The sequence below is a fragment of the Populus alba genome, chromosome 3 (genome assembly GCF_005239225.2).
Source record: "Populus alba chromosome 3, ASM523922v2, whole genome shotgun sequence".
NCBI lineage: Eukaryota > Viridiplantae > Streptophyta > Magnoliopsida > Malpighiales > Salicaceae > Populus > Populus alba.
Genome location: NC_133286.1, coordinates 10462176 through 10581934, shown reverse-complemented (window position 1 = coordinate 10581934; position 119759 = coordinate 10462176). Strand labels below are relative to the sequence as shown.

The window sequence follows — 119759 nt, the reverse complement described above, 5'->3', positions numbered from 1 at the left end:
TATTAAGGTATGTATATTTCGTTCCTTTTTTTTTTGAATTTTTTGAATATTTTTTGAATTTGTTGAATATTTATGAATTTAATTGTTGAATAATTGAATTTAATTGTTGAATTTTATTGAATATTTTTTGTTGTTGTGTTGTTAGAATTGTTTATTAGTTAATTTAACTTAGAATTACTTAAAGTTGAATATTTGAATATTTTTTTAATATTTTTGAATTTGTTGAATATTTGTGAATTTAATTGTTGAATAATTGAATTTAATTGTTGAATTTATTGAAAAATTTTTGTTGTTGTGTTGTTAGAATTGTTATTAGTTAATTTAACTTAGAATTAGTTAAAGTTGAATATTTGAATATTTTTTGAATAATTTTTGAATTTGTTGAATATTTGTGAATTTAATTGTTGAATTTATTGAATATTTTTTGTTGTTGTGTTGTTAGAATTGTTATTAGTTAATTTAACTTAGAATTAGTTAAAGTTGAATATTTGAATATTTTTTGAATTTTTTGAATTATAATTGTTAATGTTGAATTGTAATGATTAATTTGTTGAATTATAATTTGTTGAATTTATTGAATATATTTTTTGTCATATTTTTATTGTTTTGAATTTATTGAATTGTAAGGATTAATAGTTCAATATGTTGGAATAATTAGTATAGATTGGTTCGATTGGTTGTGGCTATTGTTAATATTTGCAGGTTTGTGAATTTGGGTAGTATCCAGTATAGGGGAGGTGCTGCCGATTTTTTTTTAACTTTTGAATTTTATTATACAATTATTAATATAAAATTGTTTAGATGCGCAAAATGAAAACCAAAGCTAGTCGTCTAGTCGAATCAAGTTCGTCTAGCAGCAATGATGATGTTTCCTTAGGTGCCTCTCAAGAAGAGGCACCTACACCACCTGCGCCGTCAACCGATGCTGCCTCTTCCAGCGATGTTTCACATCACAGACGCGGCATGCCTTCGAAGCGGAACCAATTTACCCGCCAGTTCGAGGCACAGTGGAAGGACGATCTTTCAATGTAAGTTTGTTAATGTTTTAGTTTTTTATATATATAAAAAAACAAATTTAAAACATAATTTATGAAGTAATCACAAATTAATTTCATTTCTTTTCAGGTTCACAAACATTGAGGCCGCCCGATTAATATCATCGGCGTTTAAAGCGTCGATGGAGATTCCATTGTTTCAATGGAGTCAGATATCCAGACATCCTAAATGGATGCCTCAAATCAATGCATGGTTTCGTAGATTTGAGGTTCGTGTTAATATATAATTTTCAGCTTATTTCTAATAAATTCAAGTTATAATTGTAAATAATTTATTAACATTTTAAAAGATTATTTTTTTATATACAGCATCGATTCTGCTGGGACGATGAACATGACAGTGTTGTGAGGAGGGTGTGGGAAAATCACGCGGCAATTAGGTAACATCGAAAACAATACGACTTTTTTTTACATAATTATTTATGTTTTGAAATGTAATTTTTTTCGTGCGTGAATTAGGTTGCGTGATTTTTGGTATGACGCCCAGAAAAAAGCAAAAAAAACAGCGAGGGATAAGGGGTTACAAGGCTGGAACGATATTGCGGTTTGGAGGGATTTCAAACCAATATACATCCCGGAAGATATATGGCCGCACTATCTTCAGCACGTGACGTCTGAGCGGTTCACTCGACGCTCACAGTCCGGTACCGGCAACCGGAATCGGCAAATTCATGGCTCGGTTACAACGCACACCGGTGGCTCCGTTCCGTTTGCTGCACATGCGAAACGGATGGTAAGATTAATTTAAATGAAATATATCGTTCAATTAATTTGTTGTTAATACATTTGTTTCATTATATATAGGCTACGTCTCTTGGACGTGAGCCGAGCCCTATGGAGCTGTTGTGGAGACGCACGTGCGGAGTCATGACCGCCAAAAGGGGACGCAACAGTTCGTTGACAACCGTGCTCAACAGTTTGTGGTGTGTTTGTTCAACCATTTTATTTTATAAGTTATTATCATGTTTATTGAATTGAATATGATTATTTTTTTTTCAGGAGACCTATAATAATCGGTTGAGAGAGAGATACGGGGATGATCCTTCGACCCATCCGGAATTCGATCCGGATTTGTGGATGGAGGTTGGATCGTCAGGTGGACCCGATAAAAATCGGGTTTACGGGCTCTCCAACACTACCGCTGCCAAGTTGCGGTCGACCGGTACTGCTTCAACCGGTGGGAGCTCCCAATCTGTATTGAGCTCCCAATCTAAGGAGTTTGTGGCCTTGCAGCAAAGGTGCGACCACCTATCAGAGGCGTACACACAACTCAAAGAAGAGCAAAGATTGGCGAACGAACAACACAGATTGACGGACGAACAACGCAGAGCAGAGTCTGAACAACAAAGAGCGGCCTATGAAGAGCTTCGTCAAATGTTCATGAACATGACACAAGGTGGAACATGTGCGCCTAATCCTTTTTGGCCGCCTAACCCCCACCCTCCTCCTCCTCCTCCACCTTTATATTAATTGTTTTTTTTTAAACACATTCATTTTGTAATGAATATTATTTAACTTTGAGTTTTTGTTGCTTAATATAAATTTTATTTGCATAATTGGTTTGTATTACTATTAATTTATATTATTTTTTCTAAATAATTAAAAAAAAATTACACAGGGATTTACCGACGGAAAAAATCCGTCGGCATTGGACACCCATCACCGACATATTCACCGACGGAAATAATCTGTCGGCATTGGACAGTGTCTGCGGTATTCCATCCCATCACCGACGGAAATAATCCGTCGGTATAAAAATACCGACGAATTTACAGACGGATTTATTCGGTCGGTATGAAATATCACCAACACTTTTGCCGACGGATGTAGTCCATCGGTATTTACATAACACCGACGGAACATATTCCGTCGGTATATTCCAAGCGGGAAACTTTTTTTTTTTTGGCGCGCACGGTTCGTCGGTAAATGTTTTTTTGTATTACCGACCGATATAGCGACGGAATGTGGAATCACTGACAAAAGGTATTCCGACGGGAGTATTCCGTCGGTAATATAGTCGGTAAATACTTTACCGACGAACGTTCTATCACACACCGACGGAATATTTCCGTCGGTAAAACTGTGAAATCTTGTAGTGAGGTAATTGACATATTTGACCTTCAGTCGATGTTTTATGCAGAACGTGAGCTCTAAAGGTCAAAATTAAGTGATTCTAGTGGCATTAAAAAGCTAACATCCATACCTTTCTTGACATCTAAGGCAAGACAATAAAATAAGGAAGAGCATGAAAATCGCAGCTTTCAAAGTCAAATCTCGCAATCTGCCAATGTTGACCTTCAGTCATTCCAACTTGAATATCTAGAGCTACAGAAGTCCAATTGATGCAAACTAAAAGTTTTTGGATTCCTGACTAAAATACCTATAAACTCTCCAAATTTCAGCCAAAAAATATGTCATATGAGGGAGATATGAGTTTTCAAAGATGACAACTTAATTATGCCAGCAAACAAGTTTCGTGAAGAAACGAGTTCAAATTACGTTTCGAAGCATATAAACCAACATCCAAGTTTTTATTTCAGCAATTTAGCTCCTCTAAGTCAAAGCTTGAAGATTTCATGCAAAGCTATTTCTCCTTTTTTAGGAAAATAGTTATTGAACTACTTAAATGTAAATTGTCTACTTAAGGGAGGACTATTTTGTAAAATAGAGATTAGGGTTTCCTAGCATATAAAAAGAATAAGAGAAGAGAAGGGGGGTAGCCAGCCAACAAGAGAAAAACGCCCCCCTCCTCTAAGAAACCAAAAATCATCCATTCTTCCATCTTTTTGATTAGTTATTCAACAAACATGCAAGGCTAAACTCGTTTTCTTGGTTGCAAGGACACGAAAACCTTCGGATTTTAAGAACCGTGAGATTTATTTTACCTTTTCTTTTCAGTTTATATGATGAATATGTTTGTTCTCCTATGCTTATTTTTCCTATGATTGTTTATTTTAATTGCTAGAGTGGACTCTAAGTTTTTATTGTGGACAATATATTGCTAAGTTTGATATCAAAACCAAAGTTGTGGTATATGAACTTGTGAAGCAACTGAGTTTAATAATTGTGGCGGATTTATGTTATTAATCTTAGGGAGAACATTCAATCAAATCAAACATAGATTGTGGACAGTTATTGTTTATTGATTAATAAACTTATCTAGTTTTTAAGGCTATCATTGAATTAAATTACTAGTGCGGACATTGTGGTTGTTTGATGGTTAGGGTTAGTTATACGGTGGATCCGTTAACTAACCAATGTTAAGAAGAGATAAATATTCAGAATATAAATTGATGTTTCGTTTCCATGATCAGTTCTGATTTCTATAGGTGGATGTGTGCTTGCGACCAAGGTTTGTTCTCTTGATAATTTTCTGATTTTATTAAATTTCATTTGATAGTTTTCTATTTTCTTTTGCTTTAGCCTAGATAACGTCCAACCCCCCCCTCAAATTGCATATCATCTAGCATAAAAATCTGACTTGAACCTTCCTCGTGGGATCGACCCCTTGCTTGCTCTATACTATCTTGTGTGTTGTGTTTGAAGCTAGAGTAATTAATTTGTGCGACAGCGACATTGCAACAAATTTTGGTTGCCGGGGAAGTAATTTTAGTTGATTCTTGTGCTATTATTTTTATTTGTTGTGATTTTTATTTAATTTTCTAAAAAAAAAAACATAATTTTTACTTGTTGCAGTACTATTCATTATGTCAACGGTACCGTTCAAAACATATTTTTTGGTGGAATTAGGTATCAGCCTTTTGTTTCTTGAAAGGAAACAATGTTTTAAACACCATGGCTAGTAACCCGTTCTACTAATCAAAGTCAAGTGCAATTAGATCTCGAAATAGAAAAAAACTTTACGCAGGTTACGAAAGGAAGCTCGCCTCAACACCATGACTGTTGCACGATAACAAACACTCAAGGAGCTTGCTGCTCCTAACGTGGAAAATCAGCCATTGTGCATAAACATTGACAATAATGTAAACTTTGAGCTCAAATTTGGTTTTATACATTTGCTACCAACATTTAATGGTCTTGCAAGAGAAGATCCTCATACTCATCTCAAGGAGTTCCATATGGTTTGTGTTGGCATGAAACCGAATGGAGTTGACGAAGAACATGTTAAGTTGAAAACTTTCGCTCTCTCTTTAAAAGGGGCAGCAAAGGCATGGTTTTTCTCCATTCTCCCAGGTTCAATTGGAACTTGGAATGGCATGAAGAAGATCTCCATTGAAAAGTATTTCCTAGCATCTCGAGTTGCCAACATAACGAAAGAAATATGTGGGATTCTTTTTTTCTCTTTTACAAGTTGATCATTATCATATCTCAATAACTTATTTTCAACTCTCTGAAGTGTATTCTATATTGGATGGAGAATGAATTAATATAAACTGTGGATATTTTGACACATTACAACACTTGATTGCATCCACAATATTATTTAATCTTAGCCCTATTTACATTGTCAACTAAGTAAATCATTTTATAACCTTAGTTTTGTTACACAACAACTAAGTAGTCAATTTCCATAATCTTTTACACAAAGAACATATATTCCTCTTTCAATAGTTAAAATATTTATTGTCATTTCAACCATAATATGTATCTTTCCGTTTCAATTACATAATTCAATTCTTTTTATAATGAGCACATCTGACAACTAAAATAACAAATATAGGAATATTGACTAGAATTTAATAAATTTAAAAGGTTAAGCTGTCAAACACCTACCTGCTTTTCCCATTGACTTAGCTCTTCCAATTGAAGGTCCAACTCCTGATGTCTCTTCTAATTTAAAATGATGGACCACAATTAGTATGTCAAAAATTTCATCACATCAATCAATATCCATGTTAATATAATTTTGACTACACTTTACTTTGTATCATTATAATTATTATCTTTAACTTGAACATGTAAAAATTTCCATGATTGTCCTTTATTATTTGGCCCCTACTTTTTCATTTTATATTTTGTAACCATAACAATTTCAAAGTTTTTCATATTAACAAAGCATCACCAAATTTCTAATTAATTCATTCCTTGTTAATTCAAGTATTTTATATAATCTCACTTAAACCTTTGTTACTTATAATTCGCTCATATCAACTAATTCAACCATTTAAGTCAATGTCTTTTCAATTCATATATACAATTTCCTATTATTTTAAACTATCTTTCATTTAAAAAAAAAAAATTACTTTCATATAAGATATTAAAACTATTTAAGTCATTTAGCATTTTGACCCCTTTCTAAATTTTACCAACTTAAATACTAACTATTTGATTAATATGAAAAAACACTAACAAATTTCAAGCTTTCTTAATACATATTCCAACATAATATCATAACAAAATAACAATATATACCCACACATAATTCTCTAAATTTAACACATATCCCTTTCATTATATTCTATATCATACTAACATGAATTCAACAATAAGATTTCTTAATCTATAAATTTTAAAACTTTTCCATTTACTTAGCTACATATAACATCATAAAAGTATTCAACTTAAAATCCATATCCTTGCCAAACCCGCATTCATACATACAACACATGTATATTAACAAAAAACTCTTTTCTTAAAACATAAGTATTCAAGACAATATATTAATAAATATATGATCTCGTATAATTCAATCAATTTTCAAAATCAAGCCTATAGTCAACTTAACATCTTTTGATTTTAGTAAAACCTTTATAAACTTGATTATACTTTCTTTCTTTACCATCTTACATACCATAACCACCCAAATTTACAATTATTTATACAATCTCAACACTTTTACCTCACTTCAATATTATAAAAGTCATGTTCCAAACAAATTTAAAGATACGTACACATATACTTAACAAACCATTTTCCCCATAACCTATTTATCATACAATATACATCTAATTAACACATAAATACACAATTCCATTCAATTCTTTCATTTCCCCCTTTCTTTTTATTTACACATAAATATATTGAAATAATTCAAGTTTTTTTTTATTTACAATAGAGACGTTGTGATCAGTTGCATCTTTGATTAATTAATATTATTATTTTTAATTCATAAAGGTCAAATTAAAATTGTTTTTAAAGTTTTTTTTTCTAAAGTTTTTTACTTAACAAAAAAAGAATGAAATCACGACGACATTAGGTTTTGGAGAGTACCCATGTTTTCCTTAATTACAGAAAGAGAAATTTTTATTTAAAAAAAAAAAGAAATTTGGTTCTAATCCAATCTATTTTATACTTTTATTTACAATATAGACGTGGTGATCAGTTGCATCTTTGATTAACTAATACTTTTTTTTTTTTAATACATAGAAGGTCAAATTAAAAATTTTGTTAAACTTTTTTTCTAAATTTTTTGACTTAACAAAACAAGAATGAAATCACGACGACATTAAGTTTTGGAGAGTACCCAAGTTCTCCTTAATTACACAAAGAGAGCTTTTTGTTTAAAAAAAAAACAAAGAAATTTGGCTCTAATCCAATTATTTTATACTTTTATTTACAATATAAACGTGCTGATCAGTTGCTCTTTGATTAACTAATACTTTTTTTTTAATACATAGGAGGTCAAATTAAAAATTTTGTTAAAGTTTTTTTCTAAATTTTTTGACTTAACAAAACAAGAATGAAATCACGACGACATTAGGTTTTGGAGAGTACCCATGTTCTCCTTAATTACACAAAGAGAGCTTTTTATTTTTTTAAAAAAAAAATTGGCTCTAATCCAATTATTTTATACTTTTATTTACAATATAGAAGTGGTGATCAGTTGCATATTTGATTAACTAATACTTTTTTTAATACATAAAAGGTCAAATTAAAAATTTTGTTAAAGTTTTTTTCTAAATTTTTTGACTTAACAAAATAAGAATGAAATCACGACAACATTAGGTTTTGGAGAGTACCCATATTCTCCTTAATTACACAAAGAGAGCTTTTTTATTTAATAAAAAAGAAGAAGAAATTTGGCTCTAATCCAATCTATTTTCTACTTTTATTTACAATATAGACGTGGTGATCAATTGCATCTTCGATTAACAAATACTTTTTTTTTTTTAATTCTTAGAAGATCAAATTAAAATTGTTGTTAAAGTTTTTTTCTAAATTTTTTGACTTAACAAAACAAGAATGAAATCACAACTACATTAGGTTTTGAAGAGTACCCATGTTCTCATGAATTACACCAAGAGAGCTTTTTTATTTAAAAAAAAAAAAGAAATTTGGCTATAATCCAATCTATTTTCTACTTTTATTTACAATACAGACATGGTGATCAGTTGCATTGCATCTTTAATTAACTATTTTTTTTTTAAATTCATACAAGGTCAAATTAAAATTGTTGTTAAAGTTTTTTTCTAAATTTTTTGACTTGACAAAACTAGAATGAAATCAATATGACATTAGATTTTTTAGAGTACCTATGTTCTTCTGAATTACACCAACAAAGCATTTTTATTAAAAAAAAAAAGAAATTTGGCTCTAATCCAGTCTATTTTCTCTGAGTGTGGCCTATAAGTTTTGAATGAAAAATACATTTTTATCACATATAAAATAAAAAAAAAAACCTAAAATCAAATTACAAGAGATAAAAACAAGGAAATAAAATGATTAAAGAAACAAATTATACTAATGTAACCTCATCTCTAGTAAACCATTTGCTCCGACTAATGGGTAGACCACAAACTAAGATAAGAGATAAATTGTACCACAAATTGTACCCTTTTTGGTTGTTCTCTAGTACAAAATAATTGTTCTTAAGCCATTTATGGAGAGTGCCTAGCCCACGCATGCCGTCATGGAAACCCACACATGACCTGTAAAATAATGAATTATAGATTGAAATGGATAACGAAAATAGAAGGATCAAAATGTAAAAATAAAAAATCAGGAACCAAATGAGTGAATGTATAAAACATGGTAACATAAGGATCGAATTGGAATTAACAAAAGAAAAAAGATTACGTGAGACGATGCGTATAAATGTCCCTCAAGCTTCAGTAACCTACAGGATACAAGGCATCAGGGAACTAACCTTCAATAACCTCCAAAGAAAAAGATTGATCACACAGACCCACCAACAGAACCAAATTTTCTTCCCCGCCACAGTAACCAGCCTATAACTTTAAAAAAGAAAAGAAAAAAAGTAAGTTGAATTTAGCTCACGGGTGAATGAGAGCAAGAGAGACAATTGACTGTTAGTTGTGTTAACATTTGTATTTCTTACCAATAATTCAAATCATTAATTCCCCAGCGCGCATATGCCAATAATACAGAAGGGGCGTGTCCACAAAAACAAATAGAAAACACGAAGGTTGGATTCAGAGGGCAGCGATTGAGAGCAAGAGAGATAGTTGACTGTTAGTTGGGTTAACATTTGTATTTCTTACCAATAATTCAAATCATTAATTCCCCAGCGCGCATATGCCAACAATAAAGAAGACATGTCCTATAAAAAGACTCATCACCTCTTCTGCTTGGATCACAGCCTCCACACAAATCACCCTTACCACTCTCAAAATGGAGCTCTCTACTTTTGCTGCCCTTTTGCTTGCTACCGTAGCCGTGATAACCCTCTTCCGCCACCTTACCCGTCCCAAACTCAACCTGCCACCAGGCCCCAAACCGTGGCCTATAATTGGAAACTTGAACCTCCTTGCAGGGCCACTCCCGCACAGAAACATGCACGCCCTTGTCCAGAAGTACGGGCCAATTATGCAGCTCAAGTTCGGTTCATATCCAGTTGTCGTGGGATCTTCTGTGGAAATGGCCGAAGCAGTTCTCAAGACCAATGATGTCAAACTGGCTGATCGTCCCAAAATTGCTGCAGGAAAATACACCACGTATAACTACTCGAACATTACGTGGTCACAATACGGACCGTATTGGCGACAAGCACGTAAGATCTGCCTCATGGAAATTTTTAGTCCCAAACGTCTAGACCAATTTGAGACTGTCCGCGTACAGGAGTTGCATGCTCTCCTAAGAAAGCTATTCGTGTCTGCTGGCAAGCCCATCAATGCAAGAGATAATTTTTCAGATCTGAGTCTTAGTGTGATCAGTCGCCTGGTGCTGGGAAAGAACTACACAGTTAAAGACGGGAACCAGAAGGAGTACATGTCGCCAAAGGAGTTCAAGGAGATGATTGATGAGCTTTTCTTGCTTAATGGGGTGTTAGATATCGGAGACTCAATTCCGTGGCTCGCCTTCTTGGATTTGCAAGGCTATATTAAGAGAATGAAGGCCGTTGGCCAGTTGTTTGATGGGTTTCTTGAGCATACATTGAATGAGCACCAGCAGAGGAGAAAAGGAGTCAAGAACTATGTGCCTCAGGACATGATGGATATCCTGTTGCAGCTCTCTGATGATCCTAATCTTGAAGTCCAGCTCGACAGGACTGCAGTCAAGGCATTTACAATGGTATGCTCTATTCATTTCAATCAACATGCGAACAGTTCCGAACTAGTTTAAATGCTATGAATTCGTGAATATTTTTTCCACTTCCTTTTCCGCAGGATTTGATCGCAGGTGGGACTGAGAGTTCTGCGGTGACAACAGAATGGGCCATGGCGGAGCTCTTGAAAAAGCCAGAGTATTTCAAGAGGGCAAACGAGGAGCTAGATCGAGTGATTGGAAGAGATAGGTGGGTTGAAGAGAAAGACATTGTTAACCTGCCATTTATCAACGCAATTTGCAAGGAGACGATGCGTTTGCATCCCGTGTCACCCTTCCTAGTGCCTAGACTAGCTCGGGAAGACATCCAACTTGGTGGCTATGACATTCCCAAAGGCACCCGAGTCATGGTAAATGTATGGACCATTGGAAGGGATGCAAGCATATGGGAGAAGCCACACGAATTTTGCCCGGAGAGGTTCATTGGAAAGTCCATTGATGTCAAGGGTCACAATTTCGAGCTGTTGCCCTTCGGAGCTGGGAGGAGGATGTGTGTTGGGTACAGTCTAGGGCTCAAGGTGATTCAAGCAAGTGTGGCAAATCTTCTGCACGGGTTTAAATGGAAGTTGCCTGGTGATATGACAACGGAGGAGTTGAACATGCAGGAGATTTTTGGCCTTTCCACTCCTAAGCAAATCCCTCTTGTTGCAGAGCTTGAACCCCGACTTCCAGCTCACATGTACTCCATGTGATGATGATATCCTGCGGACCCGCGGACCGCATTTGGAGGAAGTATGTTTTTGATTTTGTGTTTGTTGGGTGTTCTGTTAATTAGTGGTTTTCTATTAAAAAAAAAAAAAATGTCTTTTTTTATATATCTTTCAATGCCTTTGGCATTGAAAATAAAAAATATATAAAAAAGGACATTTATCTTAAAAACATTTCGAAAAAAGCACCCACAAATGCATTGTTAAAACCACACTAAAGCAGTATCTTTGGAGCTATGTGATGCTTGTATTATGACGAAGTCATTGTGTCCACAACTTCGTTGGAAATTTACTCTTAAGGTGTTGTTTTTGTAATTCAAATAAAAGTATGTTACTTATTATCGACTTTTTGGTATTAGTTAAAATTCTTCTGACTCGGATTCTTTTCTAGTTTGAAATTTAAATTAAATTATTTTAATATAATTCAATTAATTAGATAGGATCAAAAACAATTTAAATAAAATATGGTTTGATTTTAATAATAATATCTAAATAATATATTTTTTTAATATTGGTATGACGAAATATTGAATCGACCCGAACTTTACTGCTTAATGTATCAAACACATAACTCAGCTCATGGACTCTATCGAGTTTAATAACTATTTTTAAAAATTATTTTGTATTTAATTATAAAATTGAGCAATAACCAAATATCATGATATTTGTTTGCGAGCATGATAATCTCATGAAAAGTAAATAAATTATGAAACTCAATTTAAAATTAAGTAAATGTTGAAAGCTGAAATTAAAAAAAAAAAAAAACCAATATAAAAAGCTAATATAAAGATCAAAGGAAAGGGAAACTAATTAAACCATCACTTAAATTAAATATCTTTTTAAGAAAAAAAACTAAATGAATTTATTAGGAAATAAATTATTTTTTCAACACACAAATAACACAAAAAGATATAAGTAAAAAAGAAACAATAATAAAAACATTACATAGGTTTTTAGTATATAGAACTACTAAATAATTTAATTAATATCTATATAAGCTCAAATCTAATATATTTAAAATAAAATAATTAAATTTATTAAATTTTAAAATAATTAAGGTTATTAACTATATAGTTAAATATTAGCTAAGTATTATGTATAAGATAAAAATGATTGAAGTTCGATAACTTTCATGAATTTAAGGTCATTTTTTTCCTTTAAAATAAAATAAATAGTCTTTCATCTAAAAAAAATAATTACTTCTCATGTAAAATCTAATATACCTTTAAAGTTTTTATAAAAATCACTTCTCAGTTTTAAAAGTTGAAGTTAAGTAGTTGGTCTTTAAAATTGAAGGCCAAACATGTTATAAAAGCTAGAAAAATAAATTTTTTATCTGCTTTTATAAAAATTAGTTTTTCCTAGTATACATTTTTTATATATTTTCCTTTAAAGCAAAATAATAAAAACTAGAAAGTGGACATAAAGGTTTTTATGACATAATCAATAATTCATTTCATTTTTAATTGAGTATTCTCTAACTTTTTAAGATATTCTTACTTTTTAAGTAGCCTAACACATGTACTAGTTACTTGCTTATGCATTTATAAAACTAGACTACTCAAGTTGCATTATATATATCATCAATACTTCACAAAATTCATTATAATAAGAGTTTTTGCTTATAGAACTAAATTTCTTATTAAATAGAACATAATAAGGATAATATATTAGCAAGAATGATGTACCATAAAGAAACAATCATATTCTATTTAAGTTGGCCTAGCCTCTTTTTTTTTTTTTATAAGATTCCATATTTTGGGATGTTATGTTTGTTATAATGTCATACTTGTTTTTTATACTTCAGAGAAACAAATCTTGATTGAACTCATTTACCATACAATCAGCTTACTTCATATGAGTTCGATGTACTTTTATCTTCAAGGAATAGTCCAACCTTTCTGTCCTACTAGTTAAATGCTATTAATGAAAATAGTAATTCATTATTCTTAATAATAGGGTCTAAAGACTTCTTGGTTCACCATTTTATTTTTACATACAACTACATTAACTTTAGTAAAAGATGTTTTAGATGTGTGTGGTTCTAATTTAATGCTAGATAAAAAGGATTTTGGTTATAGTTTTCTTTGTCATGGTTTAAGACAAGGCAATACTTATGATATTTCAACTTGAGACACATTTTATTTAGTGGTTTTCTAAATGTTAAATACCATTGGATGAATTACTTTTTATTGTCATCGGAAGCACATAATACTATGATAAGGTAACGTTTCACAATTTAATGAATCTTCTACTTATTTAATGGGATAGTTAAGAGATTATTTATGGTTAAACTCTTTACAACTTATCAATGAGTTTAACCACTTTAGGATGAATAGTTATTGGTTCATATTTAGACATCTTTGGAAAACTAGATTTATGTTTTAATTTCTTAGCACATATATTGGCAGGAATTTATGGAAATTTTAGCATGGGCATATGAACACATATTTTTGGCTAATTTGATTTGATGGAGAGATAAACCAGTAGCTCTTTTCATTATGCAATCAAGATTGGTTTGATTAGCCCATATTTTTATAAGCTATATCTCCAATTATACGACTTTCTTGATTGTCTTTACATCAAACAGATTTAGTTAATTCTTTTAAGTATTTTATTTGTGAGAATATCATTTCTTTCAATGAAAAATGATATCTTATATATTTCCACATCTAGGGTTTGACTTGTATCAATGATATTAATATGAAAAGTTTGATTCAATACAAGAAAAAAAGGTCAAAATTGGAATAAAAATATCATTTGATTCATCAATCTTGAATTAAAAAAAAAAAAAAGGCAAAGTTCTGTCATGGGTGATAAATGGAAAATACATTGGAAGTAACAATCCTCATCATGAAATAGTGTACCAATATGTCCTCACTGGCATTGTTTTTTATTTGAAAGATTAAGAGCGCTTTGGGCTATCCGGATACATGCATCATGCAAATGTTAATGCATGTTTGTTTCTAAAGGAAACAAGATCAAGTTGGTAAAGATTCCAAATTTTCATTCATTTTCCTAGTCATTTCTATGATCATTGATCACAAAGAAGCCTCGTTAACATTCTATATAAATATGTTATTCTATTTGTACAATTTAGGTATCAACTTCAAAAGAAACTTGTCTAAAACTACCAAGATATGCTTTATTTGCAAGATGAAGAATCTATTGATAAGGTCTTCAACCTATTAGGACTTCGTCCATAAATGAATGTAGAAAGAATATTTCAATACTTACTTGGATTAGTGGAAAGTCTGCTATATAAACATTATTGTGTAAGACTTTTTGATGAGAGATATGAATAATAGACTTCAAAAAAACTAGTACTTTCTGAATTGTATGAAGCAGGTAAGTAAACAACAAATCAGTAGGTATTTGAACTTGAATGCTTGGACAAAGTAGAATATTTGATGGAAAAATGGGAAATCCTTTTAAACAACCTATTATAATAGGAAAGCCTAATATCTTAAAATTAATCCATCAAGTTACTAATAAAATACATGGATGTTGTATTGGGTATTTTGCTCATGTTACATAACTTCTTAGAGGAAAGGACAAACAAGGGGGACAACACATAAGAGAAATAGAGATTTGGGATATAGAAGGATTTGACATTTCTCATATTTATAATACATGCTTGCTTATAAATCTAATCATATTAGATCTCAATAAGAAGTGCTTGATACTAAAATTAGTGGACGAACAATACCTAAACTTGAGGATACTCTATAATCTTTTCAATTGCTCGTTCAAAAATTATAATATTTGGTTTTGGAATTGAAACATTTCTATATATTCAAGAAAAACATATAGATTAATAAGAAAAACATATAAATAAATAAATAAAAGTAAAGTTCATTAATTTATATTGCAATGTGTGTTAACCAAAATTTCTACGGATAATCTGTATCATCTCAAAAAAGTAATCTGATTGAATCTCCTAAATAGTTTTGTTTAAGCTATGTTTTGGTATTTTTTTATCCACATTATAAAATAATATCCTACTAATCTCTATCAGATTGTTACTTCACTCTTTATAATATAAGCTCAAGTGATGCCAATTAATAATGGAGAGAGATATTTAACAAAATTGCAAGCAATTAATGCTTTTTTCAATTACATCCTCCCTTTGGTTGATATTTTATGAATTGAGTCCCTCCATCTAAAAATCATCACCAATTTCAAATGTTTTTAGCAGTCGAGTCATGTTAGAAGAATATCCCATGTTTGCGGGACCAAGGAGAGTTATGGAACTTAATGACATTATTGCTAACTTGAATTTTCAACAACCCAAATAATGGCCTCATGAAGATTATCTATCTATCTATCTATCTAGAGAGAGAGAGAGAGAGAGTTGACTATTATTATTTTAAAATTAATTTTTTTATTTATTGTTTTTAATTTTTTTATGAACTTTATCAAAAATAAAACTTTAAAAATAAAAAATATATATTATTTTTATAAAAACAAACTTTAAAACACAATTTCAACTCCAATCGAAACAGTAACATGGTAGGCAGAGCAATGCTCCAAGTGTTTTACCCTGTAAGACTCAAATTTTAGTTGCTAGTTGACTAATTAATTGACAAGTGGTTTGGATCATTATTCATATGTTAGGCTACGGAATTACAAACTTTTCAGTGTAAAAAAAATGATCCGAAAATAAATTAATAAAAAATATTGTAAGCTCAAGTAAATTGTTTTTTTTTTTTTTTTGATGATGATCCTGCACAATATTCTCTAGATCTTATCTAGTAAAATCTTATACTAATTCAACTATTAAATAAATAGTTATATATGTTAAAGTACAATTATACACAAATAAACATCTAATTACTGATATTAATTAGCACATAGATTAGATGAACCAAATCTTTCTTATGCGTGGATTAAATTGACTAAAATCTAATTTTTTTTTGTTAATGTTGCTTTTTTAAAATCTACTTTGGTTAAAATATTATAAATAACTCCATTAAATATATTTTTGAGTTTCTTTACCTTTTATCTTGTAATTAATCTAAAATGAACATACAATGGATATTTTGATATAGTATTTATGGCATAAAGTTGCATGTATATGTTTATATTTTCAAAAAAGAAGCCCATCCTTTATAAAAAAGACAAAAAAAAATAGCCCATGGGCCTCTCTTAGGTCCACTTTTCTGGGCTTTGTTATGAGAGGTCCTTCGGGTTTTTTTATTAATAAAAGAAAATAGTAATGCTATAAAATGATGTGATGGGTTCTTCCGTTAAACCTCGGGGCCTGGTTAATTTCAAATCATCATGACGTTGTAGCAGAAGAAATTTAAGGGTTTTAAGAGAATGAAGGCTGTGGCCAAGAAGATTGGTAGGTTTACAGAGCATGTGGCTAAGGTCCTATGAACTGGAGTCAAGAAGCTCAAACTGGTGTGTTCCATGGGCCACTTTCCTCTTAACAACCACATACTTGTTTTTTTTTGTGGATATATAAATGGACTTTCGGTTCCCAGCTAGTAGGTTCAAAATGTTTGAATTATACAAAATAAAAATATGAGCATCAAGTTGAAAATTAAAAAAAAAAACTACTTTTAAAACCCACAATAATGAGAAGATTAACAGTAATGAACTATGAAAACATTATATTAAAACCTCATTCTCTTTTATTTTTATACTATAATATAATATAAACAGCTTGGGGTAGTAATTAAAAATTATTACATTGTTCGGCAAGAAAATTTAAAAATAAAAATGACTTAAAATTGCTCCAACAACCATGTATTATTAAAATACTCGCTGTCATGGATCACATTGGCATCCTCACTTTCTTCATAGAAGCTCTCCACTAGTGATTATTCAACCATTGACTGGTGATTATTCAACCATTGACTAGGGTGACCTGAAACTTAAATGGTGAGTATAACTTGAGTGATATTTGATTTTATTTTTTTAATTAATTTAAAAAATATAAAATTAATTTATGAATATTTGATCTTGAATATTATTTTATAGCTTATATTCTCATAAAATGTTTTTAAATTTTTCTACGTGGGATAGCTATATATATATATATATATATATATATATAAACTATGTTTATATGGAATATTTCTTAATTTTTCTATGTAAAATAATTATCTATATATATATAAATATTAAAATTTTAAATATTTTTGTTTTAATTTTTAATGAATTAATCTTGATCAACAACCAGATGGAGTTTAATAATTATACTTTTTATTATTCAAACGTGAAACAGTCAATGGTGAGGTCTGCTGACCTCTTTCCTTGAACGAACCGAGAAAATCATATGCAAAATTCTCAAAATAAAATACATCAAAAACCCCATGTCGTTTTCTTTTGTTTAATCATTAAAACGCCTCGTGCTTGGCTCGCTTCTCGGAAAACATCTCCTGTACTTAAGTGCTTGGTTTTCTTTGATATTCTCACGAGCTATCATTGACTAAAGGCCTCACTATTCAGATGCCCAGAAAATACGACGAAGATGCAATCCCTCAATGACTTCCCCCATAAAAACACATAAAATTAAGTATTGCAGCTAACAAGAATGTTATGAAATCTTGCAGAAAGTAAACTTAATCTAATAGTTGGATTAAATGTTATGTTTATTTTCATCAAAATATTTATTCGTTTCAGTATGAGTTTCTTCTTGAGTTCAAACATATCAATCTAATTTATAAACATGTTTTACTAACATTAATTCTTGTTGATTTATATCAAAATCTTATTTTCTATTCTTAAAAGACTAACCATAAAAAAACAAAAAAAATCTCACACAAAATATGTAAACCTTTAAGAAAAAAAAAAAAAAACTAAACTATTATCTATAAAAATCATAGTAAGAGATTATTTGAAAACACAGTTCATCTTATATTTCCAAAAAAATTTAAAATTTTTTATTAAAAATTATCTTTTATATTTTTGTATTGTTTTAATGTGCTAATATTAAAAATAATTTTTTAAAAATTAAAAAAAATATATTTTAATATATCTTTAACTAAAAAATATTTTAAATTATAACTACAATCTCAACCATCCCAGAGTTGTAGATATTGCTCCATGGAAAGAAAAAAACGAGAAAGTTCAGTGTAGCCAGCATCTACTTGTAAAACTAGTAATGTTGACTGTTAGTTGAATTAACAATGCATAGATATGACAATTTAATATAAATTTTATGGATATGCCAAGTAGTCATGGCCATTCACATATGACATTTAGGCCTTGTTTGTTTCAAGGAAACTGAATTCCAGGAATTCAGTTTCCTCATTTTCCAATGTTTGGCACCCATCCGGAAAGTTAGTCAAAGGAAAGTTAATTCCTTAACTTTCCGGTCAACAAGGAAATTACTTTCACCCGTGGGAAAGTGTTTTCCTTTCCTTATCAAAAGGAAAACACTTTCCTTTATTGATAAAACACATCTCCTCCTCCTCTCTGTGTCCGAAAATAGTTGAAGCAAAGAAGATCTGCTGGAGAATCACACTTGCATTTCAGGTATTTTTTCCCTCAAATTTCTCTATTATATCTCTTTATGTTTTTTCATCTGCTTCGTATTTTTTAGATCTGTAAGAATTATAACAAAAAAAACCTTGATATTGTTTAATTTGTTGTCTGTTCTGAAAAAAAAAACAATTTCTTTGTATTTGTATTTGTTGCGCAAACAATCCATCATGGTTGGGGAAGCTACCTGTCAATTTTTTCTCCATACTCAGTTTTCTTCTTCATCTCTTCGTCACATTCAAACAAGCTCACAAAAAACCCAACTAAATTTATCGGGAGATTATAGTGATTTTTTTGCTGCTGTAGCTCGTATGTGATTTTCAAACCAAACATCACAATCTTCCTAGTCCCTCCCCATGTGCCATGTGGTTGGGGAAGACAGTGAACCAGCCTCAGACGCTAATGCCAGTAGCTAGCACACAGCGAAAAAAACCTTATCTCTCATGGCTGATCATTCTTTCCACGACTCTTGACTTAAAATCAAATCCTCCTTATTCCTCTTGACTTGAAACCGGCAGTGACTTGAAACCGGTAGTGTGGGTCTAGATCTAGATGGAGCTTGCTGTGTCCGAGAACTTCGTTTGTTATAGTATTCCCTCCCACTGCCTCCCTATCTGATGTTAGATCAAGAAAGGAGCTCTTCAACAATGAAGGGCATATGGCCCATAACTAATTTCACTAGTCTCAAGATTGAGTCGAACCTCCCTGAGCTCCCTCTCAAATCTCTTTTTTCTTCATAAGAATGCCGAGTCCAGAGTGAGCGTCGAGAGGGTAAGCGTGTTGGGGGGAAATCACGAAGACGGGCCACACATACTTGGCTTTACGCGATAGGGCGTTTTTTTAAGACTTTCACCTTTTGAAGCTCACTTGACAGAGGGGTAGCAGGGGCTTTGGAATCACGAATGAGGGAAATGAGGGAAACCGAATGAGGGGAATGACAGGGAATTACAGTGGAATGAGTGGAATGTAGCTTGGACTCCAACATTTGTATCTATTCTGTTTAATGAGAGGGGAAATGAGGGAAACCGAATGAGGGAATGACAGGGGAATAAAGAGAATGACAGGGGAATAAAGAGAATTACAGTGGAATGAGAGTGGAATGAGAGAAACCGGAATGAGAGTGGAATGAGAGGTGAGAGTGGAATGAGAGTGGAATGAGAGAAACCGGAATGAGAGTGGAATGAAATGAGAGGTGAAGCCTTAAATAGTTTAATCATGTAATCTTTATTGTTTATTATTGGCAGTCAAACGAGCACTTAACTCATGCATATGCCTAGAATTCTGTAATAGTGTTGTCATTGATGTATTCTTGAAAAAGCTTTTGCGTTGATTGGTGGGGAAGTAGTTCTTATCAACGAAGTATATTCAAATCACATGCTCATGGTGAAGAAATCCCTTCGCTTAGAGTCTGGTTATACTTATCTTCAGAGTATCTGCCACCTTACATATCTGATGATTTTATGGATAGGAAAATGATTATAAAATCTCCTCTGGTTCTGATAATTTATCTTTCACTCAATGTGGGGCTGTTTCCTATCTGAGTTGAATTTAAGTTCAACAAGTACGCTGAAGCCATATCTTATTCAATGTCATGCCCATTTTTTGTGGTGTTTATTCTTTAATTTCCAGCTTTGCTTGAGTGACTTCAAAGCTAAATCTCCATGTTTATAACTAACAAATCAAAATAGAATAGAATTGAACCTAGCCATGAACTCGATCGTGTGTTGTGTTGCCGCATACGAGGTGCTTTTCAAAACTTATGTTTATTTAATTATTCGATAATGACATTATTTTTAAGAATTAAAATGATTGCTTATTGATCATTATGAACTTATGAATTGTATATTGTCAACTTCTTTGAGCATAATTTATTGTATTGATTGTGTAAGTATTTTATATGCTTTTCTTAATATTTATTTCCCTACATTTTTAGGTTTTGTTATCAGAAAACTACACTTTCATGTTATGGATAGTAAAATAATTAATGCAGTATGCATGGGAGCAGCTGTAACTGTGATAGCTACAGGGGTAACTATTATTGAAGAAGAAAGAAATAGAATTTATATACCAAGAGAACCACGTATAAATGCAATTGCTGAACGAGAATTCTATATTGACAGCATTTTGAATCGAGGTGATCGACATTGCGTTGAACAAATTCGTATGAAACCTATTGTATTATATAGATTATGTGATGTTCTCACAAGTCGTAACCTATTACGATCAACTCAAAATGTGTCTATTAGGGAGCAAGTAATTGTGTTCTTACAAATTGTAGGCCAAAACCAAAGATTTCGGGTTATTAGTGGTATATATTATAGGTCTGTTGAAACTATCCATCGTTACTTTAGAATTGTTTTAAAAGCAATTCTAAAGTTATACAAACACCTTATTAAAGATCCAGAGGATACAGTTCCAGCAGAGATAATGAATAATAGAAGATTCTATCCTTATTTTAAGGTATGAAAACAATACCAATATTTTTATGAATTAATTAATTACATTAAAAAAAAAGGTTATAAATTATTTTTTCATGTTTATATAGGATTGTGTGGGAGCAATTGATGGTACCCATGTTCCTGCAAATGTTCCTGTTGAGATTCAAGGAAAGTTTCGAGGACGAAAAGAAGGAACAACACAAAATGTTTTAGCAGCTATAACTTTTGATTTGAAGTTTATATATGTTTTAGCTGGCTGGGAAGGAAGTGCTCATGATTCACGGGTTTTAGGTGATGCATTATCAAGATCTAATGGTTTTAAAATTCCAGAAGGTATATAATAAAGTATGTATTATATGCATAAACATATAAAATGTCTTATTACATAAAGATAGTAATAGGTTTGTTTTTTTTTTAATTTGTAGGGAAATATTATCTTGGTGATGCTGGTTATGGTATTCGAAAAGGAATCATTTCTCCTTTTCGTGGAGTTCGATATCACTTGAATGAGTTTACAGAACGTTCACCAGAAAATGAAAAGGAGCTATTTAATCTTCGACACTCTTCATTGAGAACCACAATTGAGCGAGGGTTTGGTATTTTGAAGAGTCGTTTTAGATCAATTGATGGAAAATCTTTTTGGTCTTATGAAACACAAGTAGATGTTGTGCTTGCATGTTGTATTATTCATAATCACATAATAGGGGTTGATCCTTATGACTTTCTTATGGAAGAAATATGTCCGGATAGTGAACCAATTAGACGAACAATCAACTTAAGTCAACGAGAGGAAAGGGAAGAGAATAGGGAGTGGATAACAAAAAGAGAAATGATTGCCTCAACCATGTGGAATGATTATAACACTCAAAGAAACTAGTAATTGAGTGTTAATTATATGTGTTTGTTTTTATTATGTCTTGCTTGAGTTTTTATATGAAATTTATTAAATCGAAATATTGTATGATTTTATTTTGTATAAATTTGTAATTTCTTTTTTGTAGAAATGAGTTTCACACAGAATGAAAAATGCAAGGGCAAGCACTTCACATGGTCTAAGCCTATGTCTCACATGTTGCTTGAGATATTAGCTGAGGAGGCACTTAAAGGAAGCAAACCTTCTTCCACCTTTAAAGCAGAATCTTTTGTTAAGGTGGCTACAGAAATCAGTCAAAAGTTCAATGTGCAATGCGAGCCTAAACATGTGGAAAATCATCTCAAGACTGTGAAAAAAGAATGGGGAATAATAACCAAGCTTAAAAATAAAAGTGGTTTTGGCTGGGATGATTGTTTGAAGATGATTACAGTTTCGAAAGATGTATATGATGAAGAAGTAAAGGTATGATAAATATTATACTCTTTGTAATTTTTATATTTACTTTTGTTTCTAAAATGTTATACAATGAACTAAAAAAATTGCATATTCTATACTTTATGAACATGCACATCCCAATCATGACAAGTATCTCAACAAAAAACTTGATATGTATGAGATAATGACAATTGTTGTTGGAAAAGACATGGCAACCGGAAATTATGCCAAATCATATGCTGATGTCAACTTGGATGAGAACACTGAAGAGCAATCAATTTCAATTGAAAATGAAGGAGAATATGAAGAAACTTCAAAGGGAAAAGGGACATCTTCCTCTAGTACACAAAAGAGGCAACATAGAAAGAGAAACCGCATGTATGAAGATGATGGTGTTGAAAAGTTGTCTAAACAGATTGGAGATGTAGCATTTGCAATTCAAAGTCTCAGCAAAAATCAACTTGATGTTAATGCGTTGTATGCGGAAGTGATGAAAGTTGAAGGCTTTGATGAGATAACTCTTGGGGATGCATTTGATCATTTGGTCCAAAATGAAATGTTGGCAAAAGCATTTATGGCAAAAAATGCTAATTTGAGGAAAATTTGGGTTCAGAACTTTGTGACCCAACACTACTACAAACCTGCTTGCTAAGATGGTTTGAATATGTTCAAAATTTGGGTTCAGACTATGTTTGTTATTTGACATGTTTACTTGTTTAATTCGGTCTACCATATTTATGTTTGTAATTTGAACTAATATGTATGTATATGACATTGAAACGTAATATTTATGCATGACTATGTTTGATGTTATGTATTAATATTTATTTCTTGATGTTTATTTGATAGATATTAAAGGGATAATTGCCTTTACCCATAAAAAAAATATATTTATCCAAAATACCCATCAAAATATTTTTGTATCTATTTATCTTTTAAAAAATACTTCATACAAAAAAAAAAAACCCAAATATATAACTCTTAACATAAACTAATTTGGCTTTCTTCATATGAAAAAAAAAACTTATTTTAAGCTTTTAAAATTGAAAAAAATATATATTAATAAGTTTTACTTAAAAAATATTTCACAAGCTTATTTCTCTATAATATGATATGACATATATTGTTATATTTTATAAAATAAGCTATGTATAAATATAAGATATAATAAAAAAATTCATCATTATACTTTTTAGATTTCATTTTTTTATTTTAAGTGATTAAATATTTTATATTAAATATGTTATATATATTAGATAAACTTGAAAAAAAATTAATTTATTAATAAATTATTTTCCAGTTCATTTTCCATAACACAAACAAACACTGGAAAGTGTTTTCCAGTTCATTTTCCATAACACTGCCAAACATCGGAATTCACTTTCCAGGAATTCACTTTCCAGGAATTTACTTTCCATGGAATTCACTTTCCAAAAGGAAAACTACTTTCCTGCAAACAAACGGAGCCTTAATGGGAATTACAAGGAGCATGGGGCATTGTACCCTTAATAATCATTATCATGAGTTGGTTCGAATTCGAGTATGATGACTCGAACGTCTATATATTTCACTAAATTGAATTTTCTAATATATATTTTAAATTCAATGCTTTTCTATGAAATGGCTTAAATAGCTTGTTGAACTCAAATAAGCCAAATTAAGAGTGCATTTGTCAAGATTCATAAAAACAAATTAATTTTGAGTAAAACTGCTTTTATAGAACTATTGTAAGTTACCCTTCGAATTTTGAGTTAAACAATTTTTCTTTTGGTAAGTTTATTTTCCATTCAAATTTAAAGTAAATTTTTTTATTATTAATGTGGGTATCCAGTCCAGCTTACGCGTACCTCGACTAATCTTACGGATTATAAAGTTAACGATAATATAAGCTTCTAGTAGCTTTGAAGCTTATGAGACTTGAACTAGTGATCTCTATGAAATAAATCTAAGATCTGACTAGTTGAGATGTACCTCTCATGATTAATCTAAAATATTACTTCTAATTATACTTAGGAATTTTTTTTTCCATAATTTCAAAAACAAAAATAAAGGATAATTTTTTATCATTTCTCTCTCATTCTCCCAAACATGAAAAACACATCTTAATTTCACCTCTTAATATTATCCTCTTCCATTTTCTCATTACACCTAACAACTCTCGGTATTCATGCATGATCCAAGCTTTTAAGGAGAACATTAAACTGGGTTTATGTTTAACGAATAGTTTTTGGTTCTCGATTTTATTTTTCTTATTTATTTTAAATATATTTTTATAATAAAATAAGAAGTTATGTTTATTAAATTCATTTTTAAAAATAGAAAATAAAAATCTTATTTGAATTACATTGAAAATAACAAAATAAGTGAACATAAAAATCAGTTGAGTCAAATAAGGTCATTATTCTTTTATAATGAAGAATTTTGAAAATAAATTTTTGAGGTGTTCCATTTAGAGAATAGAGAAATAAGAGAAAAAAAATGTACATCTTTAGGAAAATGATTTTTATTTTTAATTAGTGAATACATATTCTAGCTCTTACAAAACGTTTTTAGAAACACGTGAAAATTCTGGTGAAGTAAATACAACAGGAAATTTAGTTTTTTGGTACCCTTTCAACAAATAAGTAATCCTAAAAGACCACAAATATTATTTGTCGAAATGCCTCTTTAACAAAGCTCGTGGGGGCCATGGTTGTTGAAGGTTCTCGACGTTTTCGCTTACCAACTCTTAGCTTGTCTTACAGGGCTCTGAGGGACAGCAACAGTGCCAACTAGTCATGAAGAAATCCAAAATTTCCTGAGACAAATGCTTTGCTTTTCTCTACGATAAATACCTGCATCGCCTCATTCTATTTTTATCACCGCAAATCTTTCTTTACCTCCAACACAACCCACCAACAAGCAAAATGGAGACTCCTACTTGGATGTCCTATGCCTTTGCATGGCTTGCCACTGTATCCCTTATCCTGCTAGCCAGCCGTCTCCGCCGCCGCAAGCTCAACCCTCCACCAGGCCCAAAATCCTGGCCGATAATTGGAAACCTCAATCTCATAGGCGAACTCCCCCACCGTTCCCTCCATGCCCTCTCCCAAAAATATGGCCCCCTCATGCAAGTCAAATTTGGATCATTCCCAGTTGTCGTTGGCTCTTCTGTTGAAATGGCAAAAACCATCCTCAAAACCCACGATGTTATCTTCTCTGGCCGCCCCAAAACAGCTGCAGGCAAATACACCACCTATAATTACTCAGATATTACATGGTCTCCATACGGACCTTATTGGCGTCAGGCACGTAAAATGTGCTTAATGGAACTTTTTAGTGCTAAGCGCCTTGAGTCGTACGAGTACATTCGTGTAGAGGAGTTGAGAGCACTCCTTAAGACTCTTAACAAATCAAGTGGCAGGCCTATTAATCTGAAAGATCACCTTGCAGATGTGAGTCTTAACGTAATTAGTCGGATGGTGTTAGGGAAGAAATACACAGTTAAGAGTTCCGAGAATGAGAAGGAGATAGTAACACCAGAGGAATTCAAAGAAATGCTTGATGAGCTGTTCTTGCTTAATGGGGTGTTGGATATTGGTGACTCGATCCCTTGGATTGCTTTCTTAGATTTGCAAGGTTACATTAAGAGAATGAAGACTTTGTCCAAGAAGTTTGACAAGTTTATGGAGCATGTGTTGGATGAACACGAAGCTAGGAGAAAGGCAGACAAGAACTGGGAGCCCAAGGACATGGTTGACGTCCTTTTGCAGCTTGCTTCTGATCCTAATCTTGAGGTCAAGCTTGAAAGACATGGAGTGAAGGCATTTTCACAGGTACTATGTTTTAACAAGTAAATTTATTATAAGTTGGTCTTTCTTTAATCACGCCAGTTGACTCTCAGGTACACAGTGACCTCAATCGCTCTAATTATCTTCGCCCATTTTCTTGGTAACGCAGAAACTTTTATCAACAACTAACTTTAAGTTATCCCATCAATGAAAGATCAGATGGGATAATGCCCACTACCCTTCTTATTACAACTTGAAAATTCTTGATAAAGGGGAACACTTGCGGGTGTGAGATGCACGTGTTCATCCAATTCGTGGATGTCCAACACTCAGAACTCAAAAGTGATCCTAGCGTTGCTCTGTGAATTTTTAATATTTGGAATTGTCTAATCAATGAATTATACTCTGTCCAACGCTCAAAAGTGGTCCTAGCATCTTTCTCTTGTACTTGCAAGTAAAGTTCGTTTGTCTCCCTTCTCAGGACTTGATTGCCGGTGGAACTGAAAGCTCCGCAGTGACCGTGGAATGGGCAATTTCAGAGATCTTGAGAAAGCCAGAAGTTTTTGAGAAAGCAACAGAAGAGCTGGATAGGGTGATTGGAAGAGAAAGATGGGTGGAAGAGAGAGACATGGTTAACTTGCCATACATCTATGCCATTGCTAAGGAGGTTATGCGCTTGCACCCTGTGGCACCCATGCTTGTGCCTAGAGCAGCACGTGAAGATATCAACATCAATGGTTACGACATTAAAAAAGGCTCTCGAGTCCTTGTTAATGTGTGGACCATCGGGAGAGATCCCAAAGTATGGGACAAACCTGATGAATTTTTTCCAGAGAGATTCATTGGTAATTCTATTGATGTTAGAGGCCATGATTATGAGCTGTTGCCATTTGGAGCTGGAAGAAGGATGTGTCCTGGATATCCTTTAGGACTAAAGGTAATTCAAGCAACCTTGTCAAATCTTCTTCATGGATTTAAATGGAGATTGCCTGATGGCCAGAAGAAGGAGGACTTGAACATGGACGAAATTTTTGGGCTTTCTACACCAAAAAAATACCCTCTTGTTGCTGTTGCCGAACCTCGTCTTCCAGCTCATGTTTACCCCAAGTGATTACAGCTTGCTTCAAGGATATTCTTCAAAAAATTGATGTTGGGGTTTCAACATCTTCTATGTTATGATCACTGTATTGTTCTTGCAGAACTTTTGTCGGCACTTTTATGGTAAAAGGTGTATTGTATTTGTATCTTTAATCCCTATCAATAATGTAATGTGTTTCCCTTTCTTATAATATTACTATACGATTCTGTTCCTGTTTTTTACCTTAATTTGTTGGGAGATTTTCGAGGCTTTTTTTTTTTTTTTTTTATCAAAGGAAATTTCGAAGGCTGGAAACGCATTTATACATCCAGTGAGAAGATAGAGCAGGCCCAAAGGTAAAGGGATGAGTTTTAAGTGGGATGAGAATGGATAAATGGTACTATTTCTTAATCTAAAATTATTAGAGTACAGGCTTTAGATACTCAAACCTGATTTTGTCGGATTTCATTTATCTTGGCATCCTTGATTTTGCCTGAATTCAATCTTAATTTAATATATTTTTGTAATTAATTAGGTATATATATGTGATATTATAATATTTATGTAAATAATTTTTTATTATTAATAAAAGTTTAATTTATCTTTAATATTTATATAATATTAGATTAATAAATTTAATATTTAATTTATTAATCTAGAATAAAGATAAAGTCTAATGATGAATTTCTTGATCCAAACAATATCTTTGTTTTTTCAAATATGAAGATATTTTTTTTTTCAGCTATAGCATTAGTTATGCTTTTTTTTTTAGAACTTTTTCAGCTCAAAGTACTACCATTTAGAATAAATCATATATTGATTGGTATTTACTATTTTCCCAACATTTCATTGAAATTTTTTTTTTAATTTAAACAGTTCTAAACTTCTAGTTAATCTTCTCCATTAATGTATCTTATAGCCAAGTATAGGATATCATTTCCTTCATATCACTCTCAATATGTATCTTATAACATATGTCTTTGGAGGGAGATGTTTCATATAAAATATATTAAATTCTTTTATACTAAGCTATTTTAGCATTTAGTCTATATCCATAAATTGAGACAATTTATGCAGCATTTTAGACCTATTTCTATCGATCTCTATATTCAATATATAAGTTGCTTCTCCCAATTAATATATGGAGAAATTCTCGAACAACTAAAACTTTACTAATTAAAATAAAGATATGTTGTTTCTTAACAATAATATGTCATCTACATATAATATTAGAAAAACGACATCACTCCTACTAATCCTTTGTAAACGCAAGGTTTATTCATATTTTTTATGAAATCAAATTTGCTAATTATACCATTAAAATTGGATATTCCTACTAAAAACTTGCATTGTATATTTGTACATTGCCTGTCATGTTAGTCTTTCTCTTAAAGACTTACTTAGATCCATTGGGTTTTATTCCTTCAAGTACTGAAACAAAATAAAAATTATTAAGTTTTAGTAACATCCACTAGGTAAAGTTAAATTATAAGTCATTGCAGCTAATGCAACAACTCTTGCTCCATTGCCCATATGTAAGCCCACTTCACCTTTAAGCAATCTTCTATCTTTAGCTCTTGGTCATTATTACAAATGTAAAAACCATATACAGTAACTAATATCCAAGAACTATTATGTAAAGTAGCAAGATAGTTTTCAATCATAAACATCACACGAGTGTTTACATTAGAACATTCTATTATCATGCTTGGAAACAATTCCTTAGAGGTCTTGTACCCTAGAGCATCAAACAACTTTTTGATATGCTTAATCATATTATAGACACATGTAGTCTGTTCATCATCATCAATATATAGATGATATTTTTTCTTAACTTTAATAAAAGCATTCTTATCAGGGATATGAGGAATATGACTTTCAAGCACATATAATCTTCTTTCTTATTTGAAAAGAATTCTCAAATTTTGATATTAGTCCAAGAAGTTTGGTCTAATCAATTTTCTAGCATCATGTATGCTTTGTAGGGGTATGATACTACTTATCTTATCTATCAATCTATTAATATAAAGAGAGTGAGTATTAGTTTCTCATTTGGATTTTTCTAGTGGGATAGAATCTCATTTAATTTACTTGACCTTGAATGACTTGGCAAATTAAAATAAATTAAATTAGATAGATAACATAGTTTATCAATCATATCTCTATGTAACTTTTAGATTAGTTAGGTAACAGCTTTTTGTCTAAACATATCATATATGTTTCACCTAACTCATGCCTCTAACTTTATATGATCATGAATAACTCATCCAAATCATACAAGTTAGTTAAGTAGGACTCAATTTTATAACATTAAATATATTTGATTAATGGTAACCTTGAGTGATTTGATAAATTATCTATAAATAAAACTCCAGTTTTAAGCATATAAAATTAAAAGGCAACTATTCATGTACTTAATATATTAATGAGAAATTTATTATAAATTAACTAGGTCTCATACATAACATAACATAATAAATATACATTTCCTGCATAACAATTTATATATAAACATACACCCCTAGCATGTCATTCTAATTAGATGATTATGGACATATCTAAGCTAATTCCATCAAGCCATTTAAGGGAATTAAATGGTCAAATCCTAAGTAGTTGTAGCAAGTCTTCATAAGTTCATTGCTAGCACTTCGGTTATAGCCTTCATCACCATTTCTTTCTTCAACTTAGATTACATAATAATTTCCTATCTAAATTCCTACATTTCTAAACATTTACATAATTAATTAAGAAATGCCAAGTTACATTTTGAAGGGAATTAGATGAGAAAAAAATTACAACCCAGAAGAAAAAATAGAGATAAGGCAGGTCACAAAGGTCCTATTTAATAAAAATTACAATTATCCAACCATCAAATAAAAGCAAACTTGCATTGGTCTTTAATATCCATAATCACCCATCATGCATAAAATATTTTAATATGCATAATAAAAAATATATATTGCAAGCTATTCTAATTATAGGTTTTATGTGCAATTTTAAATAATAGTGTTAACACTTAGAAATATTCAATCATATCCAATTTGATAATTTCCCAAACAAAGATTTCGGCTTCAAAACACTCTCATTAAATAAGAAAAACTATTTTTAAAAAAAATTTAATTCAACCATTTAGTTAAATAAATCATAATCCCATTACGATATTATAAAACTAAAAAAAATGAATTAAACAATTTAATTTAGTCTTAATCCTATTAGGAAAAAAAAATTAATTCTACAATTAATTTAATTTAGATTATAAAATCTAAATTTTATTTATAGAGGAATAAATTCATATTTTACCTTGAGACTCTAAATTGTAATTAGACAAAGTTTTAGGGTCATATTCACAATATGCAAACTTAAAAACCTAATACTTAAAATTAAAAAGTATAGGGGTAAGGGTGTAATTTCTCCAAAACCTAAAGTCCTAAAAAATTGGTCTTCTTTTTCTCTTCTGCTGGTAAGGCTCTCTGCCCACTGTCGACAGCTGGTGCGGTGGTAGCCAATGTTGTCGCTGTCAGCTAGTAATGCAAGGGACAACCCCTCACATTGCATAGCCTCTAACACGAGGTTTTTGCCTCATGCTAGAAGACCAGCGACACCAGTAACAACCCATGGCTACTGTTGGTGAGGCACACTAGGCTAGGAAGCAACCTAGATGCCTCGCCAGCCAGCGTTGAGCTATCCTATACACTGCTAGGCACACTAGCAGCTAGCGCTGCCACTAATGGAGGCACAACAACCAAAACTCTTTTTTTAGTCACTGGAATCTAGGCATAAATCCAAATTCCAGCTATCTTATCTAACCAATATAGTAACTGATAACTTTTTCAGTGTAATTACTGACTAATGGTTCTTAATGTGTGTGACCTTTTAGGTTTCTAATATGTTGGTTCAATTATAAATTATAATTCTAAATAAATAGAATTAAATAAACCAAACAATTTAATTTATTATCAATTCAATAATTGATTAATTTATATTTGAAGATCAAGTGCACCATTTATTACTGACAAAAATGCTGACAAAAATGAAATTATTGACGAGAGGTTTACCGATAGAGGGTTTCCGTCTATGAATCAGTCGGTAAAATTATTTCCGACAAAATGGTAGAGTGAATATCAATAGAAAATTTTGTGAATAAAACTGTTAAATGTAGTAGTATTGTTTTTAAAAAATAAGAAATAAAAGCACACAACACGTCGTCTACTTACTTAGTTTTTAACCACCAGAAAGGCAGTCAAAAAATGGAATTTGGGGTTTTTTGGATCCAAATCAATTTTCAATATATTTTAACCTAAAAACACTTAACAAACATCCTTATGACCTCAAAAAAAAAAATTCTCAACTCAAAATATGTCTTAATTGGTCCAAAAACAAAAAATCAAGTTTAAAAAATTTATTTGCTAACCTCAATATACTTTTTTCTGGCAAGATAAATGGTTAAAAAAACTCCTAAATTTTTTTTTTGTCAAATGAAATTCATTAACATAAAAAAACAGCTTGTTTCGTTGCTGGAATTTAGTAGATCATTAATTTTCTCTCTTCTTAGCTTTTTTTATGAGTTTCTCTCTTCTCATTTAAACTCAAGGACTAATTAACAAAATAAAATTTTGTATCAAAATGAACAAGTTTCGGACTAAAGGGACCAAAAATGAATTTTGCAAAAGAAAATATACAAAAAAAAGTTTTAAAAGGGCTGAAAGCTTTTTGTATAAACATTGCCTTCCTCTCTTCTTTAAGTTTTTTTGTTTTTTTTAGAACAAGTTTCCATTGGCTTGTTGTACTGCACATAGGACGAGAACTGGTTAGGTGATGAGATCAATTCATCGTCTTCCTCTCTTCTTTTATATATATATATATATATATATATATATATATATATATATATATATATATATATATATATATATATATATATATTACCGCATGTTGGGTCCTCGATCGTTTCTTAAAAAGTTAGCCAGCCATGCATGACATATCTAACCAGTCCTGTCCTGGGCCTCGTCTATCCACCATAAGACAAGGAATTGTTAGGTGAAGAAATGGATGGTATTTGGAAATTGGTTTATATACGCATAAAAAATTCGAACCCTATAAGTGTTGATTCTATTGATATTGAAATTGAATCAAGTTTAGCAAACAGAGTAGTGATTCCTTTAGGACACAGTTTCTAGATTTTTATTTTATTTTTTTGAAAGCGGCCTTGTGCCCAAGAAAGTGTTCTGGTAAATACCAAATTTTCTAAGTTAAACTATTTAACAAATAATAATAGTATTACATATCATGAGAATCAAATCATCATTGAACAAAATGGATTAATATGCAGCCGCAAGCTCCACAGAAAAAAGAAAAGAAAAGAAGAAAAAATTGAATTGCATGTGATATAGAACCACGATTCAGAATATAAGAGACTACTGTATAACATAATTACTAGCAATATATTGTTGGGAATACGACTTATCCTTAGTGATCACTGATCACTGACTTACGGATAAATTTACTTGGGCTGAAAGGATAAAAATTATACAATATTTTAAATCCTGTGAGAAAATTACTATGCTAATACTGTGTATTTAAAATATTTATACTCTAAATCATATGGTAGATATTTAGAGAACTATAAAAACGTTGTTTTTACTATTTTTTTATTCTGAAAGCTATTGACATGTATTGTATTGGATCAAGGCATGACCGTCTGATTTAAGTTTTTTGGATCAGGCATGGCCGTTAAATCTAAAAAGTGTTTATACTATTAACCACACTGTAGATATAAAATGTTTGCACTATAAATCCAAGATTATTAGGCTCTTGAGTCTGACATTGTAATGAGACTCAAAAAACTTGAATCTGACATGATTATCAAACGCAATACACTTAAAATATTCTTTAAGCTTTTAATAATTTTTTTACATTTAAAAATAAATTAATATAGCGGCAAGAAGTATAGGTTGTGACCCAATTAAGGTCATTACCAAACAAGATGTACGAGACAGAAGTCTTATGAGTCAATGAGAGGGAGTACGAGAGAGAACTCTTTTTTTTTTTTTGGTAACCCGGGGTGTCCGGGCCAGCTTCCGCGCACCACAACTAATCCCCGGGCCCACTGAACATCCTGTAAGCCCAGTAGGCAGGTAAGGCACCGCGGGGGTGACAAGCTGATACTCTTGAGGATCGAACTCGGGACAGTCACAAGGCAAACATTGCAGTTGACCACTGAGCTAGACCCTCAAGTGTGTACGAGAGAGAACTCTTGTTAACACTAAAAAGGTTTGATTGTTTACACAAAGGTATGTATTGACCAGAGCTGCATGAATCAGGTGGAATCCAAGACCGGTAGCTAACCGGAGGTCTGGAACATGTGTGGATTTAAAGTTGAAGGCTATAGATTTTTCAACTAAATGGTATTTTTGCAAATGGATTCAACGAATTTGCAACATGGACATGACTATTCGTTGAGACTGAAGACAAAGATCACAGGAAATGAGGATCATATTCTTAGAATAAAAATCAGGCAACTTGCTATATCGGCTAAGATTGTGTTTGTTTTGTAGCGGTTACTGTTCTTTTAATATTTTCAAAGCAAAGAAATAAATAAATTTTAATATTTTTCAATAACATTTTTAAAATTCAAAAACAAACAAAATCTTAGTAGATGTGCTATGTGATACAGATAGACAGAACAAATCGTAATGTATTGACATGAGATGATAAATTGTGAGGTATTTGATGCACATATTGAACAAAGACAGGGATTAATGCGTGTACAGTCCAAAGCCATCCCCAACGCAAAAACATTATCCCACCATAAGGGTGTAATAAGCTTGTTTAACACCATAGACAAAAAGCATTATTTATTAATTTTTATATCATTTATTAACTAGTTATTACCTATATAGTTTTTAATTTAGTAGACTGAAATTTGACTAAGTCTGGTTATATTTTATTAAAATGAGTATTTATATGCAGGGGCAGAATTGTACAGATTTTCTAATTTAGAAGCTAAGTTGTATATACCATAAAGTTAGATGACCAAAGAGCTTTTCAATAAGGACTGAGATATAAAATAAATAAATTACAAGGACTAATAGTAAAGACTTCATCAAAACTTGTACTATAATACTATGTGCATCAAACACAAGAGAAAGACAAGTCCAGTCCAGTCCAATCTTATAATATCCTATCCAATTTAGTCCATTTTCATTTCTCCTAACCAGCAAACTAAACACTTCTTGAATCTCATCTCTAAGACTTTTAAATAGAAATTCTCAAATCTTCATAGCAAAAATATCCCATTTGATACAAGCTGAAAGCGATTAATCCTGTGTTTTTATTGAATTTCATGTATTCTGATAAATTATATAAATATATTTTTACAACTTATAGGATTTATCTTAGTTTTTATGTCATCATATAGGATCACATTTTTTTTTTAATATTTCAATAACTATAGTTACCTAGTTGTATTTATTTCAATTTCAACACTTTAAAATTTTTTAATTGGGAAAAATAAACCAAGCATCCTATAATAATAATAATAAAAAATTTACTTTGCAATAAAATTTTCAAATATTACATTTTTCATCTTAGATCAAAGCATATATTGAAAGCCAAAGAAATAATAATAATAATAATACCTCCATATATATATATTAAAATCTAAAATATTATTATTATCACATCACTCATTCTCTCTCTTCATGCTCACCTTTTATCCTCTTTCTCAAACACAAATCCATGGTTTAAGACCAAATCAAACACAGATTTTTTTCCCCCACATTCTCTTCTCAGTGTTGAGATCGTCTAAAACTCAACAATAAAAGATATTTTTTAATTATCGCATATACAAAATTCCAAAACCATTTCAAAGAATGTTTCTATTTATATTGAAAAGGATATTTTAAGGTAGAAACCCTATTGATTAATTTCCTCAAAAGTATTTGAGAAAGTGACTAACTAATATATTTTTGTGTCGTAGAGGAACAAGGCAAGCTTTTTTGCTAGATGATTCAGATAATTACTTGAAATCATAATGTTTGATCCAAATTACCTCAGAATGCATGCTCAGTCCAGTGAGAAAAGAGCTTCATCCAAATTTTAGACTTGTTTAGCATGATGAGCTCTTTCTCTTGCCATCTACCACAAATTTCTCACAATTCTAGGACTGCTATGTGTGAAATGAAGAAAAACAATGTTAGTCACGAATTCAAGTTATTTTAGAATTATTAAAAACTTATATAATTGTTAATTTTAAAATTCATAAAATTAGTCAATATATACGTAAGCTGGCCCGAACACTCACATTAATAGTAATAATAATAATAATAAAAACAAAACAAAAAAACAATATCATACCCAATAAATAAATATTTTTGTTGACTTTTGTTATGCAAACACCCCATAATATAAAGTGATATTCACCTTCAAAGTTCAGGATATAAAGTGTAATTTTTAAAAATTTAGTTGCAAATTAAAATAAAAAAAAATAACTACAAGATAATGAAAGTAATTTTTCTCTTTTTATTTTACAAAAAAAATATTTTTTATTTTTTCTTATTGTGCTATCTTAATCTAAATATTAGTTTCTGGTGCAAATTCTATTATATCAAATACAAATGCACTACTATCTTTTCATTAAAACACATTTTAAAATACTAAACTATATACTATATGTTTTTTTAATTCATAGTTTTTTAAAAAATCACTTCAAATTTTTTTTTAGTTTATAAAATAATATATTTTTTGAGCGTGGGTGACTCCTGATAGGCTAAATTAGTTTGAAATGACTATTGATTCTTTCATGCCAATTAAGTTTGTACAGTCAATGGGAGAAAATTCAAGATTGGGCTAAAATTGAAACTCTTGACAAGTGGGCCTTTAGCCTTTCTCAACGGAATCTGCTCTTTCAAAAAGTTTGATTGTCATCGGGCCCATATTTGGCCCAGCATGTCCATATTGATCACTGGATCTCCACATCTGTATTATTTCCCGTCTCTTCAACCTCCTTCCCTCCCTGCAGCATCACAGCCCATAATTATCAAACTCAACCAAGTAAACTGGGTGTAAGGTTTAGATTATAAATCAAGTGGATTAATTTAAGTTAATCTTAAATTTTATTTTAAAAAAAATTAAAACAATGATGTTTTATTTTAAAAAAAAATAATTTGGTTTTATCCAAATCAAATTTAAGTTTTTTAATCGAATCACTCAAAATCAACTCCTATTTTTTAAAAAAACTTGACAAATTTAAATATCATGGCGACCTAATTGTTGAACTAATAAGAGGGTGTTTGGCATTAAAGTTGAACCTGTTTTTCGGAAAATTAAAATTTTTTTTTTTGTTAAAATTGAGTGCGGTTTGTATTTTTTGGATCGTTTTGATGTGCTGATATCAAAAATGATTTTTAAAAAATAAAAAAAATATTATTTGCATGCTTTTCGTCACGAAAAGCTATTTGAAAAGCAACCACTACCACACTCCCAAACACCCTCTAAATTTAATAACACTACTATAATCATCATCATCATCATGTTCATCAAGCAACCGTTGAATTTAACAGCGTCTCTATGTCGTTGTTACCTTTCTTCATGGAGTTTCTCTTATTCATCTCCCTCCCTCCACTGGCTAGATCACCAATGCCTAGCCATGGCCTTGGGAGGGTAAAGACCCTAGCCATGGCCTTGGGAGGGTGAAGATATAACATGACATAGTAAGCTATTTTAATCGAGTTGACCCACTGAGTTGTTCAATTTTACTTCTTTCTTTTTAAGAAAATCAACCCAAGTTACTGTATAATTAAAAAATCGTCTCCGTCTATGGTGACATTGCATGTGGAGTAATTGGTGTATATTTAAGTTAGGCGACTGAGGTTTTGAAAGTTAAGTCACAACTACGGCATCTTGATGATGTATGTATCGTGGTTTTCAATTAATGTATGTTGAAGATGCATGGATTACGACTTGTGCTGGCAGACAAACTATTTGATGTTTTTGAAATTGAATAGTCTCTATGGTTGTTTTTTATAAAATAATTTTTGAAAAATCACGTTTTAAATTTTTTTTATATTTATTTGTTATTAAAAAAATTAATCAACAAAAAACACTTTCCAGTCAAAGAAAAATTTGACTTGGTTTATAGGGAAGTATTTTCCTAAACAATTTAAACGGAAAACACTTTTTGAAAGTTGTGAAAAATTTAAAAATGTCATATTATTTACTAATTATATATCAAATTTGATCATTATTTTTTTTTATTGTTACTTATTTTATTTGAAATAATTTATGATCGGTTAATTATTATTATTTTAATTTCTTTATTTTTTTTCTTTTTTTTTTTTTAGATTTGATCTTTATTATTTTGATTATTATTTATTTTATTTGAGATAATTTATGAAATTATATTATTTTTTTCAATTTCATTCTCATTCAATTTTTTTAATTTCTAAAATTTATTTCTCATTGTTTTAATAAACTTGAGAAAAATAAAATATTAATAAGTTATTTTCCAGTTTATTTTCCATAACATAACCAAACACTAGAAAGTATTTTTGAACTTATTTTTCATTACATTACAAAATATCAAAAAATAATTCATTTAAAAAAAAATACTTTCCAGCAAATAAACAGGTTCTTGAACATGTTATGCAGTACACGAATGCTTCCATGGTGAATTTCACATCTCCATGCATGTCTGTAATGCAAGCACAATGGAGATGGATTTTGTCAAGATTGATTCTGAATAACTGCTTTGATAAATTAACTTCAGTTTTTTTAAAAAAAGAAGAAGAAGAAGAAAACCAGGTTCTAAATAACTGCTTGGTTCTTTGTTAGCTAGTGTCGGACAAGGTTGAATTCTATTTTACAGATGGTATGGGTCTCCTTTTGGAACCAATCTATGGAGATGATTCTTGCAGTGTTTGAAGTCTTCAAACACCAATAATCTCCCCTCAAAGTCAAGAACACGAAATTCTCTGTTAGTGGCGAGCTACCTGCCGGCCATCTCCGCATTTAGTCAGACAACGTTCATATAAATCTCGCTCACCCAATAGAAATCTTCGTTCTGTGATCTTAGTTCTATCAGTAATGATAGCAGAAGGAGATTTCCAGGGGTGACTGCTTTTGAAAGTATCACCCAGCTTCAAATAAAAGGATCCTTGAGTTTCAACTTTGGGATGATCACCTTTCATCTGACTCAACTTTTGGTGGGTTGGTGGAAGTGATGAGATTTGATTCTGGTTCGAGCCAAGTATGGTCTCCTCGTGGAATTTGTGGCGTAGATCTCGAACAGGGTAGATGAGTTCGTTCTTATCTTTTGAACTTAAGAATGGTCTCTTTCATGTGTTCGGTAGAGCAAATTTGTATATACCTACAATCTTCGGTCAAAAATCACTGTCAACTTTTGATTCATTGCACTCGATTTCTCCTCGGAAAATCGCTTCAGAGGCTGGTACTCTTGCGAGGTCCTCGAACTTGAAATTCCCATCCATCTCTTGCAAGGTTTGGACTTGATACCTTCTAATGGAGTTCGTGAGAGTGTAGTAACTTTTGTTCTTACATGTTTTTTAAATGTATATTTCACATGAAAATATATTAAATTAACATTTCATTTGGATATCTATTCAAGTAAAAAAACACTTTTAATAAAAAATATATGCATCACGGTACAAAACACACAGTTTTTATCACATGTATATATAGGTCAGCCCAGTGGTGCGTCTTGAAAAATGCAGGGGGCAGGGATATGGGTTTGAGTCCCTGCTTCAGAGAAAGAGGATGCTTTTTGAAAGAAAGAAGGGTAATTAAAAATGATATTGGATTGTTCTTAATGCGATACATAGTGTATGAACAGACTGCTTGCCTAAATTCAAAGGAGGCAAAATTCTGGCTTGAACATTTATAGTGTGTATCCTGTAATTATAGCAGATTACAACATTTCCAGAGGCCACAAATCAAACTATTCCCTCATAGAAACTTCCAAAAATTAAAAAAATAAAGGAAAAGAACAGCAAGGTAATCCAAATGTACAGTATGCTTATCAGTAAAGCTGATCTATGCCTATTTGCAAATTCCCTCTAGTTTCTGGGAGAGTACAAACCAGTTCCTATGGTTTTATACAAAACTGTATCAGAATAGACAGCTCTGGACCTCAGTGACTTGATCCTCCGTCTGTGTCGATGGCCTTTGCGGTGGCGATCGCAGCCCTTCTCTTTAATCTCCACCTGCTTTCCCTCGCATGTATTACCGTTTCTAATCTCATCACACTCATCTGTACTTTCTTTTCCCTTCTTTTCTAGATCACTTAGGATTTTGCCTTCATTTGGAACAATATACACAAAGGATCCAATGGGAATGTCAGTTAAGTCAAGTAGAGGCTCCAAGGTCTTGACAACAGTTCTCATAGTTGGTCTAGACTTGGGATGGTGACTCAAACACTGGTAAGCCAATGCTGCTGCCTTTCTCGCACCCTCGGTCGAATACTGGCCTTCAAGTCTCGGGTCCATTATTTGATCTAGCTTACGGGGATCCTTCAATTGAGGTCTTGCCCACTTCACTAGGTTCTGCTCTCTGTTCGGACGGTTCTTGTCCACAGATCGCCGACCAGTTATAAGCTCTAAAAGTACCACTCCGAAGCTGAACACATCGCTCATGGTTGTCAAATGACCTGAAAAATCATGTTCCTGTCAATAAATCACGCAGATTGATTTCCCAGCCATTGATACTGAAAACGTCAGCTTGAATTACCTGTCATTATGTATTCCGGAGCTGCATAGCCTTCAGTGCCCATAACAGGCGTTGTAACGTGGGTATCATCTCCTTCTGGACCATCCATTGCCAGGCCGAAATCTGAAAGCTTTGCGTTATAATCCTGAAATAAGAACACATTTTCCATATTAGAACTTAACCCTGTTTGCAACACTAGCATTATGTTTGCAATGCATTAAATTAATGGTGGAAGAGATATGATTACCGAGTCTAATAAGACATTTGAAGCCTTAAAATCACGATATATGACTGGCTTTTCTTCTTCGTGGAGGAAGGCAAGGCCTTTCGCAGTTCCAACTGCAATTTTTAGTCTTGTTAACCACGGCAAGGCTGCAGAATATCCTGCATCAATTAAAACATGCCAGGAACACAAATATGTCAACCAAATAGGATCATTCAAGATTTTCTTTCAGCGGTGTTACAATGAGAGAATACGTACTGTTGAATAGTTTGTTCTCTAGGTTGCCTCGCTCTATGTATTCATACACCAGAAGCCGGTGCTCTTCCTCGCAGCAGTAACCGATCAGGTTCACAAGATGGCGGTGCTTTAATTGCCCAAGAAAGATGATCTCGGCCTGTAAAATCGAAAACAGTTCTCACCCTCATCAGAAAATTTAAAAAATCCAGCCTCCTCCATGAACTGTATTGAATTGACTCTATCTGCTTACCAGCCACTCTCGATGTCCTTGAGAGCCATCCAAATCCAGCACCTTGACAGCCACAGGCTGAGCCTTCAACCCTGGCCTAATCTTGTCGTCAATGAATCCTTTGTACACAGCCCCAAATCCACCTTCCCCAAGATAATTGCTCTTTGAGAACTCATTCGTCACTGTCTGTAGCTCTTTCAGTGTGAAAACATGAAGATTAAAAATAGAAATGGACAGGTCGCTGAATGAAATCGGCGAAACAGGGTTGCTCAAGTCTGAAAGGGATAGCCTCTGGGAACATGTTTGTTTTGGCTCTGGGCGTGATCTCTCACCTCTGAGACACCCTAGGAGTATTGATTTCCAAGTGAACTTTTTGAGAACCATTCTCTGATATCTATTAAAGGCTTACTTAGGCTTCTGGCAAAAGCTTGTGATCTGTATATATATATATATATATATATAGATATAGATATAGATATATAAATATGCAGCCTTTATGGGGTTGGTCAATGCTGGCTTGGAGTATTTAATGAGAAAGGTGGTGAGGGTAAGGATGGGATTGATGGTGTTGGTGGAATGTGTACCAGATTGTAAGACTTGGAAAGGAAGTCTGTGTTCGAATGATGATAACCAATCACATTCTTTTCCTTCTGGGAAAATGCTCGCCACAGGGAATCTCCCTACTCTAGAAGAATGATTACCTTATTCCAAAAAATAATAAAAAAAATAAAAAATCCCCGTACTTCCCAAGTCTCTGTAGCAGATGGAGAGTAGAAAACAGCATCGTTTTCTATTCATGACTTTGAAAAACAGACGTGTTCTTATTTAAAAATCTTGGTCTACCTTGACACTGAAATTTCTGGGCGATTTCTTCATCTGCTGGTCTTCTGGGAAAAGCAAGTTCATCGTTCACACACGGTTGCTAGCCAACATAAATCAATGGCCACAATCCAATTTGTACTTCGACTACTTAATTATAATCATGATCAAGAACTATAACATGATAAACACATGTGGCCACCTTTTAAATAGCATTTGTATAAGGCTAATCTATTGGTAAAATTGTTAGTGGAGGACCTGTTTGCTTATTTTTGCGGTAGAAACAACGTTTTAGAAAATTTTGAAATATTTTTTCTTGAAATTAAATCTATATTTTTTAATGTTTTAGATTATTTTAATATATTAATATCAAAAATAAATTTAAATAAATATTATTTTTATATATTTTTCAAATAAAAACCACTTTAAAAACAATTCATATCAACAGTAAATAATACTTTTAATACATAAATGCTATCTAATCCCGCCGGCCGGCGGACCCAAGTCGCTTCGTTGTTTCAACTACTTGAGATGACAGCCTAGATTAGGGCAGCCTTGGAATTGGAAAGAGAGAACAGCTGTTACTACTAGAAGGCCTGGATTAGGTTTCTTCTTTCATAGTTTATAATTTTTCTAAATTAGCAACTAACTCAGAGATCTTTCAACACAAATCTCTACATCATTTGCCACTCGATTTCTTAGAAGGAAGCCTGCATGAGTCTTTTCCACCATGGATCAACATCAGAAGCATCTCCCCCATTTTAAATATTGAATTACAAACAGTAGTTACAATATTGTAGAGCATAGGTTAAAATTAAATTAAGATAATGGGCCCCTTTAGTTTGTTCTTTTCAACATAGCCTCATTTCCAAACCTTCAAACCCCACTTCATCCAATAAAATGTTTAATTATTTACTTATATGATAAAATAAAAATAAAAAATTTATGATAGTAAATGTATTAAATTTAAATCTAAACAGGAAAAATAATGACCATGACCTATAAAAAAAATGCTTGCCAAAAAAATATGAATCTGAAGATAATCTAATGTTAAAGGAAATTTTTTTAAAAAAAAACTAACAAAAAACAAAACTGAACCAATCTGAGTTAGTATGGTAATCATAACTCAAGTGTGAGACTGAATCATTCTTATAAAAAGCAAATCATAAAAAACTAAAAAATAATAATTTTTAATAAATTTAATATTGAGGGCTGAAATAAAAAAAAAAAAGAAAATTGGTGTTAAACAAATTTAAAAAAAAAAAAGTCAATCCTAGATAACATTTCATAAATATGACCTAAATTATGAGACCAAGATCATTATATTGAAAAATAATTACGAAACTTAATCTTAATAATTCAATTCAATATTAAAAGATAAAATTTTAAAAAAAATTCCAAAAAAAAAATTAACAAAAAAAATGATAATCATATTTGACACAATATAAAAGCATCGAGTCAATCCAGGTTTGCATGGCAAATCCATTGCCCGGGTCATGATATTAGACTATCCTTATAAAAAGGGAAAAAAAAAGGCTCAATCTTCAATAAATTTAATATTGAATGATAAAATAAAAAAATCAGTGTAAAAAATATTTTTAAAAAAATCCAATTGTAATTTAGGTTAACATTTTATATTCATAATCCAAGATATGAAACCGAGATCATTGTATAACAAAAATTATAAAATTTAATTTTTAAACAATTTAATGTCAAAATCTAGGGCTAAAATGAAATATTTACAAACAAAATGAGCCAAAAATATATGTACTGGAAACACAAATTAAAAATGAAATAAAATAAACCTTTAACATACGGACGTCCCAAAATTAAATAAACCAAATAAGATGATAGGCTTATATGACATTCATCATAATCAGCCTATCTTCTCCCTTTTCCTCTTCTTTTTTTTTTCTTTTCTTTAAGATTATAATAACTAGCAGGTGAAGTTTCTCGAGAAATTGAAGAATTGTCAATTGTTTAGCTAACAAAATTCAAATCTTAACCGAGTTATGAAGAATAAATTAAGCCCTGCTGAGCTACTTCAACACATCATGAATGGCTTGTATGCCACGGAATATACAAAATCGGAAGAGATTTATCTAATAATCTCGAAGCATCATAATTAATAACCTATCTAGTCCTCTATAAAAAAAAAAAATATATATATTTCAATCGATTTAAAATAAAAATTTATGAATAGGATTTAAAAGACTTCAGTTTATGAAGATGTGAATCTCTTTGGGACGTACTCCAACTTTTTAAAAATTCATCGAGGCAGTATTTGTTTTGTTATTAAACGTGTTTTTAAAGATTTTATAATTTGTTTTAGCTTAAAATTAATATATTTTATATTGTTAAATAGTTTTGGGTGGTGATGTTAAAAATAAATTTTAAAAAATATTTATTATTTTAATATATTTTTAAATAAAAACTATTTTGAAATACAATCATGGTTTTAACAAGTTATAAATGGTTCAAAATAATAGCTTTGGGACATTGCTTTTCATTTATTTTTCTGAAAGTTTAAATTGTGTTCCTCTACTCATGTTTTGGGCACAAAGCTTGACGAGAAAGAAAAGAGGACAGCAAGAGAGACAGGGTTCTGGACGCCATTTAACCGCTCAAGTGTCCCCATCTTTAATTGCCATGAACTTCAATTGTTGCTGCTTGACATGACCAATGAAAGTGAAGGATGTAATTCTTTAAGCTTTTTTCTAATTAAAGTCTGCCATTTTTACTTCCCTGGTATCATTCTCATGTCATCTGTGCACTGCTTTTCTTCCTCTGTTTTTTCTGTGCATGTTCTTGCTGGATTCTTCACATCATCTCCGACCGACGCATGAGTTTTACTGTATGTATGTATGTATGTATGTATATGTATGTAGGTTTTGCTATTAAAGAATCCATATTTCTTTGATCTTATTTTTACTCATTCTTCACCTGCTCACCGAGTCTCCCAACCGTCCAAGTTATTAAACAAGAAAAAGCAATGTTGATGAAGGCTTTTCCTTGACAAAGGAGGCAATCTATGAAAATAAATTATGATGATAATAATATTAATATTAATAAGAGCATACAGATTTTATTGTTTGTCTCCTTTGAATACCTACTTCAGGCTCCTTTCTCGAACGCCGCAAAATCAACGCTTTTGTTTGATTACTTTCATGTTAAATACATTTCGTATGCCTTGGATCGATGAATTAGTTTCATGTTAAATACATTTCGTATGCCTTGGATCGATGAATTAGTTTCATGTTAAATACATTTCGTATGCCTTGGATCGATGAATCCATTTTAATCATTCTACTATTTATAGTAATTTAACTATATTATTTAGTAATTTAACCAATATCCTTTCATTCTAAAATTTTAATCAAATTTTATTTAGTATATTTTAATTAGATTCCTCATAAAATTTTAACTTGATCTGATAATCGGATTAAAAATTATAATTAATAACATAAAACTAGTTAAATTATAATTTTTCATTAAATTTCTGAAATTTTTTTAAAAATTTTGAAATTTTAGTATAAAAAAAAAAATTATATTTTAAAGGCTCCACATAAATTTTTTTAAAAATTTGATAACTCAATCAAAAATTATATATTTTTTTTACATAAATCTAATTAAAAAATATTGATAAAATCTTCTGGTGTACTATATCCCACCCAAACGTCTAAGATACCTCCGCCCTTGTAAATGTGTTTCTTTGTTTTTTCGACTTTTATATCTTATAAAAAAAATATTCAACATGCATCTGAGCTGATTTTTATGGGTTTGAAAAAAAGGTATTTACAGGAAACTCATGTGAAGAAATTAACTATGATTCAAAGTATCTAGTTAAGAAACTTTTCTCCTTTTTTTTTGTTTTTAATCTCTTTTCAACGTCGAATCAATATTTTAATTTTTTTTCTATCTGTTTTTTGCGTAAGAGTCAAGATAGAAGATAAGAAAGAAAGAAAACAGAAAACTGTATAAAATTTTGATGTATTAAAAAAAGGAGTTAATAATATCATAAATATAAATGAGAAAAACACCTTGAAGGGAAGACTTGCTGTGCTAAAAGAAGAGAGGCGCATAATGGAAAACACGTACAACTCCTTCCCATTGGTTAAAAACGTGTGATTAACTGATAAGAAAGGGACCTTCCACTGAACCAGAAAGGGAATATTTCCTCTCTTTTGGTCAAGGAGAAGGAGCAATGCAGAATCATGAAGAGAATCGCAAGGCATGGTGCCAAGAAAGTCCTTCCAATCAGGAGAAAGGGAGAGGATCAAAGCTGCCTACAATGGCCATGGCGAGGAGCCAAACAACAAGTATATATGCTGCTAGAAACCTGCTCGTAAATTTCTTGGTGTTAATAGGGTCAATGACCATATCATGACGCCTCCTATATGGCTATACATGAATTGGTTGAAACCTGAGGGGGGACCCGCAGTTATAAAAAATAAAGTAAAATTAATAAAAATAAAAACTAAAGGTGATTGGCAATTCAAATGTGATTTGTGGTTTGATTATGAACAATTTTTGTTGTTCAACTTATAAATTTAACAGTAAAAATATATCTTTAACTCTTGAAATCTATATATATATATAATAAATATATATGCATGTCTCGAGTTATAAATTCAGCGGGGACATAAAGTTTGGCTTAATCTTTTATTTTTTTTTTTATTACTTTTTAATGTTTTTGGATCTCAAATATGCATCATTTTAATATCTTTTTCTATAATAAAAAAATAATAGTAGGTTCATAGAGTAACACTATTTAGTAGAATCATAAATGGCATGGCTTGAGATCGAGAGAAGGGTACAAAGAAAAAAGACAAACAAAGGACATAGCCACCTTAATTCAACAGTAAAGCTGCGGGAACTTTCTTCATTCTGAAAAAACATACCAAAACGCACCAGCCGAGAGAGAGCAAGCAAGACAAACTATTATGAAATGACAGGTCGCCACTTACTACAAACAACGTTTTTGTGAAGAGTTTAATTTAATGATCACGAGATCGCTAACTACCCCCACCAATGGTGTATATGACACATTCCCACCAGCAAATCAAAACCCTAGAATGATGAGATTATGGAAGTCTCTTTCTTTCAAGCAGTGAAGAAATCACCTGGCACCATTTTAGGACGAAAGGCAAGAAAATCCCTGCCGACATGTATTCTACAAAAGCATGCTGAGCATATTCTTGTCGTCAGTCAAAAGGCAAAATTATCAACAACAGTGATCATGCTGCTAGATTTGATTGAAAAGATTTAAAACTTGTTCCAACCACGCTCATCACGCAGAGGACCAAAACCATATACCTTTCAACAATACACCAACTTGTGACTGACAAATCATGTCTACTGAAGTTTCATAGGGGGCAGGATTCTAGGGTTAGAAGTTCGATTGCTAATACTAGCGATTCTCGACAAGGACAAAATGGAAAACAAGATAGAGTTATCAGTAAGAAAAAACTGCTTCGAGAAAAAAAAAGATAGCCAGTGATTTATAAGCAAACGTTTTATTTTCTGATTCACAAAATTCTAAACAAACGAAAATTCTGCTACTCTTCTCCCCAATGCGGAAAGAGCATCACAGGCACTCGATTGGAATAAATGAGAATGAAATAAATAACAAAACACGGCATAATCCCAAACAAAATTTCTTTTCATTTTCCCCCCCCCCCCTGCTAAATATGGCCCTTCAAAAAACTCTTGCCATTTCTTTTAAATACCTAGACAGCTAACTTTTGACTACATACATCCACCCAAAAAACATAAGCTGCTCTTCCAAACCACAGCTTATTCAAGATAAAGAAACTGTTGCCGGAAATATACAACTGCAACGAAGTGAGATCAAATCAGTTACTCCACAAAAATCAATTCCAAAAAGCAATAATCAATCCACACCAGACCACCATAAAAAGGAGTTCAGTTCATAAAATACCTCGTTGTCCATGCAACAAACTCTACGTTCTATTTACATGAAGAACCTGCACATTAAATTGTGTAAGAGCAACACATACCAAAGAATATGCTCCAAGCAAGATAACAACCAGCAGATAGCCAAGTCTTACACACCTTCAGTGAAACGGAATTGGATTGTTGCAAAAAAATATATATCACAGAACAAATGGGCAAAACGACGACTTTTGGTTTCCATAAAAATCGTATTAATTCTTGCTATCTGAAAACAAGGTTTCCGTTCTGTTGCTGTCGCAGTCGTAAATTCTCAATGACTGACTGGTAGAATGATCTCAATGCCTTCATATCATTACCCTGCACATACAAACATCAAAAGCACAAAGCAGAATTGGAGAAATTAAACCATATTTGATTATTTCTACACCCATTTAGACATGTCAGTTTTTGGTGATACATGTAGCTGCATTCAACATTGAAGCCTAATTCATTGAAATATAAAGCAAAGATATTTAAAACCCCAAATGCTTCCTTCAAACAAACTATGTGTCAAACAAGCATCTCCAGGAACCTAAAACTTTCAGTACGTAACAGAAAAATTTCCGTGACAAAAGAAACATGAAATTTCAATAACAAAATCTATTTAAGAGCTTAAATAACCAAAACCTCAATCCTTTCTCAATCTTGCACGCTTGATACTAGGTTTGGGTTAAAAGGTTTTGAGAATTAGGGAAAGAAAAAGGGGAGATCGAACCCTTCGAGCTTTGCCTAGAAGGGGCTTTATTTTAAAGGAGAAAGAAAGGATAGGAGGGTTTTGCCACAGCCCCCAATCCACTCAAATGCTTAAAACCCAACAGCCAAAGTTCAAGTGCTAAAGGGAATTGAGTTTATAATCTTCGACTTGTGTTTCTATCATTACACTTCAATCCAATCCAATCTACACAGATGACAGGTACAAATATATAATTATACACCCCCTTCCATTTTCAACCAAACAAGGAAAGTTAGATGATGTTTCAAACTTCCATACATCCAAGGAATTAGAAAAAAAATACCTTACCATCAGTTACCATTCCCTTCTCTCCCTATAAAACTATAACCTTTCTATTCCCATTCCTACATCAAAATATACAGTAAATTGCACTTGATGAAATCATTAATTCCAAGATCATGGGCTTAAAGTGGCTCTATCTCTGTCCACGATGCATCGAAACCCAAACATCTGCACTAATTTGTAACAGAATTGAAGAAATTCAGGGTGGGAATTCTGCACAGGGATTTAGCGCCAGGGAAGGGCTCCCCTCTGGGTGCATAATGATGTCACATATTTATACCTAGTTGGAAGATTTCATATGACTAAACTTATCATGTAGCTAGAAAGTTTGGAGAACAATTCCCAATCAGACCAAAGTTTGGTAAAATTTATAAAGTATAAGCAAAAAATGGATATAATCTTTCCCTAGACAACTGCTAGAATAAAATATGATTTAAAAAACACAGGAAAACCAAAACTCAAGCAACCATAATAGTTGGACAGATCCCATGATTTATATTTGGTTGGACAAAATGCACTTACACACACATCCAACAACTTAGTAAGATATGTAGCACTATTTTGTTACCTGCAACTTCTGGCAATATTGTGCAGCTACATCTTGAGGGCAATGTGCAGTAGTAAAGCAATTTGTTACAAAGTGAATAAGAAAACCATCACCAAACTTCTCGTACATAACCTTCTGAGCAAGTACAATTTCTCCAAACAGAATGAGCTGTCAGACAGAATCAGAACAGCAACTTCAAAAACATGAATCAAGAACTTGGCCAGAAAATTTTCAACAGGCAATATCTAACATCCAATTATTAAACTAATAAGAATGAGATGGGGATGATGGTCAACAACTTGGCACAGAAAACAGTATGAGATGCAGTGGGAAAAATAGAAGGACTGATAAAGTGCATCTTTTTAACTTTGTTTTGTTTTTTTTTTTTTTTTTTTTTGGGGGGGGGGGCGCCAAAAAACAGCACTGGTATCAAAATCTATTGTACAGTTCTTACAGTGTTTGCATCATGAAACTCAAAGGATTTGTCAAGTGCGCTGTAAAAACAACAGTTCTTAGCGAAGCCATCGATTATAAAGCTTCGGAAACCAGGTACCTGAATATTCAATTCCATTAGAGCAAAGAAAAAAAATCCTCAACATAAATGCCACTAAGAACAGGATCTTTGAGGGAGGTTGACAAACCTTTGCTTCAACATCAGGTCTTGTACACCAGTCTTTAATTAATCTAATGAATATCTGCACACATGCCTGAATTACAGAGGGATAAAATGATACCTTGAGTTCACGACAGTGCAAATATTTCAACAATCCAAACCTTCAATGGACAAAATGATGTATCAGACGCACCTTCCTCACAAGAATATCCTCATGATGGCAAGCTGACTGAAGTAGCAACTGCATCATCTTATCCAAGTAGTCTCTACTCCTAGGTGAAAGGAAGACTGAAGATAGATCATGTGTAGTTATCACATGAAGAAACGTGTACGATGTTTTTTGGAGTTCTTGTAACTCACGAATTTCCTGCAAACCAAGTCAACAGGTCCTTATTCAAGATAGTTCAGAGCATCACCTTCAGATAAAGAATTTTGCCTAGGATACTTTAAATGAAAAACAACTTTCAGTTTATTTGAACTAGTATGTCAATCAAGATTTGCAAAAGGGCATCGAGCATGCTTTCACTGTGATGAAAAAAATTGAATTGCCAACTATTATGATGCCTTCACCATCGAGCATGCTTTCACCATGATGAAATAGTACATGAAACAATGTGATGCAAACAAAAGTTTAAGTAATATTGGATAGCAGCATAATTTCACACAAATTTATACTATTGCAACAGACAGGAAAGATACCATCCAAGCACACATAAGATAACATTTAAACTCTAAGAACCAAAACTTGAACAATGTCTGGAAAATTAATATAATGAAGCTAAAAATACTTTCATCATTTGCTTTAAAGAGAGACCCTTGAAAGGAGAATGTTAACTACACCCAAGGGATTGATAAATATCTATAGATAGAATTTCCATACCTCAGAATTGGTTCCATGTCCTAAAGGAAATGGTTCCGTTGGGATAAGACTAAATATTCTACCAGCAATAGCAGGGAAAACCTCCTCCACTATGTCATGCACCGAGGTGCTGAATTTGCATATAAGCTGATTGAGTAGAACAAGAAAACCAACCATTTCCTTTGGCTACAATAAAACAAAATCTATAATCAGGCATTCATGTCACAAGAGAAAATGCAAACCAATTTAATGCAATGAACATTTTCATGCAGTTTACATGGTTCCAAAAGATGTCCATGTAGAGTTCCTTGAAGCTATCCCCCATCAAATCTGGGAAAAACCCATCACTTTTGTCTAATGTTATCATAAAGAAGTTGAATCTGAGTAACTTCCGAAGGCAAGCACTAAAGAAGCCAAATGGTGGTTTTTTTACAGTTCATGTACAAGAAAAACTGTGACTAGAAACTGGAATAACAACAAGTGCCTAAGAAAAAGGAACTTGCAGCAAGAAATAAGGTGTCTGCTTACACGTGTTTAGAACTGTTAAACCATTATGAAAGCACCTTCTTTTTTTTATTAAGATCATAAGAGGAGATTTTTTTCATTGCATACAGCAATGACCCATTAATAAAACTGGTGCAAAAATAGTGAAAATGCAATATTATCCGTCCACACATTTCATATTTTATCTTTCACCACAAGGTTTCTCTTTCAATATTGAAAATAATATTCTTATATCTCTTACATTCTCTTCTTTTTGAGAAATTATTTTTCTTTATGGTGTTAAGAAAAAATCTAGTTGTTTATGCTTAAACTTTCCTTTTCAACTTTCTCGGTAAAACTTACCTGAAATAAAAACTACTTTTCCCCCGAAAGTTCTATTACTCATTTCTTTTTTCTTTTTTTTTTGTCTTTCAACCACCATCTAATGTGTTATTTTCAATCGCTTACTTATATGAGGTTCCACTTCCAAATGTTGCTCTAAATCAAACAAGAAATTCATTATTCTTTTATATATTTATTCTCTCTTCTTTTTCTTTTTCTTTTTTTGGTTTTAAGAATGTACTAGTACATATGATAAGAAAAGAAAATGCGCAAAAACCTAATATGAAAAAATGCATGCTTTGTTTAAAAATGATAAAATGCTCAACGACCACAAAAATTGTTCAGGCTCTGCTGTTGCACAAGGAGAAAGCTGACATTTCATTCCAGCACAAGATTATAAGTGCTCAAACATATTAGCATCCTTGGGGATGGCAAGAAAGGTTTAATTGTGTAACTTTTATCCGAACACAGCATCAAAGAATACACAGCCATGGCTAAACCTTTAAGGAATTGCTGAAAGGACAAAGCAAGCTAGAGCCCTTGTAACAAAAATAACTGCTGTCTCACATCCAGGGGAGCCCAACAAACTAAACTTTAACCATTTAATGCTTTCAATCAAAGTTACATGATGGCATCATTTCCTTCTGTCACTCTACCATACTCATGCAGGCTGAAAGTAGGAAGTAAATTAACATCCTAACAACTGCTACAAAACATAAATTTCCCCAAAATGCAGCAGCTTGTGTTGTGGGAAATGAACAAATTACTTTTATGTGGTTTTGTTTGATTCCATAACTCCGGAATATCTTGAAATTTCAGATTTGCAGGGGTATTTCGATAATTTTAGATTTCCTGGAAAATTCATAGGTCAAGATTTTATTTTAGTTATCTTTAAAAAGATTTATAGCTTCTTGTTTAGGTTCTCTTTTCCTAGATTGAACTTCAATTATTTAGGAACTTAAGTCTTTATTGCACTAGGAAATTATTAGGTACTCCTGATACAGTGCTTTCTACTCGTATAAAAGTAGGATGCACCATGATAACTATGGATCTCCCTTTTGCATGAGTGAGAGAGCATCGCACTGGGAATATCTATTAATCTCTTGCTGTGGAACACCAGCCCCCCTCTCTCTGTATAGCTATGTAGTATTTCAATAAGGACAATTGCAATATTTTTAGCAATTACACATTAGTTTTTCACTCATTCCAACTAAATTTCCAAAACCCAATCCCTATCTTCTTTAATCTATACATTTCATTCCCAGAATGTCCAAGCCCGAACCCAACATAAGACACTTGTACAATAAAAACTCAAACCAGTCCTGCACCAACTTGTACCTGATATTATCAAAATCATTATTGTCCTAGTTCAGTAAAGCAAGGCAAAATTCCTTCTTGATGGGTCAAATATCTTGACATATAGCAATTCCAGTTGTCAATTGGTAAAACTTAAAGTGACAAGAATAAAAAATATATGGAGATTTTCTATTCTTGAATAATATTGCACACAGTCCTAGGGAATGACCATAACAGATCTGCATGTAAAAAACCCCAATAAAACACATCCCCCTCCTAAACTTGATGTGGGCTCACAATCAGGTATTGCTCCTGCCCCAGGACATCAACCATAGAACAAATAAGCCAGGCAAATAATCAAATCTCATTCCATCCAAAGCGCATTCAGGATTACATAAAAATAATGGTAATCAACAAAACAGGGAAAAAAAAAAAACATCAATATTAGATGTAAGAGTGGAGATTGTAGACTGGTGAAGTGGGAATTGTTTTTTTACCTCACTTTCTGCAAGCAATTGTCCCAATGCCTTGGGAAGGAATGGAAATACAGATGCACCTAAAGTATCTACCATACGATGAATGAAGGACGTAACCTGAATACAATGAATGCTAGCTTTAGGCAATATGCAAAGCCAACAAAATATCAAATCAAAGTACTTCCATGGCCCCATATCCCATTCTTACCTTGTTCCGTAAAGGCTCTATCTTTGGAAAAACAACAAGTATTTGGAGGAGAACATCCAATGTCTGGGTCACAAAGAGAAAATAAAACCTCATCACAAAGAAAAGCGAAGCAATGACAGAATTTCTGTTCTAGCTTTTTCTACAGTAGTGTCTAGCAGATCCTAGCATCTATCAATATGCAATGTAACATTTCATTCTCGATTTATCACCATAAATATTGCAATAATTAAAAATGTAGAAGACCTAAATTAGGAATTCAAAGAGCAAAGGAATGAAACAGATGATGGATTGTAGCGCAGCAAAACTGTCATCCCACCAGCATAGGAGGTAAATGAATAAATATGCAAACAGTCCACCACACTGAGGCATGGACGAAAAATATATCAACACAGCCATAAGCAAGATATCATGTCTGACTTAAAAGTACTTAATCATAAAAATGATGAAGACAATCATGTTAAATCATACAGAGGGGTTCATGAACTCACTGGATTTTGCAAAAGGTGACCAACCCAGAGATAGCATGTGGCTCAAGAAACAAAAACAAAAGATCTGAAATACCAACCTTCTTAAACATGACACCTATTGCAGGGCGACTTGCAGTTACCAGACGCTCACTAAAACCCTGTGTCAGAAAAGGAAATTTTCTTGAGACATTGCATCTCTTTAAAATTAAGATTTCAACAAAGAATCACAAAATTCTGTCAAGAGAAACATGCTAAGTTTGTATCCTAGCACAATGACAAAAAATATAATCACCAAAATGAGGAAAAACCTAATGTGCAAAAATTTCATGTGATTAAGTGTTGTCAATTAATTACAAGCGATTAAAGAATATCCACCCCATCGCCAACAACAAAGTAACATGAAATAAAAACATTTTCTTGATGAATGGAAAACTGAGCATGAAATAGAATTTAGAAAGCCAAAGGGAAAAAAGAACCTTGCTGAGTGCATTAATTGCCATGATTACTTGCTGAATATTAGCAATTTTCACTGGAGACTCTTCTGGACTCAGTGCATTGGCATTTATGAGTAATGTTTCAACCTGGATCAAACAAAAATACTTCAGAAGCATGTATAAGAAAATCAGTAAAAATGCCATTAGGCATAGGATGCATGTTCGAGGAAGCTCTTCAGAAGACATTCTAACAACAGTTTTAGATAAGTACAAGTAAACCCACTTCAAAAAATGAGCAGGGGAAAAGGAAAGGTAAATAAATGTTTTAGGAAACTTCAAATTTAACCATAACCTGATGGCAAAGAGGAGTGAGCAGTGAAGATAGATAATCAGATTGCTTTTCAGATGGTACATCTTCCATCCCAATTAAGAGACCGATTGCCTGTAAATTGTATCCACATATATCAGAAGAAACCAAGGAACCATCACACTATGGAAATTTCATACAAGCTAAAAAAATCTATTTACCTGCATGTCGATATGCAATGCATGTCTGAACGTGTATGTGTATTCAAAACCAAAAGTTGAGAGAATTTAAGATGAGAACACAAAGCATGGTTGGAGTACCTCAAAGATGTGGCTACCATCTTCAGATCCTGAAAAATCATTTGATGTATGATTCAGAGATGTAAACCGAGTTACTGTATCTTGGAGGCTCTGTCAATTCAAAGAATATCAAGATATCAAAGTTGAATAATATCTATAAGAACAAGTTTTATAGACAATTGATTGCCATAAAACAAGAAGATGGTTTGCTTACTACCTGCAAAATTGACTCTATGAAAGGAACAAGCTTTGCTTTTAGCAATTTCACAACCCTCATGAACAGATAACTAGCTCTACGCCTCACATGGAAGTTTGGGTGGTGAATTCCTCTCTCATCCAGAAATGCAGTCAAAACCATGGGGACATACTCGGTATGCTCCTGGACAAACTTGATATATCTAGTTATAGTCTCCAAATACACAAGTGCAACTAACCTATTAAAATGGCACTGAAACCTAGTCGAAATGAGGGTTGGCACCAATTCGCTCAACAGTCCACTTCCAGTTTTTATGGCTTCATCACTTAATGACTCTCCAAGTGCATACAAAAGAGAAAGAGAAGCTTCTACCTCTTCAACATTTCTTTCTGACACAGATGAGATACAACTGACTAAAGAGTTTCTGATAAACATTTGAGTAACATCTGGTGCCACGCGAGCCACACTACGTAACAACACAAATAGGTCCTTTCTAAATTCCACCATCTTTTCTTCCTCCTCTCTCCCAATCTTATCCAGCATATCAAGATTATCACGGTAGATAGGATCATAACGAATTTGTGCACAAATAACTTCCAACATCTTCCCCACATGATGCAGTTGTTTCTCTCTCAATGGAGAAAGGCTCTTCATAGTGGCAACATAACAAGAGAGAAACTGCACAATACTAAATGTGGTGTCCACCTCACAGTTCTGCATTACATAAAACACAGATGGCAAAACTTCATTCAAAAGCTCCAGAGAAACACCCTTAGCATCTTCCGTATTCACCCGTTTATAACACTCCAGAACCTCAACGGCATACCCTGTAATCAATGCAGCTACTTTTGACACCAACTCTGAGTCAATATCTCCAGTTACCAACCCAAAAATCCTATTTATCTGAAGATTCTGCAATATTGCTAACTTTGATTGATGATCCATCCGCTTGGAAACCACTGCCAAAACACACCCTGCGGCAGCACCCTGAAGCTGCTCAGATCCCCCACTAACTAAAATCAGCTGAAATAATAATGGAATGAATGCATCATTCACAATCAACCCAATATCGATCCATGAAATATACCTCCTCATTGATTCTAACACACTAGAGCAAAGGTCCAGATCAGAACTCCGATACATAGAAACAATTTCATACCAAACATTCACTATCTGCGCTATGCATTGCTGCCTTATAGCATCCTTAACCCGCCCCGCAACCCCCATCTCCTCGGGTGTCCGTGGGTAATCTAAACTAATTAATTCATCATCCAAAGCATTCAAAATCCTACAGAACATATCAATAACCACCGCCCCTTTCCTCAAATGAGGCAAAAAATCAACAAACACCGAAGACCAAATTAAAGGGTAATCAAAATAAACCAAAGTGACAAAAACCTGCGCAAGCTTATTCTTTATAAATGCAGGGGCACCCTCTAAAATCCGAACAGCATTGTTATTCTTATCATCAATAACCTCAAAACAACACATAGAAAACACAGATTTCCTAATGAAATCCTTCTCTTCTAAGCTCAACATAGCATATTTAACCCTAATAACCTCATGTAAAGTCTGCAAACACCAAAATTGAACCTGAACAAGGTTGCAAAAACATAACTTCTCAATGCAAATACGGCATACAGTTGGGGTTTCCTTAATTTGCTGACAGAAAGAGAGTGCTTGTGATTTTAGAGCTGAATCTATAGCGGCCGATTCTTCAAAACTTATAAGTATCGCTTTTTCAACATCATCCATGATTAAAAACGGTTCAAGAATCAAAACCCAGCAGAATTTTATTGCTTTTTTAGGGTTCTGGGAGTTCTAAAGAGACCCCAATACCAAAGTCTGAGCCTTTTTCTTTAAAGGGTTATCAGAAGTAGCTTACCTGATGGTGATTTAAGAGATCTTTTATGATTACGTGTGCCAGTGGTGCGGGTTAGAGCTAGGGTTTTGAGGGGGTGAGGTGGAGAAAACCCTAGGGTCGTGTTTGGATTGATATTGATTTATAGTTTAGTAAGCCTCTGAGAAAGGGAAGGGAAGGTAAATGGGAGCAAAACAAAAAATATAGGGTATAAATAGGTGTTAAGAGCAAGAAGAAGAGTGGGACTTTGTGGTGTTTCAAATTACTACAATGTCCTTCTGCTTACATAGGCAAAAACCAAAAAAAATCTTTCAACGCTGGTGTTAGGGTTGGGACTTGGGATTAATTGATAGTTTTGTTAAGAACTAAAACTAAAGGCAGAAACTTGATAAATTAGTCAGCGAGTAAGCTAACTGAAACCGAAGACGCTGGGCTCGTAATTTTTAAAGCCGTAATGTTTGTTTTTATATTTTAAAAAAATTTAATTTTTTTTACTTTAAATTAATAATTTTTTAGATCATTTTATGGCTGATATTAAAAAAAAAATTATAAAAAAAATATTATTTTAATATATTACTAAATGAAAAATACTTTAAAAAGAAATCACAACTATATTACACGTTCCAAGTCATTTAAGATTTAATGTAAAGGGATTTTAGCTTTAGATTGATTAATTGGATCCAAAACTTAAAAGAAAATAAAGATTAAATCTACTTCTATAAATTTTTTGTGTATAATGTTGAGGTATAAAATGTTATAATGAGGGAATATCTAAATAATTTTTTAAAATTGTTCATTTACTATTTCTTTATTTTATAGTGAAAAGAGTTGGGAAGAAGTTGTCACATAATTAAATTTTTGTCATCTAAATTCAAAAATTTTATTTAAACCTGATTCTGGATTCCAATAAAATTAGACAAGTTAACCTAACCTAACAGTTTAATTAAAAAATATCATTTAAAAAAAATTAAATTGAGTATTTCAAACTTACCTTAGTCAGGTTTCTAGAAGACTAGATACAAATCAACCTTCCAATTAGAGCTGGATTTAATATGAAAGCCATTTAAGTTCCTTAATTTACTTTTAAATTTTTAAAAAAAAAATTAAAAATTGAATTGGTCTAAAAACATGCAAAGATAGTCTTCCACGTGATTGTTTTTTTTTTATGGTTTTAGAAAATGGACCATTTTATCGTGCCCAAACTTTAGGGGCTTTTGTTTAGTGGGCTAAGGTCCAAAATGTAATTACATGGGGTTCAGAACATTAGTTTAGGCTCATTCGAAGCATCGAGAACCAAACATCACCTCGGTAATGATCCCTCTCGGAATTTTTTTATTTCCAGAATCCCTTGTGTTGCTGCGTCACTTTTCTTAGGTATTGATTTAAAGTACAGTTAGGTTTTTTTTTTTTAATAATTTTTTGTTCAAAAATATAATAAAATAATATTTTTTTATTTTTAAAATTTATTTTTTTTATATTAGTATATTAAAACAATCTATAAAAATACTAGCAAACTTCGGTTCCACATATCACATGTTGGAAGAATTTATGAATTGTCCTGTTAAAAAGAAGGCTGGCAGACCAGAAATCAGGAAGACTCGATGAAGTGCAGAACATGTTTAAGTATGATTTAAAATTTTTTCTGTATTTATATTTTAAAAGTATTTTAAAAAAAATTTTAATTTTTTTTTATATTTATATTTTTAGATAATTTTGACGTGCTAGTATCAAAAATAAATTTTTTAAAAAATAAAAAAAAATAATTATTTTAATATATTTATGAATAAAAAACAATTTAAAAAATAATTATAACTATACTCTCAAATATACTATTAATTTTATTTTTATTTTTAGCTGCTGATGTTGCTGCAAGACCCTTCTTCTATAATAAATAAATAAATTGAATTGCATTTTCTGAGAATTTGTGTTTTCATTAATTTGGTTGTTATTCTTTCTTTGGGGACTTTTTTCCACACAAATCATGATTTTGAGGTGTAAAGTCCAGTAATAATACAAAAACAAAGAAAACATTATTTAGAAGAATATTGTTTAATTTGTGAAAATTAAAAAAGAAAAAGAAAAAGAAGAAAGTGAAAATTTGATTAAATCTTATTTTTACCATCCCATGACTTTTCTCTTACTTGTAGATAGGGGTGATCATTTTTTATTTGTTTTGGTTTTTATACAAAAAAAAAAACTAAAACCAGTTTAAACCGACTGATTTCGGTTCGGTTCAGTTTTTTAAAACAAAAACCAGTTTGAATCGGTTTGGCTTGATTTTTTCAGTATAGCTCGGTTCGATTTGATTTTTTCGGTTTCAAACTTATAAAACCGAAACCGAACCAGTTGGTTTTTTCAAATTTTTAATCAATTTGATCGATTTTTTTTCACGATTCAGTTTTTTTTATTGTTTTTTTTGTTTTCTTGGTTTGATTAATTTTTTAGTTTTTTTACTCACCCCTACTTGTAGACGTTTAAATAATTGGTTTATTGGTAAAATATGAATATTTTTAATTTTTTTTTAATAGGCTAAACTATGAAAACACCTCTTAAATGTTATAAAGTTATACAGACTATCCAAATTGGTCAGCCTTTATAAATGGTAATCTAGGATCATCGTTTTAACCTTGATTAATTCTAGCTAAAAAGTAAAACGACAAAATGCTAAGGGATTTAACCGAGAAAAATTTTTGAGAGAGTAAAATGAAAAAATAATATATTATATTGACATGTGTTAATACATTAAATTTACAACTTAGGTAAAGGACTCAATCATAATAAGTTAACTTGTATGGATAATTTATCTTTTTTCTTTTCCTTTTCTTATTCTCTTTCTAGTTAGGCTTTGATTGGGTTTTAATTTATCATAAACTAGATTAAATTTGAAAGTAAATTATAAAATTATAAAAGAATGGAAGATAAAATTTAAAAAAATATATCATATTTGGTAGACTCTAGTTAATTTAAATTAACAAACAAAATTTATAACTTAGGTAATAGAAATGATCTCAATCAGACATTTTAAGCTAAGTGATTAAAAGGAATGAAATTGTATTTTTTTTTATTTTAAGTTAAATTAAAAAATTTAATGACAATAAAGGGATAAATTGTTTTTTTCAAAAAAATTAATAAGAAAAAAATATATTAAAAAAAAAAGTTTGAATACTCGTCAAAACTTTTATTCACACCGAGGACCAAACCGGTCAAATAATTTTTTTTTCACACGTTAGATTTGAGTTTTGATAAAGAAGAAAAACACTGTCAAGTGAAGTGATGTACAGAAATACTCCCAGTTTGACCATTCACTTTTGACCCTTAAACTTCCACGTCACTGTCACATAGAAGTCCAGTATACAAATCAGAAAACATTCAATCCACTGATTTCACATGGCGGTGGTCATAACATAAGATCTCGTGATATCAACGGACCAGATTCATGCTGTTCTCGTCAATCAGTTCTCAAACGGCGGAGGTATCTCCGGCAGGCAACTAACGCGTGCTCCGAGCGTGCGGTTTGTGGCCGTGCTGAAACAAAACCCGCACCAATAGCCGTTAGTTAGGACACTTGTGCGCGTGAAGACTTGACCACGTGGCTAAGGTGGCGGGCAGTGACACGCCACGTGCTGGTCACAGCCTTCCACGGAAACAGAACTTCACATAAAAAGACAGTGGAAGAATCAAGGGATCGCTCAAATTCCAGAGAGACCGTCAGCCAAATCGATGGCAATTCTTAATAGTCCCCCTTGATAAATATATATATACACGTGAAAGAATTCAAACAAAAGTTTAATGTGTGAATTTAATGAAACTTTTTCTCTTTTCAATGATATTAAAATTTTATGATATACCAGGCTTGCTCTAAATCGCATATCTGATAAATATTTTTAATCATTAAAAAATATAAATGCATTATGGATGAAATAAAAAAAATACTAAAATAATAATATATCAAATGACATGTTTATTTTTTTAATATTGACATACTAATATATTGAATCGATCTAGATAATAAAGTTATGATAACTCAATAAATACAAATCAAAACAAACTAGTAAACTTAATTCTAATTAAAATAAATATGGAATAGAACCCATTGATACTAACTTATTTCATATCCGAGATTGGTATTAATTAAGATTTTCTTTTTATATCATTAGAATTTCAAAACTTTCTATCTAATCTCTCAAACCAAATATCAAAAAAAAAAAAAAAATTGGATCATATTTATAAAAACTAAAAAGACTAAAAATTAATTACTTTCAGTGCAGATTTTGAACCTATCATTTATTTTTTTTTTTTTTTTAATCTTTTATCTTTTATCTTTTAATCTTCTTTTCTCTAGACAAAATGACCTAAAGTGTCCATCAACTTGGTGAAATAAATAATAATAATAATAATAATGTTTTGGCTAAAAAAACAGAGAATTATAGAAATCACCTAAAGTGTTACAGTAATGTAGGGCTCCAGTGAAAATACCATGTCTTTTGATGTCTTCTAGAATGAACATGTTGTAAATAGGGTTTGAATGGCTAAACTGTCTTATTTTCTAAATAAGTTTTGAATTGTTATTTTTTTCTATGTGCTGCTTTGAAAAAGAAAAAAGAAAAACCTCGATCGCCGCCCTGGCTTTGCGTCACTGCTAACATAAAAAAAAAAAAAAAAAAAAAAAAAGAAAAAAGAAAGAAAAAAGAAGCCTTTTCCATTGGTTTATTATAATGTACAGGAAAGCTGCCTTGTATGCATGTATCATTGTATTGTTCCCAGCATCGAAATAAAAGGAGCATAAAATCACACTTTTCTTTCTTCACACAGAATAAAATCAAACTCTCAACACCTGACTCGTCTGTAAAACAGAAGGGGAGATGCTGCAGCACTTTGTTCATGGATCTGGTACGGCGGACTTCCCACCATCGACTTTATCATAAAAGGATGTTTCGTAACATTATGAATATATCTTAACTGATAAAATTTATTAATTCAAGTGTAACAAATTTTAATATTATTGAAATCTTATATTGTTGTTAACTTCAAGACTTATAAAATTAATCAAGTTATATGTAAAATAATCTAAATATCTATATTAATTTTTAAAAAAAATTACATGTAAGATAACCGGGAATCTACATTAATCTAATAAAAAATAAATTATATACGGATTTTTTTGTATAAGCCAAAATCAAATAATGGTGAAGTGCTAAGGAATCGAATATTTAGTAATATTTTTCTTTTTTTTTTTTGGCTGGTGGGCGTCCAAACACCACACATTAAAAAAAAATCCTAGATTTTTATAATACAGATTCAGTGGATTCATCATCCTCTGATTCTCGCACACCATGTCAAGGAACACTTGCGGCCCCACCTGACGTGTCGTTCCATCATATCTATGAGCACATAAAGGAGACAATCTTCCTAGTGGGAAAACAATAGTACGATGGATTAGTTCCCATGCCATTGCCCTTCCAACAACGGATTAAACATTAGTAATTAATTCTATTTTTTTAAGGGAAAAAAAAAAACATTGAGGATAAGGCAGACATAAGATAAATGGAATGATTGGTGCTATGTTGAAATTAGCCATAAAATAATAATAATAATAAAAATTGATCCAAGTTATTTAATACAATCATCTCACCCCGTGACAATTATTAAGAAGCTTCTACTCCTTTTTCTTTTTTTTTTGTTAGTGGTGTGTTTAAAAGTATAGTAAAAATAATTTTTTTTAAAAAAATATATTAAAAAATATATATATTTTTTAAAATTTATTTTTAACATTAATAATTAAATTAATTTAAAAATACTAAAAAAATTTAAAATTAAATACTTTTTTCTTCATACATGTGAAAAATGTCGTGTTCAAAATTAGTAATTTCCTGACACTTCAACATTTAGAATAACCAAGTTTTAAAGAAGTATTTAGAAACATGATTGTATTCGGTTTTTTAAAAAAATTAATTTTTTTTATTATATATATATATATATATATATATATTAGATTGTTTTAATATACTGATTTTAAAAATAATTTTAAAAAAAAACAATATTAAAATTATACTCTCAAATAGACCCTTAATTATATTAATTAATAAAATAACATAAATATGACAAGCTCCTGACTTAACAATCCATAGATTAAATTATCCATCGCCGAACCTCTCGCATAAATAATTATTGTTTCTCTGAAATTAGCCATAAAATACAAAAAAACAAGTCCAATTATTTAATATTATCTTTTCACCCCGTTGCCTTAGATCCTAATGTACTTGGACATGATAATAATTGCTTATTTATTTATTTATTTATTTATTTATTTTAGAAAGACTTGGTCATGACAATGGTTGAGAAACTTCAACTACTTCCATTATTAATTTTTCTTACTCATTATTATCTTCCTTCACACTCAAGGAGGTGTTATGTATAAATCACTCATTCCTTAATTCAAGTTAGGATTACGTAGAACAACCAAGTTTTCTAAACTTATCATAATCAAAATGTTGATTGGGTATGAAAATCGTAGTCATAAATTATATAATACTATATACACGTGACCAAGCGTCGATGTATATGAATATAATATAGGCTAGCTAATACAATTATTTATCCCATTAGATAACGATGTGGATTTTATAACATTGTATCATTATAATTATAGTTACAATTATAAAATAAATTAAAAGAATTTTTATTCTATTTTCGCGGCTATTATTCATTGTTTCATAAATGCATTATGGATTGTTGCAATATAATCGTAATGGTCTTTTTTTATAGTTTTAGTTCTCTAAAGAATTATACAATATAGTGTTATTGAAATTTATTTATTTATTAATTTAATCACTTCATATTACGTTATTAATGCAAAAGGATTTTTTTGGAAAAAAATATTCATTTTTCTATTTTTATTTTTTCTTATTTAGTTTAGAAAAATAAATATCATGCTTAATAGTTTTATTTTTTTATAGTTTGTTTAGGACTTTTATTACTTTTTTTTTTATTTCCAAATTTTCTAGTTTGTTTAGATTGATTTTTGGGTTTATTTGAGAAACTGTAAACCGCTAAGAGAGGTCGACCACTTGAAGAGAAATAACTGGGGATAAAATTATGAATTAATTAGAGTTCTATATGACAACCTTATTCGGCTTCAATTTCATGTTTTTAGCTTGCTATCTTCTTTTTTATGTTTTCATTTGTGTATGTTGGTATCAGAGTCTAACAATTCCTCATGGTTAGTTATTGTATGATATTAAATAAACATGAATGAAAGAGGTGGTTATAGAATATGGCGTGTTCGTGTTAGGGAGGGATGTCAAAACTTAATTTTAAACCCTTTTAAAAAAATTTTTTTAAAAAAATCTTCAAAATCATTTTAATATAAACTATCTTGAAGAAAAAAAGTTTTAAAAATAAAATATAGTTTGGGTTAAAATCTAGAAAGAATTTAATTTATACCTAGGGTCCTAATTAAAAGATCAAGGATTAAAAATGAAAAAGATGAAAAAAGTTTGTAAGTCCAATTCACTCAATTAGGGGCCTAATTAAATAAAAAATTTGGAATATTGGCCAAAACTGCACATATAAGAGGGTCAATGACCAAAATGGAAAAACAACCAAATTCAAGGACCAAGTCAAAGTCAATCAAGAAGAAATTGAAAGAAATTCAAATATGAAAATACCAAATTAGGGCCAAATTGATAATTTTCAAAACCAAAGGCTATAATAAAAAGGCATTAAAATGTAATCAATTTGAAAATGCTCGAAACGATGACAATTTGTTCTACTTATTTATTGAAAGGAGAAACAGTGTGTCGTTCGTTGTCTTCTGCTTCCTTTTCTTGCAAATTTCTAGCCTTTCTTACTAGCATGGATGACCATCTTTGTCCATTTTAATCCTTTCATTTTGGACTTGGTTCAAGACAAAACTTATACCCTCTTACTCTCTGACCCTTCCCTTCTTATAAAAAGCCAAAAATCTATATTGATCGCTCATGAATCCATTATAAAAGTTGACTAAAATCACACCCAAACTTGCTCTAATGTTTAGTACAAAGGTGACTGGATATGGTTAAAAGGTTGTGATTGGTTTTTAGGGATTAATGGTTAAAAAATAAGGCTTTAGAATGTTCTAAGAGGTCTATGTAAACCTCTATCCATGAAGAATAAGGGCGAGAGAAGGAAAATAATAAACACAAAGAAAAATAAAGAAATTGGAAGAGAAGAAAAAAAGAGAGAAAAAGACTTGAAACTTTGGAAGAAATCCTTTTCTAAGCAAGGATAGTCTTTGCTTTCGGTAGTAATGACAACCTCAGTTTGACTTAGCAGCAGGAATGCTCTTGGCTTATTTTTTAGGTTTGAGATAGCCAAGAAGTACAACCATATTATTAAGTAGCATGAACAACATCACAAAGAGGTATTAACAGCTTCCAATACTAGTGATAACCATAATTTGATAGAAATAACCACCTCATTTTATAGCACCAACTCTCGGTCCAACAACCTTTGGATGTGTCTTTTATATTCCAAAGTGGTTTGTGACTTCTTTGAAAGTCAACAACTCCAAACAATAGTAATAATTTGCTTTCTAAGCACACTCGAGGCAACAACAACAACTCATATAGTAGTACCATGTTCATTTCTAACCTTTATTTGTGTTAAATAACTTGTTTCTTGTTTTTTTTTCCCCCCCTGATTTTTATGCATTAAAATGGTCCTGGTTAACAAGTTATGAAAGGATGGAGTCCAAGATCATGGGTTTATATTAGGGAAAAACCTAACAAGTTGAACTTTGTTTAAGTATGATGAAGTTTGATGTATAGTTGTAAGTATATAATTATTAGTTCATGTTTGTGTACTTGTATGAAGAAGAAAATCTGGATTTCTAGAAATGAGAGCTAATAATCATGAAAAATAAAGATACCTTAAGTTATCTTTATTATAAAAGCCATAAAAAATGATTATGATTTTCATACTTTGACTAGAACTATATTGGGTTATTATGAGTTAATTTTGAGGGTTTCCTTTTTATTCCTAGTACCAAATATTAATAAGATAAGAAATAACTTGGTTTTTTTTAGTAGATATATTTCAAGCATGAGTAATTCAGTGTTTTCTATGAAAAGGATGTTAGGAAGGTTTTTTTTTTTTTAAACAATGATTAGGTATACCCTGATAATGTTAGGTGTGAGATATCATTTGAACCCTAATAATGATAGTCTTTAGGGTTTTCAATTCATGAAGTCATGTTTGGTTAATGAGATATAACATTGATATGCTTATATAGGGTTTCATTTATGGGATATTATGTTAACTTGCAAATAAATGTTTGGAAATTTAAAGTTCAATTCTTTTGATTTTAATTGTGTTTTAATTTCAATATTGTTTAGTTTATTAGAATTTATATTATATGTTCTTAATTGTAATAAATGAGAAAATTATATGCTATATACTTGTTCTTGATTTCTTAAATAATGCATAAATGAATAATATGAGGTGTGGAATATTTTATGTTAAGGTTTAACATGTTTATCTAAGGTTTTTTATTTTGAAAATTAGCTAAATTAGGTTTATGTGCTATAGATTAATCTTAGTCGTTAAATTTTCATCCAATTTTTTCTAAATAAATTAAATCTTATATTTTTAGTGATTAACATAAAAAATTTCATAAAAAAACTACCAAATTAATGAATTCTCCCGCTTTTGGAGATTAATGTCAGAATTTTGTTAAAAACCTCAAATTAAGAAAATCATTTATTTTTAAAAATTAATGTCAAATCTTTTGTTAAAATTTCCAATTGATGAAATCTCCTAATTTTAGGGATTGATATCAAAATTCTCGTTAAAACTTTTCTAAATCTCCTATTTTAGGAAATAACATCAAAATTCTTTTTATAAGATTTCATTAAAGTTCTTAAATTGACTAAATCTCATATTTTTAGCGATTAACATCAATTTTCTCGTTAAAATTTCAAAATCATCAAAATCTTCTATTCTTAGAGATTAACGTAAAAAATTTTCATTAAAATTCTTAAATTGATGAAATATTATATTTTTAAGGTTTAATGTCAAAATTTTCATTAGAATTCCAAAATCAGCAAAATCTTCCCTTTTTAGGGATTAACATTAAAAATTTTATTTTAGAAAAAATTCGATGAAAAACGATTTGACATCAATATGCTTGATGGATTTTCAACCTTCCTTTTCAAAATGAGTAGCATAAAATAATATAAACTTAGAAATAAATTTATATAGTTAATAGTAGGCAATATAATGGATTTAGTAAAACATTAAGTAAAGGTAACCTTTCATTTGAAAGGATGCAATATAGATGACATCAATATTCTCTTATGCATAACTAACCCCGTACTTCTATCTCCGAGACTAGTTTTCAATTTTAGGATTCCTAGTTTTTTTTTTTAAAAAAATTATTAGATGACAACTTCATTATTTTAATTTTTCCTTTTAATTTTGGAGGGTCTTATACTTATTACGGTGTGATAGCAATGATAAGGTTCTCTCGAGAAACAAACATTTAGAACCTTGTGATTAAAGAAATGCAAAGACAAATTAAGAAACTAACACGTCAAATGAGATAATAAAATATGCAGAGTAAGTTGAAGAATTATCTCATTGATTAGTGGAGACGAAGAAGATAAAACTAGAGGATTGTGAGAAGAGTGATCACATATTCATGACCAGTTTTAAGAGTCCATTTCATAGGTATGAGTAGAGTAGGTAACCTCTTGATCAAGATGAATATGATAATGGAATTGAAATATTTTATTATTCTAGTTATTTTACGAATTTGAATCAATCATCAATTTATGATGTTTATTTTGATCATGATTATGTTGATAGTGATAAGATAATAATGACAGTAATATTGTCATCAATGATGTCTTTATTAATAAGTTATAGGTTGAGTGTAAAGAGACTTAACAAAAAAAAATTGTTAATTTAAGTTATGTTGATCTTTTTAATTACAAGTTTGCTATTAAACCAGAGCTAGATTTGTTCAACGGTTATATGGATATAATACATGTTGATGAAGAAAGTTTGAGATTTGCAATTCATCACTCTAGAAGCTAGTAAAAAAATACATCATTTGTTAAATGATATTTCTTGTATAAAATCTAACATGAAGGAATTAGAGATGATATCTAAAATTGTTATGCAGATGAAGTAAGGAAAGAAAAAAAGGCTGGAGAGTCTTGATCAAACTTCCACGAGATTGAGACAATAATAATTTAAACTCAAGAGTAAGATTTTTCAATCTAGAAAGACTAATACAAGATAATTTTAGGAAAAATTATTTTTTTTTCGAGTTATTTTTATTTCTTCCTATTAAGTTTAGGAAATAAAATACTATGTTAATAATTTTTTTATACCTTGTTTAGGGCTTTTATTGCTTTCCCCCCCCCCCCAGGTTTTCTAGTTTGTTTGGATTGATTTTTGAGTTTATTTAAGATGTTGTAAACCTCTTAGAGAGGTAGACCACTTGAAGATGAATATTTAGTAATAAAATTATGAATTAGAGTTCTATGTGACAACTCCATTTTATTTTGATGCAAACTCCTATACAAGTGCTATAGGCATATCCTCGAGTTGGACGAGTTAATGTGGTGTTGCAAACCTGTCCACGAGCGCTTTAGACCAGTTTATAAGTTGGGATGATTTCGGTGTTGACCTTTATATGAATGCTACAAGCCTGTTTTTAAGTTGGATGAGTTGAAGGTGGTGGTGCCGACCCGTCCACAAGTTTGGGAATGACTTTTATATATAGTTAGCTTATATGTTTTATGTTTTAAGAATTATAAATTTAATTTAAATTTAATAAAATATTATGTAAATTCTTATTGTGTTTAATTATGAATTGTGAATTGTGTTGATCTTTTAATTGTGAAGCATGTTTATGAAGTTTGTTAGAGAAGAATTGTGAATTTTGATTATTGTTGGAATGATTTTATGTGATAGAGAGTCGTGAATATAAAAAAATTATCAAGACAATTTATTTTTAAAATAGTCACAATTGATACATGTGACTTTTAAAAATGTATTATTTTTTTAAATATTTTTTAAATAGTATATTTTATTATTTTTTATTACTAATATCCAAACACACTCTAGAAGAAAGATATCTATCCAAATAAAAAAAAAAAACTTAGTAATTCCTTTCAATAAACATATCAATTGAGATAAGAAAAATAACTCTAATATCCAATAAAAAATTATCAACAATTCTTGGATAATAATAATAATAATAATAATAATAATAATCTCCAATCTTGTTTTTACAAGTGTGTGGAGTACCTAATAATAATTTATTGATTTAATTTATTTACCAAGGACATTTTTGTGTGTGTAAACAATAAGAAAAACCAAAAAACCAATACCGTTACTTCAGATAGCTGCCAAGGAAATTTGCCCCCTTTCAAGGTTCCTTCCCTCGGCTGCTAAACAAATCAAAGACTAGAGGTGAGAGGAAGAGAGAGAGCCATATTTTCCACACAAAATCAAAGAAGAACAAGAAAAAAAAGGAAAACCTCTCCTTTTCTCTCCCTGTACAAATCCTGACCTACTTTTGACTCTCTCTCTCGCCCTCTTTTCCTTGCAAAATTAAAAATTCCTGTAAACTCCCTCTCTTAATTTCATGTCCTTTTGTGTTCTTCCTTTTTTTTTTTTTTTTAAAAAAATCAATCCACTTCAAATCTGTATATAATAATATTTCTAGCTTTATTTCTCCTCACACTCCCACTCCTCCTTTACACCTCCAAAACCGCAAAAGAAAATCCACTTGGTTTTAGAACCGATCTTTGTCTAGCTTCTTTTGGAGGGTTTTAACCCATCTTGATCTAATTGAGTCTCTCAGAAAAATCCACTGAATCTTCATAAATTCCTTGATAAAATTTGTGGGTTTTCAGAGAAAAATAGTGGGTCTTTGTTAAAATTTTAGGAAGCAATTTTTTTTTTTGGCTTGATCTGGATTCCGGGTTGTTTTTTTTTTCATCTTTTTTCTTGAGAAAAATCTGGTCTTTATACAGCCATGGCAGTCCCAACAATAGCTTTATACGCGAGCCCACCTAGTAGTGTGTGTTCATCACCATATCCATGTCAAATCAATGCGCACGCAACTTATGATTTTGAATTGAATTCAAGATCTTCATCAACAACTTCATCTAGTGCATCTTCCTCTCAGAAACCAATTGTTGGTGGCTTGTCTCGCTTGTTTTCATCTCCTGCAGTGAAACATGCATCATTTTCGGGTGATAGAGAGGAGTTGGGGTCCCTATGGCATGACAGAGGAGACGAATTGAAGGAATTGGGTAGTTTATTTTGTTATACACCAAGCAAATACCTTGCTGGGTCTTCAATAAAGAGGGATCAGAGTCCGGTTTCGGTTTTGCATGGTCAAGTCTCTTGTTCTAGCAGTCCTCCTATGAAGATTACTAGAGAAAGGAGTGGTTGTGATGTGGGTTTTCAGAGTTCAATTCATGGTCCATATCGCGGTGGGGCTAATGGGCTCTTTAATGGGTTTGTGAGGAATGCATTAGGGTCTTGTGTTGATTATGATTCTCCCAGTTTTGAGGTCCGCCGTGATGGTGTTGATTATGGTTCGTCTTCTGTTGCCGTGGATGAATTGACTTTTGCTATGGAGGATAGTTTTGTGGAGGCTAATTATGAGCCTTATGCTAAGGAGTTGTTATTGGGTGCACAATCAAGGCACAAAATTTTTTGTGACGATTTTGTGATCAAGGCCTTTTATGAGGCTGAGAAAGCACACAGGGGACAGGTAAAATATGGTTTTTTTTATTGGATTTTGTTGTTTGAGATTTTTATTTCGTGCGCTTGATTTTTTTTTCCCTTGTTCTTTTATGTTGTTTTCTTATAGATGCGAGCTAGTGGAGATCCTTATTTGGAGCATTGTGTAGAGACTGCAGTTCTGCTTGCGATAATTGGTGCTAACTCCTCAGTGGTTGCTGCAGGGCTTTTACATGACTCCTTGGATGATTCTTTCCTAAGCTATGACTATATATTTAAAACATTTGGAGCAGGGGTGGCTGATTTGGTGGAAGGGGTAAGAGGAAAAGTTTTTCATGTTTTTTAATGAGCCTTTCCATATATATATATATATATATATATATATATATATATATATATAGTCGAGCAAATAGGTTTATGTTGATTTTCATGCATGTTTCTTTCCAAAATGGAAGCTGCATTAGGCTAATAAAAGAAGTGTTTGTTGAGCATGCTAGTTACTTTGTCTGGAACTCCATTATTTTGTTTAGTATAGTTGCTGCTTATTGTTTATGGTGAATGTGGTCCTAGGCCAAGCTTAGAAACTGGAACTTGATCTTCTGTAGCTGTTTTGAAACAGTGGTTATTTTTAAAAGTCAGGAGCATCTTACAGCAGCTCAGATTGATTAAAATTTGGATTTTATTTTTAACTTGCATTTTTAAGGTCCATCACATGAAATATGAAACTTGGAAATAAGTTTTAAGAAGTTTCCTGTGGTTGATGCTGTTCAAACATTTCTGTTGACAAGTATTTACAAACTTATGATCTATTTCTCTTTTGCATTCACTCAGGTCTCCAAGCTTAGCCAACTGAGCAAGCTTGCTCGTGAGAACAATACAGCAAGCAAAACTGTTGAGGCAGATCGCTTGCACACCATGTTCCTTGCTATGGCAGATGCCAGGGCTGTCCTGATTAAATTAGCAGATCGACTGCATAATATGATAACGCTAGATGCATTGCCTTTGGTCAAGCAACAGAGATTTGCTAAGGAGACTTTGCAGATATTTGCTCCCTTGGCCAATCGTTTAGGAATCTCCACTTGGAAAGAGCAGCTAGAAAATCTTTGTTTTAAGCATCTCAACCCAGATCAGCACAGACATTTGTCTGCTAGACTTGTGGAATCTTTTGATGAAGCGATGATTGCTTCTGCTAAAGAGAAATTAGATAAAGCTCTTACAGATGAAGCCATTTCTTATCATCTACATGGAAGACATAAAAGCTTGTATAGCATTCATTGCAAAATGTCAAAGTACGCTCTCCCTCCCTCCCTCCCTCTCTCAGTCACACCCACACATGGCCAAGCAGTGTTCATTAAGTTGATTGTCACTTTGATTATTATTGCTGCAGCTCTTGCACCAACTCTAGGTTCTCTGAAGCATGAACTTATAGTATGGTTAGATTGAAGCAATGATTTTTCCCTGATATGTGGTTGTGCCCCTTAAATTCATAGCTGAAAATTCTTTTTCACATGCTCACGTGACAACAAACCATAATGTCAAGTTATTGTGAAATGATCATTCTGTTCGTTTTACAAAAAAAGAGTTTAAATTTGTGCAGGAAAAAGCTGAACATGGATCAGATCCATGATATTCATGGGCTACGCCTGATTGTTGAAAATAAGGAAGATTGTTATAGAGCATTGAGAGTTATTCAGCGTTTATGGTCAGAAGTACCTGGACAGTTCAAGGACTACATAACTAATCCCAAGTTCAATGGGTATGTTTTTGGCTTGTTATTAGTGGTTGCTCTTGGATACATTTATCTTTTCTAACTTCGATTTTAATTTTCAGGTATCGTTCTCTTCATACAGTAGTCACGGGTGAAGGCACAGTGCCACTTGAAGTTCAGATTCGAACAAAGGAGATGCATTTGCAAGCAGAGTTTGGATTTGCAGCCCATTGGAGATACAAGGAAGGTGATTGCAAGCACTCCTCATTTGTGCTGCAGGTGGTTGAGTGGGCAAGATGGGTCATAACCTGGCAGTGCGAGACAATGAGCAAAGACCGCCCTTCCATTGGCTGTGATGATTCCATAAAACCTCCCTGCACATTCCCTACTCATTCTGATGGTTGCCCATACTCTTACAAGCCTCACTGTGGCCAAGATGGACCTATTTTCATCATTATGATTGAGAATGATAAGGTTAGGTTCCTTCCGTGTATGATTATTTTAATGAGAACAAGCTTGGTGTGGGATAGGTATTAGAAGTTTTGTTACTGCCTAGGTCACACTGGCCTTGCGGCTGTTATTACAATAAGCATAGATATAAAAGTCCGTAATTTTCTCTTACAAATAATTTCTTCGATGTTTGGATTTGGATTATCATGTCCAGTTCATGCCATATCAGCTCGAGGGAAGAAAAAGATGTGCTGTATTAGGGTTTTTGTATCAGGTATTTTCAACCAGGTTCAGTTTCATTCACTGAACAAATGGTATTTTGGGATTTTTTTGGTTCTAGTGATATTTTTTAATGGCTACAATATCTCATGTCAAAGTGAGTGAACACAAGTAAACTGTTGAGCTAATCCTTTATTTATTTATATTTATCTTTTGACAGGAGACTTAGTCCGTTATTGAATTTGCATGGTTTATGAATATTGCAGATGTCAGTGCAAGAGTTTCCTGCAGACTCAACAGTGATGGATCTGCTGGAAAGGGCTGGCCGTGCAAGCTCAAGATGGTCCGCATACGGGTTCCCCGTGAAGGAAGAATTGCGGCCAAGGCTGAACCATCGGCCAGTGCATGATGCAACTTGCAAGCTAACAATGGGGGATGTTGTGGAGCTAACTCCTGCTATACCTGACAAATCTTTGTCTGATTACAGGGAAGAGATTCAGCGCATGTATGAGCATGGCTCAGCTACTGTCTCAAGCACAGCTCCTGCTGTTAGTGGCCCGATTGGACGGAGAAGTTGACCCCTTGATGATAGTCCGATAAATTGTTTACCATTTAGTGAAATTAGTTATTCTTGTACATACATATGCTTGTACGGAACAGTTTTATGGTTCTGGTATGTAGAAACTATGACTAACTGGATTCAAAAGTTCAACAAAAGATTGATTTTTCAAGTTACCACTATGAATTCCGAAAATCACCGCAAATCTTATTTTTCACGAATCTGGTTTCGTATTGTCGTTTAGGAAGTTCAATGGCTCATGTAAAACAGCAGAAGTAACTGAAATGGAGGAACGTCCGAGGCTTTGTGGCAGTCATTCCCTTTTGTTACTTCATCACTTGTAGAATTGGGTTGGTATTACATTTTTCATGCACTCTGAATCTGTTAAATAGCTAATTAATTGCTGAATCTGTCATGCGTGTGAAGAGAAGTTAACATATTTTTATGGCGCTATCTTATGAGAAATATTTGCCCAAGCCTCTCTAGCTACCGTTCTAGCAATGATTTAGAGAGCCCAATGCATGTTACTGGTCCAAATCAGTTTTTCTAGCAATATTCATAACATGAACGTATTATTACCAAGGACAAACCATGAAAGACCGAAGGCATGATGTAGAAGTGAGAACCTGTAGTTCCTAAGAAACTGAACTAGGAAAAGACACCGCCAGGCGGGTGTTTTTTCATAAAGATCACAATGCTTCAATACACAGCATTCAAGGACAATAAAAAAACTCATATTTTCTATGATTTTCACCTCCTTTCTTCTGGATCGATGCTTCTTCCATCTTAATTCCTTTCCACAGAAGGCCATTCTTCTCAGGTCAACAAAATATCTTGAAATCCTATATTGGCAGAAGACAAGATTCTCACTTGGGACGTTTGATGAGAGGAAAAGATACTCTTTGGGGATCGAGTAAGCAGTGGGGGGTCCGTCTTCTGTTCTTAAGATGGGTTGGGACCAGTATTTTCTTCATCCTCTGTTTCTTCTACTGCCTGGGAAGGTTGCTTCTGTGGGATAGCAAGTTGATGGATTGGGACTGATCAATGTGTCCTGCTCAGGCGGGAGAGAGATACCAGGCCCTGCTATTGACTTCGGCAATGGGATTTTGTTCCTATTTCTGGCTTACTCTAGTAAAACCTGAAGAACGACATAACTGTAAGATGTTACGAATTCTCGTACTTCTTTTGATTTTAGGCATGGTTTCTTGAACCTCTATAAGAGAGGAAGAGAAGCATATATAGGAAGAGAACCCATGATAAAGTTACATCAATATAAACTATTTATAAGTTTTTCTTGTTCTAAAAATAGATGTAATCTTCATGTATAAAAAACTAGGCAGCTCAATCAGTGGCAGAGCCAAAAAAATTTAAATGAGGGGGCAAATTATTAACAAATATTTATGTTATATATTATATAAACATGTGTTATATATAGAGAAATCAATTTCAAATACATGTACTAACTCATATAAATTAATTTAAGAATATTTTTAAAATAAAAAAAACTTATATTATAATTATTCTTTTCGATTTTTTATATTTTAAAACTGCTTTATAATGATTTTATTCTTAATTTTATTAAAAATATTCTCTCTTAATATATACAATTAAATTTTCATTCATCTATTTCTAAATCTTCTAGGAATTAGTGAAATTATTAGCAACAATTATTTATTGACTTGTTGTTTTATATAAGTGAATTAAATATAAATATTAATATATATTTTTAATTTCTTTTATTATGTCTCTAATTTTTGTGAGTTATTCAGTACTTCATTTTTTATCACTAGTAAGTTAATCACCATTATTTTTTCATGTGAAATTCATAACAAAATACATATTAATTCATCAAAACTCATTTTAATTCATATTTATATGCATATAATATTATCCATAACAAATCCATAAATTATCATAAACTCTAACATTTTTAATAACTAATTATTAAGGAATAAAACTAAAATTAGACAATGGAATAAATAGAAAAAAACAAAGGAAACTCATCTAAAACATAAAGTATAGAGTATAAAAGATTACTTACTTAACTAATTAATAGTTTAGGACTTGAAGAGAAATTTTATAGAGAAAGAAATAATAATTAAAAAAAAAGAAGAAGCTTGGATCAATTAGTAGTTAATAAAAAAAATTAAACTTGTTAAGTTATTATATTAAAATTCTAATATAAAAATATGTATATAAAGAAATTAAAAAGACAATTGTCCCCTTAATATCCATCCATTATAGCTCCGCCAATGAGCTCAATGACTTGAAGAAATTAACATCCACAAAATAATTTACTTGTCATACATCCAAAATTGCAATATATAGCATCTTAAGCAACGTCTCAATTGCTAACAATTAACAATTATATGTTCCAATACCCATGTCATATAATGTTATATAAATACGTTGATGTTATATCAATTTCTTAATATTTACGCTTTACATCATTGTTAGATAATAATTTTTTTTTATTTTTTTAACCGTCACATTATCATCTTTATATCATGATGACTGTTTTATTCCTAACTTATTTTAATTTATCACAAAACAAATCATTCCTTTCATTTTTAGAATTAACTAGTTATATATAAATACTTTCATATAATTTTTCTTTTTATATCGAATTCATTTCATAACTTTTTTCACTTCGCAAACTTATTGTGTTTATATTAGCATTAATAGTAAGCATTCATTAAATTTACCTCACAATATATTTCCAATTAATTAATTCCTTATACTTATCCATGTTTTAATACTCTTCTACTTAATCACTTTCCAAGTCTCTATAATATATCTCAATATTCCTCTAAACAAATAATTTTGTTGTGCATGCATTACATATTTCGTTTTTTACATATATCATTTTCATTATTTATGCTTTATCACATGATTCTCCACTACTTTTGTATCCCCATGATATAATCATGTCATTTTCTTTTTCATTACACTTTGCGTGTTGACTTAATTTCAACTTATTAACTTAACAACTTGGTCAAACCTATACTCGTTTTATTCAATTTCATATTATTATTTTTTGCTGATGGATGGCTGGCCAATTGACTTTATTAACCACTTGTATGATAGTACAAACCAATTGGATAAAATTTCACATAACTATCTTTTTTAATTAATTTAATGTACACTAACAAAAATCTAGCAAAATTTCCTTTATATTTAGGCTATATAAAATTATCGACATGCTTATCATTACCGTAATTCATTACATAATCATGATCTACTTATTCTAAATCTTATCCATATCAACACTACTCAAAATTTTTATATATTTCAATTTAATATTAATAATTTACAATACTTATATTGATAAGACAACAATATAGAAAACTACTCATAAACTCTGATGTGAAAAGAGCCTGCCATTTATTTCATTTCATTGTATTAGGACATAGTACAACATGTAAGAATTAAAACTTATTTAAGACCACTTTAACTCATTATATTGATTTTAATAACAATTATAAGCTTATTATTCCTAACTCATGTATACTTTGTGCCCATGCTTCAATTAATAGGATATGTTTAATATCCTAGTAGTTAGACAATCAATGCCATTAATCCATTACAGGCATTAGTTTTACTATCTATTACCGGGCACCAGTCTTATTATCAGGTTACTAGTTTCATCGTTCATTATCGGGCACTAGCTCTATCACCAGATAACTAGTTTTATTGTCTATTACTAGACACTAACCCTATCATTAGGTTATTAATTTCACCGCCCATTTTTATATGACATTAGAACCTATTTCATTTCAAACAATCATAGTTAGTTAATAACTTTGTTGAATTAAAGTATTAAGGTGTCGAAGATCCACCTCACAACACTATCCATTCATCGATCAACATCTTACACATTAGTTATTTTATCGTTCTCAATGTTTATATTTTCAAACATTTGTTACCACCACTGCTATCAAATATAAATCTCGCATGATTATTGTTGTTATGATTACTAATAAATCATACATAAAATTCTGTCGATACGGTTAACAATAAATTATAACCATCTTACCACTATTTCCATCACATTTTATTACATATAACATGTTTTTGTTCATGTAATTTATTACAGCCATATATCAACTAAGCTTAAGCCTTAAAATTAATAACAACAATAATAATATGCAATACAACTTGTATTCCATGGTAAATAAACATTTATAAACCATGTATGGATAAATAAATATACATTTAAGTATTTTTTTCTTTATAATTTAAATCATTGTCTTTTTATAAATATCTATTTTATTTATTATAAAAATAAAATTTTAAAAGCGTGATGTAGCATCTCACATGCATACTTACCAGCAATAATTAAAATAAAAAGGATTATACAATTAATTAGTAAAAGAACAATAAAAAAAGAATCGACAAGAATTACCTGGCGGCTGGCAGGAGGGTGAGAGATGGCGCGAGTCATGACCACAACCACAAGGGTGGGTGAGGCCGGGAACCCGGGCAATAATTATCCGAATCAATTGAAAAAAAGAAGAAAGAAAAAGTTGATAGGATGAGCAAAGAAAAGCAGAGAGTGAAGAGAGCGACTGATTTTGAATTGGAGAGATTTTTAGCTTATTTGGTATTTTATTTATTTATAAATATATTAAAATAATATTTTTTATTTTTTAAAATATCATTTTAATATAGCATATTACAACAATGTAAAACCATAAAAAATAGTTTTAAATAAAAAAATTAATGCTTTTCAACCATAAAAACAAAAAATTTACTTAATTTATGTAATTAAGATTTGATGATGAATAAAAATACAAAAAATATTAGCATGAAATGGAAAAAAAAAGATTCAAACACAGTACCGTGAGCTTATCTTACAACTATCTGAATTCATTTTTTATTTTATTTTTTAAAAACTTCTTTGCCCAATTTCACTAGAGTAATTTAAGTAATTCAAAGCTCACCCGAAGTATCCTCCCAACTGTTCTATTATTTGATCAAATAGTTCAATAGATAGTTGAATAGGGCCGAGCTGCCCCATTTTGAGGATCATAACTCGAAGGAGATCTGGAGATGCATGCGATGCCATTCATGCTTTGAATGAGTGAGGGGTCAGGGGGACGATGATGAATCATTCCTTTTTTTATGATATATAAAATTTAAAATGATACCTTTAATTCTTCTAGCCAGGTACTTTAATGGCCGTCCTCATGCTCGGCAACATGTGGAGGCAAACAATTACTCTTGTTTTTATGATCAATCAATGGAAATCGCTAACATTTATAGCCTATACTGAAAGAAAAAGGCAGGTTTCCTTTCTTTTATCTCCAGAAAAACTCTTGAACAGAGTCTTGCCATGAAAGCACAAGCATAAGCATCACCAAGACTCCAGCGAGTCCCCAAGATGAGCTCCCAATTCTAAGCACCCAAGAGGGATCTGGAGATGGAATAAAGGAAGCCCTAGAACCTCTCCGGGCTGACATGGAAGAGGAAGTGGTCCTGATGGCAATTATTAGTCCAGCAAGCACCATTGGAAGAACGAAGCCAGAGCTCCATTTTGTCTCATAATTAAAATAACGCGGATGATCATTTTTTCTCTTAGCATACAATGGTGACAGGACCACTGCTGATGCTAGAGCAAACACCATGGCTAATGCTCTTTGTGACGAGTTTTGGCTAGCTGTACTGCATGCAGGCATCTGAAGCCATGCTGGTGAGACTCAAGTAACTATTGATTTCCTGTCAAGGTTGGTTTTTCTCTTGTAGAAGAACCAATGGGCTAATCCCAGTTGAACCGTTGGATTTAAAGGAAGGAGAAGATGAGAAACACAAGGAATCAATGTGGAAAGCTTCTAATTTGATGACAAAAGTAATAGAAAAGATAGACAGCCGTCCGAAAAGTGAAAAACAGCTACATAACATGAAGCAAGGTATCTCTCAAATGGGGTGTACTTCAATGGGGTGTACTTTAACTGATTATATTCTAGGTTTGTTCCTTACATATTATTAATTCGAGTTTCATAAACTTTAGAATTACTAAAAGCTTATATATTTGTTAATTTCAGGGTCTATAAAATTAGTCAAGATACGTACAAACTAGCCAGAATATCCACGTGAATAAAAAATAAAATAGTCAATTATGTGTTCATATGTAACATGAAGGAAAAAAGCAATAAAGAGCTATAAGCATCTATTTTCCTGGGGAAGCAGTAGCTTGGTGCTTGAGAAATTACATCTTCCCGATCCAACAAGCACAAAACTGATGGCTTATCTCTCGTTTATTGCTAGCTAGAGAGATACCTTGTCTAAAATTGCAAAGCAAGGATTAGTTGATTCTGGATGCTATATACCTTGAGTGACGGTTCCAGAAATGAGAATGGATGCGCTCAATACATTTTGAAACGTTTTGCTGAAGCGACAATTTATTCGCTGGTAGATTCAAGGCTGAAAATTAATTCTACCACGAGATGTAAAGTTTGCATCTTAAGGGAAATGTTAGGTGAGGCAGTACATGGGTTTGCCTAAACCAGACCAGATGTACTCTTGGAAAATGATAGAGTGGACAAAATTATTTTGTTTGTGTATTTTTGGATAGTATAAAAATTAATTTTTGTAATGTTAAAGGTTATTTTATTGGATAAATTTTTGTTTTACTAAAAAGGTATGACAAGTTTATCCAATACTCTACACTAGGATTAATTTAGCTGATCCGAGTGATCGTAAAGATAAAAATAGTTATTATTATAGTTTTAAAAACCAACTCGAGGATCGATCCGAGACCAAGCCTAAATTATGAGTCGGGTTGACCATGACTCGGGTTGACCATGACTCGGGTCAGCATAAGGATAAAACTAATTATAATTGTAGTTTTAAAACCTGACTCGAGGGATGATCCAGGGCCATGCTCGGGTCATTAGTCAAGTTGATCAATGATCAAGTTTAACTCTAGGATAAAAATTGTTATTATTATAGTTTTAAAACCCAACATAGGGATATATTCGGGGATAGGCTTGATCAATTAGGCTTGGTTCATGGATCGAGTTGATTATTAACTTGAGTCAACATAAGAATAAAAATGATTATTATCATAGTTTTAAAATCTAACTTCAGGATTGACCTAGAATAAGGCTCGAGTCATGAGTTGGGAGAGGTAACATGAGTTGACTTAAATTTTTTTTTTAAAAAGCAAAGCAACAATAGTTTGAACAAAAAACATATATAAAAAATTAATGATCTTGGGTTGATCGGGTTGCAGAATGACCTTAGTTTTTGACCAGGTCAAGTTAGATTAATCCTAGACTGGCACAAACCTCGTGTTTGGCCGAGTCCCGTCTAGTGTCTATCAAACAAAAAATAAATTTTTTTTTTAGTTCAATCCAAAGCATACCAAACACAAACTTAGCCTTACTTGTTGGGCCATGCACACAAATTTTTTTTTTAGTTCAATCCAAAGCATACCAAACACAAACTTAGCCTTACTTGTTGGGCCATGCACACAAGCCTGATGTGTTATTTGTCTAAATTTTAAAAAAATAAAAAGAGTCACATATATAAGCCTGGCCTGGCATACAAGGTCATATACTAACGTATTTTTTGCTTTGTGTTTTTTTTAAGATATTGTCTTCTCTTGATATTAAAAAAAAATATATCATTTTTTTTTGATACTCATACCAGGTTCGTATTCGCATCTTAAGTTGTTTTTGAACATGTCTACTCAATTAGATTATATTGGTTGAATTTTTATATGGTTTAACTTGATATTCAAGTTAAATAAGAAATTGGTTTAGAAAACTTGAAGACTTAATCATTAAGCTGAGTCTAATAACATTACTAAAAACTTATGCTTCAACACTCCTCGAGCATTATACTATTCTTTAATTTTTTTAATATACTCACATAAAAATTATTATAATGTTATTTTTGTTAATAATTAAAACTTGTTTTTAGAATGATGAAAAATAACTAAATTTTTTTTTTGGTGAAAACATTGCAAAAAGCATTGAGCACATTTATGGGGCAAAAGGGTTTGATGTGTGTGTATATATATTTTCTAATTTTTTTAGTATGTTTTGTAATTGTTTTTTATTTTAATAAATAAATTATTTTAAACAAAAAGTAAGATTTTTTTTGGTTAAAATTAAAGATTTTAATAAGAAAAGAAAAAATTATACTAGTAAATTAATTCATTTTAATGGAATTTAAATGATTAATTTTCTTAAAAATATTTAATTTTAATCTATATTATATTATAAAATCTAATTTTCGTATATTTTTTATCTTAACAATTTAATTTTTAATCAGTATTAAAATTTCTTTTTAATGATTATTATTACATATAATTTTTTAATTTATTTTATTAAATAAATATATCAAATTAGAAAGGAATGAGAATTTGATGGGAAGAGGGGAAAGACGGGAGGTCAGTTCAGGAATCAAGGGATGGATAATGAGGAAGGAAAAGAGATTGGAGAAATGGGTGTTCGGGGAAAGGATAAGGTGAAGTTTGTTAAAAATGAAGAAAAAAGGTGAAGGAGACAAGGAAAGTGAAAGGTTTGCTGGAAAGAAGGAAACTAAATTGAGAAATGAAGAGGTGAAGAGTAAGGAAAGGAAGGAGAATGGTTATGAATTAGAAGGGGATGGAGGCCTATCCAAGAATAGGCCGAGGAGAACTGATAAAAAGGTAAACTATGCTCAGATTCATGTTGCATTCTAACTCAATTTTTTGTTGTTGCTTTAAGCAGTTTTGACCTTTTTCCAGGGTCTATTGAGGGTTTTGGATCCTCTTTTACCCTCTGCTCATCTGTGTTGTCTACCAGGTTCGAATGATTATCTTCGTATGCTTCGCCTTCCAGTGTTTTTTTCTATTGGCTTTCTATGTTATTTGGTTGTTTGCTTTCTCTTGCCCTGCTTCTGGATTGTTTCTGCTGTTTTGCTTGTTCTCTTCTTCTTTTTTGCTTTGCAAGGGGTTAATTTTTGTTGTTCATGTTTGTTCAAGATTCCGGGCATTGTTTTTTTTCCTGAACACCTTTGATTTTTATTTTTTTTTCTCTTTATTCGATGTTGCTCTAGCCTAGTCATTGGGTATTCCCATGCTATTTCATTGTGGTCTGTTGTTTGGTTATTCAATATTGTGGTGAAGCCTGCTCGTTTGTTAGGCTAGCCAGTAGTGTTTATGTCATTTTTTTAGGAAGGAAATGCTTTGTGGGGGTTCGAGATCCTGTGATGGCATGATTTAATGTTTGATGGGGGAGAGGTTCAATCTCTACCCTAGGACGTTCTTCGATGGTTCTTCTTTTGTATACATGATTCATTTGTGTTAGTATCTTGGGGTTTTACCTTCGTTGCCTGATGCCTGGAGCTTTTTTGACTTGCTTTGTAGGTCTGATGTAGCGTCTTTGATTTTGGAACCTGCTCAGGCTATTTTTTGAGAGAGGTTTCGTGTGCAGGGCTATGCTCTTTGCTTGGGCAGTGAGGTTTTGGTCGTTTTTTTTCCTCCCTTGTTCAAAAAGGTGCAGAATCATCTCTTTCTCTTATTTGGGTATGACAATCATATTTGGACACGAGAGCTACTTTGTAACAAGCACATGACATTGTTAAACAAAGACCTGCTGCTATCTGCCAAAAAAAATTATAAAGCTAGCAAAGAGACTGGCTCTGGCAAGAAAAGTTTTTTGTAAAGGCCATATAGTTCTGTTGTTGGGCCAATTTGCTTTTGTAAAGATCATGCTGGGTATGGATTTGACCTTTGATTGTGGATTTTCTAAGATCCTCATATTACATGATGAAATCATTCAGTTTGTCTATTGGTCTTTCATGGAAAATATTCATCATTATAATTTTTTTCTTTACTTGATTTTGTTATCTTCATTGCCAAGCTTCTTGCACTCTTTTTTTGGTGATTTCCCCCTTGGACATTTATTCATATACAATTAAAAGTATAAACAGCTTCATCAATTTAGAATTGTTTATTCTTTAGTCGTTATTTTACTTCCAATTCTATACTTACAATAGCTTACAATAGCTTTGTCGCATTTGATTCTCATTATTCCTCTGGGTTTCATAACTACGTTAAATGATTTTTTTCCACTTACAATAGCTTTGTCGGTTGCTGTTTTTTAGAAAATAACAGATTAATTAGTCAGTTTATTGTTCTTTTTTATTACTGATTTTCTCTCTAGCTTGTTAACTTGCACAATGTTTTTCAACAAATACAAGTGTATTTGACTAGATTTATACTCTTTTTTTCCCCTTTTCCGTCCAAGTTTTGTTTGTATACATGGTTACTTGGTGTATTGAAATACATGCGTAGGTTGTTGAAAAGGTCTTCCTTTATACATTAGCTAATGATTTACCATTGCAGCACATGCTGGCAGCTCATCTTCTTCTTTGCACCCTACCATGCTAAAAGAAGCTAGCTCTTTAGATTCAAAGAGAATGCTAGACTTTGCTATTGACCCATTCGATACAAGGCGTACATGGTTTCGCTTATTTGCAGACAACACCTTTTTGTACCGTAATATTTGCATTTTGATTTCTCTACCTAACACATTGTTTTGCCCAACAACAAACTTCCTCATGGTGAAATCAAGGATGCTATTCAAACTCCAGTAGAGACTGAACAACCTACCTCTTCTCCTGGATCCCCTGATGAATCAAGGCTGGTCACCAAGAAACAAAAACATTCTGCAGCAGCTCTATAAAGGTTTTTCTATACACTTTATCCTATTTTTATCTAATTTTTCATCAAATAACATTGTTTTTGTCATGGCTGCCCATGCGCACACTCTTTTTTGTTACCATTGATTCATTCCACTGTTGTTGTCATGACTGCTCATGCACATAGTCTACTGACGTTTAGTCATTCCTATTTTGAAATGATGATTGCTATGATGAATATGACCGCAGACATTACGACTCTTAGAAAAACACATAGCTATAGTTTCATAAACATATTTTTTCACCATCAACCAGTTAGGTATGCAATGATAGACAAGTTGCTGACCTTTCTTTCCTGTTAATTAGTCACTGTAGTGGTCCTTTAGACAGAAAATAAAATAAAATCAACAGGGTTCCCCATGTTGATCCTTCAACATGTTAACGATCCTCCAGTTGATGTTGATTTTAGGTTAGATGATGTATGTTTAAACTTGATTAAATATCTGTCAGAAGGATAAAAAGAAAAAGAAAACTTGCCTTGATTTTCATTTTTGCCTACTTGATGTCTGTTGAAATCATTATGATCATAAAAAGGACCCAGATTTAGATGGCATGATTTGTGAAAAAAAAATAAAAATGACTGAACATTCTGAACAGAAAATAAAAAACATAAGAATTGTTATATGATGATGATAATAACAAATAGTTTAATGTTGTTGTTTCCCCTGGAAATGACAGCATCATCTAGAGTAAGCTTTTATCCTGGTGAGAAAAAAGTGTCGGTAATGCACTAAAAAAATGTATCAGTTGCAGCAACAAATTAAATTGTATTATTCTTTTTGCTCATGTAGACTAGACACTTTGATTTTTCCTTGATGTAGACTCCAATAAAAAAGAGGTCTTCCTTGCTTTTAGAGCATCCTCATTGTTGTTCTCTGACTAAGCTCCTTAGCTAAATAGCTAGCAAATACATGTTTTACCCGCAGCATTGATGCTCTCCAAAGGGCTCTTTACTTTGGCTTTGTCTACAGTACTCGCTCCCTGTAGCACTCTCTGGTTGTGGAGCTGCACAGAGGGAATGAAGAAGTGATTCGCGGGTTCTGGCGACTCTCGCCTAGAATGTAACTTCTCAGCTTCTGATGCTAACAAAATCCCTTGAACCACAGATTTGAAAGCACGTCCAGCAGTTGAACCAACACAGACCAAGAACCCAAATAAATGAAACAAATGCTCACTATTACTAGCCAAAACAATCCCAAAAACCACTGGCAAAGGTGCACAGTAAACCTCAGCAAGTTCTTTGTTGCAAGTTATCAAGAAAGCAAAAATAGCAGTAAAAAATGGTGTGGTTGCCCCCAATAGCTTGATTAAAAGACACAGGCAAGTACCTTAATGAAGTATGTCAAGAACGTGGTCATTGGTGGTGGTTGACACGGTGGTGCCATCCATTATTCTTGAGTTGCCGATTCTCCTTGCCGCCCATGTTTGTGCCTCCACCATCCTCAATGATCTGGCTTGGTTGTTGGTATTGAATCCCAGACCCACCAACCAGAGCATCACTGTTGAATCTTCTTAAGAGGTACAGGCGTACAGCTGTGTTGTTGCTATTTCTAGCCAATATTTACTTTATAAAGAGGTCAAATATTCGTCAACAGAGAAGAAGACGAGGAAAAAGAAGAAGAAAGCATCGTTTTTCTTGAAGCAGACTGTGAAGTGAAAATAGGGATTTACCTGGCAAGGCATTAACAAGCGAAGGAGAAATATAAACATGAATTTTCATCTTTTACATGATTTGAATATCAAAAGATAATAATAAAATACTGTATATTTCAGAAAACATGAATGTAAAATGGTTTTTCAGCTAAAATCTAGCTAAAATACAAAGAGCATGGATGTTATTGCCCTTAGTTTAAAGAAATATTCATGGAAGGGAAAGAAATATCAACTAATTCAACTATTTTTTTTTTATAAAAAATAATTCAATAAGAAAAAAAATAAAAAATAAGACAGAAATAACATGTTTTAATGGGCGGTAACAACTAAAAAAATAAATAAGGATAAATATTATTTAAAAATATTAAATTATACCAAAAATACTAAATGCGCTACAGAGAACATTTTGTAATTGGAGTGGTTTATTTTATTTATTTATTTATTATTGCCAGGCCGCTTTAGCAAAACTTTGCTGGGAGAGTGCTTTATTTAAAATAATAATAATAATAACAACAACAACATTTCCACCTGCTCCCCAATTCTCTATGTGCCCCTCTGCCACCACCAGAACGACGAAGTGGAGAAACACGAACAACTAGGTACTAAACCCCAAAAAAGAGAAGAAAAAAATGGCATCACGTGCCCATGAGCAAGCACTGGCCGCCATGCTATCCCATCTTGCTCTCTCCTTCGACGGAGCAATTCTTGGCGCGGCTCTTGCCTACGCCGCTGTACGTTCATTTCTTAATTTTACAGCAAACTCCAAATCCCTTGCCAAAATCCGCAAGGCACCCACTCTCTCCGTCTCCGACCTCCGCTCGCTCCTTCAAAATCATGATCAAGACCATCAGGACCAGGAGCAGAAGCTCGTGATTGTCAGAGGACAAGTAGAGGCTAAATCAGCCGTTGATGGGTGCGGGAAGAAGAGCTCGGGGGACTCTAATGTTTTGCTTTCTCATGAGTCTGGTGACAAGGCTGTTATTCTACAAAGAACTCAAACTGTACGTATTCTTTTATTTATTTCATGGTTTTTGGTTATTTTTTGCAACCCAGAATTTGTAGGCTGCCGTGGGTTTGGTTCTTTTCTGTATAGGGAAACAAAAGAAAAAAGAAAAGAAAAGAAAATTTGAGGCGTAAATTTAACGTTTGTAAGATTCTGTGTATATTAGGGAGGTCTAGATTGTTATTGAGTCATTAGTAGATTATTTGGTCATGATGGACTAAACATTTTGCATTTGTTTTAGGGCCTTCTTCTTTTTTGTAATTGTTTAGATTAACAGAAACTGATTTGCTGGAACTGGAAGCGAAAGCCTTGGATGGGAGTCTTGTTGATTGTTTCTTGATTATTTTCCAAGTTGAAAGAAAGGCTAATGTATTTGTTTTTGGTTTATGTTTGTCTAGTGTATATACAACGAATGGAAGGGCTTTTTTGGATGGACTTCCGACCTACGATCTATCTTTGGAAGATCTTTGAAAGAACAAGAAACCACCTTTTTAAGAACGGTGAATTGTTTGAACTTGTCAATTCTCTTTACTTGGTCATTTTATGGAGATTTTTACTTCTCTTTGATTGTTCAGTGGGCTGAGTGTCTGTCAAGTGGGTTATTTGGTGGATTTGATGGGAAGGAAACACCTTATGTATTGCTTTTTTTTTTTTTTTATAGGTTCCTTTTACGCTTGTTGAAGGTGGTCAATGGCCACAGTCTGATTATGTTATCGTGAACATGGATGGATCAAGTCACCCCCTACCTCTTACGATGGTTTATCATCAGTTGCAACCCATTGTTGCTTCTCGTTATACATTCATTCAGGCGCTTTTTGGTCATGAATACCCTGTGAGTTCTAAAATTGTTAATTCTAGGTGTGCTGCTTTATCTTTCCATCAAAGACTTTAATGCATCTTTTACCCACATTGCTTTTGGTTTTGCCTTATTTATGTAAATGCATTTTCTTTGGTTTTTTGATGTCGTTGCTAGGTCTAATAGCATAATCTGTTTTGTTGTGAAGGTTGGGGTGCTTCATGAGGAGAAAATCCTTCCATTAGGGAAGTGTATCAGTGCTGTTGGCATATGCAATTTTAAAGATGGAATTCCAGAGATAAAATCTTGCAAAGAACTTCCCTATTTTCTGTAAGTGACTCAGTTTGGAACACAGCCTGTTGGGTTTTGTAGTTAGACATGCTAAACCTTAACAATCATGATCTACATCTTCCCCTTGCATATGGGCATTGTCAATGAAACAACTTTTTTCTGGGTTGTTGCAGGGCTGACATGACCAAAGATGAAATGGTGGCAGATCTTGCCTTCAAGGCGAAAATACTGCTATGGAGTGGTATTGTTCTTGGTTCACTTTCTATTGGAGTCCTTGGCTTTGCTGTCATGAGGTATAGTATTTTCTTCCAAAGAGTTCGTCCCTGTCCATATATTTTCACTTGGATTTCTATTAGCCACTTGACAATAGGGAAAAAATCTGATCATTAGAGCTGAATTATGAAACCAAAGAAACAATCAATTAATTAACAGAAACAAAACCTTGAGGGGAAAGTACTGTAGCAATGAATAGTTCTTTTCCCCACTTTGTCCCTGTAGAAAAGCCACTAACCTATAAATTGAGGCGAGGGGTAATTTGGTCTTTTATAGGGACACATTAGTTATTGGGACATTGATTAGGGGTAAAACTGACTTCTTTTATGAACAATACAATGGCTTAATTAGCCTTACAACCAAAAAAACATTAACTTGCATCCAGGGGTCTTGTAGACATTTTCTTTTTTTCTTGGCACAATTAACTTACTAAACTACCATAGGAAGAAACAAAAATAAAGCTTCCTTACAAGGTCTTTTTTTTTTTTTTTTTTTTTTGCTGTTATCAAGTTGATTTATGGAGAATTTGGTCTTTCATAAATATAAAATATTAATAAAAAAAAGAAAAGTGGTTGGCCAAAGTATGAGAGTGTCCTACCATTTATATTTCATAACCAATTTAGTCCTTATTTTTTTATTGCTATATATATATATATATATTTTTTTTTTTTTTCTTCAATTTCTTCCCTAATCGTTAGGTTTCGTTTGATTTTTATAACAAATTTAGTCATTATTTTTTTGATATTATTTAATCCTTTTACTAATTAAATTTTGTTTCAATTTCATTTTTCATCATTTGATTTAATTTTTTTTCATATCGAATTGGACTCATTCTTTTTACTAATGTTTATTTAGTTTTGGAATTTTTTTTATTGTATTTTTTTTTTCAATTTCATCTCTCAATATTTTTCTTATTGAGCAACGGGTTTTGAAAGTTGACACAAATTGACTTTGATATTTTTTTCTTCCTTTTATAATTTTCTTTTCTTCATTCAATATTTGATTTTTTTTTTCCTTCCTTTTACATTTTTTTCATTGAGAATTTTACTTTGTTGTTTTTTTGGGTTTGCTTTCTACGCGGTCAGTCCCTGACTTGTGACCACGCTCACGAGTTTTGAAGGGTAACACTAGTTGACTTTGATTTTTTCATCTTTTTTAATTTTTTTTTCAGATTCATCCTTCAATATTTTTTTTTAGAGTTGTTATTCGTGCTTTTTTTTTTTCCCGCTTTTCTTTCTATGGGGTTATCCCAATCATGCATCCATGGTTTTTTTTAGTTTCATCATTTAATAATGAGTTGTTTTATAGTTGAGCTTTATTGTTTGATTTAGTTCGCTTTTGTTAAGACTTTTTCTTACCTTTCATTCTCATAGATAATCGGCTGATTAAAAATATTATAAGAAACTTAGTTATTGAACACAACTTAGTACATGGTCTGTGTTACGAGATCAAATATCTTAATCTTAGTTATTTTTCGATCAAATATTGATTTAATTAGTTAGATAAGTATATGTGCATTTCGATTTATGATTAAAAAACATTTTTAAATAAAAAATGCATTGAAAAACCTGCATATTCATTTTTTTCCTGAAAAACAAATCGACCCATGGCAAGTTTCTAGCTATCACATGTAGTTCTTCATAATCATTAAGAACAATATGTCTTTAGGAACTGGAATAAATGGAAAGCGTGGAGGCAAAGACACTCGCAGCAGCCAAGCCACACTACCAGTGATGAAGATGTCTCTCAAATTGATGACGAGGAGGATGCTGGAGATGTGCCTGAGGGGCAGTTGTGTGTGATCTGCTTGATGAGGAGAAGACGGTCTGCCTTCATTCCGTGTGGGCATCTTGCATGTTGTCATACCTGTGCCATATCAGTTGAAAGTGAGGTATCACCCAAATGCCCTCTCTGTAGGCAGCCAGTTCGAAATTCTATCAGGATTTTTGAATGTTGAGGGACAGAGAATTACTGTTTTTTAACAAAATGCTGTATTAGGGGTATATCAATGGTAGATAAGGTTAGCTCAATTAATTAGCATTTCACGGAAGGGTGCGCAGTCTAATATTGCTTGCTTTTAAACATCCCAACAAGGCTGATAATATTACACGGGGAAAAGCCCAAGATGACTTGTAAAAAAACAAAAAACCCTGAAGACCTACCATTTTATGCTGATGAGCTCTAATGACAAGGGTGCGTGGTCTTAATGTGTTTGGAACAAGTCTTCTCTGTGTACTGCGAGGTGATTTAAATATGTTTGTCTTGCTGATTATTGTACAAGATGCAATGCTTTTTTGTTTTCTATACTGTTGTTTGTTGGGTTTGGGAGGGTCTTTGCTGTCTTCTCATCGAATTCTCATCGTTCTCAATTTGTCATCAGCAAGACATTCTTCTTTTTGTCTAGCCAAATGTTTCTTCTGCTGTAGAACTGTTCTGTTGTGACTTTTGACCTGTTATTGTTTGCTTTGGCCAAACGCGCTCCCCTTGGAAGATCAAAATCAGCCATCTCGATCAGGAAAAAACAGTCGAGAACCAATTGACTGGTCCGTACCTCATTCTCCATCTATTATGGGAGGAAGGTCGAGATTGGATTGGAGTGGAATTTGTCAGTGTTTTACAAGAAAAACAAGAAAGGAAGATGAGAGAAGTCTAAGAAGCATGGAATTATAATTTCAAATAGGTTCCATAATCGCTGATTTTTAACTTCAATGGACATTTCATGTGCGTACTGGTTAAGTTGGCGTTGGTTTGCCCAGAAGAAGCAAATGGTTTTAGCTGCACTTACGTAATACATAAACACAGGACTGCACCACCAGCCTCTGACATAGAGTTTTATTATATTCGTTAAATTTACGAAATGAAAAATAAAAAAACGGAACATTTACATGAAGAAGATGAGCAAAAGTACTTGCAATGTTTTTAACTGTCACGTCCTTTCATATCCAATTTCCATAATGAACAGAAAGAAACAGGTTGCCCTTTCCACCATAGCCCCACGTACCCATCTTTCCCTTCCGTTCTCATCTCCCAGTTACCATCATACTTCCTCAACAGTGCACGAGCTCCGTCAATGGCATCTTCTCCAAACATCTCGCCTACAAATCCCACTCCTTCCATCCTCTCGCACCATTTATCTATCCCTTCATTCATTTCTCCACGATTTGTCAAGGCCTTTGACCCCTCTCCTTCCATCATCCGTCTTTCTTCACTCTCTCGCCCTTTGAAAGCTGAGCTTGTTGAGTCCAAAAACCTCCATAAATACTCTACTCTCCGTGAGAATCCTGTTGCAAAATCCCCACAACTGTTGCAGCTACAATCCATATTGTTTTCGTTGAGTATCACGCCTTTTGGCTCCAACCTTCTCAAAACTCTCAAGAACTCAGTTCTTTCATCTGGTGTGTTGTGGTTTAAATGATGGAGTCTGAATTGCGCACAGACTATTAAGGCTTCTTCAGGTTTGGCGTCTATTATTCTTCCACTAAGTTTTTGTAATGGGTAGCCATCAAGTCTCTTGATTTCCAAATTGATGTTCATGAACTTAGCAAAACCAAGTAGTCTTGAGGGAAAATTGTCTCCTGGCGGACCTATTGAAAAGGGGGGCTCAGTGCTTTGATCATTTTCAGTGGTGGCAGTGATGACTGTGATGCGTACTAGAGGAGGAGGTCCTCCAGGCCGGCGAGTCAAGGCCTCAAGAAGTGTAGGCCACTGCACACCATGGGAGACCCCAATATCAAGAATATGAAGGATTCGCGTGGGATCTTGTTCTTGTCCAAGAACTTGAAGGATAGAGGCATTTGCAATGTTATTAGGGAAGGCAAACCAAGGACTGACCTCGTAGAATTTGAGTAAAGCTTTTTGAAAGAGCTTTGGCTCAGTAGAAGCGAAAGTAACGGTTCCTATGGATGCCGAGGACAAAGTTGACGAGGATGATAGGTGATGTGTGAGCGCTCGAAGACCATGAGCTGCTAGCCGGTGGTTAGCATCGCCAGTTGGGGAGGCTAGCTCATGGAGCACATAGAGAAGGTGTTGTACGCGTGACAAGTTTCCGGTAGTAATAGCAGCTGCACAGGGGTTAAGTAACTGTTCTGCCCATCTTCCTTCCTTCTTGTTACCGTTATTTGAGTTATTACATGTGCTCTTGTTGGTGCTCTTCTTGTTTCCATTTGATTTTTTCACTGCCACCACTTCTCCAACTACTGCTTCACCATCTTGCTCTTCCTTGTTTATCCGATGATTCAGATTCCTTCTCTGATTATGATTACGGGATGTTTTGGGAACGGGGTCTTCAGGATCTTTCCGTTTCTTGTTTGAAGTGGACGTTGGTGGATGATTAGATATGGTGGGATTATTCGGTGATATTAGGCTAGTTGTATTGATATTTGTGGTGGTGCTTGTGGCTGTGCTGCTGCTGAGACTGGTGTTGGTGTTGGTGTTGGCTAGATCCTGGCAAATCTCTTCTGCTTGCTCCCACCATTGATAGGGATTGATGTCGGCTGCGTTGTACGGATCATCCAAGAAAGATGGTAGGAATGACACGGAATCCTCTAGCCAATCCAATATGGGATCTGATGCCTGGTTTGGCTCTGATCCTTCAATGGTCATTTTCTGCTCGACACAGAACGGAAAAGGTGTATGGAGGAGAGGACAGAGCTCGTAGACTTGATTTCTTCAACAATGTGCTTAAAATAATGCGATGCGATAGCAATATTTTTTGGAAGGAGACGGTAGGGAGCATAAACTATTACGGATGGTGCGCTGTTCCTTTGGAGGATGTGATGTTTTATTTAAGGCTACAGCCTGCAGGAGACAGAGATCGGAGAACGTAAACTCTTGTTTTGTTTTTGTTATTAACTTATTCTCTTGTTAAGTCATGGTTGTTGAGATCCATGCACCAATGAGGTTTGGAGAAGCAGCTTGGGGAATTGCGATTGGTGTTGACTATTTGGGTTCTTAAGAGACGGCAAACTCTGTCTTTGCTAATTTAAAATCTCAACTTTATGTTTCGTTCTGTTTTGTACCATTGTTGCTTCGAGTTTGTTCAGAGCAATCTTGCTGTAGGCTTGAGCCCAAAGTAGAATCAATTCTCAGTTTGACTCTTCCAATGTTGTTTTCAGGTAAAAATAGCAACTTTCACCTGCTGTCTGTAACCAAGTCCTTTCTTTTTACCTCTTCTTTTCGTTTTTTGCATTAAATCTGCGAGGCAGCTAAGAAAAATACTGTGGAAACAACTGCAAAATCTTAAATCAGCTCACAAACAGAGAAATATAAAAGATTAGCGCAATCAATTACAGAAGAATACATACAGAATTTACATAATTCGGATGTGGGACTTCCTCGTGTTGTGAATCTTGTGATTAATTTGCATCTCTGTAAAAATATGACGTTCCAGAACCTTGCTCTTTTATGAGTTGCACTAATCAGGAATGCTCGAAATCCGTGCAGCCAATTTCTATTTCATGGCTATAAACACAGTTAAAAGGTAGCGATGAGAACAAAATTTCAAAGTTTTTGGAGTTCATCATCATGTGTGTAACCCCATCATCCTACTCCTAGAATATTGTTAAGAATCTAAGTTTAACAGTGCTGCATAAGATAATCATCAGCATGGAGCTCAGGATTTTTGTTTTCTGATGTGTTAATTCTGTACTGGACATTACTTTCGCTGTTTCTTTTGTAAAATTTAAAACCAAACACGTCACCTGAAGGCGATAGAGTCTCTATCGCATGTTATATATGCATCAATAATTTTTTTATATTTTTATTTATTAAATGAGAAGATTGTTTCAAAAAAACATAAATATAACAAATAAACAAAAAACAAATTGATAGGAAAAAAATAGTTTATGGGTGACAGTTTATCCTTTTTTGTTTTTCAAGGGTGTTTTCATCATTTGACCGTACAAATAAGAATAAAAGATAAAAATGACCTTAGATGGCAACTCAATACTTTTTTTTATTTTTAAGGATAATTCACTAATTCTACTATGTTAAAAAAAGTAAAAAGACTTAATTGTTGTTTATTCAATTTTATAAGGATTAATGAACCATATACAAAAAGACCATATTATCCTCAAATGCAAGTTCATTGATTTTTTTTTTCTAAGAAAATAGAATCAAAACACTATAGGGATGGGTAGTGAACCAAGTCTATGGCCTCAATGTTTTTGTTTTTCATTTTAGCTGTTTTTTATTTACTTTTAAGTTAATTATAGGTAAATAAAGTTGAGTTTTCAAACTAAGGTTATAATACTAAATTATAGAAAAATAGGTAGAGAAAACTCAAATATTTTTTAAAAAGTCTGAAATTGAATAATGTGATTAAAAAAATAACATATTAACTATTTTATATTTATATAAGGGTTAAAGCTAAACTAACAAAAAAAAAATAAAAAAGATTAGTAAAAGTGAATTAAAATATAAAGTTAACTAGGAAAAATACTTAAAATAGAAAAAAAAAAAAAAATTGGTCTAAATTTAATGACTTTTCAAATCTTGACTATTTATAACAATTGACCCCTAATTTTATTTGATAAATATATTTTAAGTTTAATGTAATAGTATGGTTTTATCATACAATATGTTTGACGGTCTTAGCTTCTTAACAAAATTTATCTTATTTATATAATTTGTAAATATATCCACAATGTTAAATAATTTTTTCCAAAAGTTTTTAGCAGAGAGAAGCCTTACGAGTATTTTGTTCATGAGATCGTTGAATTAGGGCATCCACTTAAGAAAGGGGGAATTAATATATTCAGTGCTTTATAAAAGCTAGCCCATTGTCCCCCGACCCAAATCACAATCACTCCTCAAGCTCAAGAATTTACATATCTTTTTTTTTTTTTTTTAAAAAAAAAGGATTTACATATCTTATAGCATATATGCTTCTTGTTCACATGCATATAGTTTTCATGTCATAAAATAGAATGGATAAGCTTATCACTGTCCGGGGACTAGTGGCCTATCCCTGGTGGCATATTAGCTCCCACAAAAATACACGAATTAATCTCAGTTGTCTTTTGGAATTTTTCATTTCCTGAAGAGCCTTGTTAGTTGATAGAATTAATTTTGAAGTCTATATCAAAGGAATTTTATGTATGCAATGTATTAATGATATGGTTATTCTTTGAATCATTTGAATTATTCTCTACACTAAAATATATATATATATATATATTATATATATATATATATATATATATTGAGAGTATTATAATATAAGTTCGAGTTCAAGGACTTACTATATGAAAGAGTTTTTTACACCATGCTTCTTCAATAATTTCTCTTATCTAAAAAGCTCTTTATGCCAGAGTTACTTTGATTTAACAGGGATTTAAGGGATTAGAGCCTATGTGTTTACCAAGAAAGAAATTTTAAAATTAAATAGATAATCAAGTGACATCCAAAGAATAAAAAAAAAAAAGAAAAAAAAAAGAGGTGCAAGATGACAGAGATTAACAAGATAATTGAGACCTTGCATTAAAAAAATTATAGAAGAAGTCAAGAGATGCTAAATGCAAGCAAACAAATCCTTGGACAAGAGAAGGCGCCGTGGTATAAAATAAATCACACACATAAAAAAAAAAAAAAAAAAAAAGGAGCTCTTCTTATAAAATAAGATAGAAAATGACCAAGAAGTTATGATAAGAAAAAGATAACGGTACTCTAATAAAAATGGACCAAAACAGAATGACTACTTGTAAAGCAAAGATTTTAGAAAGAGATATCTTGCTAGAGATTTTCTCAAAATAAAGAAGGAAGAACTAGAAAATAGTAGCTGCAATGTGATTGTACTAAGAAGAAGGAGGAGGAGGAGGAGGAAGAACAAGATATCTATGGCCACGATGTTTTTTTTTTTTTTTTTCATTTCCTGAAGAGCTTAAAAACCTGTAGAAACCTGCAGCATTATTTTCTTTTTATTCTTAGAAAGGAACATGTGTTGATTGTACTATTTATGTGAAATTGAGACTAGATTCTTGTGCTCTAAATTTGGCGACCAGAAACAATGCATTGGAGCTTTTACACTCGAGATCATAACAAAAATCCATAAAATTAACTAATGGGAAAACAATTGATGAGAACACAACCCACATAAGTCTAAACATAACACATGAGGAAATGGATTCTTAGCAAGAAACAACTTTAGCAATCCTAGCCAGTTCCACCAAGAACTTTCTTGAGCTTTTTAACTTGAGCATCATCAAGAAAAGTTGATTTCTCCAGCAGTTCTGAGGACAGGTCGTTGGCAAAGAACGCAAAATCAGTGATTTGGAGGCCAGGATCAGGGTCACTAAAGCTAACAACAGCGATTGCATTTATCCCAGCAGCATTGATTTGAAAGTGAAGCAATCCTCGTGGAAACACCATAACGTCACCCTTCTTAAGAGTCTTCACGTAAACAGTGTTGGCCGAGCTGGAAATGAATCCAGCAGTGATCTTTCCTTGCACCACGAATAAGATTTCGGATGCACCAGGGTGAGTGTGCATCGGGATAACACCAGCTGGCGCTATGTCTAGTCGAGCCATGGATAGACCGAGCCCGTTGACACCAGGAAATTGCTGTACAAAAGCTGGGGTGACAGCAGCACTGATGATATTGGTGGTGTTACCAGCAAAGCCAAGGCCAGTAAACACAAAATCATCGACTGTGACCTTTGAGGGCATTCTGCAGGCGTACCCCGCAGGGCTTCCTGCACCCTTTAGTTTTGCAACACAGAAATCAGCTGCATGAGAGGAGGAAGAAAACAGGAGAGCAAAGAGAACGGCAAAGTGAAGCATATTCATCGGGATGCTTGCTATTGGTTGCTGGAGTTTGAGTGTGTCTTCTTGATAAGTTTTGTTTGGTTTATATAGAACTCGCACACAACTGGCAATTGGGGTATGGTGGAAATCGAACGAGCTAGCTATAAGCCACAACTCTCGTGACTACGCAAAACAACAAGGAGCCTCTTTTTGTTAATAACAGTCTTCAAATAAATGTAAAAGGAGCAATCTTTTTGTTTTTAATTGGCTATTCAAACAATGTCAGGCATGAGTAATTAAGAATTTGGCATTAGAGATCACACTCTCAGCAAAAAGGCATGCATTAGATGAATAATTGCTTAAAATCAGTAGCATTTGTCAAGATAAATTTATGCTATGATACAGCCATTATTATTACACTTCAATTATATATGTATAACGTTTTGATAGAGCCATTCCTTGGGTAGAGTATAGTCTGGAGTAGAGAATCTCCTTGCTGATTTGCCAAGCAAAATGCAGCTTCTGACAGAAGTGCATCGTAGAAAGGAAGATATGATTAGGAAATCATCCAATTTTGTGGTCCAACAGCATCACATGGAGAGGAAAAGAGAGGATTCTAACAAGACAATATGACAGCTATAATCCGATATGGTCTCAATTGAATGGTAGCCATAGAAATACTGAGTGGCTAGAAGAAATCCCCTCCTGCTAAGTCTTCTATCCACCTAGAAAAAGTGGAAGACAGAACTCAGTAGAGGTAGAATGAGCTTCTGATCTACAATCTTCATGGTGAATTTACATTGCTGGGATATAGAGTACTATTACGTATAGTTAATATGAGATAGAAAATTACTCTTTATTTTAAGAATTACTGTCTGTAGATGACGCATTCGACAGGGAAATTGAGGGTGTTTCATGGTAGGAGCTTCCAATATCAGCCTGCAGCAGCGTTGCTAGCCTGTACAATTTTATGTTTATTTGTTTTTGTGTTTGAAAGATATTTTTAAAAGGTTTTAAATTTTTTTATTTTTTATTTTAAATTAATAATTTTTTAATATTTTTATATAATTTTAATGTGATGATGTTAAAAATACTTTTTTAAATTAAAAAATATATATTATTTTAATATATTTCTAAACAAAAAACCACTTTAAAAATACAATTATTAACACAACCATACACCTTTTAATATACCAATGTTTTGCACCAAAAAAAAAAAAGAAAAAAAAAAAAAAAGAAGGGTGAGTTAAAGAAATGCATCCTGATTAGTTTCCGGCCAGTTCTCTTCAGTCTTTTGTTTTTTTTTCTTTGTTTTAGTCAACAAAGTGAAGGTGGTTCCATTAAGAAAAAGGGGGTGTACAGGTCCCCTACAAAGAATAGATACATACTACAATACCTAGCCCAAAGACCACGCCAACTCAGAGATAACCAAAATCAGGGTCTTGGAGGCCCGGACAAACCACATGTCGTCTAAAACGCGTTGCTTTTTCTAGCAGCTCCATTTTTTATTTTTTATTTTGCTTTTGTTTCTTTTTTGTTACATGTTTTTTTTTTTACCCAAAATTAATTTTTTTGTCTTTGTTTTTTTTTTTAATTTCTTTTTCAAAAATTATCTTTAACTATGTAGTTTTTTTCTTTAAAACATTGTGAATTGTTATAAATATTCTCATACATTGTTTTTTTTTTCTTTTTATTATTGATTTATTCTTTTTTTTTAAATAGTTTTTGTAGATTTTATTTTATTTTTATATTAAGTTCGTTGAGAATTTAGCTTTGTAATTTTTTTTTTAAATAATATGGATTGCTACAGTGTTTCCCCACATCTTTTTTTAAAAAATTATATTTATCGAATTTATTTTTTCAATATTGAGTTGAATAATAATCTAGCTTTAGCTTTCCCTACATTTTTTTTTTATTTGTTTTTTTTTTTTTTCAAAATTGTCAATTTTTACATTTTTTTTTTTAGAATTATTTTTTGTTGATTTTATTTTTTACTATTAAGCTGGGTGAAAATTTAGTTTTTTTGTTTATTTCTTTAAAAACACTGTAGTTTTTCCCCACGTGTTTTTTTTTTCCCACTTTTGTTTTCCTTTTTTTAAAAAAAAAAATTTTTCATTTATTTTACCCAAAATTAACTTTTTTTTATAAAAAAAAATAGTCTTTGTCGTTTTTTCTTTATATTGATCTGGTTGAAAAACTTAGCTTTGTAACTTTTTTCAAAAAAAAAAAAAAAAAACACTATGGATTACTACAATATTAGCTTTTTTTTTTCTTTTTAATTTTTTTTAATGAATTTTTTTGTTTGATTTAGTTTGTTAATGTTAAATTTTTTTTTATTTAGTTATTAGATTTTCATGATACGGATCTCGAGTTTGATAGGTTGACCTGATTTGATGAGTTATATTTTTTTCATTTAGTTTAGTTTGTTAAAACTAATTTTTTTTCTATTTAATTATTAGACTTTCATACTTTCATGACACGTATCCTAGGCTTTGATGAGTTAACTTGGTTTGATGGGTTAACCTAGTTAATTCTGGGTAAACTCGTCATTTTTTTCTCTATTTAGTTATTAAACTTTCATAACTCGAATCTTAGGTTTTACGGGATTAAACCTGGCTTTAAAGGGTTAACCCAATTAATTTATTTTCTTTTTCTTTTTCTTTTTCTTCATTAGTTTTTTCCTTCCTATTGAATTTTTTTCTTTGTTTTTTTTTAATTAGTCTATTTAATTATTACACTTTTATGACACGACCTTATAGTCAGACCCACATCCAATATTCTTGGGCCCGGTGTTACAGTCAGGCTCACTTAAACTTGAGTCATACAAGTTTAATTTTATTATTAATATTATAAATATTACTCTTAGGTCAGGCGTTGCAGTCAAACCCAAGATTCTTGGGTATGGTCTTGCAGAAAACCCAAGATTTTTAAATTTTTACTTTTTTTTAATATTTTTTATACAAAAAAAATAACTTTGCGACATCACGCGGGGTATCAAAGCTAATAATTACATATATAGCGATCTTTGGGATCTCTGGGTATACAAATTGTGAAGTAGATGAGTACAAAATTTACCATCCAAGTTACTCCCGAGCGCCTTTCAAGTGCCTCCGAAACAAATATTAGCCCTTGGGGATTGTTTTAGGTCGTTTAAGTTTTGAAATCCAGTTTATTTTAATAGGTTAATTCAGGTTAATTTAGGATTCGACTTACTTTGAATTAGAATTGAAATTAAACCGGATTAAAAAAAAAATAAGAAAAAAAAAACCTAGTGTAATCCGGCGATCTGGTTGATCCAGTAAAACCCGATCAAAAAACCAAGTTACAACCCGTTGACTTTTGTTTTTTTTATTATTAAAATGATGTCATTTTGATTTTTAAAAAAAATTTGACCCAAATGACCCAGTCAAAATCTAAAACCCAAACCTTGAACCGGGTCTAAAAACTATACTTCCAAGGGTTCTAATAGATTAACTGCAAACCTCTAATTAAGTTTTTTTTCCCTTTGTTAACAGTAAGTTTTTTTGGGTTTATAATCTGATTCGAAATCCAATAAAAACTGTAAAGGAATTTTCAGACCCGAAAATTTTAATTATGCAAGAACCAGTACAAAATATTATGGTTATTAAATGAAAAAAAAAATTTATTTTCATTTCAGTATAAAATAACATAGTGGAAAAGGATTTAAAACTCACAGGAAAGTAATCATATACCCTTAGGATGGCAAAGACGTGTTTATTTAATGAGGTAACATTTCGGTGCTCTGTATTCCCCGGATTTGGCCAGGAAACTTGACTTGAACATGAGATTCAGCTGGGGCCTGAATTCGATGCTATCCCAGATTCTAGTGTAGTTATATTTTTTATCCTGTTTTACGTTATTAATTATAATTTTCATCCTTATCATTGGACTTGGATGAAGCTTTACCATGAGTTTTTAGATGCATTCCTCTACATTAATTTAAATTTTCAAATTAATCGGAGTTTGGAAATATATCATGATATAGAATAAAAAGTCTTTTTGACTTGCGAATTTTTTATTTGAAAATGATTCTTATCCTAATGATACAATGATATTTAACATGTTATTTTTTAGAGTTTTATAGTTCTAAAAAGATCTTTAATGAGCAGCAACATAGTTTGTAAATGTGATAATGATTCCTTTAATGTTCCAAAATTCTTTTCTTATAAATATTTTTTATCACATAAGGAACAAAGAGCTAGTGTTATTAACTGTAAAATGTTATAGGAGCTTTCATTTTCTATAAAGAAACTAAATGTAGCAACTATTACAAAAAATTTCATGTTTTTTAGAAGAATTAAAGTCAGTTTTGTGTTGATTTTTTATTGTATAATTTTACACTAATAAGCATAATATTTGATTTGACCGTTAGATTGGACTAAAATTTTACTAGAAGTTTCTAGATATCTTGTTTTATATTGGGTTAAAATTTCATATTAATATGACATTGATAAAGTCTTGCAATAAGGTCTAAAATCTACCATGCAGGAATTGCATTATTTTCCTAGTTGATTGAAGATTTTTATTTATTTAAAACAATTACTTTTTTACTATTTATCTAGAATTGTTTAGAAAGTTTTTACCTAGTATAAATATGGTTATTTAGCTTGTACTTAGATCTGTTTTATAGTCATGGATTATTGAATAAAATTGATATTTTTCATAAAGTAACATGTTTTTTTTTTGTTTAAATAAGAAACAATCGAACTTACCAAAATATAACTGATTTTGTGTCATTCTTCCTTATACCTCTTATTCACAATGCATTAATCATTGGGTGGGGATTCATATTCCAATAATATTGGTGTCTCGGTTCAAGGTAATTGTTATATCATATTTTTTTATTAAATTTGATTTTTAGCCTTTAGAATTGTGTCATTCTTGCTTGTGGGTTTTTTTTGGTTCGCATTAATTAGTATCAGAGCTATACTTTGAAAATTAGCTTATATCATTTTATTTCTTTGTGTTTTGTTTTCATTGCATGTCAATTATTTTAGTTTCTCTTTCTTTGCTTTCAACTCAAGTTTCTTAGTGCCAAACACTTATGGTCTGGGCTTTTCTCTTTCTACTTCCCGGTTTGTGTTACTGAGTCTTTTGATAAAAAAAATATAGCTAATTCATTTATTTATGTTCAGTATATCTTTTAGATTAAAAAAACAAAGAAACAATTAGATCGCAATTCAGGTTTTATAGAGGTTGATTCATTTGAGTAACAATGTAAATTGAAGTTTTCAGGTTTGGTTTTATTAAAATCAGTTGGTTATCTATAGTTTTAGATTTGAAATTTTGGGATAAGATTCCTATTCTATAGTGTTTTATATCATATCTTACTTGTCTTTTATCTTGTTTTCTTATTTGTGTTGTGTATTCACAAAGAGAGAGTGAATAAAGAAAGGTTCTTGCTCAATAATGCATAAAAACTAATTAATGAATGGCAAGCTTTAAAAAAAGAGGAGCAACAATGCTGAAAGGATGAAAGATGTAAAAGAAGAGTTATTATTTTCATACAAAGTTATTGAAAGCAAGTGTTGGCAAGAAAAAAGCTCTGAAGACTTAAACAAGAGGCCTATAAACATATCCATTATACATATTGGTGATTCAAAGGTGAATTATCTTGAAGATATGATCCAAGAAAATGTTAAATAAAAAAATTTGGATTCTAGTATAATTGTGCATATTGTCCAGTTTTACGCCATTAAAAATAACTCTACGTCTGATTGTTGAATCATATTGAAATTTGACCAGGAATTGTTAGACATATTGTTCTACATTGTATTAAAACTAGTGTTTTGCTTAGAGTAACACGTTTTTCTCTTTGTTTAAACAAAGAACAATAAACTTATCAAAGTATAACTAACTTTGTGATGTTTTTCTTTGTACCTTTCATTCGCAATTTGTTAATTATTGGGCAGGGGTCATATTCTAATAGTTTTGATGTCTCAGTTCAATGTGATTGTTGTGTAATCTTCTATTAAAACTGGTTTTTGGAAAAAAAAAAATCTAGTTTACCAAATTAAAAAACTTGAATTGACTCGGTCATATGGTTTAACACAGTTAAAACTTAGTCATCAAATTGATTTTTTTTTTTTAAAATAGTTTTTTGATTTTTTAAAAAAATTATAAATTGCACATTTATTCACAACTAATTTTTAAAAAAAAAAAAAAAAAAAAGAAGAAGCAAACTTTCCAATCTCATTTAGAAGGTGTTTGAAAATATAGTAATAATTATTTTTCAAAGTATTTTCATTTGTAAATATATTAAAATAGTATTTTTTATTTTTAAAAATTACTTTTTAATATAATATATTAAAACGTCTGAAAACATAAAAAGAAACTAATTTAAAGTAATGAAAAAATAAAAATAAAAATAACTTTTTTTTAAAAAAAAATTACAATAGAAAAAACAAACGCAACTAAAAAGATAAGAAATATACGCATAAAAACTCAGACAGATATGTTGAAGAAATTAAGAAAAGCAAGTATTTTTTTAGGAGGGGAATGGTCAAGCTATACTAGACATCTTTACGAATGAGCCTGATAAATGTTATCTTTGAAAGCAGATTTCAGCATTTCTAACATGTAGTTCTTGCTGAGTTTTGGGTTTAACAGATAAAAAAATGGGTTTGTTTCTTCTGTTTTGTAGTTATAAAGAAGATGAGAGATGGGATTTTGTTCGGGGGTTAGGATTTTGGGAGGATTGATTAGGATTTTCTCAGACGACGAATTAAGATTGCCATTTTGTTAAGGTTTCTTAACAAGTGAAGAAGAAATGAAGAAGAAAGGAGGTGAAGAACAGAGAACTGTTCTGAGAGGATTCGAGAGAAAAGAGTTGAAACTGAATTTACTGTATTCTTAATATTTCGTGTCTTTACTGATAACCTTCCTCATGGTTTTATAGCAACTGAATTTAACTACTAACTGACTCATCTAACTAACTATTCCAGCTGTAACAATATGTAACTAACTTTGACTAACAATAACAGAATTAGCCTTCCCCTTGCTAACGTGTTATAGAAGTTACTAATCATGCACCCCCTTAGCCTTGCCATATACTGCCTTCCTTTTAGGTACGTAACAGTACCCCCTCCATGCAAGATTCTTGTCCCAAGAATCTTAAGCTGGTCACGTATCAATACTAAAATCTAGAAATTGTAACTGGAGCTCTGTCAATTCTTCCCATGTAGCATCTTCAGGGAATGAATTCGACCATTGAACTAAACTTGCTACCACAGCTGCATTACCCTTCTTCATAAGTTTCCTTTCCAGTATTGTAACTGGATAGACTTTAATTCTGCCCTCATCATCTACAATGGGCAGACCTTGAGAAACGATGGTGACCTCTACCACTTTTTTTCTTAATAGCGAGACATGGAATACATGAAGCACTACACTTCCTGTAGGCAGCTGAAGTTTGTAGGCTACTTCTCCAATACGTTCAAGGATTTGGTAAGGGCCATAATACCTGGGATTTAGCTTGTAATGCTTCCTGTACATGACACTGCCTTGCCTGTAGGGTTGAAGCTTAAGAAAAACCCAATCCCCTACCAAAAATGTCCTCTCCGATCGTCTTCTGTCTGCCACTTGCCTCATTCAATTCCTTGCCCCTTCGAGCAGCCTCTTGAGTAACTGATCCATATTTGATCCTTCTCTGCAGCCACTCCTCCACAGCAACTACTTGAGTAGCCTCAGTAAGCACCATCTCCCTTGCTAGAGGCTCATATCCATACAAAGCTTGGAATGGGGACATGCTGATCGTGGAATGGAAGCTGCTATTATACCACCACTGTGCTGTGGATATCCACTGATGCCACTTCTTAGGACAATGCATAGTAATACATCGCAAATAAGTTTCCAGGCACTGGTTTACCCTTTCGGTCTGCCCATCTGTTTGTGGATGGTAGGCTGTACTTAGTAACAACTTGACCCCTAGGTGCTTGAATAATTCTTTCCAGAATAGGCTTGTAAAAACCTTATCTCTATCTGTCAAAATCGTGGCAGGCAAGCCTTGAAACTTGTAGACATGATCCAAAAAAGACTTAGCAACCTCCTGGGCCGTGAATGGATGTGCTAGGGTGATAAAATGCCCATATTTGGTGAAGCGATCAACGATGACCATGATAGTATCCCTGCCCTCGGATTTTGGGAGCCCTTCTATGAAATCCATAGTAATATCCTGCTAAAGGCCATGTGGAGGAGAAAGAGCCTGTAATAAACCAGGGTAAGGCACCCTCTCAGCTTTGGCTTGTTTGCAGATGTCATAATGCTGCACCAATTGATAGACTAATTTCTTCATGGCAGGCCAGTAAAAATGAGCCTTAAGTCGCCTGTAAGTGTTCTGAATCCCTGCATGCCCTCCAATGTAGGAATCATGGACTGTTTGACGAGTTCCTTTCTCAATGACCCTGCAGCTCCTATTACAATTCTTCCCTTGTATTTTACCACCCCATTAGTATAGGTAAAGTTTGGAGCTTGTGTGGCATCTATTAATTTACCCTATAGGATGTCCTGCAGACTGACATCATCCTTGTAAGAGCTGTAAATCTGGTCATACCAAGAAGGAACCACTTGTGTTATGGCTGTGAGCCATCCCCTTGTTATGTCTGGTCCTTGGCAGCTATCTTCACTCTGCATAATCCTTCTCGATAAGGCATCAACAGCCTTGTTCTCCTTTCCCTTCTTATACCTGATTCGATAGTTCAATCCTAACAGCTTGGTCAGCCCCTTCTTCTGAATAGGAGTGTGGATTTTCTGATCAAGTAGGTATGTGAGGCTTTCATAATCAGTTTGTATAATAAACTGATCCTGCTCCAAGTAATGTCGCCACTTCTCTACTGCCATCAGTATAGCTAGATACTCCTTTTCATAGATAGACAATCCCAAATGTTTTGCTCCCAAGGCCTTGCTCATGAATGCCAACGACCTTCCTTCTTGGCTAAGCACTGCACCAATTCCACTGTCACAGGCGTCTGTCTCCAAGACAAATGGTTTGGTAAAGTCAGGTAAGGCTAGGATTGAAGTCTCACATAAGGCTTGCTTCAGCTTTTGGAAAGCTTCCAACGCCCCCTCATGCCACACAAAATTATTCTTCTTGAGTAATTCTATCAAAGGTTTACTAATGACACCAAACTTCCTAATGAACTTTCGATAATAGCCAGCCAAGCCAAGGAATCCTCTTAGCTCCTTGATAGTCCTTGGAATTGGCCATTCCTGTACAGCCTGTGTCTTCTTAGGATCTGTGGCCACCCCTTCAGCAGAGATTATATGCCCCAAGTACTCTACCTTTGGTTCAGCAAATGTGCATTTGGATCTCTTTACATATAGCTGGTTGGTCTTCAGGATCTCCAGAACTTCCTTCAAGTGTATGAGGTGAGCTTCTAAAGAAGAACTGTAAATGAGAATGTCGTCAAAGAACACCAAGACAAATTTCCTCAGAAACGGCTCTAGAATGTCATTCATCAAAGCTTGGAAAGTTGCAGGCGCATTGGTAAGGCCAAAAGGCATGACTCTAAACTCATAATGCCCTTGGTGAGTGCGGAAGGTTGTTTTCTCTACATCTCCCTCATGCATTCGCACTTGATGATATCCTGACCTTAAATCAAGTTTAGAAAAGAAACTCGATCCTTGCAGTTCATCCAGTAGGTCATCGATCAAGGGAATGGGGAATTTGTTCTTGATAGTGACTTCATTCAGCTGCCTGAAGTCTACACAAAATCGCCAGGTGTTGTCTTTCTTTTTAACCAACAGTACTGGTGAAGCAAAGGGGCTCACACTTGGCTGAATGATGTTGTTGCATAACATCTCTTTGACCATCTTCTCAATCTCTCCTTTTTGGAAGAAGGAGTTCTTATATGGCCTGTAATTTACAGGTTGAGCTCTTGTTTGTAGTGGAATTCTGTGATCATGTCTCCTCCTTGATGGTAATGCAGTAGGTTCTTGGAAGACCTCTGCATAATCTGTTAATAGTTCTCTTATCTCTGTATTAGCCTCGACTGCCACTGGTGTTATGGTTGCTTCTATCAGAAAGAATTGCCCCACGAAACCCATGATAGAAGTTTTTAAATTCTTCCGAACCTTCTCTACTGTCATTGGCTGAAGACTTGTTGTTTCGATGATGCCCTTGAGCTCTAGCATCCTTCCCTCCTTCTTGAAGGTGATTTTCATCTTGATGAAATCGAATAGGACTGGTGAGAACTTCCTTAACCAATCCACCCCTAGCACCATGTCACACCTTCCTAACTTCAGAATCCTTAAATCTGCTGCGAATTCATAGTTTTGCATAAACCATGTAAATCCTGCTGTAAAGGAATCACATAGCATTATACTGCCATTAGCTACCGTTACTGCTAGCACAGGGGAGTTTTCTACAGAAAGTTGCAGCTCTCGTGCTATACTAGCATCAATGAAACTGTGGGTACTGCCAGTATCAATGAGAATGATCAGATCTTTGCCTTGATAGCTTCCTCTAATTCGTATGGTGTTGTGAGCGTAATTATCTGCTAAAGCATTCAAGGATAGGCCATATTCCTCAATCTTGCTATCAGGTGCCATTTCTGAACTGTTGTTTCCTGTTGCAGCATCCATAAATTCTTCCTCTTCTTGGCCTTCAATCATGTTCAGCCCCTTGGCAATGCACTTATGCCCTGGCATAAATTTGTCTCCACACTTGAAGCACTGTCCCAACCTGCGCCTCTGCTCATACATGGCTTCTGAGACCCTTGGTGTCTGTGAATTATTGCTCACATAGTTGGATTGTTGATTACCAAAAGATCTTCCCCCTTGACCTCCCATTACTGGCTTGGTAATGAATTTGCTCTTTCTCGCCAAGATATTGTTGGATTCCTCCTGCCACTTAGCTTGATCAAAGGTTGTCATCAACGTGCCTGGCTTCAGTATCTTCAGCATTGGCTTAATGTCTTCTTTGAGTCCACTAATAAAGCTGAAAATGTAGTAGGACTCTGGCAGTAATGGATTTAGTGAATGCATTAATGATTTTAGCTCTTCAAACCTCTCCACATACTCTTTCATACCACCCCCTTGTGTTAGTTTATTGAATTCCTCCACAATATCATCTCTATTACCAAACCGGCTGCATATGGCTTTTGAAAACTCCTCCCATTCTAGACTAACATCCAGAACACACATATATCCTTCAAACCATATTTCTGCTTTCCCTTCCAAATACAGAGAAGCTATTTCCACCCACTGCTGCCATGGAGTTGCATTGAGTTTAAAAAACTTGTTGCATCTTCTCAGCCATCCTCTAGGATTGTCACCATGAAATGTTGTTAGATCCAACCTAGGAAATCCTGCATTAAACATTGATCTCTATGGTTCCTATCCATAATATGCATCCCCTCTTGCAGGACCCTTTCCCCTTGAAAGCATTCCTTCAGGGTTGCCCCTTGCTGGAGTTTGCAGTATACCTTTAGAGCTACTTCCCGTTTCCTTGCCAGTCACGTGGTGAGCAAGAAATGCCTGGAACTGACTTGATAGTGTTTCAATTTGAACACTAATCTGCTCATTCTTCTTACTTTGTTCCTCCCGTTGCTCCTGGGATTCTTGTTGCATGATCTGCATTCGTTCCTCTAGTTTCTTGCAGTGTTCTTCCATACTTTTAACCATGGTGTTAGATCTTAAGGCTCTGATTTTGAAGTGAATAGGGATTTTTGCTGGAAATGAAATGTGAGGGAAGAGGTTTTTTTGGTTAGGTACAATTAGCATAAATGGATTTTGAAGTTTAGTGTGGAGTGCATCTGGTCCTGGTTTTGATGTGAATAGGGATTTTGTATGATCTTGTTCTGTTTGGTGGTAAGGAAATGGGCTAATAATAATTTTATTTTTTTAAAGAAAAATGAGAAATCCTATTAATATCTCACAAAATAATCAATAAATCAAACTATTTGCCTGAATGGGCACCCATAAAAAAACAGCATAAAAAAAGAAAGAAACAATGATATATAATAAGATGGTCAAAGAGGAGCCAGACTATAATGGGGACTTTTCAAATGATAGTACAGTAATCATAGAGGTGCGAAAGGAGTTTCAAGAAACAACACTGTTGTTTTCAGGGATGTGACAGAATCGTCAAGGCCTGGCTCCAGGTCAAAAAAAACCCCAGGTGAGCACGAGACCTATATATGTGAATCTGCAAATTACTTGCTGGCAACCAGAAATAATGGTTCTTCACTGTTCACGGTGAAGGAAGGGTGAGTAGCTAATATGGAAAGAGATATATTCAAGAAAATCTAATTCTGGAAACTTTGGGTTAATGAATGAGAAAGCTGAGTTAGTTGAGGCACAGTAATGGAGGACAGGCATGTGTTTTGGGGCAGAGCAAAAGCACTGTGCAGAAGTGTAAACTGTCCCCACCTCTCCTCCCCCTCCTTTCCTCCTAGTCAGGTGCACTTCCCTGCCACCTGCTGCCATTTTCCAACTGAGGAAGAAAAAGGTTCTTAAACCTGCTACCAAACAAGTTTATACCTCCCTCTAACCAGTAGTTTCTCCATTGCACTATTATGGCATCTTCACTGTTGTGCTTATCGAATTGCATCTTCCCCGCCCTGTGCCTCTTCCATGTTGCAACGCAAATAAATAATTTCATTTTATGGCTGACGATATGAACCATTTCCTGGCTTTACCTGTCAACTGAGTTGCAGAATTGCTCGACTTTTTATTGGGAGAAATTCTCTGAAGAGACTGTATAGTTAGTTCTGACTGATACTACAGTATGAATGGTGTGTGCATAAATATGTAATTTATCAACAAAAACTTGAAATGGGAGAATCGATCACGTGCTCATATATACGAAAAATAATTTTTCAAGTGAACTGGTTATATATACACTCTATGTCTTGCAACTAATCTTTACGATCATGTAAGAACTCGACCCTTAATCCACTATCTTCAAGGTCTGTGTGTTAAAACTGGAAAAAAAAAAAAAAAAAAAAAATGGTGACTAAAGCCAGGCCTTAGTTTCTTACATTCAAATCAAGAGGTGTATATATGACACAAGCATTGAGTCTAGTTGTCTTACAAAAACATGGAAAAGATTAATGCTACATACACTTTAAGACTATATTATTTGCAGATTCACATAATATATAGACAAGGCACTCATTTCCATGTCCATAATGTGGAGACAGCAAAACCAAAGGTCTTGCAAGGCTAACCCTATTGTTCATTATTTTTAATTGTTTTCAGATTTTTATACTTTGTTTGTACATTTGTTTATGGATTTATGCAGTGATGTCAGAGACAAGGTTAACAGTAGCAGCAGCAGCAGCAGCAGAGGTGCAGTCATATTAGGAGAAGACTCATTAAGTACTAGAGGGAGAGAGGATGTTGCAGCAGTTTTATATATCAGAGCCATTAGTTTTTATTCATGCACAGAAGAAGATTCTGCTAGCAATGGACTCTGAGATAATACATTTCAAAATTATCAGCCCCAACTAGAACAACTGCTACAGCAAAAAAAAAAAAAAAACCTTTCTTTTGTCTCTGAAATCTCTCTATAATTGACAACTTGCTAATCCTTTTAATTGGTTCTTTTCGGCTTCTTTTTCTACTCAAATATGTTGAACACAACAAGTGCTAGAAATAGCCTTCTTTTTACTGCAACTCAATGGCATGAGCTAGAACACCAAGCTCTCATCTACAAATACATGGTCTCTGGTGTCCCTGTTCCTCCGGAACTCCTCTATTCTATCAAAAGAAGCTTGGAATCTTCTTTGGCATCAAGACTCTTTCCTCATCAACCTAGTAAGCTGATCTGTGCTTATTTCTTTGAATGTTGTTTTCTTTTTAATAATAAAAAAAGGTGTTCAGAAGAAAGTTGGGAATGTGTGTTTTTGCAGCTGGGTGGGGTTGTTTTCAGGCGGGTGGTGGCAGAAAAGCAGACCCAGAGCCAGGAAGGTGCAGAAGAACTGATGGAAAGAAATGGAGGTGCTCAAAAGAAGCATTCCCAGACTCCAAGTACTGTGAGAGGCACATGCACAGAGGCAGGAATCGTTCAAGAAAGCCTGTGGAACTTGCATCAGCTACCACAACAGCAGCAATTCCCTTAACATCAATCAACAGAAACCTCTATAACAACACTGTTTCGCCCTCCAGTTCCTCTTATTCTTTCTCTAACCTTTCTTCTTCTATGGAATCTGAAATTTATGCCCATCAAGATTCCAGCCGCAGCGCCTTCCTTTATCCTCATTCTTCATCTTCTGGTCCTACAGCTGGTTCTGGTTTTTCACCTCAAAACAGCACCACTCATAACCTGTTCTTGGACTGTGGATCTTCTCCTCATGCTGATAAAGAGTATAGGTGTGTGTAAGTTCTGAAAACATATCCGTTGCTTATATGTTTCGGTTCCTTTTGGTTTCATGGTTTAAATTTAATTTCCGTTACATTAATTTCAAAGGTATTCTCATGGAATAAGGGAGTATGTGGACGAGAGAGCTTTCTTCCCAGATGCTTTAGGGAGTGCAAGAGGCGTACAAGACTCATACAATCAATTGACAATGAGTTCCTACAAAGGCTACTCGCAGTCACAGTTTCAAAGCTTTGCTAATACTTCTAAAGAAGAGCAGCAACAACCAGGGCACCATTGCTTTGTTTTGGGCACTGATATTATCAAGTCATCAGCTACAAGGTCAATCAAGTTGGAGAAAGAACCTGAAACCCAGAAGCCATTGCACCATTTCTTTGGTGAGTGGGAACCGAGGGATGCAGACTCCGGGCTTGATCTTGCATCCAGTTCAAGACCTCACGACAATGGTAATTATAAAAAATAATCATCTCAATAATATTGTAAGCAAATATCTGTTATCCTTGCTTCTTGTACCCTTTTCTGTCTTCATGTAACAGGATACTCATGTTTCGCAGATGATTGAAGTCTTCAATAATGGATCCTTGTAATCTAGCCAAAACAGTACTTGCTCGTGGTCAATGACTTTCTTGCATCAGATGCCGAAATTATGGCCAGGGTTCTTTTGGCACTGAAGATGAAATAGTGTAGGGCCACTAGAGGATTCCTGTCTTTTGCCTCTTTGATCATTATTTTTCTTTTCCCCTTCCAAGAAACATGTTTGAAATTTGTAGACTTGCTTGTTTGACTGGAAGCAAGTGTGTGCGCTTCAGGCTCCACGGCAGTAGAGTTAGAAGCTAGCAATAATTTCTCTCTCTTTCGGCATTTGAACACTCCCCTGTTTAAGCTGGAAATCTATGAAGATAAAAAAACCCTTTTAATCTGTGATCATCAGAGAGGACAAAAGACTTGAAATTGATTAATTATTATTGGATAATATATGTAAATATATGCATCATCCACAGGATAATTACTGTCTCTTTTATTCTCTGAATTAAACAGGGGGGCCAAGCTTTCTATCAACTAAAGATTGAAAGCCATTCCTCAAGTAAGACAGCTTTCACTTCCTGTGCTCTTAGACAGAAATTAGCTCCACCTGCTGAAGATTATTCTTCTTCTTTTTTTCATGAAGAATGCAGCTCAATTTTCCGTTAAATCTTATTTTTTATTGCAATTTGGGTGCTTTAAAGAATACCAAGGGGCTTAACCAAAACAATATCAAGAAATTTAACACGATACGCCTGGGATGAGTTGACGGTTTTCAATAACAAATACTTGATACTAACTAGATTTTTTTTTATTTTATTTTGAGGTGGATCATTTTTATTTTTTTTTAACATAAAAAAAATAAAAAATATTTAAACAAAAATAACTTGAGTAAATTTAAGATAACTTGATTAATTCGTGACTCTGAATAACTATAAAAAAAGAAAGGAAAAAAATTAGAAAAGTTCAAGATTCAATAAAGCTAATTTCAAATGATAAAATTAAAAAAATCAATTTAGAAAAAAAGACACACAAAAAAAAAAAAACTCAAGTCAACATGGGTTCACTTAATTAACCATCACTCGTGAAACGAGATTGAAATAAGAAAAACATTTTTTTAAAAAAAAAAATAGCTTAAAAAAAAGTATCAAAGTTAAATAAATAAATAAATAACTTAGAAAAAAACACTTGAGTCACCTTGGATTAACCTAATAAACCTGTAACTTGGGATAATTCCATAGAAATAAAAAGCATAAAAAAAAATCTCAAGAAATTTAAAAAAAAAAAAAAAAAAAAAAAAAAAAAAAACTAAACCAACTTTGATTTAACTTGTCTAACTCGTGACTCAAAATAACCTTAGAGGGAGGAAATGAGAAAAAAATAGAAAGTTCAAGGCCCATTAGCCTAATATCAAATGATAAAATTAAATAAAAAAATCATAGTTAAATCTGGTTAATCTTTGAAACCAACAAACCTGATCAGGAGACCAAGATCACCTCAAAAAAGAAAAGAAAATAATTTTCAAAAAAAAAATTTAACCATCAAAAAGTAAAAAAAGAAAGCAAATAATAATTAAAACAATGATGACCAAATATAATATAAAAACTAGTTAAAGAAAATAATGATGGGCTTAATCAAAAACTAAAATAAAATAAGAAAGGATAAAGAAAGAAATTGAAAGAATAAGCATCAAAATTGACTGAAAAATAAAATAAAATATTGAGGGACAAAATTGAAAGAAAGAAAATTATGAAAAGGATAAAAAAAAATTAAAGAATGAGGATTAAAATTAAATAAAAAAAAATGAAAGAAACTGTTGAAAGAAAAAAAATATGAAAAGGATAAAAAAAAGAAATTAAAAGAATGAGAAACAAAATTAAAAAAAAAATATTGAGGGACAAATTGAAAAAAAAAACAACTTAAGAAAAGAAAGAAAAAAGAGCATGATCAAAACCGGGAAAAAGAAGAAGAAGAAATAAATGAAATAAAATATTAATAGACAAAATTGAAAGGAAAAAAACAAATCAAGAAAAGATTAAAAAATAATAAAAATATTGAGTACCTTATTTGATATAAAAACTAAACAAAATCAAAAGAAAAGGGATTTAATTGAAAAAAAAAACTAAAATAAATGAAGATCAATTAAAAAAACAGTATAATTGAAAGACAAAATAAACAGTAGAACAACCTTTATTTTTTTTCTAACTAATTTTAAGGAGGGGAAAGAGAAATTGGAGGGAGGAGAAAAAACTCAATCATCTTCTAAATATCATGATTTGAGCCGCAAGTGTCGGTCCAATAGCTTCACCTTCATTTGATGCTTTGGACAGCATGACAATTGAGAAATTTTGGTCACATGACAACAACCTTTTCTTTTTTATTATTATTTTTTATTTTTAAAAATACTAATTTGTCCCTAATACAAATACAAATAAATTATAACAAAAGAAACATGAGAAAAATACTAAATTATTCATTCAACTCATCTTTTAATTTTTTTTGACTTTAAGAATACCGAAGTAATTATACTATTTGTAAAAGAAAATTACGCAAAAACCCTCTTACTCTTTTTTTTTTCATTATAAGGATATTTATATAATCCAATTATATATATATATATATATATTAAAGAGAAATGATAATTACACTGTATAAATACACATTGAATTACCAAGTTTTTTATAATTTAAAAAGGTGTTAATGTCCCATCTCTCCTCTTATAAGAGTCTTGAATCATAACTTCTCCTTTATAATAATAATAACAATAATAAAAGAATAATATTTACGTTAATTTAAAAAGTTGTCAAGGTTCGTTGACTAGCAATAAGTGTTTTTTTAGACATCTTCAATAAAAAGGAATTTTTAAGTAGGACAAAAAACATTGAATTTCAACACCATATAATTATTTTGTTTCAAATATTACTTTTTTAATAATTAGGTCAGGTTCGAATTAGTTATGCATAAGGCTATTTTCCTCAATTTAGATGTGAATATCTATTGAATGAATATTCATGAGAATGATAAATTGAAAAATAATTAAAATAGAATGATGGTTGGAAAATGATTAAAATTATTGGATAAATTATGAAGTATGTACATAGCAAGAAATTTAAATGAAGAAAAAAAAAACAAAGACAAAAGGCAGGGAAAGGGAAAAACCTGGGTAGAAAGCAGGGAATAATCAAGAACCTGCTGTAGCTCCAAATTCCAGCTGCAGCTGCAGAGTTGAGGGTGGCAGCAATTCAGGAAAAGTCAACAGCCAAGGAAAAAAAACCAGGTGAAACAACCTCTCACAAAAACCAATTAGCACTAATCAACTGATATTGGGAAAAACTTTTCGTGTGATTTTCTTTACACAGATTAATTAACCATAAATTTAATTAATTGTTCGGTTATGCACCATATGTTAATTAAAATTATATTATTGTTTCTTAGCATGATATTTAATTAATATCATAATTTAGAGTTGTAATATATTTTATCCATTAAAAAAATTAAAAACTAGTTCTTAGCATAATTTCGAAACCCGGTCCGATCCGGTGGATCGATCCAAGGCTGAAATCAAGCAGGGTTTTAAAAAAAATAGAGAAAGTGAAAATCAAGAATGACCCAACTGAATCGGTGGATTGATTCGGTAAAGATCCGGTTACAATCTATTAACTTTTAGTTTTTTTTACTAAATCAATATTGTTTTAATTTTTTAAAAAAATCAGAATTAAACTGAATAACCTAATTAAAATTTAAAATTTGAATTTTGAACCGAATCAATCACCATTCTGAATTTAAAAACTATGGTCCCGAGAGTTAGAAAATAAAAACCTGAGAACTAGAAAGAAAAAAAATTGTTTGATCCCCGTTATAATCAATTTGTTTTCTTTATGACGGCGAGAATTACAATCCAATGTAGAAATGGGACACGTCAATGAAATGCGAAGGATACTTTAACCAAAATTATGAAATCTGGCCAGGCATGTTAAGCTTACCTGGATCTTGGTGACCGGGATTCTGGTGAGGTTTTTTAAAAAAATAATAATAATAAGGTTTATAATTAGCTTGATTAATCTCATGTTACCTATTAGATGAACTTGAAATTTGAGTGATTCATCATAATCTAGGTAAGATTATATATATATATATATATATATATATATATATATATATATATATTTTTTTAATAAATCTAAAAAATATAAATCTAATTTAAAAATACTTAGCCTCCCATATCTTTTTTTATATAACTTATATCCATATAAATTTTTTACTAATTTTTTTTATGTGAGATAACTATATATAACTTATATTTATATGGATTGTTTCTTAACTTTTTAATTTGAGATAATTATCATACTCTTCACATTTCTTGTTTTATAACTTATATTCACATATATTATTATTTTTTTATATATGAAATAACAATACTAAACCTATTTTTTTTAATAATCTATTTTCACATGAATTATTTTTTAAGTTTTAAATACATGATAATAATACTACAATTTACTTTCTTTTCTTTTTTATATTTTACATTCGCATGGATTTTATTTTAATTTTTCAACATAACATAACTATACTACATTTTATATATTTTTTTCATTTAATTTATTAAAACCTCAAAAAAAAAATTTATAACTATTACTCTAACAACACTGCATATGATAAAGGGAATAAGGAAAACAGCCAGTGTCAAGGCATAATTTTCTTTGAAAAAGAGTTAAAATGATGAAAGGAATAAAAAAATGATTTCCAAAGCATTGATAAGAACAAGAAAATCATACACGGCAAAGAAATGCTGACTTTGCAAAAAAGCAGACATGACCTTCAATTCAACCTAGCGCAGGCTTTGATGCAATAGTATACCCTAAACTTTGATTTTATTTATTTATTTATTTATTTTTGTCTTTTTTTACCAACCCATTATATATAAATCAATCTCATTGGAGCAACAAGGTAATGGATGCATAGCTCCAAAGCATCGCATGGGCGAGAGGGGCAGTAGGTAAAGAATGATGACCAGACAAAACTTTGATAACCAAGCCTCCAAGGATGAAATAATAAGAGCCAAAAACAAAATGACCAAAGACAACATAGCCAACAACTCGAGGGACCAAAGCATAAAAAACCCTCTTTAAGTGGAGTGAGGATAACGATTTTAGTTTATTTTTGTGATTGTAATTTTGCAATACTAAAATATTATATGATTTTCTTGTGGATAGATGTGTGCATAAATTAGGATGGAATTATGTTTCAAATAATTGAAGACAAGATTTGATTACATGGTTGAAACTTCATGAAAAGTATTAATTTAGTATTTTTTTTATTGATGAACTGCTCAGTCAAATACTTAATTAAAGCCTCAAATCATGACCATTGATTTTTTGGTATTTTTTTTCATATTTAAATTTTATTCCCAAAGGTTTTTTATTTTTTAAAATTTATTTACAATATTTTTTTCTTTTCAATTTTTTTCTTAACGATTTAAATTGATTTGGGATTCTCTAATTAATTCCTACATTTATTTTTCTTATACAAATTTATGGTATTGTCTTTGTTATATTCCAAGAAACGCACATCATTAAAATTATGATGATATTTTTATACAACTCTAAATATATTATTATTAAACATTAGAATAATACCACATATACATATAACTAGTTATTTCTTTTGCATTTGAGCTTGTGGCTCAGCGGTGGAAAGGTCTTGTGTCCTTTCTCTGCACTAGGGTTCAAGTTTTGCTTGTGCACGTTTGTCATTTTCTTGGTGTCTTACCTGCTTGCTGGGCTTACAGGATGTTCAGTGAGTCCGGGAATTAGTCGCGGTGCGCGTAAGCTGGTACGAATACCCGTGAGTTATAAAAAAAAAAAAGTAGTTATTTCTTTTATTATTATTATTATTAGAGAGTGTCAAAGTGCATAAAATAATGAGAAAAATAAAAATAAATTGAACCCTCATCATAATAATAAAATTTTAGTGTTCGAAAATCTATCAATCCTTGATGTGTAGTTTTCAAAATTTCTATAGTAATAGAATATCTAAAGAAAAATATACACTGAAATTTACTTCCAAAGAAAATAACTTTCAAAATTTTATATATATATCCGACTATAGGGTCCACCTCATTCCAGCCCAAGGACCAGTGAACGGTCTAGTCAGCGACAGTTCCCTGAATGGGGAGATCCTAGCCCTCCAGTTCGTAGACCTGTATTACCTGATGAAAGAGAAGTAAAGAGAATAATCCTCATGGTTTTTGGCTTTGCTAGAATAGTGTTGCAGGAGACCTTTCCGGAGCTAATTCAGGGGAGACACACATGAAGTGAACGCTCTGCAACATCTTAGATATAGCGAAAACCAAATGTTTTGTGTTACATTTCATCAATGGTTAGCTTTCAGGGTTTTGTCCAATTCCAGGCAAAATAGCTCGAATATTTCCATTCCCAGCCATTAACAAAAATACACATATCGGTCCTTGTTTCGGTTCCAAAAGGTACAAGACAAGACTTCGAAGGTGAATATTGTCCATGCACCCTGTTTTCCATGGAATCGTAACCACTAAACAAAGCTTGTTAGACCAAGCATGGCAGATAGCATCTTGATATCAGCAAGTTTACACCTGTTTCTTCCAAGTAACCAACCAGCTCATGTCTCGTAACATTGAAGGAAATGTTTGGTATGCTTGTGTTTTGTCTTGGCTGCTGTCCTGTGCTAGTTTTTTTCTTTTAAAAAAACAAAAGAACATGAGATGCAATTGTCTGACTTTGACTTCCAAGATTAGTTCAACCTAGTTCTTTACGAAGAAGCAAGCTCATCATAAAAGTGCATATTAGCACTTATACACTAGATTGATCCAGATGCTGAAAATAGTTCACTCTACTTCAGTTTTTGGACTCCAATAGATAGATTTATTTTCGAGACCACATCATAATATAGACATGCAAGCAATTGTTGTTAAGAAAATACTTGGAAGATCGATGATCCATGATACAAATTTGTTCCAGTAGATCTTCATTTCAAACTTGATAACCATCATTTAATAGCAGGCCAAAATTATGTCAATAAAGTAAAAACAGCAGGTCAAAAATAAGTTTGAAATACACAAATAAGACAATCATATTGCTCTAACTTGCAACCCTCCTGTCACGCCTAAAAATGGTCGTACCTTCCACATATGATCTCCTCTAGTCCAGGTAATGACAAGCAGGCAACACAATGCCCCTCTTTACCAACTTATAAGATCAGATGCCAGTCTAAATCATAGTCCGAAGGCCACAAATAAGCATAATTAGCCAGCTATCATTCACAAAAGAAACTGATGATGCATGCTCTGCTTCATCTTTTCTTCATTAAGTTAGCTTTATTCTAAATTGCGTCAAACAAAATCCACAAATCAACTTAAAAACTAGAGTACGTACTGTTGGTGCGACATTAGTATTTCCTGACCAATCAATCATCAAAATTTTCCTCATTACCTTCCCACTTACAGCTAAGTGCCTTGAATATTCAATGGTTATCACCATATATAAATCCAATAACTACTGCAATAATTTAAGGAGATTGCAGTCAATTGCTTCAACACCATTGTAGAAAACTTTAATTTTTGCTAAGCCACATCAATCCATTTAAAAATGAGGATCAAAGACATAAAATTCAAACAAAAGATGGGGGGAGTTTCAAACATATAATCCATTATTATAAATGCACATAGATCAAATCTGCCTCTATATAGCTAATCTTCTTTAAAATGGTTGCAACAATTATAGAGCTTACCCACTGGAACTACCAAAATATTCTAATCACTAAAGGTCCATCGTCAAAACATATGGAATACCAAGAGTTTATTTTTTCGGTTCCCAGTAGCCTGG

General features: G+C 32.3%; 10 protein-coding genes across 18 annotated transcripts; 6 read left to right on the top strand and 4 right to left on the bottom strand.

The window, feature by feature from the left end:
- Positions 1-9531: 9531 nt before the first annotated feature.
- On the top strand, positions 9532-11572 carry LOC118038039 (trimethyltridecatetraene synthase-like). Its single transcript, XM_035044305.2, has 2 exons — positions 9532-10487; positions 10583-11572. The coding sequence occupies exons 1-2, from the start codon at positions 9588-9590 to the stop codon at positions 11210-11212; spliced, it is 1530 nt and encodes a 509-aa protein (XP_034900196.1). The 5' UTR covers positions 9532-9587; the 3' UTR covers positions 11213-11572.
- Positions 11573-18439: 6867 nt separating this feature from the next.
- Positions 18440-23269, top strand: LOC140955379 (uncharacterized). Of its 2 annotated transcripts, none has more exons than XR_012169389.1 (3): positions 18440-18715; positions 22161-22495; positions 22675-23268. XR_012169389.1 is itself a non-coding variant. In XM_073408022.1 (3 exons), the coding sequence occupies exons 2-3, from the start codon at positions 22163-22165 to the stop codon at positions 23118-23120; spliced, it is 834 nt and encodes a 277-aa protein (XP_073264123.1). In that variant the 5' UTR covers positions 18445-18715; positions 22161-22162; the 3' UTR covers positions 23121-23269. The 2 variants fall into 2 exon arrangements, 1 of the variants encoding a protein (XP_073264123.1); XM_073408022.1 differs by having other exon boundaries at positions 18445-18715; positions 22620-23269.
- A 2033-nt stretch (positions 23270-25302) lies between these two features.
- Positions 25303-27556, top strand: LOC118038038 (trimethyltridecatetraene synthase-like). The gene is made up of 2 exons (XM_035044304.2): positions 25303-26283; positions 26720-27556. The coding sequence occupies exons 1-2, from the start codon at positions 25375-25377 to the stop codon at positions 27347-27349; spliced, it is 1539 nt and encodes a 512-aa protein (XP_034900195.1). The 5' UTR covers positions 25303-25374; the 3' UTR covers positions 27350-27556.
- An 11628-nt stretch (positions 27557-39184) lies between these two features.
- On the bottom strand, positions 39185-41415 carry LOC118038037 (putative receptor-like protein kinase At1g72540). The gene is made up of 5 exons (XM_035044303.2): positions 40747-41415; positions 40518-40653; positions 40284-40420; positions 40058-40181; positions 39185-39977 (listed from the first exon to the last, which is right to left on the bottom strand). The coding sequence occupies exons 1-5, from the start codon at positions 41107-41109 to the stop codon at positions 39388-39390; spliced, it is 1350 nt and encodes a 449-aa protein (XP_034900194.1). The 5' UTR covers positions 41110-41415; the 3' UTR covers positions 39185-39387.
- A 5608-nt stretch (positions 41416-47023) lies between these two features.
- Positions 47024-57102, bottom strand: LOC118038035 (exportin-T). Its single transcript, XM_035044302.2, has 15 exons — positions 55063-57102; positions 54867-54956; positions 54592-54681; positions 54282-54386; positions 53904-53963; positions 53339-53401; positions 53152-53247; positions 50555-50719; positions 49868-50041; positions 49703-49768; positions 49516-49614; positions 49083-49229; positions 47620-47817; positions 47486-47531; positions 47024-47378 (listed from the first exon to the last, which is right to left on the bottom strand). The coding sequence occupies exons 1-13, from the start codon at positions 56794-56796 to the stop codon at positions 47722-47724; spliced, it is 2985 nt and encodes a 994-aa protein (XP_034900193.1). The 5' UTR covers positions 56797-57102; the 3' UTR covers positions 47024-47378; positions 47486-47531; positions 47620-47721.
- Positions 57103-69371: 12269 nt separating this feature from the next.
- On the top strand, positions 69372-73760 carry LOC118038034 (probable GTP diphosphokinase RSH2, chloroplastic). Its single transcript, XM_035044301.2, has 6 exons — positions 69372-70679; positions 70779-70964; positions 71480-71937; positions 72246-72404; positions 72479-72830; positions 73292-73760. The coding sequence occupies exons 1-6, from the start codon at positions 69933-69935 to the stop codon at positions 73601-73603; spliced, it is 2214 nt and encodes a 737-aa protein (XP_034900192.1). The 5' UTR covers positions 69372-69932; the 3' UTR covers positions 73604-73760.
- Positions 73761-81947: 8187 nt separating this feature from the next.
- LOC118038033 (E3 ubiquitin-protein ligase SPL2) lies at positions 81948-90575 on the top strand. 7 transcript variants are annotated; one of them, XM_035044299.2, is made up of 11 exons: positions 81948-82243; positions 82322-82379; positions 82943-83072; positions 84153-84265; positions 85251-85798; positions 86385-86933; positions 87334-87435; positions 87597-87767; positions 87940-88061; positions 88196-88315; positions 89964-90575. In XM_035044299.2, exons 6-11 carry the CDS (start codon positions 86562-86564, stop codon positions 90250-90252), a joined length of 1176 nt encoding a protein of 391 aa, XP_034900190.1. In that variant the 5' UTR covers positions 81948-82243; positions 82322-82379; positions 82943-83072; positions 84153-84265; positions 85251-85798; positions 86385-86561; the 3' UTR covers positions 90253-90575. The 7 variants fall into 7 exon arrangements, with proteins under 7 accessions (XP_034900190.1, XP_034900187.1, XP_034900181.1 ...); XM_035044296.2 differs by having other exon boundaries at positions 84153-85798; XM_035044290.2 differs by having other exon boundaries at positions 83924-85798.
- A 441-nt stretch (positions 90576-91016) lies between these two features.
- On the bottom strand, positions 91017-92957 carry LOC118038032 (protein NODULATION SIGNALING PATHWAY 1). Its single transcript, XM_035044289.2, has one exon. The coding sequence runs from the start codon at positions 92895-92897 to the stop codon at positions 91215-91217; it is 1683 nt and encodes a 560-aa protein (XP_034900180.1). The 5' UTR covers positions 92898-92957; the 3' UTR covers positions 91017-91214.
- A 3369-nt stretch (positions 92958-96326) lies between these two features.
- On the bottom strand, positions 96327-97169 carry LOC118038031 (auxin-binding protein ABP19a). Its single transcript, XM_035044288.2, has one exon. It carries the CDS (start codon positions 97077-97079, stop codon positions 96447-96449), a length of 633 nt encoding a protein of 210 aa, XP_034900179.1. The 5' UTR covers positions 97080-97169; the 3' UTR covers positions 96327-96446.
- Positions 97170-110336: 13167 nt separating this feature from the next.
- Positions 110337-112500, top strand: LOC118038030 (growth-regulating factor 1). Of its 2 annotated transcripts, none has more exons than XM_073407822.1 (4): positions 110337-110816; positions 110912-111371; positions 111487-111824; positions 111933-112500. In XM_073407822.1, the coding sequence occupies exons 1-4, from the start codon at positions 110630-110632 to the stop codon at positions 111938-111940; spliced, it is 993 nt and encodes a 330-aa protein (XP_073263923.1). In that variant the 5' UTR covers positions 110337-110629; the 3' UTR covers positions 111941-112500. The 2 variants fall into 2 exon arrangements, with proteins under 2 accessions (XP_073263923.1, XP_034900178.1); XM_035044287.2 differs by having other exon boundaries at positions 110341-110816; positions 111469-111824; positions 111933-112497.
- Positions 112501-119759: the final 7259 nt, after the last annotated feature.

What these genes read in the sequence shown, in the direction of transcription:
- LOC118038032 (XM_035044289.2), bottom strand. Translation starts at nt 92,897, where the DNA reads ATGACCATTGAAGGATCAGAGCCAAACCAGGCATCAGATCCCATATTG.
- LOC118038033 (XM_035044294.2), top strand. Translation starts at nt 86,562, where the DNA reads ATGGCATCACGTGCCCATGAGCAAGCACTGGCCGCCATGCTATCCCAT. An exon ending in TTCTACAAAGAACTCAAACT is followed by an intron (nt 86,934 to 87,333) that starts GTACGTATTCTT and finishes ATGTTTGTCTAG; the next exon opens with TGTATATACAACGAATGGAA. An exon ending in TTTTTGGTCATGAATACCCT is followed by an intron (nt 87,768 to 87,939) that starts GTGAGTTCTAAA and finishes TTTGTTGTGAAG; the next exon opens with GTTGGGGTGCTTCATGAGGA.
- LOC140955379 (XM_073408022.1), top strand. Translation starts at nt 22,163, where the DNA reads ATGAGTTTCACACAGAATGAAAAATGCAAGGGCAAGCACTTCACATGG. An exon ending in TATATGATGAAGAAGTAAAG is followed by an intron (nt 22,496 to 22,619) that starts GTATGATAAATA and finishes AATCATGACAAG; the next exon opens with TATCTCAACAAAAAACTTGA.
- LOC118038030 (XM_035044287.2), top strand. Translation starts at nt 110,630, where the DNA reads ATGTTGAACACAACAAGTGCTAGAAATAGCCTTCTTTTTACTGCAACT. An exon ending in ACTCTTTCCTCATCAACCTA is followed by an intron (nt 110,817 to 110,911) that starts GTAAGCTGATCT and finishes GTGTTTTTGCAG; the next exon opens with CTGGGTGGGGTTGTTTTCAG. An exon ending in CATGCTGATAAAGAGTATAG is followed by an intron (nt 111,372 to 111,468) that starts GTGTGTGTAAGT and finishes TTAATTTCAAAG; the next exon opens with GTATTCTCATGGAATAAGGG.
- LOC118038037 (XM_035044303.2), bottom strand. Translation starts at nt 41,109, where the DNA reads ATGGTTCTCAAAAAGTTCACTTGGAAATCAATACTCCTAGGGTGTCTC. An exon ending in AGAGAACAAACTATTCAACA is followed by an intron (nt 40,421 to 40,517) that starts GTACGTATTCTC and finishes TAATTGATGCAG; the next exon opens with GATATTCTGCAGCCTTGCCG. An exon ending in CAAATGTCTTATTAGACTCG is followed by an intron (nt 40,182 to 40,283) that starts GTAATCATATCT and finishes TTCTTATTTCAG; the next exon opens with GATTATAACGCAAAGCTTTC.
- LOC118038039 (XM_035044305.2), top strand. Translation starts at nt 9,588, where the DNA reads ATGGAGCTCTCTACTTTTGCTGCCCTTTTGCTTGCTACCGTAGCCGTG. An exon ending in CAGTCAAGGCATTTACAATG is followed by an intron (nt 10,488 to 10,582) that starts GTATGCTCTATT and finishes CCTTTTCCGCAG; the next exon opens with GATTTGATCGCAGGTGGGAC.
- LOC118038034 (XM_035044301.2), top strand. Translation starts at nt 69,933, where the DNA reads ATGGCAGTCCCAACAATAGCTTTATACGCGAGCCCACCTAGTAGTGTG. An exon ending in AGAAAGCACACAGGGGACAG is followed by an intron (nt 70,680 to 70,778) that starts GTAAAATATGGT and finishes GTTTTCTTATAG; the next exon opens with ATGCGAGCTAGTGGAGATCC. An exon ending in ACTAATCCCAAGTTCAATGG is followed by an intron (nt 72,405 to 72,478) that starts GTATGTTTTTGG and finishes TTTAATTTTCAG; the next exon opens with GTATCGTTCTCTTCATACAG.
- LOC118038038 (XM_035044304.2), top strand. Translation starts at nt 25,375, where the DNA reads ATGGAGACTCCTACTTGGATGTCCTATGCCTTTGCATGGCTTGCCACT. An exon ending in GAGTGAAGGCATTTTCACAG is followed by an intron (nt 26,284 to 26,719) that starts GTACTATGTTTT and finishes CTCCCTTCTCAG; the next exon opens with GACTTGATTGCCGGTGGAAC.
- LOC118038031 (XM_035044288.2), bottom strand. Translation starts at nt 97,079, where the DNA reads ATGAATATGCTTCACTTTGCCGTTCTCTTTGCTCTCCTGTTTTCTTCC.
- LOC118038035 (XM_035044302.2), bottom strand. Translation starts at nt 56,796, where the DNA reads ATGGATGATGTTGAAAAAGCGATACTTATAAGTTTTGAAGAATCGGCC. An exon ending in ATGGTAGCCACATCTTTGAG is followed by an intron (nt 54,682 to 54,866) that starts GTACTCCAACCA and finishes TACAATTTACAG; the next exon opens with GCAATCGGTCTCTTAATTGG. An exon ending in TAGGTGTCATGTTTAAGAAG is followed by an intron (nt 53,402 to 53,903) that starts GTTGGTATTTCA and finishes TTTGTGACCCAG; the next exon opens with ACATTGGATGTTCTCCTCCA.